The sequence below is a fragment of the Coenobita brevimanus genome, unplaced genomic scaffold (genome assembly GCF_032717465.1).
Source record: "Coenobita brevimanus isolate Jiangsu-jjx unplaced genomic scaffold, ASM3271746v2 jjx.HiC_scaffold_145, whole genome shotgun sequence".
Lineage (NCBI taxonomy): Eukaryota > Metazoa > Arthropoda > Malacostraca > Decapoda > Coenobitidae > Coenobita > Coenobita brevimanus.
The window spans coordinates 131204-275382 of NW_027642287.1; positions in this window are offsets into that span (position 1 = coordinate 131204).

Below are 144179 nucleotides of genomic sequence, written 5' to 3' on the forward strand. Positions count from 1 at the left end.
AGATTGCCAGCTATTGTTGTGTAGCTCAAAATGTAGCTGATGTAGCATTGTCACCCAGCTAGCAGTACCATTGATAGGGAATTAGTCAATACTTCAGAACTCTAACACCAGCGTATATAATATGGATTTACAGTCAAGTACTCACCCCATCCCACTCCTCCGAATTTAAAAATTGCTGTGTTTTTTTCCTGTATATTTTTTTATGTATTAGTAGACTTGGTCTTGTTTATGATGAAATGTAACTTGGATTATGATGTTCTTCATGACTAATTTTCCTCAAATCTTTCAGGTATAGAATGTGACTAAGAAGCCAAAGACCATTATCGTGTCCCAGTTCCATCAGTGAATGTGGTAAAGTGAAAAGCATTACAAGAAGGAATAAGGAGAGATAGCCTAACCTAAGCCTCTATATGACGACCCCTACAAAATTAGCTCCCCCAACTCAAACTAGCCGTAAAAGGTAAGTCTTGGTTAAAATAGTTCAGGGACATAATATAATGAAAATCGGTAACGTTGGTTACTTCTAAAGTTATACCCACTTCTTCATACTGGTTTGGTGCCACAATTCGTATGTGAGTCCCATCAATCACACCAGCTACCCCAGGAAAGCCAGCAATTCGCCTGAATTTTCTTTCAGTTCTTTGTAGTTCACGGAGTGTATGGGGGAACTTCACAAACCTCTTAATAATGTGTGGAGCAGTTAGAGCACAGAGTTTTCCGTTATCACATTGCTCACTGATGGCTGCGATGGTCCAAAGTCATCACAGTTACACTGCTGCATTTTTCCAGTTGCAAGGAACCTTAATAGTATCAACACTTTTGTCTCGGGTGTGAGAGGATGGTTTCGATGTGTGGGCCTTTCCAGTACATCTCTTACTAATCAATCAATCAATCAGTCATTTCCTGTGGCACCCCACGAGATGCATAGGGCCTCAATGAACTCTCTCCACCAATTTTTGTCTCTTGCCATCTCCTTCAGGTCCCACCAACACTCCTCTCCTGTTTCTTTTTTCATTGTCCTCAACCAGGTTTCCCTCGGCCTACCTCTACCTCTTCTTCCTCTAGCAGTCCACTCTGGCACATCCTGTATCAAACTACCTTCTTTTCTGTATATGTGCCCCAGCCACTTCCAGCAAGACAGTCTCACATATTCATTAACTGGTTCCACTCTCGTAATATCCGTTACTCTTGCATTTGTAACTCTGTCTTGCCACTTTACCCCAAGAATCCTTCTCAGTATTTTATTCTCAAATCCTAATACTTTCTGATCTGTTGCAATTGTACTGTACCATGACTCATGCCCGTAAATTAAAATTGGTCTAACCATGGAATGGTAAATTTTCACTTTAGTATGTACCGAAAGCATATTATTATTCCAAACAGATTTCAACATTCCAACAGCTCGCCAAGCCTGTCTAATCCTCTCCTCAATTTCGTAATAAACAGAATGCCCTCACGATCGAAACGGTACCTTCTTACAAGTTCTTGATCATCATATTCCATGAATGCATTCTTCCGAGCTTGAAAATTTCTGCATGGTGGGTGGTGTCGGTCAGCCATGGTCTATGTTGTCTTGTCTCTTGTTGTTTGAGGGACGCAGCTACTGTGTTTACTGACACTAAAAGCCCTCCTATCTCCTTAAAAGTCCTTGTGGAGGACTTTTACTTTATAGTGATTTTATGAGTAAACTTAGGAGTTGAAAGTAACTTTTAGGAGTACTTCTAGAAGCTAGGAGCCAAATATCACTTTGAGAGGAACTTTTTACTCCTAGGAATTTTTATTAATACGGGCACTAATATTCATTCTTAGATCTTTAGTGGAAAAGTTTCTAGAGAAGGGAAAGAAGTTGTATGCGGCTTTCATGGATTTGGAGAAAGCATATGACAGGGTGGATAGACAAGGATTGTGGAAAGTATTAATTTATACGAGCAAGAAGATATGAAATGCATCACAGAAGTGGAGGGGTTATATATTCTCGTATAATTAGAAGTGCTTTGCCAACTTTATGTGTATTCAGTGCTATATGGTGCTGTTCAAAGAGTTATAGCAATGTAAATTTTTCTTTGACCAGAAGTTCTTTCAGCTAGTGTTTGAAAGTAATTATTGAATATGTGTGTGTGTCAGTATCTGGTCTGCATATTAAAGTTGATGGTCTGTACAGTATTGAGATGTACCAATATATTAATATTACATGTGTTTTTACCCTTACTGCCACAGTAGTAGGCACTTCATTCATGTAAGTTTAACTTTTCCCATGATATACAGTATATTTGTGTGTATGCATTTGTCTGCAGGATATAAAGGGCTTGCTGCATGTAGCATAGGGATTTCAGTTAGTAGATGGAGGCATATATATCTGAATATATGATGTACCGGTATACATTTTAGTATCTTTTCAGAACCACATCACATCACTGTTCCTGACAACAGCAAGAGAAGATCCTTGATGGGTGACTTTCCATGCATCTCAGCAGACAGCTCCTTCCTGGATGACACTGGCTCCATCCCCAGCAGAATCCCATCAAGGTCAGTACAGCTTTAGTCTCATTAGTCATGGTCTTATTGAGGGAATGAGGCTGTGGAGCTTTTCTCAGCCTTGAGTTTCCACCAAAATCAAGCCCAAATGAACCCCAAAACAAGTTTAAAGCCAATCTAAATGGCCTAACGGCTGTCAAGGAAGGTAACTTAAGCCTAACACCTGTAAATAACTCACTAAAGCCAACAAAAAAAATCAGAAAATCGTCAAATCAAGCTTAGTAAACTGTACCCCAAAATGACAATGTTCACTCCACCTATGGCTAAAACACTTTAATCTAAGTCTAAAAACAGTTTATAAATCAACCTAAACACACAATTTTAGTCTAAAATGTCATCAAAATCTAAAAAAAAAAAATCAAAACCCATCGTTAAACCAGGATTTGGTCATCGTTAGGTGGGGTATGGTGGTATTTCTACCCCAATCGTTAAGCCGGCGTATCGCATCTAGGGGTGTCGTATATCGAGGTATTACTGTAATGGCCGTAATGAGTAGGTTTCTGTCAGGAAAAAGGGGCCGGTGTGACTAGAGTGTGAGGCTGGAGTGACTAAATCACTAGAGCTGGTAAATTAGGGGGTGGAGTGACTTGAAGCCAATCATGCAGCGTGGAGAGCCGCCATTAGGTGACCAAGGCAAGGCTTTTAACAAGGGTACAACAAGGAAGAAAGGTTGCTGGTTCCTTGAAAGCAGTGATAAGAAACAGGGAAGTGAGCATGGAAGTGAAAAAGTTACTACATGACAGTATTGTGATACCAACTCTAACATATGGAAGTGAAGCTTGGACCTTGTTGGAGGGACAGAAGTCAAGAGTCAGAGCAGTGGAAATGAGTTATTTAAGAGGAGCATGTGGATTTGCATGGAGAGACAGGCTGACAAACGAGGAAGTGAAGGAGCTTTGTGGTGTGGATGTGGATGTGATAGAAAGCATTAGGAGAAACACATTGAGGTGGTTTGGCCATATGGAGAGGATGGAGAGTGAGAGACTGATGAGGAGAGTGTATTTAAGTGGGGTGGAGGGGGAGGCCAAGGATGAGATGGAGGGATTGAGTGGAGAGGTATATGAGAGAGGGGGGTGTGAGTTGGCAGCAGGGCAGTGAAATGGCGGGGGACAGGGCGACGTGGAGGCGATTTGTTTGTGGCCACCCCATATGGGATTAAGGCATCTGGCAATAAATAGATAGAGATAGAGTTCCCATAGTATGTTCACTGTAACCTGGCTTAGAGAAGTTAATCCTAGAATTGATAGAAGAGGAAAGAAGCATGGTGTGGGGGTCAAGAGAAACACAGCTGCGTGTGCTTGGCTCTATGCCGAGCAGCCGGGACGGTTGCGACTGATGCCTGAGGCTGTGATTCAAAAGGATCCGGCAACACCCAGCATATTGTATGGATAGGCCTATGAACAGGCAGTATCCTACACAATATCCTTGAAAGGAACAGTTTATGGGCTCCTGGCCTTTGGTTCCTTCTTCCTAGCATCCATCCATCCATCAATCAGCATCCATCCATCCATCATCTAATCCTATGTTGCCCCATGAGGAACGTAGGAGCCCGGGGCTAGGCAAGTTGGTCCTGACATTTCAGATGAGAGTGCCCAGCCTCACTCAACCCTGAGTGGCATTATGTGAGCAATAAACCCCAACCACCCCTTGGATATAAACCTTCACCGGCTCAATCTGATTGGAGCGCAATAATTACCCACTAAACCACCAGGCGCCAAAATTTGGTCATATGGTTACCACCCAGCATAGTAAATGGTTTCCTGGTGTACAGGAAACCATTTGGCTTGTCACTCAGTGTAGAGTCACCCACAGGCAGAAGGAAGAGGAAAGAATGAAGGAAAGCAAGACAGAAGATGATGGAAGGAAAGAAGGATGGGGGAGAGGAAAGGACAGACACCTGAGAGCAGCACTACATCAGGTGAGTGGATGGTGTAGTGCTGCATTAAAAAAAAAAAAAAGGTCATCAGTTTATTTTACCATGGTGAGGAAAAAAAAAAAAAAAAAATGTGATAATGATGGTGGTGGTGCTGATGATGACGATTGATGATATACATTTTTTTTTTGCAGGCCACACAACTCCCTCTTTGAAGACATGTTCAAGTTAACCCTGGAATTGACAGAGGGTAGGAAAAGTTAGGGAACATGATGATGATGATAATGATGGTGATGATGATGATGATGATGATGATGATACAAAAAGAGCTGTAGTAGTGGTAGTTGTTCCCTAGGCAGTCTGGCCAAACAGCCCCAAGTCCCTAAGGAAGGCCATGGCCGAGACCGGGCTTTCCAACAGAGCTCTCAAGGAGTGTATGTTGTGTTGTTGGCATAGGTGATTATGTGCAATGCAGTATTTCAAAATGTGCTTAATAGTATGGGGTGCTGTGTTGCATCCTGGACAGGCATCAGTGACGGAGTCATCCAGCCTCTTCTGGTAACTTAAGAGAGCTGGATGATGCCCACATTTCAGCCTGGCCAGATGGACCCTGTCCTCACGAGGGAGGTAGGATTCAGAAGTGTGGATAGCAGGAGGCCGTGCATGCAGCTGTGTTGTTTTTAAGTGACTGAATGGAGTGGTGAGTGATTTGAGTATGGATATGCTTCTGGAAGCTGGTCTGAGGCGAGCAGTGGGGGAGAGATGACAGTACAATATTTGTGTATGATATCGTGTTCTGGGTGTTGTTTTGATGTTCACTGGTGTATGTGGATGTGCTGCTATGTACTGTAGTTGATGTTGTAGGTTTGTGGAGGCTGCAGCAAGAAACTGGGTGCCTCTCACGTCTAGATGATCCTTTACTTTGAGGACATTGGTTTTGTGATGTAGGTGGTTTGTGGGTGTAGTAGCCGTGCAGCCTGTGATTATTTTTAGAGCCTTGTTCTGTATGGTCTGTAGAGTGTTGTAGTGTGTTTTGGTGAGGTTAGAAGCGCAGGCAGGGCTTGCATAATTCATCACTGAACGTATATATTGTTTGTATACTGTGGTGGTGGTTTCTTTGTTGTGTCCGAATGTTGTATGGGCAAGTGACCTCAAGGCATTGAGACTTGGTGTTATTTTATTTTTAATGTTTGTGATGTGTTGTTTAAATGACATTGATGTATTGTATGTTACACCAAGGATTTTTTTTGTGTGTGTGTGTGATAGGGGAGTGTTGTTTATGGTGAGGTGTGGGATGTGACTGTGTTCTGCTGTCCAGTTTGTGAAAAGGGTCACTAGATTTGGCTGGGGCTATTTTGATCCTGTTTGTGGTGAACCATTGGTGTAGTGTGTCGAGGTAAGGTTGGAGGATGTGTGCAGCTGTGTTTGCATTTTGGTGTGTACTGTACATGTAAGGGTTATATTATCTGCATAGGAAGCTCTGTGTATCTGTGGTGTGTGGGGTGTGGGTATGTCGTGCATGTAAAGGTTAAAGAGTGTGGGGGACAAAACAAAAAGAGTTTGAGATGATGGTGGTCATCATTATGATGATGATACATGTATATATATTTTTTTTTCATAGACCACACAACCCCTCTTGAATATGGCACATTCCAGTTAATCCTGGAATTGACAGAGTTCAAGATGGTGGTGGTGATGAGTATAATGATACTGAATACATTTTTAAAATTTTAGATGTAGTGCTGCTGTCGGGTGTCTGCCCTTTCCTCTCCTCCATCCTTCTTTCCTTCCATCCTCTTCTGTCTTCCTTTCCTTCATTCTTTCCTCCTCCTTCTGCCTATGGATAACTTTACACTTCCTCTTTTGTCTTTCTTTCCTTCATTCTTTCCTCTTCCTTCTGCCTGTGGGTGACCCTACACTGAGTGACAAGCCAAATGGTTTCCTGTACACCAGGAAACCATTTCTATGCTGGGTGGTAACCATATAACCAAATTTTGGCGGCTGGTAGTTTAGTGGGTAATTATTGCGCTCCAATCGGATTGGGCTGGTGAAGGTTTATATCCAAGGGATGGTTGGGGTTGATTGCTCATGTAATGCCACTCAGGGATGAATCAGGCTGGTCACTCTCATCTTTTTGTCAGGACCAACTTGCCTAGCCCCGGGTTCTACACTCCTCTCTGGGGCGACATAGGATTGGATGATGAATGAGTGAATGAATTATTATTATTATTTCATCCATCCATCCATCATCCAATCCTACATTGCCCCATGAGGAACGTAGGAGCCCGGGGCTAGGCAGTTGGTCTCGATATTTAAGATGAGAGTGACCAGCCTCACTCATCCCTGAGTGGCATTACATGAGCAATCAACCCCAACCACCCCTTAGATATAAACCTTCGCCGGCTCAATCCGACTGGAGCGCAATAATTACCCACTAAACCACCAGGTGCCAAAATTTGGTTATATGGTTACCACCCAGTGTAGTAAATGGTTTCCTGGTGTACAGGAAACCATTTGGCTTGTCACTCAGTGTAGAGTCACCCACAGGCAGAAGGAAAAGGAAAGAAAGACAGAAGAGGGAGTGTAAAGTCACCTGTAGGCAGAAGGACAAGGAAAGAATGAAGGAAAGAAAGACAGAAAAGGATGGAAGGAAAGAAGGATGGAAGAGAGGAATGGGCAGACACCTGAGAGCAGCACTACATCGAGTGAGTGGATGGTGAGCGCCCCCACCTACCACCAATTATTATTATTATTATTATTATTATTATCATTATTATTATTTTTTATTATTATTATTATTATTATTATTATTGTTATTATTATTATAATTATAATGCTGTATGGTAGTGGGACCTGGGCAGTAAAGGAAGAGGATATTTGCAGTCTCAAATGTACAGAAATGAGAGTGGTCATGTGGATGTGCAGTGCGTATCTGCGTGCAAGGGCTGGGGGACTAGGTTTACAGTGGAAGACTTGAGAGGTAGGATGGGACTGGAGTGTATTGGTGTTGTGATGAGGAGAGGTAGATTGAGGTGGTCTGGGCATGTGGAGAGGAGGAGGGATGATAACTGGGTACAGAAAGTGAGAAGTGTTAATGTTGGGGGTAAAGAGGTAGACCTAAAAAGACCTGTGATGAGGTCATTGAGTGTGACCTGAAGGATAAGGGACTGAATAGGGAAGTTGCCAGAGATTGAGCAGCTTGGAGAGCCGCCACTAGGTGATGAAGGCTGATGCATGCAAGCATGTTGGAACCTTCAAAAACGAAACGACAAGTTATTATTTTTTCAAGGCAGACGACACTCCCCTTTGAAGACATTAATATCATTTTTTTCCACCCCTAATGGGATTAAGGCATCTGGCTATAGATACAGTAGAGAGGTATATAGATTATTATTATTATTATTATTATTTTTCAGGGCAGACAACACCCTCTTTGAAGCCAGCACTTTGGTGTAGCGCCGCCAGCCTGTCACCATCAAACTGGTCAGCAAGATGTTCCAGGCCAGTGTTTACTTGGATGGTGGCATTTGCTGGGACATTCTGTTCTAATTTGATGGTAAATTAGACTGACCCGATTCTTCATCCATTGGCAGAATCTTGTATAATTTAGTAATGGATGTGACAGTCATCAAACAGTGCATGCTGAATACTGTCTATAGTTCATTCACTTTAACTTGTCCCAGATTGTCATCGTTTTGCAGCTTGCCATAGATGTGAGGTAGGAATGAGTCCTTTAGTCATGTAGTAAGTTCAGTAAAATACTGTAATGTTCCGTGGGAATTTTGGTAGGACAGCAAGCCGTCTATTCAGATATCTTAAGGATGCCCCAAAATAACATTAAAACCTGTTGGCAGTCAGAGAAACTGTTGGCATAAGCCTAATGACACCTGTATTGAAAGTGTATCATTGGCACATTTCACTTGAATTGTTTCATCAACTCAACCTATAAAACTTAACGTTTGCTGCTGGGATTCATTCTTCATCCAGGTTCTGCCTTATGGAGCCCCAGTAGGATTAAAGTGATTTTATATTCAGGAGGCAGTTTTTTTTTTGATAAAGTGAAAAATGTACCTCTGACTAAACAGACAGTAGTAGCTACTACTGTATTGTAATACACCCTTTTTTTCCTATTGCTTCTAATCCCCCCCTTGTTGTATGTTGCAGAGGAGGGAGGAGGAGGGAGAGGGAGTACAAGAGGAGGAGGACATAAGAGTGAAGGAAGGAGGGGGGATGAAGGGGGAGAGAGGAGGGAGAGGGGGATGGAAGAAGCTGCTTTTCAGTAAGAGGAAAAGGTAGAGGGAAGAAGGATGACTAGAGGTGGAAAGACAAGGAGGGGAAAGGAAGAAATGAGAGAGAGATGGGGTGGAGGAGAGGCAGGAAGGAGGAGGAATGGACATGAAGGTAGGGATAGAGGGGGTGGGAACTGGTGGGGGGATGGAGGGGGCAGGGAACAAGTGTAGGGAAAGAAGGTGGAGATTGGTTGAATCTGCCAGCTTTGGTCAGCCTGGCTGGAGCTGTGACTGGTGAAGGATTTTTACATTTTTTTATAAATTTTTTTCCTTTTTCTTCCCATTAATTGTTTTTATGCTGATAATATTGACTTTAGCGTGTCTTGCAAACATTCCTGAGTATTTCTAAAGCTTACCCATTGATATTTTTCCTGGAGTTTTTAGTGTCATGGCTTATATAAATGTTCTTTTTCAGGGGTGTGAGTTTGGGGGGAAGGACAGCATGATGGCAAAAAACTGCATGACATGGAGGTGAAGTAATTTGTGGGCACCTTTCCGGCATCAAGGCATTTAGCTGTACAGGACTACCACCACCACAGCTACCAGAACTATCATAGCCACTACTAGAGCAACCACAACCATCATAACACTATTGCTGGGGAGGACATTTAGCTGGATACGACTTTGGTCAGTATGCCGTAACCATATCTATTATTTTTTTGTGCCTGCTACTTCCATATGGCTTTATATAGCTTAAGAGGCTTTTCTAGAGGGGTTAGATATACATACAGCAGACTTTCACCAACAAAAGTGATGATATGTAGGGCAGGTGGCAATACTGTCAAAGCAGAGGAAGTGTGGCCAGGTGTAGTTTGCTGCAAGGGTGTGGGAAATAACTTCATCTTGGTCAGTGTTTGTGATAAGTGGCTGCATAGGAGATGTAATGGTGGATCAAGCGGAAATGACTCACTCCGGCCCATAGATCTTCCTGCCCAAGTCACTCCGACCCTTAGCTAATGATAATAATTAGGTTAGCTAAAAATGAGTAATAATAACAGCTGTAACGACTGGATTTCTGTCAGGAAAGGGAGGCCGGTGTGACTAGGGTGGGAGGCCGGTGTGACTAGGGTGGGAGGCCAGAGTGGCCAGGGCCAGCAAAACTAGGGGCCGGCGTGACTTGAAACCCATCAAGCAGCGTGGAGAGCCGCCATTAGGTGACCACGGCTGATGCATGCAAGGATGTTGGTGCCTTTGATACGATGATACAAATTGAATTCTAAATTTGGTATAGAATATCTTATTTAACACTGATCCCTTGTCCCTTTTCAGTTAATTTACAGCCAGGTGTAGTAAGATTGGGTGAGTAATTTTGACTAGTAACCAAGGAGAAACATTCCATACTTAAGGCTCAATTTTCCATGCAACAACTTTGTAAAGATCCCTAGCTCCTTTTCAGTTAGTTGATGGCCAAGTGTATTCAGTTTGAGAGGGTTAGTTTGACTATAGGTGCATTACAATAACTAGGTTCATATTTTCATTTGTGGGTTATTTCACAGAGCTTATTGGTAGAAAGACAGTGGTTTGTCTCTACATTCATCCCATAGCACTTCGTGACCAGCCTTATATTTTGATATTTGTCTAGTATTACAGTTTAGCATTTAAGATGGAGGGATGGCAAATTTAGACCAAGTTACCTGCCCTTGGGTGGGAAAGGAGGTCCGGATGATTGATGATGATAGAGTATGGTAACAATGGACTCATTCCTAACCCCTAGTTAAGGTTTGTCAAAGTCCATGCAACCACATCTTCATGTTAGTCATGGGAATGACCCTTTATTAGAAAACTGGCTATGGGAGCAAGAATATGTGGCTGATGTGTTACTGGGATCATCCACACCTTTCTCACCCCAAGGTAGGGTCCAGAGAGGCAGAAAAAAACTTGATAGAATGAGATACTAACCAGTGTTCATCCAGTTGAATGAGCCACATGGCCATTCTCACCATTCAGGCCCCTGGAATCCTGGCATCAAGGGGTTGCAATGTTTGCTGAGCCATTGACCATGATGAAGCAGTCTACTGTAAATGGCAGTATACAGGTTTTACTCTAACCTGGCCTAAAATTCTCTTTCCAGCCATATTCCTGAGCTGTAACAAGAGTTTAATTCATCATCCATAACAAGAGTCATTCTAGACTATAATGTTAGTCCTGAAGTGTTATGGGTAAGATGTAGATGTCGTATTGTCTTTCTGCCTTTGTGCTACAAAAAAAGCTGCAAAAGGACAAATTTAGGCCTACCTATAATCTCCAGTCTTTCAAACGCAGTGTGTCCAGGTATCTCGAAATGAACGGATCTTGAATTTGGCTCTCTTTTGTATTGTTTTTGTATTTTTTTTTCTTGGAAAGAATGGTGTGCGGGCTCCTTGCCTATGGTTTCTTCTTCCTTGCATTAAAAAAAAAAAAAAAAAAAAAAAAAAGCAGCCATAATCTTTTGTTGAACTTGGCCTCAACTGCCCCTCATCTTGATAATGATCTTGTAAGAATAAACATTAGAATATATTATACTCATTTCACTTTAATTTGGTCTAAAAGTGACAACTCCCAGTCTTGAAAACTGAGCTGTAAGAAAAGCCTATTGAAATAATGCCATGCTCTTCATTTTGGTTTAAAAATTCTCAGCTTCTTGAATTTTTTGAGTTTGAACAATATTTAAACACTAGAATATGATGCTCATCACAAAGAAGTGCTGTGGAAAGGATAACTAGCTGTAGGACTGCATTGCTCTGCCACTGAACTATCTATGAAATGGGTTACTGAAGACAGTGTTGGGCAAGTTGAGGTATATGGTAGTGGTAGTTGGAGTAGTAGTAGTAATAGCAGTAGTGGTAGTGTAATCTGGTGTATTTCTGCTGAATGGCTACTCTAAATGTAAATAATTTGTAATACAGTACAGTATATTCCCTCTTCTGTTGTTCTTTCCCTCATTCTTTCCTCTTGCTTCTGCCTATGGGTGACTCTACACTGAGTGACAAGCCAAGCAGTTTTCTGTACACCAGGAAGCCACTTACTATGCTCAGTTTTAACCATGTGTCCAAATTATGGCGCCTGGTGGTTTAGTGGGAAATCAAGGCGTTCCAATTGGATTGAGCTTGTATAGGTTTATATCCAAGGGATGGTTGGGGTTTATTGCTCATCAAATGCCACTCAGGGATGAGTGAGGCTGGTCACTGTCATCTTAAATGTCAGGACCAACTTGCCGAGCCCCAGACTCCTATGCTTCTCATGGGGCAACATAGGATTATATGTTGGATGGAATAAATTTTTCAAAATATCGTCTTAAAAATCCTGGAAAAAAATCTCTAAGTTGTAAAATGTCATCTGATGGAAACCCAGTCTTGGCATGACACACTAGGGTCATCGTGTTTTAGCCTGTGAGGGTCCATAGTGGCTTCCAGTCTGAAAACCAACACATGTAAAATTCCCTCTAATGGCAGCTGAATCCCGGTATATCCCAGCTTCCTCCACGATTGTGTCATGTCAGCTTAGAGTTGCCTGCACAAAAAATCGTGCTAGAAGAGTGAGAGAAAAGTTCTGGACAAATGTAGAAGTGTGCATGGAAAAGTTTGGAAGGAATGAGAGAGTGTTTTTGATTGGTGATATGAATGGTAAATTTGGGAATGTGAAGGTGGATGGAATAGTTGGTGAGTGGAGTGTGCCTGCTGAGATAGATGAGAATGAGAGTGCGTTAGTGGACATTTGTGCTGGGAGGGGGTTGGTGATAGCCAATACCCTCTTCAGGCATAAAATGATCTACAGGTATACATGGCGAGTGATGAGAAGGGTGGGTGGCGAGCTGAATGAAAGGAAGGCAATGATTGATTATGTATGTGTGGATGAAAGGATGCGAAGATGTGTAATGGATGCAAGAGTTTATAGAGGTTGGGGGAGTGGACTTTCTGACCACAACTTGGTGGTGGCCAGAATTAGAATTCAAGTAAGATGGAGGAATAGAAGAAGGGAAAGATGAGAGGAAGGAGTGGTTGCAAGGAGAGTGGAAAGGTTACAAGAGGATGAGAAAAAGGCAGAGTATAAGAGAGAAGTGGAGGAACGATTGGGCAAATATGAATTGGAGCAGATGGGAGACGTGGAAGGTGTGTGTAAGATATTTACAGAAGAAATATGTGCAGCATGTGATGTGGTGTGTGGAAGGAAGAGAAGACGGAGGGGGATGCAAGGAACAGCGTGATGGACTGAAGAGGTGAAACAGGCTGTGTCACAAAAGAAGAAAGCATACAATGAATGGATGAGAAATAGGGACGTGGAAGAAGTTGAGAGGCGGAAGAGAGAGTTATATGTAGAAAGAAAGAGAGAGGTGAAAAGATTAGTAAGAGAGAGTAAGAAGAGAGTGGATTTGGAAGGAATTTGAGTGTAAAGTGGAGGGACTGTAAGAAAATGTTCTGGAGAGAGGTGAAAAGAGTAAGACAGGGTGGAAGTGAAGTTAGCAGGGGAGTGAAAGATAAAAATGGTAGATTACTAGTGGAGAAGGGAGAAAAAGTGAGCAGATGGAGAGAACACTTTAAGGAATTGTTGAACATAGAGGATGGAAGTAATGCGAGTATAAGTGGCTGGGGAATGGCTGGGAGAAGGAGGGAGGTTAGAAGACAGGAAGAAATCAGTAGGATAGAAGTTGTGGAAGCAATGAAGAAAGTTAAATCGGGAAAGCCCTAGGAATTGATGGAGTGTGTGGTGAAATGCTGAAGCATGGGGGAGAGACAGTAGTAGAATGGATGTGGAAGATGTGCAGAGTGGCCTGGGAGTAAGGTAGAGTCCTGGAGGATTGGAAGTCAGGTATAATTATTCCCTTGTACAAAGGAAAAGGGGAAAAAGAAGTATGTGGTAATCGTAGGGGCATTCGTCTTCTTAGTGTGGAAAGAGGAAAAGTATATGGTAGGATACTTATTGACAGAGTTTGAGAAATAATAGAGGAATTACTTGGAGAACAACAGGGAAGTTTTAGGAAGGGAAGCAGTTGTGTAGATCAGATATTCATCTTAGATCTTTAGTGGAAAAGTTTCCAGAGAAGAGAAAAAAGTTGTATGCAGCCTTCATGGATTTGGAGAAAGCATATGACAGGGTGGATAGACAAGGATTGTGGATAGCATTAAGAATGTATGAAGTAGATGAGAATTTGTTGGATGCCATGAAGTCTGAAATACATTAATTTCCTTCTAAAAGGCAGAGTAGCAGTAATATTGTGTTCTACGGTATGGTCTGAGACAGGTGGATCCCCATCATGGGGGGTGGCCAACCGGGGCTGTAACCAGGATATACATACTGTATATATGGTCCAAAATCAAAGTCTGGGGAAGGGTTTGTGGGGGTGGGGGTGGGGATGGTAAATTCACAGAGAAAATTTTTGATATATGACCAATTTCAGGTGCATTTTGAGGCCATATGCACTGGGTATGAGGACATGTTCTTAGGTTATTTACACAGCCACTGGTAGAGAAGTTAGAAAATAACTTAGTACTTCCTTTAGTGGAGAAAAGTTCCATCACTTGGGGAAGCAAAAGATACTTTGGCCTCACTCTGTTGACTTGTGTTTTGTACTTCAAAATGGATGTACTTTTTCAGTTTTTAATTGCTTTGGGTCAGCAACTTAGCTGTCATGACCAAATGAATGTCATTGTTTTCTAGAAGCATTTGAAGTATTTATTTTATACCAAATTATTGAAATTGGAAATGTTGCAACACAGAAACAAGAGCTATATGTTCAGTTCAGGTGAGTGGCTGGTACAGTATGATTTTCATTGTCATAAAGAGGTTCATAGAGACACCCCAGCATCATTATAATAAGAGCTATGAGTGCCATGACACTGTAGCCTATACCAGACATGAAGATAAAATATATCATTAGTCTTTATACATAACTGTACTACAATGCTTTATTATAGTAGTAGTTTTGACGGTTTTCATATTCATATACGCAGTGACTTTAACAAAGTCAACTGATTTAAATTGTTAATTAAAAACATTTTGATTTACACTGGCCAACCCTGCTTACATGCACTGTCAGCTGTCATTATTTTTGCCTGTATTTTCTGCATGATTTTTCCATGTTAGAGTAAATGGAGGGTTCACATGAAGTGAGAAAATGAATGCACCAAGGATCAGTTTTGAGCCCTCTAACTGTATAGCATCATACTAGAAGCTATATATATCTTGGGCATACACAACTGATCTTCCTTGGGAGATGCTATATATACGCTGATGACCTGTCATATAGCGAGAAGGAAGTATTAGAGCAATTTTCAGTGGGAACTGTGACCATTCAGTATGCCTGTGATAGATAGTGGGCCTGAATGGGTTATATGGTGGGTCTGTTGATACCATAATTTTCATTTCAGGTGAGGTTACCGTAAAGGATACTATTCCTTCAACCAGCACTGACCGGTCAGCCCCTGCCATGCTTTCAACCAGCACCGATCATCTGTTGTCAGCCCCTGCCATGCCTTCAACCAGCACCGATCATCTGACGTCAGCCCCTGCCATGCCTTCAACCAGCACCTATCAGCTGCCATCAGCTGCTGTCATACTCTCAACCAACAAAGATCACCTGCCATCAGCCCCTGCCATGCCTTCAGCCAACACTAGTGGTATGTCAATAATCCCATCTAGACTGCCATTATCAGCAGTTGATGAAAATTATACACAATTACAGTTCTACAGTTCATGAAACAAGGAAGTGATACTGAAAGACTAAAGATGGAGAATTTAAGGTTAATATATATGAATAAAATGTTAAAAGCTGACCAAGAAAATCTACTTTGTGCCATTAACAATGCAAGACTGCCCATGAAAACTACACACACACTCACACACACACACACACACACACACACAAAGAAAGGCTGTTGAGGAGTATCTGAAACCATACTTCGCTGATACTCAAAACAAATGTCTGATAACTTAAAAGATCTGCAAGACACTGGACTGGTGATGATATTGTCTTTGCACTGACTATAAGAAGTGTGAGTGCTAAGTGCTACAGGTGGATGTGATACCATTGGAAACTGCTTCTTCCTGCAATTTCCACTTTGAATAAGTGGGTTAAAGATATTAATTTTGAACTGGGTATGCTAAACTTGGTATTATGTGATAACCCGCTGTGATTACAGGCATTTACGGTATACAGTGTTGTGCCTTAAGTAATAATAATAATAATAATAATCTGGCCTTTTGTTTCTCAAAAGCGCCAGTTCTTCCTTTTGGGAATTCACTAGCGCTCGTTATTTTTACAATTACAAGAATTGTGACATTTCTTGTATATAATACAAGCTACATCATATATACATGAAAGTGGCAAAAATTAAACCCTATAATCATCCGTCATAGTACTTCTCTCCAGGTCATAGCATTTTGAAAAAAGAAAGGCTTTCAGCTGTCTCTTAAAGGATTCAACAGTAGAGAGTTGTCTTATGGACAATGGCAATCTGTTATATAATCTAGGGGCTCTATATGCAAAAGAACAATCAGAGAAAGATGACTGGTGAATGGCTCCTGGCTCATCAAGACGCAAGGAATCATCTTCACTGCGTAACATCACACCCGGGCGTGTCGATGGGAGTTTTAACAATTCAGCAAGATACTTCGGTTCACCAAACTTAAGAACCTTGAATGTAATAAGACACAGTTTAAATTCAATTCTAGCCTTTACTGGTAACCAATGCAACTCAATCAGAAATGGGGTAGTTGAGGTTCTCGGGGGGAGACCAAAGATAAGCCGTGCCACCCTGTTCAACACAGACTGAACTTTTGTTAGTATATTATTTGGAAGGCCAACCCACAGTGAATTACAATAATCAACACGAGACAAGACCACTGCATGGACCAATGTTAGGAGGCACTGTCTATTCAGGAATCTTCTCACAGAATACAGATTTCTGATATGCAAGTTACACCCTCTTACAACCTGATTAATGTGTTCTTTGTAATTTAACGTAGAATTAAAATAAACACCCAAATTTCGAACAGAACTGACTGGATGCAGCTGTGACACGCCAGTGTTCAAAGCCAGGGCATTGTCAGTGTCATCACCCCTTCTGTTTCCTCTGATGATGATGATCTCAGTTTCACCATCATTCAGCTTAAGTTTCCTCTTAGCCATCCAAATCTTAATATCAGACATTAGAGATTCAAACTTTATCTTAGTATCGTTGATATCTGACATCTTAACATAGAGCTGGGTGTCATCAGCATAAAAATGATAGGACACATCATGAGCATCAAGTAAAGACGATAAACTACTTGTGTAGATAGTAAATAGAATTGGACCCAAAACTGATCCTTGAGGGACTCCAAATAGAAGAGGAGCAGAATCAGAGCTAGCGTAATCAACAACCACTCTCTGAGATCTGTCCGACAGATACGACTTAAGGAGCAAAAGGGCACTATCACGAACGCCATAAAAATACAGATCATCCAACAATAGTTTATGATCTACTGTATCAAAAGCTGCAGACAGATCCAAAAGAACTAGGAGAGAGGACATCCCACTACAAGTGTTTGCCACCAAGTCGCTCTGAATCCTTATTAGTGCAGTTTCAGTCGAATGGTATTTTCTGTATGCTGATTGAACAACAGGAACAACTCTGTTGTGTTCCAGTAGTGGTAAGAGTTGGTCAAGTATGGCCCGCTCAATAATCTTGGATAAAAAAGACAGGTTAGAGACAGGACGATAATTTGTCATGCTCTCGACATCAAGGCCAGGTTTCTTAATTAGGGGCCTAAGCAAAGCACGTTTCTCAGACCGCACAAAATTACTTTCTAAGAAGCATCTATTTATTATGTTGCAGATAAAGTCTGCAGCATGCTCATACACATCAGGCAGTTGTGACATGTTACATGGATCGAGTGAGCAAAATGTTTTATTAAGTTCTCTGATGTAACATTTGACTTTGTTTACATCCAGTGGATGAAATGTTGAAAGCAAATGATCCCCGGTGCACCATGGCTGGAAGTCAACTGAGTACACTTCACTAGGAGAACTGCTGTCTAAATCACTTCTTATGCGAGATATCTTACTTGTAAAAAATGAAGCAAAATCAGAAGCCAATTGGGCATCAGATAAAGAAGTTGGTTTAACAATTACATTCCTCCGACCAACCAAATTGTTCACAACTGCAGACAGTTTTTATCACCACCACATGAATCAACTTTATTTTGATAATACCTAGCCTTTTGGGCTTTTTCAGTGTGAACGACTGCTCTTCTTGCAAAAACATAACACAAACGAGTTACTTCGGTCCGCTGCAAGCGCCACTCACGTTCTGCCCTTCTACGTTGTCTCCTCAAGGAATTAATGGATGGACCATACCACGGAGAATTATCACGTACAGTGATTGTTTTTACTACCTCAGGACAATAATGGTCAAAAATTGACCTGAGCTCGTTGTTGTAAATATCAACCAATTCACCAGAAGAAAGACTTGAAGAATCGAAGGAGTTTAAACGTTGATCAATTTCAAAACGCATCAACTGGCGGTCAACATTCCTGTAATTTCTGAACCTGATGACCTTTTTATACGAAGAGGATTTTGGGACATCAAAACTAAGAGTGATCAGAGCATGATCAGAGATGAGGGGGTCAAATGAGTCAACCTCCACATCTGATACGCGCCTGCAACCAACAGGGGACAAGATCAAGTCAAGGACATGTCCTGAGACATGAGTTGGATTACTCACATGATTGAAAAAATTGTTCTGGGTGATCAACTCAAGGAATTCGGAAGAAAATGGTTTTGACTCTGGACTGTCAACCCAATAATTGAAATCACCACAAACAAGAAGTCCTCCAGGTTTAAGAGAAAACCCTTCAAGAAACTGCCCAAACTCCTCCATAAAACCTCGATCTCTGCCCGGATGACCTGGTCGATAGACAATTGCAATTCTAATGGTATTCTGATGGAAATTTATTAATACTTCCATAAATTCAAATGATGATGGGGTCAGATCTGAGTCAATGAGAGAAACGTTTGCAAGTGCTGCAGAGTAGATGAGAGCTACACCTCCTCCCGGATAGTCAGCAGCAGGCCTGGGAATACTAATAATAGAATGTGTCTTTGGCAAGGCATTACGAATAATATCGATATCAGACTCATACAACCAGGTTTCAGTCAAGCACAATATGTCAAGCTCGTGCCGATTTAGGGTTTCATTAATACAGTATAGTCTATCTTATTATGGATAGAACGAATATTTAAAAGACCCATCCTTAACTGGTTCAAGAGGGACGTAGTCAGTTTTTTGAATGGTCAAAATTGGTGTTTTCAATCAATCTATTCCTATGAGAAATCATAATTGGACATTCTCTACTTGAAGCAAAATGGGCAACCACCTGTGACTTTGAATTAGCATCTTGATGTCTTAAAGAGGAGCAGTTGATGCATTTGGGAGAATTTCTGTTACTACAGTCCTTAGATTTATGGGTTCCAGCACAAAAGACACATTTAGGTTCATCACTTTTCCTAGAACATCTCTCAAATGTATGACCAAAGCCTTGACAGTGATGACACTGTGTAACCCAGAATCTATCGAAAGCGCGGCATCTTGTAAGATCCACATAGATGTAATTGCCCTGTTCTACAATGGAGGATCTCACCTCTGGCGACATCTTCAAGACAGCAGTTTTGGTGTCATTCCTTGTCCTTGTGAAGAGAAGGTTGAGGGTACAACCTCGATCAACGAGCATCTTAATTTTATTGTTTTTTCTCAGAATATTTGGGATGATGTCAGAGTCATCCAAGGAAGAGGAAAGGCCTGTCACGGTCATTTTAGGCAGAATTTTCTTTGGCTCTGATATGCAAAAAGTGCCCTCAGAGCCAAAATGATCAGTCAGCACCCCAGTTGCTTCCCCCTTGGCCTCAGCTGACGGAAACTTCATTACCAGCCCACCAGCCTTGGTCTTAAGGCAGCTGTCAACCGGTACCGAGTTAAGTACGCCTCTGATGTCTTCTGGTCCCATCTGATTTGTCAGGGCACTAGCGCCACTCTCTGGTTTCACAATCAGTGCATGCTGACTATGAATGGCTTTTTTCTGGCCATGAGCACTGATCTCAATCACGCCCCCAGGCAGATCCTTCCCTCCCCCCACGAGAGACCCACGAACAGCATCCGCAAATGACTTGGCCTGATCTTGTGTGACCGCCATAGGTGATGAGACCTTGGTCTCTAATGCCTCCAGTCTATTTGATACGTCTCTGATTGCTTGAAAGATTGGCCCAATAACTTTATCTTCATACTCCTTCTTGGTACTACTTCCTCCACCAGCCGAGACCTCGTCTGCTGGTGCAACACACTGGCTACACAGCCAGCGAAAGCCCAGCTGGTGGCTCCTCTTCATGAATGGATAGTCGCCTACATCCAAATTTTCACAAGCTATATGAATCGACTCGCTGCAGTAGGCGCACTTCAGTGCTTGTGCACTTTTTGCTACAGACGTACTGCAGCGAGGTGTTGTTTACTCATGATAAGGGAGAACAAAAAAAAACAAAATGACAACAACAGCAAAACGTATATACAATACTACCCGGGAAAAACCCGGGTAGCGCCGCCCCCGTTTGTGTCACCCTAATTTAGGAGGAAGAAAGAAAACCGAAGGGAAAAAAGCACAAAAAACAGAAATGGAAAAAAAAACAGGGTGTCTGCGAGGTCACCACGAGCAGGTGGGGTACGACTTGACTACCCTTCTAGGAAAGGTAACCCAAACCGAGGTGCCACAGAAGTGCTGAGATGGTATTGAAAACTTTTCCCAATTTCGAGCTTTACAGCAGCAACAAATACGTCACTTAGGCAAGACCTCATTGGTTACGATACTGCCACTGCGCATATAATTTCCTATGTACAAATGTAATGTAGTCTACATGTCTTTTCTGCTTTTCTTATATGTTCACCATTTTCCTCTCCCACCCTCTCTTGTCAAGCATGTCAACAGCGCTGATCGGATCTTGAATTTGGCTCTCTATTGTATTTTGTTTTTCTCTTGGAGGGAACTGTTACTGCGGGCTCATGGCCTTTGGTTCCTTCTTCCTCGCATAAAAAAAAAAAAAAAAAAAAAAAAAGCAAAACTCCCAAAGTATATGAATACAGTATTGGTGACTATAATCATGTGTATTGTATATATATTTTTTCATTCTAGTGCTTGAAATATCTTAAATAGTCAGCTGTCATACTTAGTCCAGTACTATTTAAGGTGTATGTGCAAATTTTTTTCAGTTTTGTACCTGAAGGGTGATGTTAAGTGTGCTAGCAATCTCTACCAAAGTTCAGAATTATGTACAGTATGTACAGCTACCGCAAACTGACTTCAGACCTCCCCCACGAGATATTAAAAAACACAGAAATCATAGTATATCACAATGTTTGTTCATGAAATGCCATTCATGAATATGAAATCATGTTTCTCCTGTTTTTCAGGACCAGTTGGATGCATTTTGGTATGGAATCACTTAGATCTCTAATGTAATCTAAGGAAATTTCTTTGCTCCAAACATTTGTCAGTTTAGTCTTGAGGTTGACCAGATTGGGTGTCTTCTTCTCTGCCATGATTTTCTTCATCTTTGCCCAGCAGTTTTCTATCGGATTTAGATCCGGACTGTTGCCAGGCCAGTCGAGGACCTCAATCCGATAGTCCTGAAGCCATTTTGTCACCTTTCCTGACTTGAGACGTGGAACTGAATCGTGCATGAAAAAGTTGCATCCAAGAGTAGCAAAAAGGTTTAACAAATGATGTTTCAGACCTTGAATGTACTGGCCACATCATCAAGTTCTTAGGAAGAAAGTAGAGGCCTCCCCTTCCCAAATCACTGGAGGCAGGGCGACGAACCTTGGCAGAATGCACCTGGAACACTTGAAATGTGCTTTCATCGGAAAACATAACTTTTCTCCACTCATCTGATGTCCAGTGTGCATACTTCTTGGCAAACTGAATGCGCTGCTTCTTCGTGCGGTCAGTGAGAAGCGGTTTCTTGGCTGCTGTGTGGCTTGGCAAACTCAGCTCCTTCTGCAAGCAGTGTTGGATAGTTCAAATTGAGACGTCTTGTAACAGCTGGGGATGCATTCTCTTCAATTCTACTGCTGTCAGAAGAGGATTCTTGATTACTTCCCTCTTTAGAAGCGTATCTGTACCTCTGAAAGTTGTCCTCTTCTTTCCACCACCATGCTCGTGCTATGGTACGGCTTCAGGTGGCAGGCTGCAAGCTGCAGCAAGAATCTTCATGATGGTTGACTTTGCACATCCAGTACCTTCACAAATCGTGTTGATAGGGACATTATCCTGTCACCATGCAATGATACGGACCCTCTCATCCCTTGAGCAGTACTTTCCAGGCATGAAACTCGACTCTAGGAAAAAAAACAAGGCAAACAGTAATGCATACGAAAAAAGAGTGAGGTGCAAGCTCGGAGCGACGGGAACATGTACACCCAATCTCGCTTCTGGGCAAGCACGGACATCCTGAGTGTTTCACCACCTCCCGCCAACACCAGATGAGCTGCCAGTTACTTCTTGTCCCCAAAACTCACTTGGTAGAGGTGGAAACACAAAGCAAGGACAGACAACTCTCCCACAGCAATTCTGTGTGTAGGTCCTAAATCAATTTGCAGTGGGTGTAATTATGTATTTACATCCATATACCACCGCTGTATGCTGCTTTCTCATAAGCTCTAAGCAGTATTATATGATAATCTGCTGTGAATTCAGGCATTTGTACAATTTTGCACCTTAAGAGTGGTACTTCCCTCCTCAGTTAACTGAAGTGCTATTATAAGTGTGACAGTCTGCCTGTCACAACCCAATTCCCGACATTCACATTTCTCACTTTCCACACCCAACTGTCATCCTCCATCCTCTCCACATGCCCAAACTATCTCAATCTACCCCTCATCACCACAACACCAATACACTCCACTCCCAGCCTTTCTCTCAACTCTTCAATCATAAACCAGCCCCTCAGGCCTCATATTCAAGGACACACTATACATCCTTTTAATCACTGTCATTTCTGTACATATGAGCCTACAGATCTCATCTTCCTTTACTGCCCAGGTCTCATTACCATATAGCATTACACTCCTAATGCATGCTGCATACAAAGGTCCTTTAGCAATGAAAGGAGAACCCTCTCCATGTCAGGAGAGGTAATAGCTCCCTGAACTTCTTCCAACCACTCCTCACTCTGGCCACAGAGCTGTCTCCAGCCCCACCTCCAGCACATAACAGGTGCCCCAAATGACAAAACTCTTCCATATACTCAAGAGACTCACTAGCATGACCAATACTTTCAACCTGACAATCTTAAATGCTCTCCCCAACACACCACACACATGAAATCAACATTACCTTGCAGTCTACCTCTAATACCACTTCATCTCTTATGCACCCACTTATCACAAGCACTGCACAAGATGGAGTTAGAACTGGAGAGGTCATACTGTATATAACATTCAGTTACTCCTTCCCTAAATGAGGTCTCCCTGATGCTGCATAAAATCAATTAGATGTAACAAGAATAAATAAAATTCTTCACTGGAGGGATAAATTAAAATATGAGGAACATGCTTGTCACTGAATACTCAAATGCAGGTCTCAAGTAGGATAAATCTAACACTAAAATCAGAGCATAGTGGAAGAAAGATTGGGAAGGTATGAGCTAGAGCAGATGGAAGGGGTGGAAGACGTATGTAAGATATTCACGGAAGAGATAAGCACAGCGTGTGAGGCGGTTTGTGGAGTGAGGAGGAGATGCAAGGGTGTGCAAGGGACAGCATGGTGGAATGATGAGGTGAAACGAGCTGTGGAACAAAAGAAGAAGGCATATGGTGAATGGTTGGCGAGTAGAGGTAGGGGAGAAGATGAGAGAGAGAAGAGAGAGGTATATGTGAGCAGGAGAAGGGAGGTTAAGAGACTGGTGAAGGAGAGTAAGAAGAAAGTGGATGAAGAGTTTGGGAGGAATCTGAGTGTGAAATGGAGGGAGAGTAAGAAATTGTTTTGGAAGGAGGTAAAGAAAGTAAGGCAGTGTGAAAGGGGAAATAGTAGGGGAGTGAAAGATAGGAATAATAGATTGTTGGTGGAGAAGAGAGAGAAATTGAGGAGATGGAAGGAGCACTTTGAGGATTTGTTGAATGTAGAGAGTGAGAGCAGTGTGAGTATAAGTGGTTGGGGAATGGCTGGGAGAAGAAGAGATGAGAGGAGGGAGGAAGAGATCAGTAGGTCGGAAGTAGTGGAAGCGATGAAGAAGATTAAGCTGGGAAAGGCCCCAGGAATTGATGGAGTGTGTGGTGAAATGCTTAGGTATGGGGGTGAGATTGTTGTGGAGTGGATATGGAAGTTGTGTAGATTGGCTTGGGAAGAGGGAAGGGTTCCAGAGGACTGGAAATCAGGTATAATTGTTCCTCTGTACAAAGGAAAAGGGGAGAGAGAAGTATGTGGTAACCATAGGGGTATTTGCCTTCTTAGTGTGACTGGTAAAATATATGGTAGAATACTCATTGATAGGGTTAGGCATATGACAGAGGAGCTAGTTGGAGAAGAACAAGGGGGATTTAGGAAGGGAAAAGGGTGTGTAGATCAGATATTTGTTCTAAGATGTTTAGTGGAGAAGTATCTAGAGAAGGGAAGGAAAGTGTACGCTGCCTTCATGGACTTGGAGAAAGCTTATGACAGAATAGATAGGAAAGGTATGTGGAAGGTATTAAGAATATATGGAGTGGAGGGGAAATTGTTGAGTGCTGTGAAGAGTATGTACGAGGGAGCTAGGGCTACGGTGCGAGTGGATGGTGAGCTGAGTGAGTTCTTTGATCTCAATGTGGGACTGAAACAGGGGTGTGTAATGTCTCCTTGGCTGTTTAATATATATATGGATGGGGTCGTAAAGGAGGTACAAGGTAGGGCAGTGGATGTGGGGGTGGCCTTAATGAATGAGGGTGAGATTTGGAAGCTTCCGGTGTTGCTGTTTGCTGATGATACAGTATTGTTGAGTGAAGATGAATGGGAGTTGCAAGGTTTGGTGAATGAATTTGGGACAGTGTGTAGGAGGAGGAAGCTGAAAGTTAATGTAAACAAAAGTAAAGTTATGGTGTTTGAGAGGAATGAAGTCACAGAGTGTGCAGTGAGGTTGGATGGTGAGGATATGGAGAATGTGAGTGCATTCGAGTACTTGGGTAGTGTGATGAGTAAGGATGGAACTTTGGGGGACGAAGTACGTGAAAGGGTACAGCAGGGAAGGAAGGTTGTTGGCACACTGAAAGCAGTGATGAGAAATAGGGAGGTGAGTATGGAAGTTAAGAAGTCACTGCATGATGGTATTGTGATCCCTACCCTGACGTATGGAAGCGAGGCGTGGACCTTGCAAGAGGGGAACAAGTCAAGAGTGAGAGCAGTGGAAATGAGTTACTTGAGAGGAGCATGTGGAGTGACATGGAGGGACAGGTTGACGAATGAAGAAGTGAAGGAACGTTGTGGGGTAGATGTGGATGTGGTTGAAAAGATTAGGAGAAATACACTGAGGTGGTTTGGACATGTGGAGAGGATGGAGAATGAAAGACTGACTAAGAGGGTGTATGTAGGTGAGGTGGAGGGAGGGAGAGGGAGGGGTAGACCGAGGATGAGGTGGAGGGAGGGAGTTGAGAGGTATATGAGGGAGGGGGGGGTGAGTTGGGGGGAGGGGAGTCAAATGGTGGGTGACAGAGTGACTTGGAGGCGTTTTGTCTGCGGCCACCCTTTGCGGGATTAGGGCGTCGGGCTATAGATAGATAGATAGATAGATATTCTTTTTTTGACTCCAGTTATTTGTAGGTTAAAAAAAAATCAACAGCAATTCCTAGCACCAAATCTGGAATGTTACAGAAAGAAATAATATAAAGGCTAAGCTGCTAAAAGAGTGGCTAATACTGACATGCAACAGAAATGAAGGAGTGATGTGATGTGGATGTGATAATGTTAGGAGATATACTCTTAGGTGGTCTGGCCATGTGATGGAGTGAGAGACGAACTAGGAAAGTGTAAGTGAGTGAGGTGGAGGGGATGAGAGGGCAGAGGAGACTAAGGATGATGTGTAGGGATAGAGTAGAGAGGTATAGTAATAATTCTTCCATATACCTTCCCTACCACACTCAATATATTTTGCCATGATAATTCTTGCACTCACTTGGCTCATCTTTATTTTTGTACAGAGGGTACAAGCACAGCCTTTTTCCCCTCTGCTGGCAGTTTCACTCATTGATGCCCTCCCACATATCTCCAACAAGCACTTCATTCCATTCTCTCCACTACACTTAATCATCTCGGCATACACATTATCAACCCCAGCTGCTTTCCCATTTTTCTTCCGCTTCACAGCACTCTTCACCTGTGTGAGTGTCACGTTTCCTGGCACTGCATTCCTTCTCTGCACACCCCCAAAACCAGTCATGTTTACAGCCACTCTGCTCTCTCTATTCCCATTCATCAGGTTCTCAAAATATTCTTTCCATCTGGTCTGTATTTCATCCCCATGGGTTAATAATGTACCACTTACATCCTTCACACTTTCACGTTTCTTTCCACTGTCACTTCTACATTTCCACACCTTTTGCCAGAAAAACTTCCTATTTTCAGAGTAGTTGGCATTCAATTTTCTTCATAGATCATCATTTACCTCCTTCTTTTTCCTCTTCACTAGTCTCTTTACGTGCTTCTTGCTCTCAGTATATTCAGTTCTTATTTCAACTTAACCCTTGACCTGTAACCACTTTAGCCACTATTCCTCTTTTCCTCCACTGCTCTCTTAACCTCATCATCCCTCCATGCTGTACCTTTCTTCTTTGTTGTTACTCTTGCCATGATGATATTAATAATAATAATAATAACAACAGTAATGATGATGATGATGATTTTATAGTATTATGATTTTTCTTTCAGTGTGGTGGAAGGGTCACTGTTTGGTGACTTTGAGGCTCAGCAAGTGTGTGGGTTCCATGCATCTTCATCTGGGAACACAACAAGTTGGACCTGGGGCAGCACAGTTCCTCGGCAGGACCACACACTTGGCACACTGTATGGTGAGTACACTATAGCCAGCTTGTTTTTTCATGTAATGAAAGTCGGTCACACACACAACATTCACTGTATAGTGATTATGGTGCCTGTCTGGCATCTATACCATTCTGCTTTACCTTGACATAAAATTGTCATCTCCCCATACTGACTGATGTGGTGTAACAAGATTAACAGTGGAATATCATGCTATATTGTGTTCAGTATAACTTGGCCTAAAATTGCCATCTCTCTGCCTCGAGTGTTGAGTGATAGCAGTAGTTTAACAAAGGAATATGGTGGTAGTCCTGAAAATTTGCTGTGGAAGGGATGTAGAGCTTTATAATTGTTGTCACTGAACTAAAGGAAATAAGCTGAAAAATTATGAAAGTCTCTTCCAAGTTAAGATGAACAAATTGTAGTCCGTTTATCTGTAAAGCATCTCTTAGTGTTTAATATAATATCTGGTATATCAGGCATTTTGTTGAGATATACAGGGTGTCCTGCAAGAGTTTTCAAACACTTAAAATGCTATGTCACCTGGCCCAGTTCTGAGCCATTACAGAGCTACAGTTACTGATGACCTGATGGTTGAAAGTGGTCTTCCTCATAATTAGCCCATAAGGCCGTTGGTAACTGTGGCTCTGTAATGGCTGAGATTGGGACCCATCTTGATACAGCATTTTTTACTCAGACCTCCTGAGTTCTGAAATGTGCCACAGAATATCCTGTATATGAAAATTTACTTAACCTCTCCTGTGTGGTGATTTCTTTTTTATTCTCTTCCTGCTGTCTTAAGGTTGTTTTATTCAGGCTAGGGAAGACTTTTTGACTTGGAGGAATGAAATCTAATATCCATCATAAGGCAAGGGATCCAAGAAAGAAACAAGCTTCAAAGAAAGTGTGCCAAGAAACCCATTACGTACGGTGCAGAGCATCGCAGACTGCGCAATGAAATCACAGCTAAAATCAGAGAGGCAAAGTCAGATTACTATAAGAATAAAATAAGTGAAAATATAGGTAATAGTAAAAAAAGCTGGTGTATAATAAACTCCATCCTTAATAAGCCTTCTTCACGACAAAGAAATAATTGCTTTTATTTAGTAAACAATAATGAGGTATATGAACCTAAGGAAGTGGCTGACCATTTTAATAATTACTTTGTCAGTGTTGTTATGAAACTTGCTGAGTCTGTTGGAGAGTCTGAGGTTAATTTCTATTCATATTTACACAATAGGCAAGACAGTTTATTCGTTTTGTCACCTACTACTGAACATGAAGTTAGACTATAAAAAATCTACGGAATGTTGGTCCCCGATATGACGATATCCCCATGTCCATCGTTAAGGAAATAATGGCCAATCTAGTTCCTGTACTTGTCTTCCTCTTTAATTTATCTTGTGAAACTGGAAAGTTTCCTGACATGTTGAAATTGGCCAAAGCCATTCAAGTTTTTAAATCTGGTGATCGTAAGCTGTTAACCCTTTAACCGCGGGTGTCATTCCAGAATGACGTTGCAAAAACTGGACCAAACCGCGGGTGTCATTCTCGAATGTTTGTGAATATTTTGAATACCCCGCGTTTTTTCCGTGCGCAAATTGTTTCAAGGGAGAGTAGCTATTAAGTTCTTTCACTCCAGCCGACCCCCACCTCCCTCTTCCCCCCCCTGGGGCCCCACCTCCCACCCCCTGGGCCCCCCACCCCACCCCTGACCAAGCGCGCATCAGTATCTGTCCAGCTGTGTGAGTGACAACACATGTTGATGTGGCAGTGAAGTGCAGGCAATTACAGTGCCTTTTACCTGTCTCAGTGAACACAGAGTGGGTGTTTATCGTATGTGCAGTGTTCATATATGTTTATAGTATTATTATCAGAATGTGATTGGCATTTGGTAATGGTGTGTGAGCGAAAAATAGTGATTACAACACCGCTGATGTGGCAGTGAAGTGCAGGCAATTACAGTGCCTTTTACCTGTCTCAGTGAACACAGAGTGGGTGTTTATCATATGTGCAGTGTTCATATATGTTTATAGTATTATTATCAGAATGAGGTTGGCATTTGGTAATGGTGTGTGAGCGAAAAATAGTGATTACAACACCGCTGATGTGGCAGTGAAGTGCAGGTAATTACAGTGCCTTTTACCTGCCTCAGTGAACACAGAGTGGGTGTTTATCGTATGTGCAGTGTTCATATATGTTTATAGTATTATTATCAGAATGAGGTTGGCATTTGGTAATGGTGTATGAGCGAAGGTAATGATGTGTGAGCGAAAAATAGTGATTTTACACCCCTCACTTCTAACGGCACTGCCCGTCCTGTGAAAGTCAACAAAGTCATGAAACCTACATCAATGGAAAGCTGAAGGTTAGTACTTTCTAATGGTACCTTATTTTTTTCTCTAGCTTTATTCTGTGCAGAGTTATTAAGGTTTAAAGGTTTGTTTACATTTGGCTGAAACCCCCGCGGGAGAGGACAGTCAGACCAAAACAATACCCGCGGTTAAAGGGTTAAGCAATAATCGCCCTATCTCAGTCCTGCCAGCAATCAGTAAGATAAGAGAGAAATTGGTTTATGGTAGGTTAATTCAGTTTTGCACCAACAACAATATTATCACTGATTCACAATTTGGATTTAGGGAAAAATTGTCTACCGAGAGTGCTTTGCTGTCATTCACCAAGGACGTGCTGACTTCATTTGATGAAAATAAATTTACTATGGGTGTATTTCTAGATCTGGCTAAGGCATTTGATACTGTAAATCACTCTGTATTACTAAAGAAGCTTGACCACTATGGTATACGAGGCACTTCAAATCAATGGTTTGCGTCCTACTTAGCCAATCGCAAACAGTTTGTGCAATACAAACAGTGCCAGTCTATCTGTATACCAGTAGAATCTGGAGTTCCCCAGGGGTCGGTCTTAAGACCACTCTTGTTTATTTTGTACATAAATGACATCGTGTACGCTACCTCACATATGAAGCCAGTACTATTTGCTGATGATAGTACCTTTTATGCCAGCCACCAAAATCTCAGTAAACTAACAAATGTTGTAAATAGCAGTCTAACAGATATTAAAAAATAGATAACAAGCAACAAACTCACACTAAATGTAGGCAAATCTCATTACATTATATTTAGAAGGACACAAAGCATTGCAAATCAACCCAACATCTACATAGGTGCCCAGTCAATTGAAAGAGTGGACAGTATAAAATTCCTTGGTGTTATAATTGATGAACATTTGTCATGGCATTTACATATCCAGTATCTCCATACAAAGATTAGCAAACAGTGTGGTATCATGTATCAAATTCGTGATCGACTAACAACGCAGTCTTTTAAGCTCATTTATTACTGGCTGATTTTTCCTTTATTGTTTTATTGTAACAATGTATGGAGTGGTGCTCATAAGACACAATTCTATCTATCTATCTATCTATAGCCCGACGCCCTAATCCCACAAAGGGTGGCCGCAGACAAAACGCCTCCAAGTCACTCTGTCACCCACCATTTGATTACTCTCCCCCCAACTCACCCCCCCCTCCCTCATATGCCTCTCAACTCCATCCCTCCACCTCATCCTTGGTCTACCCCTCCCTCTCCCTCCCTCCACCTCACCTACATACACCCTCTTAGTCAGTCTTTCATTCTCCATTCTCTCCATATGTCCAAACCACCTCAGTGTATTTCTCCTAATCTTCTCAACCACATCCACATCTACCCCACAACGTTCATTCACTTCTTCATTCGTCAACCTGTCCCTCCACTTCACTCCACATGCTCCTCTCAAGTAACTCAATTAAACCGCTTATTTATAGCCCAAAAGAAATCGGTCTGTATAATGGAAAACTTACGCAATTATGACCACACTAATCCATCTTTCAAGAAATTGGGTATCCTAAAATTGCTTGATATAAAGTCCTACTGCACTGCTCTGTTTGTTTACAAGTCTTTGCACAACCTAACATTTAACAGTTACTTCGATTTGAATATGAATGATCGGTATAATCTCCGAAATAACTATCTATCTATCTATCTATTGCCAGACACCATAATCCCTTAAGGGGTGGCCATTTGACTTTGAGTTATTTGTTTTAAGGGGAGGGGCACTAACCCTCCACCAACCCACTTGTTCACACATAGGGAGCATGTATGGTTTGGTTATATGGTTACCACCCAGCGTTGTAAATGGTTTCTTGGCTTACAGGAAATCATTTGGCTTGTCACTCAATGTAAAGCCACCTGTAAAGGAAAGAAAAGCAATAAGAAGTGACAGGAAAGATGGGAGAAATAGGAAGAGAGGAGGACAGGCACAGAAAAGAATGATAAAGGCTATGGAGGAAGTAGGCAGCAATACATCAAGTGAGTGGATGATAGTCGCCACCACCTACCACGATACAGAAATAAACTGGTAAGAAAGGTGCCTGGGTGCTTCCCCAGCCAGTGGGATTATGACTTTCTTTTATTTAGTCACACTTGTGTAGGAGCTGACTAGCGTGGGCCAGCTGGTCTATTGTAATATAGTACTGGTATTTCTTTGATGGGTGACGGGAGGTTGGGAAACTACAAAATATAAAGGTGGAACCGGCAAAGGCCTGAGGTAAGTGAATATGGAGGTAACTGGAGTGAGGTAAGTTGCCTAAAGAATTTAATAATGCTGATCCAAGAGTAGCCCCATACAGCAAGAGAATTGGGCACTACTTGAAAAGTATAACTAAAGAAGGTTTAAGGTGTTACAAACACCATAATATGGTGTTCAATTGCTCTGTTTGGGAAACTGAATTTCCTTACGTCTTTATCACCTCTCTTCTTATGCAATTTTTTGCAGTGTCCTCTTGCTGATGCTTCTCCATATGTTAAGTAATCATTTATGTCTATTTTCTCCTTTCCTGATATGCATTTATATAGCATTATCATGTCACCTCTTTTCCTTCTCTCCTGTAGTGTTGGTAGATTCAGTTTATTTAGTCTTTCTTCGTAGCTTAGGTCCCTTAAGCTTGGTATCCATCTTGTAGCGGCCCTTTGAACTTTTTCAATCTTGTCTATGTGCTTTTTTAGATGACTCCAGACTACTGATGCATATCCCATGGTTGGTCTAATGAATGATGTTATTATCCTTCTCAGCATGTCTTCATTTATGTATGTGTGTGTGTGTGTGTGTGTGTGTGTGTGTGTAATTCACCGGGTCGTGTGTGTGTGTGTGTGTGTGTGTAATTCACCGGGTCGTGTGTGTGTGTGTGTGTGTGTGTGCTTACCTAATTGTATCTTTACAGGAATGAGTCGTACTGTCCCGTGTCTTAAACCATTTTTATCGTACATATCCCTAAATTTATGAATTGTTTTGGCACACACTTTCATCCGGTGGTGAATTCCACTGACCAATTGCCCTATTTGGGAAACTAAATTTCCTTACGTCTTTATTGCCTCTCTTTTTATGCAGTTTTTTGCAGTGTCCTCTTGCTGATGCATCCCCATAGGTTATATACTTATTTATGTCTATTTTCTCCTTCCCTGATATGCATTTATATAGTATATATAATATACAGTGTAATCATGTCTCCTCTTTTCCTTCTTTTATAATATAAGAGAAGGAAAAGAGGAGACATGATTATACTGTATATTATATACAGTATACTATATAAATGCATATCAGGGTAGGAGAAAATAGACATAAATAAGTATATAACCTATGGGGATGCATCAGCAAGAGGACACTGCAAAAAACTGCATAAAAAGAGAGGCAATAAAGACATAAGGAAATTTAGTTTCCCAAATAGGGCAATTGGTCAGTGGAATTCACTACCGGATGAAAGTGTGTGCCAAAACAATTCATAAATTTAAGGATATGTACGATAAAAATGGTTTAAGACACGGGACAGTACGACTCATTCCTGTAAAGATACAATCAGGTAAGAACACACACACACACACACACACACACACACACACACACACACACACACACACACGACCCGGTGAATTACACACACACACACACACACACACACACACACACACACACACACACACACACGACCCGGTGAATTACACACACACACACACACACACACACACACACATACATAATGAAGACATGCTGAGAAGGATAATATCATTCATTAGACCAGCCCTGGAATATGCATCAGTAGTCTGGAGTCCTCATCTAAAAAAGCACATAGACAAGATTGAAAAAGTTCAAAGGGCCGCTACAAGATGGATACCAAGCTTAAGGGACCTAAGCTACGAAGAAAGACTAAATAAACTGAATCTACCAACACTACAGGAAAGAAGGAAAAGAGGTGACATGATAATGCTATATAAGTGCATATCAGGGAAGGAGAAAATAGACATAAATGATTACTTAACATATGGAGAAGCGTCAGCAAGAGGACACTGCAAAAAATTGCATAAGAAGAGAGGTGATAAAGACGTAAGGAAATTCAGTTTCCCAAACAGAGCAATTGATCAATGGAATGCACTACCGAACGAAATAGTGTGCCAAAACAATTCACAAATTTAAGGATATGTACGATAAATACGGTTTTAGACACGGGACAGTACGAGCTTGACTCATTCCTGTAAAGATACAATTAGGTAAGAACGAAGTTATACGTGTACACAGAACAGGCGAAACTTGGAATGTGACATCCGTAGACTTTTTTTCAGGCAGCAAAATTTATTAGCGAATTAATAGCCGATCGAAAGTTAGGTTAGGTCACTTTGGGCAGGGTTTGGTCTGATTAGGTAATTTTTGGTTGGGTTGGCTTCAGTTCGACTAGATATAGACGGATTAGGTTAGATTGCTTTAGAATACGTCGGTTTTGATAGATTTTGGGTTGGGTTTTATTTGGTTGGGTTAGGCTGGGTTAGGTTCGGTTGGATTAGGTCATTTTAGGCTTGACTGGGTTGGGTTAGGTCGGGTATGGTATGGTTAAGTGAGACTGGGTAGGATTAGCTAGGGTTAGATGCGGTTAGGCTGCTTCAAAATAGGTTATGTTAAGTATGGGGAGGTTACGTGAGATTGTGAGGTTAAATACAATTAGACTGGGTTAGGTGAGGTTAAGCTAGATTAGGTTGGGTTGATTTAAGTTGGATTAGGTCATTTGAGGTTAGGCAGGGTATCTCCACACTCAGTCTGCTATATATTGTGTCAGGTATGTCTCTATCTGATCATTTTATCTATTTTTCTATCATCTGTGTCTATCTATCTGTTACAAGGCACCTTATTCCTGTAAGAGATGGCTGCTAACAAATTGCCTCCATGTTACCCTGTCCTCTGCCCTCCCTCCAGCTCACACCCTTCCTCTCTCTTATCTCTCTCCATTCCATCCCTCCATCTTATCATTGGCCTTCTCCTCCACCTCATTCACGTGTACTCTTCCTGTCAATCTCTCATTCTCTATCCTCTCCACTCCATCTCATCCTTGGTCTCCCTTCCCATCTCACCCACATGCACTCTTCTAGTCAGTCTCTTATTGTCCATCGTCTCCACTTCATATCATCCTTGGTCTCCCCCCCCCCACCTCACATGCATTCTTCTAGTCAGTCTCTTATTCTCCATCCTTTCCACTCCATCCCTCTCCTCATTCTTGGTCTCCCCCTCCCCCACTTCCCCTCCACCTCATTTACATACTCTTCTAGTCAGTCTCTCATTCTCCATCCTCTCCACATAGCCAAACCATCTCAGAGTATTTCTCAACACTTTCAACCACATCAACACCACAATGCTCCTTTACTTCCTCATTTGTCAGTCTGCCTGTTTGTCTAGGTATCACAGCATAAAATAACCATCTCTCCATCTTGACTACTGAGATGTACAGGATATTAATGCTAGAATATGAAGCATTTAAGTGTGGATGTTTATGAGGTGGAGACAGGATTCCAGGGGCTTGAATGGTGAGGGAGTGAGTGTGTGGCACATTCAACTGGATAGGCTTTATTTTCACATTCTATATAGTTATTTCTGGCTCTGCACTTTACCTCACACCATCCTAGGGTTGGAAAGTAGAACTGGATGATGATGATGATGATGATGATGATGATGGTGATGATGATGATGCAGATGAAGATGATAATGATGATTTATGCACTTCCCTCCTCCAATGACTTTGTTATTTTGCAGAGGACTACAGCCAGCTAGCATCAGAAGTCCTCTGGATCACCAACAACACTCCTGAGTCGTTCTGGTAATGCATTGCACTCATCAACCTCCTGCCACACCAGAGGGTCCTTGTGGAGTACAGGTGGGTGTGGGTGAGTGTGCATTTTTATTTTTTATCTGTCTGTCTATAGTCAGATGCCATAATCCTGTACAGGTTGGCTGTTTGTCTTTGGGTTAGTGGTTTTACAGGGAGGGGCACTAACCCTCCACCAACCCACTTGTTGGCATGTAGGGAACATGTATGAATTGGTTATATAGTTACCACCCAGCATTATAAAAGCCAGGAAACCATTAGGCTTGTTTTTCAATATAAATCCGCCTGAAAAGGAAAGAATAAAAATAAAAAGTGACAAAATGGGAAAAATAGAAAGAGAAGAGGACAGACACAGAAAAAAATTAATGAAGGTGAAGGAAGAAGTAGGCAGCACTGCATCAAGTGAGTGGATGATGGTCACCACCACCTACGTTGTAACTTCTTGCTCTCTTGTTTTTCTTCTTTGCCTCAGCCCTTGTTTTATGGGGGAAATGAAGTTGGAATGATACTAGTAGGTGAGATAGTGAGGAATATGTACATAGTCAGGGAGTGGTGGTGGTGGAGTCTGCTGTACTCAGATATACATTAGCCTTTAACCATAACTGTACACTTCACAAGAAAATTTAGAATGAAGTTATTCTGGGTTAATTGACTTTGTTGCTTTTGTAGTGAATATTTTTGTTTTACTACAGTATACAGTGGAAGAAAAAAAAATCTTCATTAGTGTCTGAAGTATGACTCAGGCCTTATTTTATTGTTACCACCAGACAATTGTGTTTAGCTTGAGGGAAACCTGATGGAGTGGAAGAGTTAATAACAAATGGTTGCGCTTAACACACATCATCTGCATCAGTGTTGATTGTGTAGTCATTTACCATAGTCGTAAATTTGTTCAGGTCATAAGTTTGATATTACCATTGGACTTGCAGAGCCACAGAGACATGGGAGTGAAGCTGCAGTACGTCCACTGTCGCCTGGTGAGCCTGGAGAGGGAGTGTGGCCTGGTGCATAACCCTCATCTCACCCCCACCCCCACTCTCCTCACAGACACCCCAGTGGCATTGCCTGTACAAGACTTGGCAGGTTAGCATTAGAAATAGAGAACCTAGACTTACCTAACATATCCTATCCAGTCCAAACATTAGCTAACCTAATCTCACCTTTATAACCCTATCCCACTCTATGCTAACCTGTTGAATCTAATCTGGTCCATCCTACCCTAATATAACCCAGAGCTTCCTAAATCTGTTGTAACCCAGATCATGTATGTTTTAATATTATGTACTCTCATAACCTCATCTGACATATATGAATCTAACCTAAGCATTATCCTAACATTAATTCTTACAGAAAATGGGGTGGGAAGGATCCAGATGCAAGAAAATAGAGTAATGAAAGTAGAACTGTCAACAAAAACAAAGTAAATATGTTCTCTTACCCTAAAAGCTTTCCTGAGTTGCCTAACAGTACTTTAAATATTGCATGAACAGTTCCTCTGCTAGGGATAAAACCAAATTGTCTCTTATTAATGTTAAGTCTCCTTGCTCATGCAGGCCAGAATTTTCTCCTACAGCTACCTCGAATAAGAGCATCACCCTTCCCCTCGTAAACATTCACAGTATCACTGCTACATCACCAGATGCTTTCAGCATTTCATCTGCTACACCATACACACCCACAGTTTTCCCTGTTACCATTTTACCAGTTGCATTAGTGCAGTGTTAAGATGTGTCATTGGTGAAATAGCATCAGATTCACTTAGTCATCATACCATGCTTCCTCATAAATGCATGCCCATACCGAGGCTGGTCATGGTAGTGCTGATAATATGTTCTGTGGATTGGAAGCTATAGCAGGTATCCTATCTATCAACCTGTCTGTCTACTGTCTGATGCCTAAATCCCATTAGGGATGGCTATAAACAAGGTACCCAAACCAGCTCATTACTTTTTGCAATTGCTGGAAACTGTAGGGAAGGACTAGCTGATGATGAATTTAACAGGTCATTTTTAAGTGCCCACTGCCATATCCCATTCTTGCAGGTTTGACAAGGTGTTGGTGGAGATGTACCAAGAACTGGAGCTGTGTGTCCTTGTCAGCTACCTAGCTTCATTCTGTGGTATGTCAGTTATGTGTTCATTTTGTGCATGCTGTTCATCTACAACAGTGTTTTCCCCATACTCTGCTTTCTCCTTCCTTGCTTTCTGAACAGTCCCTCACCTCATCTTGCCTTAGGTCAGAAAAAGAGGTCAGGATTATAAATGATGATGAGGATGAGGATGATAATGATAAGGAGCTGATGAGGAGTATATGATGATGATGATGATGAACCTTCAATTCAAGTGCAGTCTCTAAGCACATACATTGAGTTTTTCCCTCTCAAAACATCAGCAGCTGCAAGACCCCAAAGCAATTATTTTTCTCATAACTAGCAACACAAAAGGTCTCCTCAAGCTGAACATTTTCTGATAATAGAGGGAATACCATAGAAAGGACCATCATTTAGACCATCATATCAAAAGAATTTAAATTGTTGAAGTTACAGGTCTCTTAAACTCTGTAAAATGCAAGAGTTAATCATTACACCTGATCCTTCATGTATGCAAAAGGTCAACTCTGGAACTGTCTTCCTCCATCTGTATTTCCTACAGCCTATGGCCTCCAATCTCTCAAACACATTGTGCCAAGTTGTCTTGCAATGAATGGATCTCGAATTTTGGCTCTCTATCATATTTTTTCGTGGAGGAAACAATCTTCCAGGCTTTTGGTTCCTTCTTCCTTACATTAAAAAAAAAAAAAAGTGGCATCAGTAAGAATGTAATATAGGGAATTTTCATGTATCAGAAGGTTTTAATAGTGTTCCCAAAGCAGAATAAAATTATATGGCAGAGCTAGTATGTAGTGTGGAAGGATCATCATATAGAGTTGTAGAGTTGTTATGGGCTGGTAAAGTTATAAGGGCAGGCCAGAGATAAGACACTTAGGGTGACACAGAAGACAGATGAGGTAGACAGTGGTATGGTGTAGGTTTGGTTATTCGATGGTTGCAGACAAATCCACTTGACCAATTCAGTGGCAGTTGGCAGGCCTTGAGTCCACCACTCCAAATGTATTTCCTACTGTCATCCTTTGTCTGTATTTCCTACTGTCTTCCTCTGTCTGTATTTCCTACTGTCCTCCACTGTCTTCATTTCCTACTGTCTTCCTCTATATATCCTACTATATTCCTCTTTCTGTATTTCCTACTGTCTTCCTGTGTCTGTATTTCCTGTTGTCTTCCTCTGTATATATTTCCTACTGTCTTCCTCTGTCTGTACTTCCTACTGTCTACCTCTGTCTATATTTTCTGCTGTCTTCTCCTGTCTTTATTTCTAACTATCATCCTCTGTCTTTATTTCCTATTGTCTTCCCCTGTATTTATTTCTAACTGTCTTCCTCAGTCTGTATCTCCTACTGTCTTCCTGTCTGTATTTTCTACTGTCTGTCCTTCAAATGTAGGGCCAGCAATAACCAAGCCACTAAGTTTACAAGGGCTGGCTGTTGATGATATTGTGTTTCCCATCCACAGTGGCACCAGCAACAGGGCCTTGAAGCAGCTGCCAGTCCAGTCCATGCCCCAGAATGTTGGCTAGGCCAGGCTGGTGCTGTTTGTGGCAGTGGGACATACAAACTGGCTGCTGGTGTGACTGTCTTGGAAGTCATGCCACTCAGGGAGATATGATGAACACTGCCACTTCTCCCCTATGCTCATTTTTTAAGGTTAGTCTTCAGTTAACCCTTGCCAGCAGTGTCCAACATCATTCTATCTACCTGTCTATCTATAACCTGTAATCCAGCAAAGGGTGGCTGCAGACAAAATGCCTCCAAGTCGCTCTGTAACCCACCATTTGATTGCCCTCCCCCCAACTCACTCCCCACACCCAGCATCAGTAAGGATGTAATAAGCTGGTTTTGGCACTCAGTTTAACTCCAGACTTCACTAAATATTTCCTGCACCATGGCCAGTTTTAGTATGGTGGTTAAGAGGCGGCATGGTTTAATTGGATTGATTTAAATGTTGGGACTGAGCAGCCTAGCCTCGGGTACCTACACTCCTGTTGGGGGCAAAGGAGGATTGAAGAGTACCAAGAAATAATTTCTTCATTACTGATTAATTAACTGATTACTGAGAATACTGTAGTGGTAATAGTAGTAGTAATAATTGTGGTGGTTGTAGTACTAATAATAGTAGTAGTAGCTGTTGTGATGGTTGTAGCCGTAGTTGTATAGAGAGACATTGATGTTTAATTTATACAGGCATGGTAAACAGCCATGAGCAGAAATTCTGATATTCCACCACTTTAAGTTTCCTGCTTAAATTCTCCTAATATTCCATTGCATCTACTCCCACTGTAATTTCTCCTGTTTTTCCACTGCATCTACTAAATTTTTCTCTTATTTCAGTGCGTTCACTCCCATTGCAAGTTCTGTTGTTTCACTGCATTTACCAAGTTCAATAATTAACTGTATCATCTACTCCCATGAAAAGTTCTTATCACTGCATCATTTACTCCTAAAATAAGTTATAATATTTTGCTGCATCTGCTAAATTCTAGTATTTCACTGCCTCTTCATCCATTATAAGTTCTTTAGTGCTATATTCTGTTAATGTTTCACCATGTAAACTTCCAGTTAGTGATTTCTACAGCTATGATATATTCATTTCTTAGGTCTTTAATACATCATAACAGAGACAGTCATCAATGGGCAGAGAAAGATGTCAAGCCTCTCTCAGCTTAGTAATATTCCCCAGGAGTAAGATTGAGCAGGAGAGGAGAATGAATAGTAGTAGTAGTTGTGGAATATTTGGAGGAAATTTAGTCATTGTCATATGTCATTTTTTATTTTTACATTCGTTTTTGCTGTTAAGTCCACTGTAAATTGAAGAAAAATCCATTGTCTCCTTGTGAGGAGAAAATGTAATGGTTGTTCATTTGTAAGCCATCCCTTATGCAGGGGTTCCCAGGAGTGGGCAAAACCTCAGAGATGATGATGATGATGATGTTTGGTGGATTGATGATGCATGTTCATGTCATTACCTTCAGACAGTTTTATTCAGCTGAGGAGATTTTGTGAGCTGGAGTAGTTGAGTAGAACTTTCCTTAACTCATTCCATATGAGAGATTTCCTTAAGGTGAAGGTGGCAAGAATGGACTAAAAAGGTGTCACCAGAATGATGATGATGGTGGTGGTAAATTGTCGAATTTAAATTGATTATGATGGTAAACATCAATGAAGATGAATCATGTTGGACTTAAATTGACAATGATGATGATGAGGAGTTACAGTGGACTTAGTAGTAAAAAAAAAAAAAAAAAAAAAAAAAAAAAAAGAGAGAGAGAGAGAGCGGGAGAGAGAGAGACAGAGAGAGAGAGAGAGAGAGAGAGAGAGAGATATGCTATATTGTCATTGGCGAGTAAACCAGTGTTGTTTGACCCACAACTTCTCCATCTTTTGGAGGTGATCCAGTCACCATGTTGTACTCATTACGGGACACTACACTTTCAACTTTTAAAAACGTATAAAAATGCTATCACTTCCAAGAACGTCTGTTAAACCCTTAGGCTGTGGCGTGCTTCTCAGATGGGATGTCCGATCTGTGAGAGATACAGGAAAAGTTGATTGTACACATTATTCAGTTAAGAAGTTGTATAGAAATACTTAACGTTACACAAATATATAGCTATTGAGTGACAGGTCCCTACGTGTCAACACGTGGGTTGGTGGAGGGTTAGTGCCCCTCCCCGTAAAACAGGTAACTCAGTCAAGTGGCCACCTCTTACAGGATTATGGCGTCTGGCAATAGATAGATAGATAGATGTTGGAGTCTTTATAAATCATACAAACAGATAGGTGTTGATATTGTATGAGGTGTGACAAAAAAGAAATGGGACTTTGGCTGCTAATCACACAATTCATCCGCCACACAGTAATGAAGTACATCACAGTGTTGCCCAACATCTCAGCACTGTATGAGAAAAGCAGCACTTCAATTAACCTATTATCATTCTTTTCACAGGTGGTTTTGTAGCTCCTGTCAAGTGTCCTCTGTCACAGAATGAGCCTTGAGCAAAGGATTAACATCAGGTTCTTGGCTAACATGGGAAAAACTCCAGCAGAAACCCTTGCCATGCTGAAGGATTTGTATGGACAGAAAACAGTGTCCCATACATGTGTCTGTGAATGGCACAAGAGGCTCAGGATGGAGCGGGTTGACGTGGAGGATGACCCAAATCCAGGATGTCCCTCCACAACAAGAAATGATGCCAACATCCAGAAAGTCAAGGAACTGGTGCGGAGTGATAGCAGACTGATGATCAGAATGATGGCTGAGCAACTGGGATAGGGAGTCAGTGAGGTCCATCTTATTGGAAGATATGGGCATGCAGAAGATTTGCACAAAGTTGGTTCCCAAACTGCTCTCCGAGGACCAAAAGACCCGCCATGTGGATGTGTCACGGGACATTTTGGAGCATCACCCCGCCCCATCCTGAACCTCTTGTGCCACTCGTAGAAATGTGTACGGGACATTGTTTCCTCTCCCTACACATCCTTCAGCATGGCAAGGGTTTCTGCTGGAGTTTTTCCCAAGTTAGCCAAGAACCTGATGTTAATCCTTTGCTCAAGGCTCATTCTGTGACAGAGGACACTTGACAGGAACTACAAAACCACCTGTGAAAAGAAAGATAATAGGTTAATTGAAGTGCTACTTTTCTCATACAGTGCTGAGATGTTGGGCAACACTATGATGTACTTCATTACTGCGTGGCGGATGAATTGTGTGATTGGCAGCCAGTGTCCCGTTTCTTTTTTGTCACACCTCGTATGTTTGTATCATTTCTAAAGGCTCCAACATGCCTTTATATATGATACAGAGGGGTGTTGATATCATACGTTTGTATCATTTCTAAAGGCTCCAACATGCCTTTATAAACGATACAAACAGAGAGGTGTTGATATCATATGTTCGTTTTGATTATAAAGGCTTCAACATGCCTTTATAAACGATACAAACAGAGAGGTGTTGATGACACATCCTCATGCAATTAGTGCAGATTTAAAGAGTTTTATTGTACTGTACTCAGAAAGATACAGAAACAGAGAAGTCTCTGAAGTAAACCATCCCTAATTCGAGTTTTCTCCAGATTTGTTTTGGTTGGAATCATAGCAGTTCTTCTCGATATCGGGGAAAATCTTAGAGATGACATTTGACGTGGCGTTGAGGAAAGGGTAATATTAAAATTCATGTAACTGATCCAAAGACATTTACCAAACAATTTAATAAAAAAAATTTTTAACAGTGAGTTATCTACGTAATGCTGAGTAACTGATGTGAGGCTGCAGCATCAGTGGTGTACTCAAGGCCATTACACAGCTCTTTAAAGCTGTTGTGTGTTTTGGAAGCTGTTGCATTGTGAGTGGAAGATAGTGTAGTATACGTACGAGGTGTTGGTACTGGTAAGTATTTTTGGATAGGAATCCCACAGTGGTACAACCACAGTTTATCTTTTGCCAGCAATGGCAGGCCTAAACCAAAACAAATTTACAGTAATTTTTAACTTCTTAGCATCACTTTATACTATTACAGAAGACTGTAAAAAAATATAAGGAAACAGGGATGATAAAGGTACAGTATTATTTGTGTTAGTGCATTTATAATTGGTATACTTGAAATAAGAGCAATGCAGAAAAAGTTTTTCAGCTGAGCACTGTATGGTACATTTATTTTCCCATTCTACTGTAGATTTATCAGCATTTTCCTGGATCCACAGGCTTCATTAATTATAGCTGTAAATATCAGTGGTGTCCCTGAGTATTATTTTTACCATTATTCTTACCAGTACAGCCTTATTGATTAGAAGGATGGTGGGTGTAGGATTACTGGGGCAGTAAGCATATGTCAGTTCATTTGTTGTCCCTCCATGTCTGAACAATGGATGTATAGTATATGTGCCCTAAAGCTGTTCTCTAATTTTACTGAAACTTTCTCTAGTGGCAGCTTGTATATGAACAGGAAACCTCTATTGGCATATAGTTATCTATCTATCTATCTGTTGCCAGACGCCTCAATCCCTTTTGGGGTGGCCACAAACAAATCGCCTCCAAGTCGCCCTGTCCCCCGCCATTTCACTGCCCTGCTCCCAACTCGCACCCCCCTCTCTCATATACCTCTCCACCCCATCTCTCCATCTCATCCTCGGCCTCCCCCTCCCTCTTCCCCCCTCCACCTCACTCACATACACTCTCTTCATCAGTCTTTCACCCTCCATCCTCTCCACATGGCCAAACCACCTCAGTGTGTTCCTCCTAACGCTTCCTATCACATCTACATCAACACCACAACGCTCCTTTATATCCTCATTCGTCAGCCTGTCTCTCCATGTGACTCCACAGGCTCCTCTTAAATAACTCTTTTCCACTGCTCTGACTCTTGACTTGTGTCCTTCCAACAACGTCCAAGCTTCACTTCCGCACGTTAGAGTTGGTATCACAATACTGTCATGTAGTAACTTTTTCACTTCCATGCTCACTTCCCTGTTTCTTATCACTTCTTTCAAAGAACCAGCAACCTTTCTTCCCTGCTGCACCCTTTCAAGCACTTCACCCTCCAAACCTCCATCCTTACTCATCACACTACCCAAGTACTTAAACGTACTCACATTTTCCAATTCCTCACCATCCAACCTTGCTGTACATTCACTGACTTCAGCTCTCTCAGAGACCATCACTTTACTCTTCCCTACATTCACCTTTAGTTATAGTTATGCCCCTATGTATTCCTGCATAACAGCCGTAGAAAAAAATCTGGGAGAGCTTCATCTTGTAATAATAGAAATAATATTTTTCCCTATTATTGAACATAACCGTAATATAATTATGAAGGTAGGGTAGGCATAATGGATATGAAAAGTTGTGGGAGTATGTTATTTTCACTTTATAAATCAAACGTTGTGGAAGTGTGTTATTTGCACTTTATAAAGCATCATCCATCTCTGTCTGTCAGTTGCCAGATGCCTTAATCCCGTTAAGGGTGGCCACAAACAAATTGCCTCCATGTTGCCCTATATCCTGCCATTTCACTGCCCTTCCCCCAGCTCACACTCCCTTCTCACACCCACAAAAAAGTGGGTTTACTAGGTGCTCTCCTGATGCAGTACAGCCTATGAATTTCTATGCAACTTTAATTTTAACTTATCCTAAAACTACCATATCTTCATCTTGATTGCTGAGTTGTGCCAAAAGATTAGCACTAGAATATGGTGCTAGTTATGAAGAAGTATCATGGAAAGGATGCAGAGTTGCTGTACTGTATTGTCTTTTTCTTTCTTATGATATATGAAATAGGCATCAAAAGGATGGAAACCTGGGCCAAGTTAAAGTAAAGATGGTATACTGTAGCTAGTCATGTTATTTCAAGATTTTGTTGGTACTGCATTCTTTAACATGCAGTAGAAGTGGTGCATTTAAGAAACAAAAAATCTGCAGTTGCCGGTACTATTAATATTATTATTACCATTATTATTAGTACCAGTATTACTGTTGTTATTATGATCATTATTATTATTATTATACTATACATGGATGCCTACCACTGCAAGGGACAATAGTTAGGTGGAAGGGAACCGTGACCCACTTAAATATTGCCAGAGTCCACAGCCTCCCCAAGACTGCACTGACTTATCTTCCAGATATAGTCGAGAAGCCTCTGAGGTGCTACCTGGGTCAGAAGCTCCCAGCATGTCCAGTCACTAAAACCCCAAGTACCGAGGTAGAGCGATGCCAGCTTCTCCACTCAGTCTTGGGCTCAGACACTTGTACTCTTGATAACTGGAATGAGTACACGTTTGAGGTTCTTATCTCTATGACTCCATCATATTGGAGGTTCGGGATTGGGATGATGCAGGGTTTTGATGTGACGCTCCTAACCGATGACACCTTCCATGATTTCCTTTTCAGACTTAGTGTTGGGGATCACGTGGAGTTCCTAGCATCACTATCGGAAGGCGTAGGGACAAAAACACCTGGACTTGAGCTCTCGGCTGTGAGATGCGTTAACTGCAAGGCCAAGTTAGGGTTGGTCCAAAAGCAGGATCCACCAGCCAGCACAAACCTACATACCGCTCCAATCTTCGTCTTCAACTTTCTCATGGGACCAACACTAACAATATGACACGCTTGAGTGAGTTATGCCAAGAAAAAAACTTAAGGACTACTGTATTCTGAAATTCTAAGTGTATGAGTCTTGTGTGTAATTTTAAGTACTAATATAATTTCTGGAAAATAATGCTTTACTACAATTCTTTCTACATGATAGTTAATGTAGTGACACAGTTTATTAAAGTAGAGGGTAATTATTTTGAGATGGATAGCATGGAAGTTATATGTGCAGCAAGAGCAACGTGCCTGTTTTTAACGCTGGTGCTCTAACCTCTTAGCCATAAGGTTTGTCTGCTGGCTGATTAAGTATACTTTAGTTATGACTGTACTGTTGTGGATATTAGTAATGATTCACTTCTGACAATAAATAACAAGATGGTGAGCAGTGACATATAACTGATAAGCCTAGCAGTATTACTGTCCACAGTAATGCACCCAACATAAACATTTTAAAGGTATACCTCTACTTGAGCTGTGGCAGTCCTTTAGTTGCAAATTGTAAAAGATAGTTACTATTAATTGTTCCTGTCTGTAATCATTCAAACCTATGGTATTTGGCCTTTTATAATACACATCATGAAAGTTTTATGCAGCTTTTATGAATAGTTGAGATTGTTCTCTCTTAACAAATCAGAACTAGTACTGTATATGCATCGTATATCTTTTACATGTTTTTGTGTGTTCATATAAAAAGTTCAGCAGAGGTGTATGCATTCTCTGACTGATCTTAAGTATATATGCAACTTTGGAGTCAAACTCTTTGCAGCCAAGTTCCATGTTGTAAACTGTTTTAGATGTGGATTTTCTATGAATAACATTGTTACTAATAGGAATGCATTGAGGCAGTATGGATGTATGGCATGCATATAGAATGAAAAGTTGACAGAAAGTGTGTCCGAGGGGCAAGACTTATGAGAGTGAGGAATGACTGAGACTGATACTGAAATAGTAAGTGTTAAGTTCATTTAAATTGTCAGATAATAGATTAAGTGCAGTTTCTATGATTTTATCTTGCCTACCACCTTCAAATAATGGAGAATGAGTTAACGTGATCATAATACAATATCCCCATAAGGTGAATCATGTCATGTAAGGACAAGGTGTCATCGTGGGAAAGGATTCACTAAAAGAGATATTGTCATCATACGAAAGGGTTAACTAAAAAGAGTCATTCCCCTAAAGTTTAAAATTATGGCTGTAGCAAAAACTGAATTAAAGACACTCTTCCTGAAGGATTTGTGACTACAGCATATGTACCTCTATTGTAAATTGAGTGGCAGACTTTGGAATCTCACTTTACTGATTTATATTTTGCTTATGTGTTTACAACTGCCTTGTTTACAATTGATAAGTTGCAACTGAGATATATTTTTGCACCGCTTTAATGTCTGTGTAAAGGAACCATGTTTTCCTTTAGTTTGGAAATTTTCCTTCATTGATATTAACACTGGCTGCGAGTGGAGCTTAATGGGAAATCTTAGTACAGATAACCTACTTAGAATGTTATTTTTATCCAGTTGGGTAAGTTATGTTCAATGTAGAACTTCTGGTCTTAACCATCCCATTCATTACTGGGAAATAGGGTTAGAACAGTGATTGTTTTGATTACTATTATTGTATTTATTTTGGAGTGCTAGCTGCATGAATGAATTCTGTATGTATATAATGAACATGGTACAACTTTTGTACGTACAGTCATGTGTCAGTTGGGTAGTTCTTATTAGTTGACTTTAAGTTTAGAGGATTTTTTGGCAAAGTTAGACATTTGGTGGTGTAATGACTTAAAATGGCACTGTGGTCATGTGTCATAAATCCGTAATAGGTGGCTGAAGGTTTTACAATTATGTGCAGTCACTGGTATATGAGAGAGAGGGGGTGTGAGTTGGGAGCAGGGCAGTGAAATGGCGGGGGACAGGACGATGTGGAGGCGATTTGTTTGTGGCCACCCCGTAAGGGATTAAGACGTCTGGCAATAGATAGATAGACCAGGGGCATGTACGGCTCACCATTCAAATCTGTAAAAATTAGACACTGTTTTTATGACTGTGTTGTCATCAGGGGCATGTGCAGGTCATCTCTGAAATCCGTAAGAGGTGACTGAAGGTTTTATGATTGTATGCTGCCACTAGGGATCATCCACTCACTTGATGTAGTGCTGCCTACTTCTTCCTTAGCCTTTATCATTCTTTTTCTGTGCCTGTCGTCCTCTCTTCCTATTTCTCCCATCTCTCTTGTCACATATTGCTTTTCTTTCCTTTACAGGTGGCTTTACATTGAGTGACAAGCCAAATGGTTTCCTGTAAGCTAAGAAACCATTTACAACGCTGGGTGGTAACCATATAACCAACTCATACATGCTCCCTACGTGTCAGCAAGTGGGTTGGTGGAGGGTTAGTGCCCCTCCCCGTAAAACAAATAACTCAAAGTCAAATGGCCACCCCTTACGGGATTATGGCGTCTGGCAATAGATAGATTATTGTTACAGTATGATTATAATTATCACTATATTATAACATTACACAAACCAGGGCAAACAGCACCAAACCTGGCTGTGAAAGCAAAAGGTGGAATGATGCAGGAGACAGCAGCCTCAGCCTGCACTCCACCTGGTTTGCACCCAGATGACCCATGGGCCACAGCAGCAATATTATTCTTATTGTTGTATAGTCCCATGGCTCATTTGAACACGAGCTTGGTGAACTGAAGGCTCAAGTTGCCCTTCACCTGCTACTCACCATGCTCCTTTGAGGGGAGAGGGAGTTGAAGAACATTTGTATAATCAGTTATATTGGCTGCACCACTGGAAAATGTCTGTCTGTGTATCTGTCTATAGCCAGACACCATAATCCTGTATTGGGCGACCACAAACAAATCATGTCCATGTCTCCCTGTCCTCTGCCATTTGGCTGCCCTCCCTCCAACACATCCCCCTCTCTCATATAAAGTACCGGTATCTCTCCACTCCATGCCTTTATCTCAGTTATGTTCTCTCCCTCTCTGCCTCTACCATCTACCAATATTTTATTATTCAACAGGTACAGTAATGTTGTCTCCGGACGTCCCTGAATTCATACCAAGGAGCCAGCAGGTGACACAGGTGACAATGAGAGAGGGCAACACTTCTGAACCTTTTGGACAAAGAGATGCACAGCAGAAGAACATTACCACTTCTGAAGCCACAGGATGGCGAGTCAAACATAAGGAGAACACTACCACTGGGGCAGTACTTCATGGACATGCTTCTCCATCGCAGTATCCCCTAAGTGATCAGTCTGGTTTAAGAAAAGATGAACCTGAGTATAATAAGAGTGACAGACCTAAGTTTTCCATAAATAATCAATCAGGTGTATGCGGCTTTCATGGATTTGGAGAAAGCATATGACAGGGTGGATAGACAAGGATTGTGGAAAGTGTTAAGAATATATGGAGTAGATGGGAAGTTGTTGAATGCTGTGAAGAGTATGTACGATGGTGCGAAGGCTGCAGTGCGTGTGGATGGTGAACTAAGTGAATTTTTCTCTGTGAAAGTTGGTTTGAAACAGGGATGTGTCATGTCTCCATGGGTGTTCAATCTGTACATGGATGGGGTAATAAAAGAGGTACAAGGTAGGGTAGTGGATGTTGGAGTGGCCCTGGTGAGAGAGGATAGTGTTTGGAAACTCCCTGTACTGTTGTTTGCAGATGATACTGTGTTGTTGAGTGAAGACGAAGGGGAGCTGCAAGGCTTGGTGGATGAGTTTGAGAGAGTGTGTAAGAAACGGAACCTAAAGGTGAATGTAGGGAAGAGTAAAGTGATGGTCTTTGAGAGAGGTGAAGTCAGTGAATGTACAGCGAGGTTGGATGGTGAGGAATTGGAAAATGTGAGTACGTTTAAGTATTTGGGTAGTGTGATGAGTAAGGATGGAGGTTTGGAGGGTGAAGTGCTTGAAAGGGTACAGCAGGGAAGAAAGGTTGCTGGTTCCTTAAAAGCAGTGATAAGAAACAGGGAAGTGAGCATGGAAGTAAAAAAGTTACTACATGACAGTATTGTGATACCAACTCTAACGTACGGAAGTGAAGCTTGGACATTGTTGGAAGGACACAAGTCAAGAGTGAGAGCAGTGGAAATGAGTTATTTAAGAGGAGCCTGTGGAGTCACGTGGAGAGACAGGCTGACGAATGAGGATATAAAGGAGCGTTGTGGTGTGGATGTGGATGTGATAGGAAGCGTTGTGAGGAACACGCTGAGGTGGTTTGGCCATGTGGAGAGGATGGAGGGTGAAAGATTGACGAGGAGAGTGTATGTGAGTGAGGTGGAGGGTGGAAGAGGGAGGGGGAGACCGAGGATGAGATGGAGGGATGGGGTGGAGAGGTATATGAGAGAGGGGGGTGTGAGTTGGGAGCAGGGCAGTGAAATGGTGGGGGACAGGGCGACTTGGAGGCGATTTGTTTGTGGCCACCCCAAACGGGATTGAGGCGTCTGGCAATAGATAGATAGATAGATAGTGTTAGGAGAGATGATTGCAAATATGATAAGAGTGACAGATTCAAGTTTACAAGTGATCAGTCAAGTTTTAAGAAAGATGATCATAAATGTGTTAAGAGTGACAGCCCCAGGTTTACTCAGTGGTTCTGTTCCAGAGGCGACTGTATGCACGGGACCCTGCCAAGGGTGCCATCAAGTCAGTTGATAATTTTTGTTGTTGCTGTTGTAGCACAGGTAGTAGTAGTAACTGTGACCCCAAGCCTATGTAAACAAGAAGCCAGTGGACTATAGGCTGAAGCTGACGTTTTTCTGCAGTCCACCATTTTTCAATTGGGGGATGGGAAGGAAATTGATGGTTGTTTGTAAAACCAGGCAGTGGAACCACCGAGTTATATAGGCACCGGACTACTGGCACATGAAGGCGTTCTTTGCCAGCACCTGCTTCAAGTGAAACCGCCCTAAGTGAGATATTTCTGGTTTGTGACTGAGTGGTTAAAGCTTAAAAACATTCATTTCTAACTTGCGAGCAACTTTATAATGAATCATAAGTAACTTTAAGTGAATATCGTCATCATCATCATCATCATTATCTAATCCTGTGTTGCCCCATGAGGAGTGTAGGAACCCAGGGCTAGGCAAGTTGGTCCAGACATTTAAGATGAGAGTGACCAGCCTCACTCATCCCTGAGTGGCATTACATGAGCAATAAACCCCAACCATCCCTTGGATATAAACCTACATTGGCTTAATCTGGCAGGAGTGCCTTCGTTACCCACTAAACCACCAGGTGCCATAGTTTGGTTATGTGGTTATCACCCAGCGTAGTAAATGGTTTCCTGATGTACAGGAGACCATTTGCCATGTCAGTCAGTGGAGAGTCACCTGTAGACAGAAGGAAGAAGAAAGAAAGAAAGAAAGAAGAGGAAGGAAGGAAAGAAGAAAGGAAGAGAGGAGAGGACAGTCACCTGAGAGCAGCACTACGTCGAGTGAGTGGATGGTGAGCGCCCCCACCTACCACTAATAGATGTTAATTCATCAGCAGCAGAATAATGAAACAGCTTTTAAAGTGAAACAGCTCTAACCTATTAAAGTAGAGTGATATTTTCTATTTTATTCTCTCATGATACAGTTTTATTCAGCATAAGAGAGACTTTGAAGTAGAGAGGTTAGAAATACCCTCCATCAACCCCATCACCATAGAAAGTCTTCCAAAGGAAAATGAAATAATCTGGTAGTTATGAAAATACAGTTGATTAATACATCGTTGGATTCATGCTATTAATTTAGGCCAAATTGTAACTCCCTTTTTTTGACAGGCAGAGGTTTGTGTGTGGGCTGAAGCAGACAACCAAGTTAATGGGCAAGATGTCATGCATCATTATGGCACCAAATATACAGAAGTGCTATGAACCAGGTAACAACATATTTGCATGTTTGTTTTAACCCGGCTCAGATCCTAACCTCTTTCAGCTCAGTTGATGGCCAAATGTAGTTGGATGAGAGTCAGTTTGACAAGCAACCAAGGAGATTCCTACCTCATAATGAAGGCTTACAGAATTTCATATGCCCTTGACTTGGTATTTAAGGTGTGGAAGTGGCCCAGCTTTGTCAGCTGAAAATTAACCAACAATAGTGTGTCAGCTGTTATTATATTACTGTATCCCTTTTCTATGTGCTTAATTGAGTGAAGTAAGCGGTGATTGATTATTTGTTATTTCATGTCATTGTTTGGTCCAATAAATTTTGGGTTAAGAGTGAATGCGTGAGAATGTTGTACAGTATGGTACAGTACAGTACAGGTACTGTAAGTAGTGTTATAAACAGTAATGTAGTAGTAACCACAACCCTAGGCTTATCTGAATGTGAACCCAGTGGATTACAGGCCAGAGATGCCATCTTCTTGTAGCTCACCATTCTCCTTTTAGAGGAGAGGGAGGGAGTTGAGGGAAGTATGTATAACTGGGCAGGGCAGCAGCTCGGTTATATCAGTGCATCCACATGTAGGTGTCCTTTTCTAGCTCCATCGTTTTGTTTAATTTTTGAAGGCTCTATGCATCGGTCTTGGTCACCTAATGGCGGCTCTCCATGCTGCTCCATCTGTGGCAGCTTCCCTATTCAGTCCCTCATCCCTGAGGTCACACTGAATGACATCGTCCCAGGTGTTTTTCGGTCTACCTCTCGCAACCCTACCCCTAACATTAACACTTCTCACTTTCAGCACCCATTTATCATCATTCATCCCCTCCACATGCCCAAACTATCTCAGTCTGCCTCTCCTCATCACAGCACTAATACAGTCCTGTCCCAACCTACTCCTGAACTCCTCCATCATAAACCTAGCTCCCCCAGGCCTCACACTCGGGGATGCACTGCACATCCACCTAATCATTGTCATTTCTGTACATTTGAGCTTGCGAATATCCTCTTCCTTTACTGCCAGGTCTCACTACCATACAGCATTACACTCCTAGCAAAAGCTGTATACAGAGATCCTTTACCACAGAGGGAGAACCCTTTCAATGTCAGGAGAGGCAACAGCTCCCTGAACTTCTTCCAACCACTCCTTGCTCTAGCCACAGAGCTAGCTCCAGCCCTGCCACAAGCACACAACATGTCTCCCAAATAACAAAACTCTTCCACACACTCAGGAGATCCACCAGCAAGTTCAATCCTTTCATGCCTGTCAATCTCCACCTGCTCTCTCTGACACACCACACACATGAAATCAGCGTTATCTCGCAGTCTACCTCTAATACCACTACATCTCTTATGCACCCAGTTATTACAGACACTGCACAAGATGGAATTACTTCTTATGCCCTTGTGGCAAATCACACATAGCCATTCTCCTTCTTCTTTGACAGTACTGCCCCTAGCCCTGGATACCATCACTTTTGTTTTTTCTTCATTTACTCCTAAGCCCTTGTGCCCCATGCCATCTCTCCACTTCCTAAATAATGTAAAATGTACCCAATACAGTACTGGTATTTGTCCCTCAGCATCGTTTTAAGTGTGTTTAATGATGGAAAGGGTCGATTGTAGCCAACCAGTTTTTAAAAAATAATTTCTGAAATTTGATGAAAGTAAAACCTGTATGGTCTCTGTGTATTTTTACTGACTGCACTCTGTTGTGTGTAGCCTTTGGTAATCTGTACATTTCAGTTCAGTTCCCTGTACAGCATCCCTTCACATACACTGTACCATTCACCTCATATGCCTTATACCTCTTAGGGGTCCCACCCAAAAATCCGAAAAATCTGATAATCCGAATGATTCTCGGTCCACTGCCATTGGGATTGATGGACTTTTATTGTACAGCTTATTAATTTTAGACATCTCAAACTTTAATAATTATTTTGGGTATCAGTGTCCCCATCCTGCACAGTAATTTATCATGTATGCCATCTCTGTACTGACCCTTTTCCTAGTCTGAAGTGCTGCTTTATACCTGGTACTCATTTTGTCTTAACTTGGCCCAGAGTTTTGTCATTTCCAGCTCAGTGGCTGAAAAAGACAATGCCCTGTACTCTGGTTGTATATTCTCTTCATAGCACCTCTTCTTGACTACTATTTTCTTTTTTACTATAACCTGACATAAAATTGCCATCTCTCTATTGTAAATGCTGAGTTGTAACAACAGATTAGCACTAGAATATAATGCTAGTAAAAAAAGAAAAAAAAATCCTGTGGAGGGAATATAGAGCCATAGCATTGCCTTTTTGTGTCACTGGACTATGTGAAGTAAGTGGCAACAGGAAAAAAAGTCTGGACCTTGTTAATGTAATAGAAGCATAGGATAACCTTCTAGTGTTTATCTTTTGCAACACCTCAGCATTCAAGATGAAGAGCTGACAGTTTTAGGCCAAGCAGAAGCAAGAGTAATATAAGGCACTCTTCCCCTGCAGGAGGTCTAGATGATGCTGTGGAAAAGACACTACAACAAGCAAAACTGCAAGAGGTGCCGGTTGTATTTGCACTGTCGCTGAAGAAACTGGGAGGCCTTACCCACATCAAGCAAAACATTTCCTGTGTTGGCATCATTAATTATCAGGGAGCTCAGGTGCAGTCACTTATGTTTGAATTCATGTGATGTTTGTGCTGGTTTTGTTGGTTATTTTGTGGAAGTAGTGTGTGGTGAGTAAGGATGGAAGCAGTATGATGAGTGAGGATGGAGGCTGTGTGTTGAGTAGTATGGAAGCAATGTGATGAGTAACGATGGAAGCAGTTTGACGAGTAAGGATGGAAGTTTAATAGAGTGCAGGAAAAAAAACAAAACAAAAACCCTAGGCTCAGTAGGTTAAGGCAAGGATATATATATATATTTTTTTAAATGGTAACGACCTAAAATTGCCATCTTGTCATTGTGACTGCTAGGCTGTAACAGTAGATGAACACTAGAATATGGTACTTGTTGCAAAGAAGTGTGTGTAAAGTACAGTACTGTGTGTTGAGCTGTAGCATTGTCTTTTTCTGCCATTCAGCCACCTGTAGTAATCTGCAAAAGGACAAACATCTGGGCCAGGCTGAGGTAAAAAAGGTATTGCTCCATGTCTGCAGGTAGCATTATGTAAGCAGGTGGTGAATCAGTAGAGAGGTGATCCACTATCCCAATGGACACAGATTTGAATCCCGGCTGGGGCATGGAATGGTTTAAGGGATTTGAATTTGACATGCCATAAAAACACCCCCACTAATACCATTACACCAGTCCTGTATGAGACACCCCTAGTATGTATTCAGTATGGGTAGCAGGTGTTAGTGCTGAAGTGTTGACATGTGGAGGTCTATGGTTTGTAGAACTGCAGGGCCTCAGGGAAAGGACTGTTAAGCATATGTCCAGAGTCAGATACATTAAAGGAAAAAAGTATGAAGTAAAATGACGGTTTTGCATTTAAGCCATAATTGTCAGAGTAACATTTCACTCTAGTCCTTTTGCCTTAACTTGGCCCAGGTTTTGATCCTTTTGCTGCCTATTTCACGTATCTCAGTGGCAGAATGAGACAGTACTTTGGCTCAACATGATTTCCATAGTACTTCATTTCTAGCATTATATTCTAGTGCTATTCTCATGTTACAACTCAGCAGTGAAGGTGGAGAGATGTCAGTTTTATACCAAGTTACAGGAGAAAGGGTAAAGTAGGGTGGTGATGATGATGATGATGATGATGGTGGTGATACAATACTTGGATCCTACCTCAACCTTGCTGTATGTGGGAATAGGGTCTGGATGGTGATGATGATGTTGATGATAATGATGATTATGATGATTATTATTATTGTTATGACAGTGATGATAGTGATGACAGCAATATGAGATTGATAATGCTGTAGTGGCTGATGATGATGATTTGGATTGGCTTATTTTCAGGACTCCTTCCACAAGTTGATGGCTCTGATACCAGCTGCAAAGGAGAAGTACCAGGCTTTGGTCAGGAGTCGCCAGCAGGCCATCCATCCCCTATCCACACCTCCCCCCCCCTGCTCCTCCCCCTTCGTCACTTCCTGACCTCACCCCTTCCCCCTCCTCGTCACCTTCCCCATCCTCCACACCCCCTCACATCACCCCTCCTGCTTCCTCACTCCCTGAACCCACCCTTTCCCCCTCCACCACACTGCCTCACCCCTATCCTCCTCCCTTCTCCATCCCTCCCACCACCGCTGACTCAACACACATCATTCCTAAATCCTCTACAAAGGAATCCACTAATTGATATTCGAGTTCAGTTTATATTTGTGCACTGTTTTCTCTATTGTAAGGTTTGCTTGTGATTGTTTGTAAAGCATGGGAGTGTTGAAATGCAGTCCATCCAAATATAAATTGCTGTATATAATCTTTGTACTCTAACTTGGTCCAGATTTTCATTCTTTTGCAGCTTATTTTACATAGCTCAGTGGCAGAAAAAGACAATTCTTCAGCTCTTCATCCTTTCCATGTAGCATTTCTTCATGACTAGCATCATATTCTAATGCTAATGTATTGTAAATCAGCATTCATGATGGAGAGATGGCCATTTTATGCCAGGTTAGTGTAAAAAGAGTATAATGACGAGTGATGGAGTTAGAGTGATGTAATAATTAGAAGCAGTTGTAACCTCAGGATTATCTGACTGTGAACCCAGTGGACTGCAGGGTGAAGTTGCCACTCTCCTGCAGCCCATCATCCTCCTTTTGAGGGGTAGGGAGGGCATTGAGGATGTTTGTATAACCAGGTAGCTTCACCACCTAGCTACATCAGTGCCACCACATGAAGGCTTCCCTTTTCAGGATGAAAATGTTGTAATGCCGTCAATCCAAATATGAATGATAATTACGGATGTTAGGGTTCGAATGAAGGACTGTGGGGCAGGTGTGGAAGGGTTTAAGTCATGGCTGAGTGTAATTTGTACTGGATTATTGGTTGTTATTCAGACCTCCCACCAAATGGTGCTTTCCAAGGAGGAAAATTACTATACTCTTTTGACTTTAACTTGGCCCAGATTATCGTCCTTTTGCTGTTTATTTCACATAGCACGTTGATAGAAAAAGACAACAGTATGGCTCCACCTCCTTTACCAAGCACTTTTCATACTGGCGCCCTATTTGAGTGTTAGTCTTATGTTACAACTAAGCATTCAAGAAGGAGAGATGGCAATTTTAGGCCAAGTTAGAGTAAAAAGAAAATAAGCTAAAAGGGGAAGTCTTTTAAACCCCTGAATTATAAGTCATGTGTTATTTTATTTATTTATTTACTTACAGCATGAATAAATATAATGGAAATTGGCTGTTTGGGTTTGGTAATGTGTACTGTATTGTAAATGAGCTTTTTTTCCTGTAGAACAATAATGCCACTCAGGGATGTGTGAGGCTGGTCACTCTCATCTTAAATGTCAGGACCAACTTGCCTAGCCCCAGGGTCCTACGCTTCTCTTGGGGCAAAGTAGGACTGGATGATGAATGAATGAATGAGAACAGTAATGATTGGATGAGAATGAATGAATGAATGAAAGAACAGTAATGAGAAGCTGCACAGTCTGTTGCATAACACAAGCACAGTGGCTGCCCTGGATGCTGGTACTTTCAGCTGGATGTGGGTCTTCCAGTCTGCCTGCACGTTTTTCGTTAAAGTGTGTGTATGTGTGTGTGTTCTTACCTGATTGTATATTTACAGGAATGAGTCAGGCTTGTACTGTCTTGTGTTTTAAACCATTTTTATCATACATATCCCTAAATTTGTGAATAGTTTTGGCACACGCTATTTCATTCATTGATCAGTTGCCCTATTTGGGAAACTAAATTTCCTTGTGTCTTTATCGCTTCTCTTTTTACATACGTGTAGTTTTTTGCAGTGTCCTCTTTGCTGATGCTTCCCCATAGGTTATATATTCATTTATGTCTATTTTCTCTTTCCGTGAGATGCATTTATATAGCATGATCATGTCTCGTCTTTACAGTCTCTCCTGTAGTGTTGGTAGATTCAGTTTTTCTAGTCTTTCTTCATAGCTTAGATCCCTTAAGCTTGGTACCCATCTTGTAGCTGCCCTTTTTACTTTTTCAGTCTTATCTATGTGTTTTTTGAGATGAGGATTCCAGACTACTAATGCATACTCCAGGGTTGGTCTGGTGAATGATGTTATTATCTTTCTCAGCATGTCTTCATTTATGTATGTGAATACTATTCTCATATTAGCAAGCAATGTATACATGTTATGTACCTTCTCACTGATGTAGTAATCTGGAGATAGTCTGTTATTGATAATCATTCCTAGGTCCTTCTCTCTTTCTGATATGTGTAGGGCTGATCTTCCTAACTTATACTGTCAATCAGATCTTTTCTCACTTTTACCAAACTTAATTATATGACACTTGTCCACATTAAATTCCAGTTGCCATTTATTGCTCCACTGTGTGTGTGTGTGTGTGGGGGGGGGGAAGAAGAAACCAGAGGCCAGTGACTCTCTATGTTGTAGGAATGGCTCTGTTCCATTGGCTGAAATCTATGTAGTATTAACTCAGCATTTTCCACCTACAGAAGTTCAGGCCCCTTGATCTGCAGCCCAAGAAGACCCATGCCATCTGATGCAGCCTGACGGTGGCAGATGAAGCTCCTCACACCTAAGATATCAAGAGGCAAATTTCCCACCCTGCAGAGATGCCGTCAAGGCATAAATAAACGCCTGAATGTTTATTTTTTATCCCCCAATGAACTGTATTTTATTCCCCCTGAAGAGTTAGATGATTGCAATTGTGTATGTATGTTAGATAACTGCAACTGTGTGAGAATGTTAGATGTCTGAGCAATTGTGTGAGAATGTCAGTTGACTGCAGTTGTGTAAGAATGGTGGGGAATGTTTAATTATGTGTGTCTCTTGTAATTTTTTATCCCACAGTGAAAAATAAATTGTCCATAACATGCAACATGTTTTAGTACCCACAGTCATACCGCAAGCGGCTTTTGCAGACTTAACACATCTCTGTGATTCATTCTCATTGCATCTCAGCATCCTTTTGTATACACCTAATAATGAATACAGTGATGTAGGAGAATACTGAGTAGCAAAAAGGAAGCTAAATCACTAACAAAAAGGAGCTTCAGTGTCTACCATACAACTTATAATGTGGCCTAATGTAGGTTGTGCCATCCACTCGTGCAACAGTTTTTGCTATTTACATCATACGCTTATTGATTAGTCTCTTACAGGAGCAGCCTAGCATGGACTAACCTACCTCAAGTTTTCCCTTCATATGCTTGTTGTTTTTCCAATATCTTGCAGTTATTCTTTCATGTTTTTTGTTTATGTTTTGTTCAGCCAGTCTTCTGCAATTAAACTTGCATGTTCGTGGTTACGTTCTTTGTTCTTGCAGGTTTTTGTAGCTACACTTTCATGTTCTTTATGTGCTGTGTTCTGTCAGTGTCATATTGTGTGTTTATGTGCATTTTTCTGCCTATCTTATACTGTTGTGTTCTTTATGTGTTTGTGTTTTTGTCTGCCAGCCTTCTTCAGTTATCCTCAGCTATGTTCTTCTCTGGACTCAGTGCTTAGCCAGAGTTTTAAATCATGGCATACACTCTAGGCAGTTAAGGCAGCTCCCTAACACCTCTTCCCAAGCATTTCCATTTTTCTCTTCCTCCTCTTTCTCTTCCAAGTCCTCCTCTTCCTGTTCGTCTTCTTTTTCTTCCAGTTCCTCTTCTCTTTCCTCTTCCTCATTTTCTTCTTCTTTTCCTTCATATCTCCTTTTTCCTCTTCCTCTTTCTGTACCTCCCTTTCCTCTTCTCTCTTGTCATCATGTTCTTCCTCTTGTCCTTTCTTTTCTTCTTCCTCTTCTTGTTCCTCTTTCCCTTTCCCCTCTTCTTTCTCCTCCTCTTCCTCTTTTTTCAGTTCATCCTTTTCTTTTTCCTTTTCCACTTTTCCTCCTCCTCTTCTCTTGTTCTTCCTGTTCCTTCTCATCCTCTTTTCCCTCTTCTTCCTCTTCCTCTTCCCTTTCTTCCTCTTCCCATTTTTCTTCTTCCCATTCTTCCTCTTCCTCGTCCTCTATTCCCTCTTCGTCATCTGCCTTTTCTCTTTCCCTCCTTCGTCTTCCTCTTCCCCTTCTTCCTATATCTCTTCTTCCTTATTCTTTCTCCTCTTCCTCTTTCTCTTGTCCTTACCCATCCTTCCTCCTCTGCCTCCTTCTCCTCCTCCTCTTCTTCTTTCTCCTCTTCCTCCTTCCTCTTCTTTCTTTCTTTTTTCATTTTCTATTTTCGTCTTTCTACTTTCTTCTGTTTTATTCTTTCTCCTTTCTTTCTTCCATTTCCTCTTTCTCTTTTCTTCTATTTTCTCATTATTCTTCTTTCCCCCTTCGTCTTTCTTTTCTCTTCTTTGTCTCATTTCTTCGTTCTTTCTCCTTTCTTCCAATTCTTTCTTCCATTTCTTTTTCTCCTTCCATGACTTTTTCTCCTACTTTCTTTCTCATTAGTTTCTTCCTTTCTTCCAATTCTTTCTTTCTCCTTTCATCTTTAATCCATTTCTTCTTTCTTTTATTTTCTTGTTACTTCTTTCTTTGTCATTTCTTCTTCCTCCTTTCTTCTTTCTTTCCCTTTTCTTCTTTCTCTTTCATTTCTTCTTTCTTGAATGAAGTACAAACTTTTGTATGAATGAATTTAAAGGTCTCCAACGTAAACATCGCCGTAACGAGTATAATTATGAATGGAACGTAACGTAAACAAAGGGTGAGAAAACATGAATGAACGACAAGAAAATCTCTTCATTTGTAGCCTAATCATTTCAGTCTCACGTTTAACTCATCTCAGAAGCGTTTATATATGTCCTACCACGTTATTACACACTGCAGAAGCATTAAGGTACAGTAATCAAGAGGAAATATGTTAAAATAAGAACTTTGAGAATGTGTTGTTTTGAATGGACCGCTTGTCAACTCGTGTTTCCATATGGTTTTATTTACATGCTTGTTGATTCTGGAAGAGCTAGTATATTTGAACTTCTGGACAATAAAAAAGGGCATACTAGCGTGGTTGAGCATTATGTTATAGAAAAACTAGTATAATCTCCTCTCTCAGTACATCTGATTAGCACTGAAATCATTCCAAATAATTATATTACTAGAAATGTCTGGTAACTTTTCGGGCTAGCTAACATCGGCGGTTCAATCCGAGTTGATTTTTTTTTAGGCATTTTTTTTTAGATACAGTGGCGTGACATTGCACAAAACTCCTGACCTATTGCGGACAGTAAATGTTGGCTATATATTACAGGCTATAAGGGATACATAACTGCCTTTCTCGCTGAAGAAATAATAGCACAGCTGGAGCGGATGTCCAGGCCTTACGAGCCCTACGTCAATCAGCTATAGATGCCGCTGCAGGGTGGGCCACGAATCATGGCTTTAAATAATTCTCCCCCACGAAATCCTGTGCTATAACTTTTACTAGCCGTCATTCAATCCCTCAACCCCCTCTTACACTGTATGGTACTCCCCTGCCATATCGATTATCAGCCCCTTTCCTTTGCCATATCCTTGATTCTCGACTGACTTGGTCCCCGCATCTCACTTCCCTTAGACCTCTGCTTCCCTCAGACTTCGGTTATTACAAACTCTCAGCCATATGTCCTGGGGTGCTGACCGTACAACTGTGCTCCGGCTCCATACAGTCTTAGTTTTGTCGAAGACTGATTATGGCTGTCAGGTTTATGCATCTGCCTCATCTTCCTCCCTTCGGCGCCTAGATTCTGTTCATCATGGTTTACGTCTGGCGTTGGGTGCTTTTCGCTCCACCCCGGTTACGAGCCTATATGTCGAGTCGGGTATGTCCACTCGATCCTCCAGACGTGACAAGCTGACTCTCCGTTACCACATTCACCTTCTGCAGGTTTCCCTTCCTCTGTTACGCACCTCTCCCCTCCTTTTCCTCCCTCTTTAGCTTCATCTTTTCCTTGTAGGGTCTCCCATTTATTTGCACCCCTTATTTCCCCTGCTATTTCAGTTCTCCCTCTGCGAGATTCTATGTTCCCGCCTTGGCTTCTTCCTCGCCCTACTGTCTGTGATGTCCTGCTCTCTTGTCCAAGGTCCTGTTCCACCCCACAGGAACTCTATCATCTTTTTATGGATCATATGCATTGTCACTCCTCAGCGACCCCAGTGTACACAGACGGCTCTAAGTCTTCTGTGGGCTCGGGTTTTGCTGCTCGTTTCCCAGACCATACCTTTCAGATCCGCCTTCCACCAGTTGCAAGTATTTTCACTGCTGAATTGCTGGCCATTTTACTGTCCCTTCGTGTTATATACCGATCAAGGTTACACACTTTTGTTATTTTCACAAATTCACTTAGTGCACTACATGGTATTCAGTCTATCCCTGCCAGCAACCCGCTAGTGCTGAAGATACAGGAATGGCTGTTCCGCATTAACACCAGATTGAAGTCTGTCTCCTGTTGGGTCCCAAGCCATGTTGGAATACCGAGTAGTGAAAGGGTTGACTGCCTAACACGTGCAGCTGTCACCTCTTGCTCTGCCACACCTCATCCTATCCCGGCAACTGATTATTTCCCGATTGTTACCCGTCTCCTTGGCCAGCGGTGACAAGCAAAATGGACGTCTACAACTGATAACAAACTCCGCGCCATCAAACGTACTGTCACTCCCTGGCAGTCGTCCTCCCATTGCAACAGGCGTTGGGAAACAGCCCTAGCCCGTCTGCGCCTTGGCCACACGCGGATCACACATGGCTTTCTGATGTCAGGAGGCACTCCTCCGATCTGTCAATGTTGCCAGGTTCCACTCACGGTCCACCATCTTTTGCTTGACTGCCCTCGGTTCCACGCCGTGAGCAGACGGACTCTCCCGTTCCTTTACTCCCTTGGACGTCCCCCTACCTTAGCCGATCTTCTTGGTGAATCCCCTGTGTTTTCCATCACACACCTCATGCGCTTCCTATCTCAAACCCGTATCTTGCCTCACATTTAGTGTCTTCCCCGTCTTCCCCTCTACCTTTATTCCACCATAGCATACCCGTCATTTTCTATGCAGCGGTTTTAGTGCCATATAGTCCTCTTGGGCTTGGTGCCAGTCCTTATTACTTACTTCTTCTCTCTCTCTCTCTCTCTCTCTCTCTCTCTCTCTCTGCCGATGCTGGAGTTTGAATATAAATTGTTACTGTACTGATAGTTCCCACTGAAGATTTAAGTGTCTTGTTGACATTAAAAAAAAATAAAAAAAGACAAGGCAGGTTGGTAGGTAGATAGTCAGGCTGGCAGGTAGGCATAGGCAGGCAGGCAGGCTGGCAGGTAGGCACAGGCAGGCAGGTAGGCAGGCAGGCATGCAGCTAGGTAGGCTGGCAATTGGGAGGCTGGTAGGTAAACAGGCAGATAGGCAGGCAGGCAAGCAGACTGGGCAACAGACAACACACTAGACAGCAGGCTGGATAGCAGGCTGACATTACCTGTGTATACTACTACTGTTACAACTACTACTACTGCTGCTGCTGCCGCCACCACCACCACCACCACCACCACAACCACCACGATGGTCGGGGTTGGGATGCATGCCAGTAAAAAGGATAAATAAAAATGTATTTCAGGTGAACATCATCAACCCAGACGACTAAATTAGCGTTGGGAGTATGGAGGGTGAGAGACTAACTAGGAGTGTATGTGAGCGAAGTGGAAGGGTGGGAGAGGGAGGGGGAGACCGAGGAGGAGATGGAGGCATGGAGAAGAGAGGTGTATGAGAGAGGGGGGATGTAAGATGGGAGTATGGAGGGTAAGAGACTACCTAGGAGAGTGTATGTGGGTGAGGTGCAGAGGGGAGAGGGAAGGGGAGACCGAGGAAGAGATGGGGGGATGGAGGAGAGAGGTATGAGACACGGGGTGAAAGCTGGGAGTATGGAGGGTAAGAGACTAACTAGGAGAGTGTATGTGAGTGAGGTGGAGGGTGGAGAGGGAGGGGGAGACCGAGGAGGAGATGGTGGAATGGAGGAGAGCGGTAGGATAGGGCCTATAAGAGAGAGCGGGGGATGTAACTTGGGAGTATGGAGGGTGAGAGACTAACTAGGAGTGTATGTGAGTGAGATGGAGGGGGAGAGGGAGGGGAGACCAAAGAAGAGATGGAGGGATGGAGTAGAGAGGTACATAAACGGGGGGGTGTAAGATGGGGGGAGGGTAGCGACATGGCAGGGGACAGGGTGACATAGAGACGATTTGTTTGTGGCCACTCCTTACACAAATGAAGGCGTCTGACTATAGATGGATATATAGATAGGAATAATACTAAAGGTAAACATTAATCAGCATAATAAAAACAAGTATTTTATCTCGACCTAGAGAAGCTTCGAATCCCGTCAGTCACCCTCTAACCGTGAGAGGGGAAGGACGCTCGAGCTGTGTGTCTATTCTCAGTGTTGATAGTGTTTCAACAGCTTGCCCATCTTGCCGAGATGAACAAAGGTGAGGCAGGATATTGTTCATCAGTTCTTTGATACTGCCAGTTCTTTCAGTTGAACCATCTATCAATCTACAGTATTGCCACGTGCCTTAATTACGTAAGGGATGGCCACAAACTAATCGCCTCCTTGTCGATCTGTCCCCCACCAGTTCACTGCCCTGCTCCCAGCTCACACCGCCCTCTCTCATATACCTCTCCACTCTATCCTTCCATCTCATCCTTGGCCTCGTCCTCCATCTCCGCCCCTCCACCTCACATACACTCTTCTCGTCAGTCTCACTCTCTCCATCCTCTCCACATGGCCAAACCACCTTAATGTGTTTCTCCTAACCAATCTTCATTCGTGTGAAAAGTGGTGAGGAAATAAGTTATCTGAGAGGAATGTGGAGCTACGTGGAGAGACAGACAGGCTGACAGGGTTGCCGCTTCGTGAAAATCGTCTGCTAATGTGGAAAAACAAATAAGCGACGGACATGCAGTTCCGGTCTAGCAGCCGTAGGAGGATCACTGCCGGCTTAGTGAGACCTTCCCAGCTATGCCCGACCAGCGATCTACTGCCACCGCCTACGACCCGTTGAGGGGGGCATCCAGCAGTAGTTCTAGGCCGCCGGGAGTCACGAAGATCACAGGTGCGGTGGTGTGGTTCAACGTGAAGTCTGGGTACGGCTTCATCAAGCGCCGGGACACCGGTGCTGATGTTTTCGTGCACAGACTCCGGATCGTTGCACCTAACCCCCGACACTTTCGGCGCTCTCTTGGCGAGGGTGAGGCTGTGGAGTTTCGACTCCGTCAGTCACCCAAGGGTCCCGAGGCTACGGATGTCACTGGGCCGGGAGGTGCTGCTGTGCAGGGCTCTGCCCATGCACGGCGGCGCCCCACGGCCCAGAGACGCCAGTCTCGTGATCCTGGGTGTTCTGGGGAGACTAATCTCCTAGTCTCGATGTGCGTCGCTACGGCACAGGCTTTTTGTGGGGGTGACAAGGCTCTGTTGCACGTTCTCCTCCCCCAGATCTTTGAGGAGAACGGGCTGCCGAGACTTGTCATCCCCCAGAGCTTTGTCGGAGACGCATATTCAGCCCCTCGTCCAGATCGTCGTCCCCGGCGGCCTCCTGCGCAGCCCAAGTCCCGGCCACCTCCACCTCGGCCCCGCTGCACACCGCGCAAACGGCTGTGCCTGGACGGACCCCTCAACAGGGCGACTGGCTCGTGTGTCTCTCCCCCTACCGACCCGGCACCGATCACGGCCATGGAGCTTGACACCATCACCACCGTTGCTGAGATCCACTCCTTGCCGTCTGCAGCTGAGGGAGAAAGGGCTGCCGTCCCCGTTTCGCCCGACCACCGCGACGTCGAGGGCCCTTCCCCCACCGTTTCTCCACCTGCTGCTGAGGGAGTGGATCTCACAACTTCCGCCACCGATCCGCCGCCTGCAAGCCCCTCACCTGCCCTTGTTCTGCCATCCTCTGCTGAGTCCGACGATGCTGCGTGTACTCGTGAGCTCCTCGCCGCCAGGCTCGAACGCGGCATAACTCTAGCTCTTAGCCGGGTCCTTCAAGACTCCCCATTAGGCGTTCCACCTCGCCTTAGGGACTCGGGGGAGCTAGAGTTGTACGAGGATATAGATCGCGACTCCCAGTACACCGACATCTCGGACTCTGATGGGCAGACTTGAGGTGCTTTTTTTTGCCCAGCCGTTTTTCACCACTGACCATCGCACCTTCCCCTGCCCCTGCCGCCTTCCCCTCGTCCTTCAGCCTGCTGTTTCCGCTTCCCCTCGTCCTTCAGCCTGCTGTTCCCGCTTTGCTCTGAATCGAGAGCTTGATTCCGCCATTTCCCTGACGGGCTCTCTGTTTGCCCGTGCCCCTACATGTGCGGGGCGAATATCAACACACACACACACGACGGACATGCACGTGGGAAAAATTACACGCTACTCATTTACAGAGCCGAGGAGAGGAGGGGGGGGGAGTCAGCTGGGGATAATGCCATAGCCCGCGCCCTCCAAGATAGTATTAAGAGGGAGTACAAAGGAATACAGAGAACAGCAAACAGCAACAGACCTTATGATTCTTTCGAGGTTTTTTGTTACAGAGTAGACTATGACTGCGAGATCTAATTCTACATGCTGATGGATAAGGACAGTAAAGCAAGGAGGAGGAAATTACAACATAGCGTAGTTCACTGTATAATGACAATGGATTCTAAAGTAAATATATACAAACAAGTAGGAATAGTTCTATGTAAACAGTAAAACAAAGCTGTGCATAACACTTAGCGTACAGAGTTGTGTATTACTGTATCTTTAAGCCTTATTGGACATGTGGAGAGAATGGAGAATGAAAGACTGATTAAGAGGGTGTATGTAGGTGAAGTGGAGGGAGGGAGAGGGAGGGGGAAGACCGAGGATGAGGTGGAGGGATGGAGTTGAGAGGTAAATGAAGGAGGGGGGAGTGAGATGAGAGGAGGGCAGTCAAATGGTGGGTGACAGAGCGACTTGGAGGCGTTTGGTCTGCGGCCACTCTTTGCTGGATTAAGGCGTCTGGCAATAGATAGATAGATAGATAGGGATGTGAAGAACCGCTCACCCTTCATCTTCTTATGTAACAACTTCCTATAGACTTATCAATCCATCAGAAATGCATCTACATAAACAAACACATACTAAATAGTTTTCCTCGCTGTCTTTACATATACTATAATTTCCTTGTATTTATTATCGTTGTTTTATAGAGGGAGGGGAAGGTGGCATATCTCACTAGGATCCTTTGGGCAGTCCTTCATTTATGCAACAGGTCAGCTCTGGAACTGTCTACCTCTGCCTGTATTTCCTACATCCTATGATCTCCAGTTTTTCACACGCAGTGTGTCCAGGCATCTCGAAATGAACGGATCTTGAATTTGACTCTCCTTTGTATTGTTTTTTTTTTTTCTTTGAAGGAACGGTTTCCCGGCTCCTGGCCTTTGCTTTCTTCTTCCTTGCATAAAAAAAAAAAAAAAATGAGAGGAGCATGTGGAGTTACATGGAGAGAGAGACTGACAAATGAGGAAGTGAAGGAGCGTTGTGGTGTGGCTGTGGATGTGATAGGAAGCGTTAGGAGAAACACACTGAGGTGGTTTGGCCATGTGGAGAGGATGGAGAGTGAGAGACTGACGAGGAGAGTGTATGTGAGTGAGGTGGAGAGGGTGAGAGGGAGGGGGAGGCCAAGGATGAGATGAGGGGATGGAGTGGAGAGGTATATGGGAGAGATGTGTGAGGTGGGAGCAGGGCAGTGAAATGACGGGGACAGGACGACATGGAGGCGATTTGTTTGTGGCCACTCCTTGCAGGATTGAGAAGTCTGGCAATAGAGAGATAGACAGATAGTTATTCGTTCTATCTATTTATCGCCAGACGCCATAATCCCGTACCTATTCATCTATCTATCTATCTCCAGACACCATAATCTCATATCTATCCATCTTTCTATCTATCTATCGCCAGACGCCATAATTCATTACCTATCAGTCTATCGCCAGACGCCATAATCCCGTATCTATCCATCTATCTATCTATCTATTTATCACCAGACGCCAAAATCCCCTATCTATTCATCTGTCTATCTATCGCCAGACGCCATAATCCCACATCTATCTATACATCTATCTATCGCCAGACGGTATAATCCCTCATCTATCTATATATTTATCTATCTATATATCACCAGACGCCATAATTCCGTATCTATCTATCTATCTATCGCCAGACGCCTTAATCCCGTACCTATCTATCTATCTATCGCCAGACGCCATAATCTGGCAAGGGGTGGCCGTTTGTCTCTTGAGTTAGTTGTTTTACGGGGAGGGGCACTAACCCTCCGCCAACCCACTTGTTGACACTTAAGGAACACGTATGGGTTGGTTGTATGGTTACCACCCAGCGTTGTAAATGGTTTCCTGGCTTACAGGAAACCATTAGGCTTGTCACTCAATGTAAAGCCACCTGAAAAGGAAAGAGGAGTAACAAAAAGTGACAGGAAAGATGGGAGAAATAGGAAGAGAGGAGGACAGACACAGAAAAAGAATGATAAAGGTGAAGGAAGAAGTAGGCAGCACTACATCAAGTGAGTGGATGCTGGTGAGAAATAGAAAGAGAGGAGAGCAGACACAGAAAAAGAATGACAGAGGTAAAGGAAGAAGTAGGCAGTACTACATCAAGTGAGTGGATGATGGTCGCCACCTTGGAATCATATCCATTAATCCTTGAAGTAGTCGGCCACCTCCGATATTTTGCTCAGTTGCCGCTGTGTTGGTCTCTTCATTACCGTATGTGTTGTGTCTTTGGCCTTCTCATGTTTACATTGAGTGCGGTAGGTTCCTCGTGCTCCATCACCTGTATGGTTTTGCTGAGTGACATGTCTTGGTGGTGTGGGGTAGCCAGATAATGTCACTCATCATATCATCAATCAGACCTTGCCCCGGTGTTCTTTTGGCCCCTTGCACTGGTACCCTAAGTGCACCAGTGAAGGGTGTTGCCAGGACTGACGTGTGCACGGGTGCTTAGCGTCACCCGCGTTGGATGGCTGCCACAGACGCTGCCCCTCACTGACACTATGTTTATTATCATATCCTCTCAGTGGCAACACTTCCACAATGGCTGGAGTGTCGTAACATGAGCACTGACCCCCTGCTGTGGTGGTAGGTGAACCTCTAGGTTACCCCAGTCCTCTGTGATCAACCCAGTCACCTCCAGCCCCGCGTGTGCATTGCCTTACATGGCCGTGCACAGTAAACACCCTGGAATGTACTGGTATTGTGATGAGGAGGGGTGGACTGAGATGGTTTGGGTATTTGAGGAGGATGGGGAATGACGGTTGGGTGCAGAAAGTGAGAAGTGTGTTGGAATGATCTCCTGACTGAATGGCTACATCAGACTGGTGGTGTTTGGTGAGAACAAAATCACTTTTACTGTCGTGTGGCATCTACAGTATAAGTGCCATGTCCAGGCCAGTTGTACGGTACTATCATCGCTTCGTTTTTCGTCTCGTTTCGTTTATAAACGCTCCAACCTGTTTGCATGCATTGCCTTAGTCACCTACTGGCGGCTCTCCATGATGTTCGATCTCTGGCAGCCTCCCTATTCAGTCCCTTATCCATGAGGTCGCACCCAATGACTTCGCCCCGTTTTTTTTTTTTTTTTTCGGTCTGCTTCTCTCATCCCTAAATCTAATGTTCACATTTCTCACTTTCTGCACCCAACTGTCATCCCCCATCCTCTCCACATGCCCAAACCATCTCAATCTACCCTTCTTCATCACATCAATACACTCCAGTCCCATCCATTCTCCCAAACCATCTCAATCTATCCCTCCTCATCACCACACCAATACACTCCACTCCCATCCTTCCTACCAAACCATCTCAATCTACCCCTCCTCATCACACCACCAGTACACTCCAGTCCAATCCTACCTCTCAACTCTTCCGTCACAAAATTAGCCCCCCCCCTCCCCCAGGCCTCACTCTCAGGGACGCACTGCACATCCACCTAATCATTGTCATTTCTGTACGTTTGAATCTGTGAATATCCTCTCTCTTTACTGCCTAGGTCTCGCTACCATACAGCATTACACTCCTAACACATGCCACATACAAAGACCCCTTAGCACGTAGGGAGAGCCCTCTCAGTGTCAGGAGAGGCAACAGCCTCCTGAACTTCTTCCAACCATTGCTCACTCTAGCCACAGAGCTGCTCCAGCCCCACCTCCATCACATAACATGTGTCCCAGATAACAAAACTCTTCCACACACTCAAAAGACTTACCAGAAAGTTCAGTCCGTTCACGCCTCACAATTTCCACATAATAATAATGATAATAATAATCATAATCATCATTATCATCATCATCATCATCATCATCATCATCATCCAGACCTACTTTACCACCGTACGGCAGGGTGAGAAGTAGCAACGTCCAGACAACCTAAATTTGCCCAGTTCAATGGACCACGCTTCTATTCACTCATTAGTCAAGCCCCCGGAATCCTGGCTCCATCAGATAAACCAAAAAAACTCACCACGTTCTGATACAGTCAATTAGAACACTGTCACGTTAAAATGGGGTGCCAAATTCCTGGTTATGCACTTCTCACAACATTCATCCAACCAGGCTCACCGACTTCCATACCTCTCATCCCAGCACACTCATCCACCATATCTCTCCACCTTCTCCTTGGCCTACCTCTCCTCCTCCCTCCTTCAAATTCGCTCAGATATACCTTTTTCACCACTCTATTGTTATCCATTCTCTCCACATGACCATACCATCTCAGTACACTCTCTTCGATTCAGGTGTCCACCGACTTCTTCACTCCACATCTTCCGCGAATCGTTATTTCGTATCCTATCCACTCTCTGTACTCCACATACATTCCTCAGCAGTCCCATCTCCACTGCTCTCACTCTTGACTTTTCATTTTCATGCCACACCATGCATCATCAGCATACAACAAATTAGAGATATTCCATCCATCACCATTCATTACCAACGCCATCCTTGTCCCCATTACTCGTGTTTTCACTTCGCGCGCACACACACACACACACACACACACACACACACACACACACACACACAGTACAGGGAACATCTACAAATGGTAAGATGCAGACAAGAAACATTCAGATTTTATGGATCTACAGTAAGAAGTGTGAACGTCGGGGGTAGGGTTGCGAGAGGCAGACCGAAAAAGACCTGAGACGAGGTCATAGAGTGTGACCTCAGGGATAAGGGACTGAATAGGGAGGCTGCCAGAGATCAAGCAGCGTGGAGAGCCATCATGTGACTAAGGCCGACGCATGCAAGCTTATTGGAGCTTTTATAAAAGATACGATACGATCACAGTACAAAGCAACTGATTAAGCAGCCAATAACTTAGTGTAGAATCCGAATGCAGTATAGATATCGCTGGGAAATAAGCCAGGAAAGATGTGATAAACTGTAGATTAGCTGGAAAGAATGGAAAACACAATCCACTGAGTGTCCACATATAGAGCCACATGGAAATTTATATTAGACCACCGCCATTAAGAAATAAAAGGACCTTTTAACATGAGGCAACGTAAGAACAAGAGAGAGAGAGAGAGAGAGAGAGAGAGAGAGAGAGAGAAACCAAAAGATAATGGACGGTATAAAGATTCGTCAAAGTTACATAAGGGTCCCCTACATTATGTGGGAATTTTCTTTATTGCAAGCCCCGCCCCCAATGTGGCGTCTACCTGTCTGCCTCAACCCATTTAAAACCCCCATGGGCCCATGCCCAGTCAGCGACCATCAGTGTCGCTCTTGGTGAGGTGGGATGTACATCTGCTTCGGTTAGCTCATGGCGCCAGGCCGTCTACCTGTACATCCAGGCATCTCGCTGCCACATCAGCGAATCAGACAGCGATCACGGCCTTAGTTGCCCCAATGGTAGGTGGGGGTGTTGGCGTGCGCCGCCCAGCTCCGCGGTGCCATGCTGTCTGGTTACCCACGGTACCAGTGGACTCTCTCGCGTCATGGCAAGTGAGGAACATTTCTTTGTGTTTCGCTGAGGGTGGGGGATGGAGGAAGGATTACTGAGTGGAGCATGTGGAGTTAAAAGGAAAGACAGACTGACAAATGAGGAAGTGAAGGAGCGTTGTGGTGTGGATATGGATGTGACAGAAAGCGTTAGGAGAAATAGTTGGGGTGTGAGCTAGAGGGGGGAGGGCACCACTGCTTACGAGATGGAAGCGTCGGTGTAGTGTTAAAAGGTGATGTAAGGTAGTGATGGTGGTGGTGGTGATGATGACAGATGATGATGCCAGCGATGTGTTAAGGGATGATGATGTGTGGTGATGATGACGATGACGATGATGATGGTGATGACGATGATGATGTCTGAGCTTCGACCCAACGAAGTACTTTGCACTGTATTGTTGCTACCGTCAGATCAGTTCATTCAGCTTAGGACAGTTCTCATATGCTAGATACTGAAGGCTCTATTTAATCCCACCAGCTCGAAAACTCTCTCTCTCTCTCTCTCTCTCTCTCTCTCTCTCTCTCTCTCATACTTAGAGACGATTTTATTCATTTTATTAGAGTGAGAGAGAGAGAGAGAGAAGTCCCAAGCTACACAAGCATTAAGAACAACGATAGGGTGGGAGCCAACGCATTAACCAGCGAGAGAAAGAGAGCAAAGAAAAAAAAAGAGCAAGAAAGGTAGGCGGTAGTGTGGGGTGTGAGCTTACTCTCTTAAGGAGAAAAGTTAACAGCCAGAAACGATGTGCGCGGAACAAGGGTGAAAAGTAGGACAAGAGAGAGAGAAAAAGGCAGCCAAGAAGAGAGAGAGAGGAGGTAATTAAGTTGTCTTTAATTATATTCTTGTTACAACCAAACGATTTTATTGAGGTTTAAGGGAGACGTCTGGTAATAAATTGCTTCATGAAACGATTGCAAGAATATTGGAATGAAATAGCGAGGGAATAGAAAGCAAAAGGATTATTTATGAAGTCGGTAAAGCAATCAATGTTTCAGTAAAAGACATATAGGTAATCATGCATAAAAACAAAAGACAGGGAAGTACGAGAAATGAAAGCTTCGTGTAAAAATAGCCATGAATATTCTCTTCATAACTACAGAGACGAAATGTAAGAAGTCCAGCAATAGTGTGCAAAGAAGGCCCATCAGTCTTAAGGTGTGATGAAGAAAAATTAAAGGAAGGATGACAAGGAGGAGTAGGAAGAAAATGGAACGCAGGGAGGTGTTAATGCTGAAAAAATGAGGAGTCTGGAAGTCAGAAGAAGGGTGGATTTAACAAGGGTGAACTGAGATAGGAACTGATTTGTACATGGATTTCGAAATTAGCTCTCTCTCTCTCTCTCTCTCTCTCTCTCTCTCTCTCTCTCTCTCTCTCTCTCTCTCTCTCTCTCTCTCTCTCTCTCTCTTTCCATAACTGTCACGGCCGAGGCTACAGTAACAGAAACTTACCTCATCACTCAGGTTTATGACAACAACAGGAACATCAGTAACAACAACAGTAGCCTAAATTTCAGTCAGTATCGTACAAACACCACAACTACCAACAACAACAACAACATCAAGAACAAGAACAACGACAACTACAACATCAAGAACAAGGACAAGGACAAACATAACAGCATCGACAACAACCGGAAAGAGTAATCATATAAACCATTTTGCAAACTCGTCAATTATTATAACTTTTTTTCAACATTGCAGACATTTCAATAATCATATCAAATCCACCATGCACAATCAATCACATCTTTCACAACCATAACTATTGCGACTATCACAATCACAGCTACAGGACAACAATCTCATCTACTCTCATCTACCATACTGTTTCTGACACTATTACCATGGAAATTCCGTCTACCACAATAGCAACCATTCACTACCACAACCTCAGTTACTAAGCTTATCACAGTCACATCTACTAAACCCTTCCAGTTCCAGCTACCACAACAGTCTCACGTACCACAGTAGCAACCCCCCACCACCACAGCCACATCATCAGCTTTCCGAACGGACGACAAATCAAACAAGCAACAGCAAAAGTCACAAGAACCACTTCAACAGCCACACCTACCACACCAACCACACCCATCACCACCACAACCACCACGAAAATAACCACAACAACCACACCTACCACCACCACGATAACCACTACCACCACATGCACCGTACCTACCAATACCACCACAACAAAGACAACTACCATCATCTCCACAAACAAAACTACCACCACAGCTACCACAAGCATCACAAACACCACGGTAACTGCAACAACCAAGACCACCACAACCACCAGAACTATCTCCAACACAACCACCGCAACCACTATCACCACCTCTACAACTACCACCACGAAAACCACTACCACCACCAGCACCACAACCGCCATAACTATCACCACAACACTGGCCGCACCACAACCTGTCGCAGTCCCATGCCACATAAAGGAACACGTTTACATAAATTCTTAAGTCCAGAGAAATTCCCAAGCGGTGCATCCTCTCCCTCCCCCCTCCATCTTTCCAATTTCCCTCCCTCCCCCTCCCTCTCAGTCTCTCTACCTACCATCCCTCCTTCCCTCCGTCCCACCCTCCAGTTTCTCCTCCTCCTTCCTTTCGTCCCCTAGTTATGTGCGCATTCCTCCCTCCACCTCACTCTCCTTCCTCCATCTCTCCAGTTTCCCACCCGTCCTCTATTCCTTTCACTGTCCCTCTCTTTCTACCTTCCTGTCTGTCTGTAATCCCTTCCTCCTTCCCTCCCTTTCTCCCTCCCTTCCTCCCATTCTTCCTCCCATCCTCTCTTCCTTTTCCCCTTAGCCTCTCCAAATACCTTCTCCCATCAGTACCTCCTGTATGTCGGCCTACCATCCCACCCTCCATCCTTGCTCTCCTGTCTATCCTCATATCTTCAATTTCCCCTCCCCCTGCTTACGTTTCTCACTCCATCCCTGCATATCTCCCTCTCTCCCACTCACCATCCCTCTCTCTTTACCTCCTCGCCTACCTTCAACCCCCTATCCCTTGTCCCTCTCTTCCTCCCTCTCACTCAGCCCACTCTATCTGTTTCTTTCCCTCCTCTCCTCCCCTCCTAGCAAGCTATCTTTCCTGCTTCTCTCCCTATCCCCCTCCCTGTCGGTTGTCTTCCTTCCCTCCCTCCTTTTCTTCCTCACTTATCTCTCTCTCCCTCTGTTTACCTTCTCTTGTTGCTAGACAATCTTTTTCCTCCCTCTCTCCCTTCATAAAGTCATTCCTTTCTTACCTACTTCCTTTCTTCCTTTCACCTATCTCCAGCGCTGCCTGCCCCCATTTCTTTATCCTTCCTTTTTTCCGTCCGACTTCCGTCCTTTCATCCTTCCAGCCTTCCTTCCTTCTTTCCTTCCTTCCTTCCTTCCTTACTTCATTCATTCATTCCTAGTTTTCTTCCTTCCTTCAGTCCCTCCTTCCTTTCTTTCTTTTGTCTCTTCTTCCTGGGAATTTGTATGTCTCTTCCCTCCTCCTTAACTCGATTTTGCTGTCAAAATTTCCTCCTACCGTGCAGTTTCTCTCTCTCGCTCTCTTTCTATTTCCCCTCCTCCTTCAATACTTTCTCTCTCTCTCTCTCTCTCTCTCTCTCTCTCTCTCTCCTCATCCGTCTGTTCGTTCATTCGTCTGTCAAACTTTTCATCTCTTCCACATCTGTCTTCCTCACTGTCCCAGTCTTCCTTTCCTCCTGCTTTCTCTTCATTCCTTCTTCTTTCCCTTTCCTCTACTCTGCCTTCTTTCTTATCCTTTCCTTACCACTTACAGTATATTCAGTTAGCCAATTATTTTTTCATTATCCTTTCCATTCCACATCTCCCCTCCCCTCTACCTTCCTCCTTCCTTCCTTCCTTCCTCATTTCTCACTTTCAATTTTTGCATACTTTCCTTTTCTTCCTCCTTCCTTCCTTCCTTTCTTCCCCCTACTTCACCGTCCATTTTTGCATACCTTCATTATTTCTTCCCTCGTACGCTAATTGCATTTCTTTCTTTCCCATCTCTCATTCACCCACTAGCATGCGTTTAAATCTCTTAATTCTCCCATTATCCATTCCAATTCTTCCCTTCTATCCTACTTATCTCCGCCTCCTTCTCCTTGCATCTCTTTATACCTCAGTTCTTCTATCCCTCGCTCTTCTTCCTTCTTTCCTGTCCTTCCCCTGCCCATAAATGCATTTCACCTTGTTAATTCTCTCCCTTTAAGAACCTCATTCCTTCTTCCCATTCACCCTTACTCTCCTCCTCTTCCTCCTCATTTCCTTCTCTGTCTTCCTTCCCTCATTCAATAGAATTTCCCTCTCAGTCTCTTAGTTCTCCTCTTCTCTATCCCCTCCCTCCCTCCCTCCCTCCCTCCTCTCTCCCCCCTCCTTCCCTCCTACCTCCTCACACCCCTCTATTATAACTTGTGTCGAGGCCTTAGAAGGAATATACAGAGGCAACCCAACTTAACTTGAGAGGGTGCTGAGGACAAAAGAAAAAGCTCGAAGTTTTATGTCATATTCTGTTGGGGGATTGTATTGGCTGGGTGAGAGAGAGAGAGAGAGAGAGAGAGAGAGAGAGAGAGAGAGAGGGTCAGCATGTAAATGAACGAATGAGGTGTCACAGAGATATATAACTCAAATGAAAGAAGGGTGAGGGTGAAACACAGGAAGGAGAAAAAGGAAGTACGGATAGGATGAAATACAGAAAACGGAATACGGAAGGAGAGAGAGAGAGAGAGAGAGAGAGAGGATGCAAGAGGTAGACAGACACAAGTGCTTGTAAAGTTTCATTTTATTAACCTCTTCGCTACGAGAGATTTTACCTACGCTGAATAAAATCGTCTGCCATTAAAATTAAGCCCTTCACTCCGATGACGTACTCTTTCCATTAACCAGAGGCGTCGGTGAAGGCAATATCTAACCCATCCATTTCCAAAAGCCATCCCAGGTACGAATGAAATCGTCTGGTGGTAGCAGAGTAAAATAAAAAAAATCGTACCGAATGAGTGTGTGTGTGTGTGTGTGTGTGTGTGTGTGTGTGTGTGTGTGTGTTTTAACAAAGAGAGACACAAACAGTTCGAATGCACTACAAAAGCCGCTTGGGCAGTAGGTCATATCTGCCAAAGCATTAGTCTGTGGATACACGCGCGCGCGCGCGCGCGCACACACACACACACACACACACACACACACACACACACACACACACACACACACACACACACACACACACACACACAGCTCAGGTGCCACTATCGCGCAGCACCTGAACTATTGCTTAAACTTGCCAATACGAAGGGCGCCATAAAGCTCAGGAAGCACACAAAGGCGAATAAAGCAGATAAAAGCATGTAAAGCCAGCCTACGCCATCCCTGTGACACACCTCCACTCTTGGCCTCACAAACAAAGCCTCCCACTGACCTAACGCAACTAAAGCTGACGAAAAACGATGTGTCTCTTATGTCAGATGCAATGTGTGTGTGCTCAGCCATGAATTCAGCTGTTCTAACTTGGAAAAATAATAAAGGAATAAGCTATGACCGGCACAGGTGGCAACAGAAGCGCTTCCTTATGCATCAAACCCTTACACTACAATGGGTTTCTATTAATCTGAAGCAAAAAATCGTGTGGCCGTATTAAAAACAAAATATCATGCCCAGGAGACTTGGAAAATACTATCCTCCCATGAACATTTATGTATACTGGGTTGGACGGAAATACAAGTAAGAAAAAAGATAAGTTCTTTGGTTTATTTCCTTCTCACACGTGTTACTCACTTCCTTCAAATGTTACCGCCTTCACTGCCAGTCTATAGGGCATTACATTTAAAATAACATGACTTGCTGAAGGGCGAACATTATTAGTTTTTCGTACGGTACATTACTATATATATATATATATATATATATATATATATATATATATATATATATATATATATATATATATATATCCAGCAGAGGTCTTCCCTAAGCTACAGAAGAGCACCAGGCGGTAACAATAAAACATTTAATTGGCGTCTTTGTACCGAAAGGAGTAACACATATTTATGGACATACTCGTTAGTTCATAAATTCACAAAAATCTATGCATTTTCAGGGGATGCTTCAACGCAATAATATGAAGATATGTTCTCTGAGAAATACAGTTACTATTCCCGTCATCTCACATCTTCCTTCCAATTTTACCTCAGCCTAATACCTCAGAGCTCCTACGTCTCTCCCCCCTCCCCTTCACCTCTCATCCAGACTTCATTTTGTCAGTGGTACCAAGGGAGTACGATGGTTACTTACTCTTCAGCCATAGATACCAGGATGTTTTTTTCTAGTATCTTTCTTCTTGCTTTCCTAAGACTATTATATTCCATTTAGCAGAAACCTTGAAAGTGAGAATTGACTTATGGCCTTCACACACCCCTTCCATATCATAGGCCTTTCAAATTATTAATGCAGTCGTTAGGAAGTAGCAAGAATAAACCACAAAATAGGTCATCGTAGTGAATGCGTCAAACGTTCCAGATTATATCAACGTATCCTTGGGCCTTTACACTTCACAGGGTATATGAGAAAGATTGTTATCGTTGTTTCTGCACTCATAGTTATTTGGTATTATTTCCCTTTATCCCAGTTTATTCTACCGTCATTTCATTGTTCCATTTCTTCATTCACTTCTTATCCCCAGTTGCTCTTGCTTCAGTGTTCCATATCCATTTATACTTCAATTATTTCACCCTGCACTCTGTTTCCTACGTATGTCAGCCTATCTAACAACGAAAACAACGAATTAATTTTACTACAATTTTTCCATCTATTCATTCTTACTGTAGATTCTTTCACTAGTCCCTCTTGCACCATCTGTTCCTCCCTACCTCATCATCCCCCATTCCTATGTACCTTATGATCCACTATTTTCCCTTCCCTTATATTTCTCACTGCTATTCCTCCCTACCTCATTATCTCCCTTTCCTTTCTTTCCTCACAGTCCCCTATATCTCATTTCTCGCTGCCTTACTCTCCTTTCTTTCTCCCTTCGCTCACTGTTCTCTGTTTCTGCCAACGTTCTTCCTCTCTACCTTTATGCTCCCCATGCCAGCCTACCTGAGTGGTCACTACGACTTCCCTTTACGGTAACCTTTATTGCCTTACCCATCTCTCTTCCCCTTTCCATCCTCTTGTGTCTGTCCCTCCCCTCTCCTTCACCCTCCCCCCCTGCTTCTTCTCTTTCTTTCCATCCATCTCTCACACGTTTCAACTCCTTATCTTCCCCCTCCCTCCCCACCATCCACTGCCCTTCCCTCTGTCCATCTTTCCTCCTTCAACCATACCCCCTCCCCACTCACTCGCCTTTCTCCCAGCCCCGTCACTCCCCCGCTTCCTTAGCCTTCTCCATCCCTCACTCATTTTCACTCTCCATCATCCCTGTCTACTCCTCCACCCTCCCTTACTCCTCTCCCTGTCTAGCCTTCTCTTAGTTTCCCTTTCTAAATCGGTCTCCTCCCTCCCATTCCCTCCTCTCCCTACCCTCCACTCTCCCTCACAATTCTCTCTCTCTCTCTATCGACTCTCACACCCATTCACTCTTCCCATCCTACTTCCCACATGACTCCCCCTCTAAATCGACCCCCTACCTTCCTCAAAGACTCTTCTTTCCTCCAAAACCCCTCCTCCCCATCTATCCCTTCCTGCTCCTTCCCTTACATACTTTTATTTTTTAGTCAGGTAAGGTTACAAAGTTTACCTGCCTTCAAATAAAAGTAGATAAATACAGAGAAAAAAGAAGCTGGAAAGAAAAATAACGACTAAAATATAACGCCATTAAATACAAGGTCACTGAAATCCGCTTTGCTGATACTAAGACCCAAAGCCTTCAAAAGGTTTTCTGGGTAGGAAATCCTGGAAATACGATCGAGTATCCTGGAAAAAGCGAAGAGTTGCGTATTTTCCTGAAGAGTACAGCGAAGGGAAAGTAGTGTGGCAGGGAAGGACTGAATGGCCAATGGGTTTAGAATCCTCAATATTTTTTGGTTTATTTGAGGCAGAGAAGGGTCTGTTTTCGGTGATAAGCATTGTTTTTCCAAGTAGTTGTTTCAGAAGAGTACAAAAAACATGATTAATTTGGACAAACAGGACCGAGTAGATAATTTATTTTGAACATACTGTACGCATATTTCATTTTATTACATCCTCGTCACTGTTTATGTATTTGAACTTTTTTAAAATCTAGTTTAGACGATTTTATACAGCTTAGGAGAGACTTTTATAACAGGCGTGGTGAGATATGGCAACGGTTAATCCCTCCAAAACAAGAAGCCCGTCCTAACTTTAATTGAAAATCGTCCGGTGGCAGCCTGAGCAAAATGAATGTACGCCATCGTAGTGAAGGGGTTAACTGCAGTTGATGGTTAGGTTATCGGTGATGCAAAACTGAAATGTTGCGTATTTTCACGATATCTCAAGCCAAACAAGTGGGCAGGGAATGGAGGACTGTGCACTAGCAGCGAATGGGAATGGCATTGGTTACATCTTCAGCGCCGTCGGAATAACGTGAATACTCAGCAAAAACGAACTCAGAGCGAAATTAAAGGAGCTAGCAACACTCTCAGGCTCCTGTGAATCTATCTTTAAAAAAATCGTGAGGTGTTTGTTAGCAAGGAATACTAGAGTTGTCCCTATCATGAGGGGGTTGAGAATCATTAAGTAAAGCTGGTTATGTTGGTCGAAGATTATACGGTGGTTTTATCGAAAGACCTGTGAATTTCTGGTGTATATCAATTAATTTATTTATTTGATTAATTATTGTGTAATTCAGCTGTATAGGATTACTGGGCAACTGTGGAAGCTGTTGAGTGCCATCATCCAGGACTGTCCCATTCGACTAATGTATAGGAGAATCACGAAGCTTCTTCCGTATCGTTAATTTGTAGACATAGAACGTTATTATATTAGTATTTGTTCATTGCATTCTGTCTCGTTATGAAAAGACATAAATACCATCAAAGAGGACAGTAGAGAGCAATAGGAAAAATAAATCTCTTAGGAAGAAATGCTGGGAAGCCTACTATGCACACGAGAATACAACTCCATTGGGGCCCGGGAGCTCGTGCAGACGTAGGAGGAATCATTACCGTGGATCACTGAATATTTAAACAGTTTACAGTGCGGTCGGAATCTCGCTACGAATACTGCATAAGGTACGCAGAGCATAATTATATAGCCTACAAGTATTTGTAAGGATACAATAATTTGTGAGACATATTAAAGGAATAAAGCAAATTAAATGAGCAGTATTGTGAATTATTTTAACTTCATAATGAAAGTAGAACTGGAAGATTTAAACTTACATCTGGAAATTATGTTTACTGAGAAGATAGTTTCCAAGTGTAGCTTGAAATGCAGGCAGGAAAGTAGGTATGGTTGTGGTACATATTATCACTGATGCAAAGTCGGGCTGGCGTGTCTTTCTTCTGTCTGTCACACCGAGCTGACGCAGGTGATGTCCTCTGTTGTCCAATCTTCCTAATGTGTATTTTATCCCTTCGGTATCACGGCATCTTTTTTTATTCATCTTATTCTCGCTGTCGTCAGGTAATTTATTCAGATGAAGAGCGACTTTTCGAACTACATGGATTGGAGTGGCATTCATTAATTTCTTGCTTAATATAGTGCTCTGCTAAACTGAATTAAATCGTATGGTGGGAATTAAGGTGAAACTGAATGGAACAGGCATTGGTGTGTAGAACCGGCTCCTATGTTCGCTGAGGTAAAGTTGGCCTAATATGGATCCTTTTGACTGTCACAAAGAGTCGGAGGAAGGCAAGGATTGAGGTGTGTCCCCCTCCAGCCAATCTACCTAATGTGTATGTGTGATTACTCTTAGCGATATTACTCTCACCCTTCCTCCCCTGTGTCCCTCTACCCTTGACATCTGACCTTTTCCTTATTTATGATGCTGGTGAAAATCTACCCTTTGCTTACATCTGAGAGAATCTGGTTAATTTGTATCGGTTGGTTATTATCATCTGTCTCGCAAATTACAGTACAAGCCATCTTTCTCATCAGCCTAAAGATACTCTCCCTCACCCACCTCGCACACAATTGTAGCCTAACTTAATCTAACCTAAACTTAAACTACTACTCTCCAGCCTTTCTCTCTCTTGCTTCAAGTAACCTAACTCAACTCCCAGTCTAACCTAAACCAACTCTGTCCTCTCCCGATGACCGTGCACATAACATATCTTCTACTACTCGAACCAAACATAAGCCAATCTAACCCAACCCTACCCATCTCACCTAAACCCAGTCCAAACTAACCTAACTTAACCTGACATCGTAAATAGCCTTACCTAATTCACTTAACCCATCCTAACCGAAATCAACCTACCTTAGCGGAACTTAACTTATCTTGGCACAGCGTAATACATGTCAGTTTAATTAAACTCAGCCCACCTCAGTCCATCCCAACAACACAATCTTACTTAACATAGCCTAACCCAACCTAGACTAACACATCACATTCCAACTCAACTCAGCTAAATCTCAGTCTAACTCAGTTCAGTCTAAACCAGCCCATAGCGAGCGAGCGAAGCAAGCGAGCGATGTGTATTCTCAGTTAAGTTTGGAAATGAGCAGCCCTGCCCGACCCTGCCCAGCCCGACCCGACCGTCACGCTAAGCATAAACTAATAAATTTACACCTATGTGAAGTAGAATTGAAAGTCTTTCTGCATGTGCTACATTCATTCAATAAATTTTGTTATCAACTAAAAACTCATCAGTGAATGTGTAGGAACTCCTTGGAATCTCAAGTTTCCAAGGGAGTGTTCTGCTCTAATCGGTGAACGCATCAATTATGAAATCAAAGTAATAGAGATTTTTCGTCGTAACATTGTTTCTTGGCATCAGCTCTCAGCTCTAGCAATTTAGTGTCGGAGATTCCGCCAATAACATTACATTAACGTTATTGCTATGTTTCGTTTTTGAAATCACCAAGGGAAAACACCCCATTTCTAGTATATTAGAGGGAAATTGTAATAACATGGGGCTCGTTCGCTCGTCATGCGCTCACAAAGCGCACTTTACTGGTTTAACCTATCTTACGACAATCCAATCCAACCCATCCCATCCCATCAAAACCTGACAACCAAACCTACCGGAACCAACCCAGATCAACCAAACCCAATCCACCCTAAGGAACTAACCTAACCTAACCTAGCCCTAGCCCAACTCAACTTAACTCAGCCCACCCTATCTCTACTTAAACAAGACTCACCTAATCTAACTAAACCGTATCTAACCTAACCTAGCCTAACTTAACCCACCCTAACTAAAACTAACACACTCTAATAATCTAACCCCTCCACCCACAGTGCCCCGGGCGTGGGTCCTAAACTCTCCCGAGATGCACGTGCACCGAGGCTCGCCCATCAACCTCACGTGCGTAGTCACCCACGGTACGGAGCGGCCCGTCTACATCTACTGGTACCATCACAACAAGGTACGTCACTTGGAGAAAAGGGTGTAGAGAAGGTACTGTTGGCGGGGTTGAGTAGAGGGTAGATAATAATGTACAGGAGAATGACTGGATCAGAGAAGGTACAGTTTGGTAGGGATAGGTAGAGGATAGGTAACAAGGTACAGGAGAATTACAGGGTAGACACAGTGGCAGAATAGATTTAGCAGATAACAGTGCACAAATTATTATAGGGAGACAAAATGATGGGAAAGAGATGGAATTTGTAGGTCATGGTACAAGGCACACAAGTTATATGCATCCTCCCCTCATGTAGCCCAGCAAAGGATATTTTACAAGGAGAGATATAAAACCTAACAAGAACAGAGTGAGAAAGAATACATCATCTCACAAAGGCAGTTGGAGAATATTACAAAATAAAAAATAATGGGGAGATGAGAATTAGAGAGAGAGAGAGAGAGAGAGAGAGAGAGCTCAGACGTATACTATTAACCTTTTCACAACGATGACGCATTTTTGTATACTAGTACTGTTATTTTCAGGCCATTTTACTTGGCTTTGGAGCAACATTCCGAACTGGAGGGGTTAGATTTAGCCTTCATTAACCCCTTCACTTCGAGGGGGATGTCCTGAGCTGAACTTAATAATCTGACTTTCGCTGAAGAAAATAGAAAGGAAATAAGCTAAAGGAGTCCTCAGGCTAAAGGGGTTAACGCACAACATGTTATGCAATGAGAATAAGAACAGTAAACAAACTGACAGCTACCATTAAGCCCCCAGCCTGTAAATACTTGCCCCGCCATAAAAGCTTCTGAAAAGGTTACGTAATCTGTCATATCAGCAAACCTCTTTCTTTAACTAAACTGCCGGTATACTCATTAGTGACTATAAAAGGGAAACTTCCTTCTTCAAGCGCATCAGGTTATGAAAGAAGGTAAATAATATGCAGGTTAAGGAAAAGTAAGTCTCCATCAGCCTTTTCACTACGATGGCTTTTCATTCTTCCTACTCAGACAATTTTTTTCAGAGTAATTCTACATCATCTAATGCTATGGACTTGTGAGATGGGTAACACTCTTGTACCATGGAATACAAGGATTATAAGTTTTTTCCTTTAGCAATGTGACACAGCTTAACCCCCTAGATGTTTTTTTCTATTAAGTCATTGCTGTCTCCAGGTGGTTATATCTTACTTAGAGAGAGCTCGAGGTGTCAGATATTGTCTTTATTCACTCCTTCATTATTAGAGGTCTTCCCAAAGCTTAATTTGGTGGTCTGGAAGTAGCACGAATATTTCAGCCATATACGTCACCGGGCTAAAGAAGTTAAGGAAGTGAGAGCCAGTTACAGAACACTGAAGTGGAGAGAGAGAGAGAGAGACAGACAGACAGACAGACAGACAGAGAATGAAGAAACTAGAGCTGACCAAACTATACGATGTCCACTATAACTTGACCTAAAGTTAGCATCTCTCAGTCTTGAATGCTGAGGTGTACCAGGGTATTAAAGCTCTAATATGGTGCTAATCACGAAGAGGTGTCACGGAAAGGACGTAGGGCCGTCTTATTATCGTATTCGTCCACTGTACTACCGGTAATAAGCCCACAAAAACGAAAACCTCCAGCAAGTTAAAATGGACTAATATCATAACCCAGAGATTGAACGACTGAGGAAACTGAGGAAACACAACTAAAACCCATATACGTAGACATACTGGTTTGTAGATTCGGTTACACAGAAAGACTTGGTAGGACTTTTGACTTTACAGTTTACCTTGCACATTTGACATTACTATTACTGTCTGATATTCTTTATACTGTTTAGCTTTTCAATACTGATATAATATTCATCAGCATCATACAAGGGACCATTTTTCTTTTCTCTTATTATGGACACATCAAGCTATTTTAGTTAGGCTTTCACTTGACGATTTTGCCCAGCTGAGGGAAAATCCATTCATCAGAGGGAGGAAAATTGGGTAAATATTTAGCAGAAACTTTATCTCGAATTCATGTACTCTGAACTTTTTTCTTTAATGTCCTCTCCATTTGCTAACTTTTTTCCTTCTATAACACTTCATAGCAAATTACCACCTTCCCCTGGGGTCATTAATACACCCAGGGATCTTTTGCGAGGGAAGTGTCATAGAGGAAAAGTGTCAGCAAATGGCGAGGTATGCTCAAGCGAAAAAATCCATGTGCTGTTTCTACTAAATATTATCAAAAATTTGTCTCTTTTTAGTTTTTGAAATGCTAGAATTTTCCTTACATACAATGACCAAGACTTAACATGAATAAAATACCTTGAGAACATTCATTTCAACGAAGCGGTTAAGTAGCAATAGGAGAATAATTCGCTGGGGAATAGGTGTTACGAATCGCCTACGTCAGCGAGAATACGCCCCAATTAGCTGGCTCTGGGAATGCCTTTAACGACGGATTTAGTGGGGAAGGAATGTGAGTGCAAGCGAGTACCGCGTAACTGCCTTTTGATGAAGAGTAATTAGCAGTCTGGCGAGATTAGCGGCAGTTTAGTAGACTTCAGTACCAATTAAAGCGGCTATCATCTTATAAAATTAAACTATCCCTAACCTACAGTAATTACCTGTTATTACTCCAGAAGAATCACTGTTTTTATCACTAGCCACTTAGGAAATTACTACTCCATGTTCTGTATTCTGTTCACTTTTACTTGGCTTAAAATTTCCATGTCTTCGTCTTGAGTATTGAGCTGTAACAAGAGATAAACACTAGAATATATTGCTAGTCACGAAGAAGTTCCATGGGGAGAATGTAGAGTCGTAGCATTGTCCTCTGCCACCGAACTACGTGCAATAAGCTGCAAAGGGACTAAAATCTGGGTCAAGTTAAAGTGAATGGATTATAGGAACCATTACAAGCATCTCTCCAACAACAGTATACCACTTTATTTACCACTCAAGAACCAATCTCTGTTACTTAAATGCCAGCTGATCACAACAATAAAGCATTATTTACCACTTAATTCTCTGACAGCAGCCACTTTAGTCATCTGACAAACATTACTACACCAATTTCATTACCATATTAGGGGATCTACCATTTAGTTGCCTCTTACAATCATCTACATAAACAGTATTATCAGCACTAGTCACTTTACCACTTAACGAGCACATACTATCCCAAATAAAGAATTGTTGCCCACCACACTTATGGACTCTGATTCCAATCCCTTCACTATGAGTTGTCACCAAAGAATAAAATTGTTTAGATGTAGCAAGTGAAAAAATGTACAGGTCATCGAACAGTTACGTAAATTATCACATGAATTACCGTCTCTTTCCATTTTCAGGCTGATTTGACTAGTAACTAAAGAGATTCATATCCGTTTCACAAGTAGGACTCATAGTTTCATGCAGCCACAACTTGGTATTTAGGTTGTGGGAGTTGCGCCGTTCTGTCATGTGATAACAAACCGACCATAATAACAATAACTGTACTACCAAACAAGGTCAGACAACCACCATTCCACCCACCACTGATATAATCGAATCTGCTTTGAGATAACATTAACCAGAACACACTTCCTCTATTGATTCCAGCTTCCCATTTTCATCACACCAGTCATATCACAACATTCCCAACATACCACTCACCATACCAACTTCACCACACCATTCTCATCACCCCACACTACATCACGCTCACTACACCACTCTCATTACCCCACACCACACTACTCTCACCACGCCACTCTCACCTCACCACACCACACTACCCTCACCACATACCACATTACCACACCACTCACCACACCTCTCTCACAGCACCACATCATCACAGCACCACGCCACAAGAGAACCCTAAAATTATCCCTCAGAAATCCTAATCAAGCCTTAATAATTAACACCTACACTTGACGTCCTTTAAACCACCATTACCTGTACAACTTCAGAACCAGGAACTACAAGTCACCAAACAAATTAGGGACCGTGTTCTAAGTGACTTTGGAGATTTCGTAACACCTCCCTCTTAGCGATCTATTTTGCATATTACGAGTACACTTCAGTATCCTCTAGTATGTCACTGAGGCAAGCTAGGCCAAGTTTAAAACGCTATTAATTACAGACAAGGAAAATTGAGACAGTAAGAAAATTATAAAGCGAATGAGGTGTTACAAAATTCTCCTTCTCCACTTAGAGTATGGTCCTGAGAGTCTGCAGAACGCCACTTGAATATCCTCATGCTGGTGCGTCCTTTACCATTTGCGATTTCGACACAGTAACTCACAATACCAGAAGAGTCCAGAATACACCACTGAGAGAACCGAACTAGTCTCTCTCTTAGCACCACTTAAAATTACAGATTATACCGCCATGTAAATGATAATCAGACACTCCCCAAACTACTTAATAATCGAAAGAACAGCTAACGATTGTCACTTAAGGGCTCCACTACACTTACAATTGCAACCACTACATTACATAAGGAATCACATCACACCACTTAAGGGCATCCACTGTACAATTTAAAGACCATCAGTATGCCACTTCACCACTTAAGGGTCCCTACTACGACACTCAACCCCCACGTGGTCAGGTTAACTCTAGCATTCTATCTCAGCTCACGGTACACGATTTCATTCAGCTGAGAGTGAGTCACAGGAGCCAGCGAGTGGTAAGGGGCCCCGCAACACCACTTAAGGGGCCCCACAACTGCAGTTACCACTTAAGGGGCGGGCTGGTATCTAAGTGTGGTGGGGCCAAGTCAATTTTCCGGTGGTGGAGGCTGCACAATGCGGTACCCACTACCTCGCCCCCCAATCCTGCCTCTCCTTTCTCTCCATGTTCTCTCTCTCCCTCCCTCCCCCCTTTGTCTCCCTAGATTCCCTCCATCTCTCTCTCTCTCTCTCTCTCTCTCTCTCTCTATTTTCTACCGTACTAGTTCTGCATATTTCTCTCATCATTCCATTGCTCTTATTCTTAACCTCTTATACAATGTCTCTTCTCATTTTTGTCTCCTATCTTACATTTCTTTCCTTGTTCCTCATTTGTAGTTTCCTTCACATCTTCACACAGTATGTTTTTCTTCTTGTTTCTTTTTAATTCTTCTTCTTTTTTCTTCTTGCTTCTTCTTATACTTTATATCCTATGTCACTTGTTCATTATTATCCCCGTTTTCTTTTCTCCCATCTTTTTCATTTGTTAGTCACATCCTTTTGTTTTGTTCCTTACCCCACCAGTTCTGTCTGTCTGTCTGTCTGTCTGTCTCTCACTCTCTCTCTCTCTCTCTCTCTCTCTCTCTCTCTCTCTCTCTCTCTCTCCCTCCTCCCCCACATTCCCAGTACCATCACAACATATGAAATATTCAGAACATTCTTATTTGGTCCGCCGGTATTCTGCTGTCCCTCTCACCTCTCTCTCCCTCTCTCTCTCTCTTTAGTTTTCTGTTTTTCTTTCAGGTTCCTTAAATATTATAAAATTATTCTCTGTTTGCCCTCATCTCTCGTGTTCCCTTCCCACTCACCCCCATTCCTACTCCAATCCCACCTCACCCACTCCATTTCCACTAAATCCAGTGCCACTCATCCCTTTTCCGCCCCACTCCATCCACTCCATTTCCATCTACTCTTTGCCCACTCATGTCACTTTCACCTCACACACTCCATTTCCACTTATTTCAATCTCACACGTTCGTTTCCCGTCCCATCCCTCCCACTCACTTCCCAACCCATCCCATTTCTACCCCTCCCAATCCATTCCCACGCCTCCTCCCCACCTACTCCCCCCCTCTATCCCACTCCATTCATACCCCATCCACTATTCTCCTACTCCTTCCTACCCTCTCCAATCCCAGCTCACTCAGTCTATTCCCATCCCTGTCACTCCATTCCCATCCTATCCCACTTCTACCCTTCCCAGTTCATTTCCACGCCTCCCCATCCACTTCCGCCCCATTTATCCCCCTCCATTCCTACCCAACCCACATTCATTCCTCCCCACTCTCTCCTCCTGAACTCCCACGCCTCCCCAGCCCCACTCCATCCCCGCGCCGGAGTGAGAGAGGAAACGGTGGAGCCTGAAGAAGAGAAGAGGGTGTAAAAAAGGAATCAAGAAGACACCTGCACATTGGATTCCACCCCAAGGACTACACCCACGAAAAAAAAAATATGTATATCAATTCAGAGCGGGGTTGGTCTGACTGCCCATCTTATACTGGGGATTACTGTTATTTCATTGCCTGTGTGTGTGTGTGTGTGTGTGTGTGTGTGTGTGTGTGTGTGTGTGTGTGTGTGTGTGTGTGTGTGTTAGTGTGTGTGTGTGTGTGTGTGTGTGTGTGTGTGTGTGTGTGTGTGTTTTATGGGATCGATTTTTGTCAACTGTGATAAGCACTTGATGATCTCCAAAGAGGTTACATTAACTGACGAGAACACGCAATCATGGTTTTCTGAGACGGTGTTGCATTTCGTTTTTTAATGCCACACCTCTCTAGCTTATGTTTTTTTATTGTCATCAGATGCTGTCACATCAGGACTTAAATTAGTCAGGTTTGCCTCATTTATCTCTTAGGTTTTCCCACTTCATAAGAAAATCGACTGTTGAAAGGGAACGCTAAAATCCTAGAGTATGTTTTGGTTGGAAAAGTACTGAGAACTGTAAATTTCTTCCAGTCTTTCTTTTTCTTCTTGATATATTAAACATTTTATTATTTCTTAAGATTATAATGACAGTTGGGTGCGGAAGGTGACATGTGTGAAAGTCGGGAAGAGTTGAAAGAGGCAAACCAAAAAAGACCTGGGACGAGGTCATAGAGTATGACTTCAGGGATAAGGAACTGAATATGGAGGCTGCCAGATATCGAGCAGCATGGAAAGCCGCCATTAGGTGACCAAGGTGACGCATGCAAGCATGTCAGAGCCCCTATAAACGAAACGATACAGTACGATGATAGGGTGCCTTATAAACATTGTTTTGCTCTTTTTATTCCCTATTCCTCCATTCCACCCTGTTCTGATCTTTTTATTCCTGTCTCTGAACTGTTCTCATTTCACCCCCGTCCATTCTGTTGTTTCATCCTGTTGTGCTCCACGTTCCCCAGGTGCTGGACTACGAGGGTCGTGGTGGTGTGCGGGTGGAGACGGTGACGGGGCGGGACACAGTGAGCCACCTGCTGGTCGAGAGGGCCGGACCCAGGGATGCGGGACGGTACACATGCTCCCCTTACAACGGGGTAGACGCATCCATCAACCTACACGTACTCAACGGTTGGTAGTATTAATTATGCGCCTTGGTATTAGCCATGTTTATGTTTGCAAGAACCTGCATGCCATCGACATCATCTAACCGATTACAAATAAATGCTAATATATGGAAGAACCAGTATATATATATATATATATATATATATATATATATATATATATATATATATATATATATATATATATATACTCACCCTACATACACTCTCTACCAGACAGCCTAAGCCACATGGTAGAGATACATTGACTTTATCGTTCCCTCTTCGGTCGGGATAGACCGGTCCTGCAGTGGACACTCAAACGGCTGATGAGATGAGATGACTGTATATATATATTGTGTTTGTGTGTGTGTGTGTGTGTGTGTGTGTGTGTGTGTGTGTGTGTGTGTGAGAGAGAGAGAGAGAGAGAGAGAGAGAGAGTCATAATATGAAAATGGACAAACAGGATGTACAGGGGGGAGGGGGGTTAAAAAAGCAATGTGTCCGGGAAGAGTGTAGAAGGGGAACCGGGAAGTGAACTCCTTGGAGAACTAACCTGCATAATGCTGCAGCAAAACTTCTTTAAACTTCCTCAACGAAACTTTCTGAAACGGATATTGATTCATCGGGAGGGAGGACGCAGCAGGTGTCCTCAGTGGGAATCATTGAATATTATCCTTTACTAGCTGCGGGTAAGGGACACAGGCGGTAAAGTTTAAATCCTTTATCATCTTCCTGGCTTCACTTCGTTTCTCGGAATAAACATCCTTTGTCATGTCTCTCTCACATTCTTTCTCCCTACCTCCTCTGTCTCATTCCAACTGGCTTTCCCTTCCTCCCTCCTTACCTCCTCTCTTTGATATAATGTCCCTCCTCTGTTTCACTCTAGTTCTCTCTCCCTCTTTCCTGTCTCACTCCAAATTTATCTTCCTTCTTCCTCTGCCTGCTCTATTTCCCTCTCCCTCCCTTCTCTGTCTTATTCCATTCCTCGCCTCCCTCTTCCTTTGTCTCTCTCCCTTTCTTTCTCCCTCCTTCCTCTGTCCCCCTCCGTTTCTCCCTCCCTCCCATCCTCCTCTACCACAGCCCATTTATCTCTCCTTCCCTCCTTTGTCACAAACTAAATTCTCTCTCCCACCCTCGTCTGTCTCATTCCATTTCCCTCCCCTTCCACCTTTGTCTCATTCCGTTACTGTTTCACTCCCTGATCTGTCTATTTTTCTCTCACTTCCTCCTCTCTCTTACTCCATTTTTCTCTCACTTCCTCCCCTGTCTTGTTCCATCTCTCTCACTTCCTCATCTGTCTCACTTCATTTATTATTCCTGCCTTCCACTCTCAATCCACTCTCTCTCTCGCCTTCTTGTGTATCTCCCCGTTTCTCTCTCAGTGCCTTCCTAGCCTGTCTTCCCTCATCTACCCACTTTCGTCTCTCTCTCTCTCTCTCTCTCTCTCTCTCTCTCTCTCTCTCTCTCTCTCTCTCTCTCTCTCTCTCTCTCTCAATCTATCTATTTATCCATCTATCTGTCTGTCCGCCTGTCTGTCTTTTCCTTGGTGATCTCTTTTCCTTTCCGTTCCTCACTGTCTCCTGTCATCCTCTCTGTCTCCAGTTTATCTCTCTTCCTGTAACCGCTTTTTGTCTCACCACAGTTCTCTCTTCGTTTTTCCTACCTTGTCTCTCTCTCTCTCTCTCTCTCTCTCTCTCTCTCTCTCTCTCTCTCTCTCTCTCCTCTCCTCTTCTCTGCTCTTCGTTCACTCCCTCCTTTCCTCACTTCCACCCACCTCCGATCTGTCTCTCTTCCTATATCCGCCCTCTGTCTCACTCCATTTCTCTCTCCCCGCCTGCCTGTCTCTCTCTCTTTCCTCCTCATCCCTCACTCTCTCCTTATCTCGCTCCATTAATTTTCTCCCTCTCTCTCCCAGCTCCGCTCCTTCACACCATTCTCACCGATTTCTCTCTCTCACTCACTCTCTTTCTTTCCTGTCCCTTCTCTCTAACTCCCGCAATTCCATCACCTCGCCCCCCATCTCTGTCTGTCTGTCTCTCTGTCTGTCTGTCTCTCTCTCTCTCTCTCTCTCTCTCTCTCTCTCACTTCCCTTTCAAATTAATCTCTCTGCCTTTACTTCTGTGCCTCATTGCCTCTTCGACATGACCTATTATTCTCACACACACACACACACACACACACACACACACACACACACACACACACACACACACACACACACACACACACACACACACACACACACACACACACACACACACACACACACACACACACACACACACACACACACACACACACACACACACACAGGGAGAGGCTGATACCAGCAACTGGTTATCGGTGTCTATCAGAAAAATACTCTTTCTCTCTCTCTCTCTCTTTCCACTTTGTCTCCTCAAGAGAATACCAAACTTGTCTTTCACTTATCGAGGAAGGGTTGAAGGATGAGGGAAGAGGTGAAGAGGGAAGGAAGGAGTGAATTAAAATGAAGGAAGAAGAGAAGTAATGAATGAAGGAAGAAGAGAAGGAACCGAAGGAGGAAGATGGGAGAAGATGAAATAAAGAAGCAGATGAAGAGGGAAACCAAAAATAGTAGGATGAAGGAAAGAGATGAAAGAAGACAAAATGAAAAGATGTAAGGAAATGACTGAATGAAAAATGGTGAATGATATAAAAATAGAAAGACAGATAATGAGACAGATAGAAGAGAGAGAGAGAGAGAGAGAGAGAGAGAGAGAAGGCTCCATTTCTCACATCGTAAAGTGGAAGGTAATCTCTATCTCTCCTTATACCCTAGATAGATTGAAAGATAGATAGATGAGCAAAGATTAGTTTGCCCCTTCTACCCTAGAGCAATATAGTCTCCGTCATAACCATTCCGAGAACATCACTTCAATTTTCCTTCTTGTTACCGCCAGACGATTTTATTCAGCTTAGGAAGGATGACCTCGAATAAAAGCTTTTCGCGGTCACCTACATTCCAGTTCACGGTACTCTGAATGACAGTGGTAGCGTACGAGCCAAAATCCACCATCATTAGTCTACAGTATAGCCCTTGTTACGGTATATTTCCCTGGTGTGCTTGTAAGTGTGCTGTCGCCTTTTGTTCCATATTACAGGTTGCAGTGTAGACTTCGGAGCTCCCTTTTCTCAGCGATTTATTGCGTGTATTGCACCTCGGCCTCTTACTGGATGTTATTAGGAAAGTTGTTGTTTGTTTCTCGCTTTTTTCAGCTGGAATAATCCCTTCAGTAGGAGAGGCTTTATGTTAGAAAATAAAGCAGCGTAAAAAACGTAAATTCTGGTTAAAGAGGATCATGACCATTGTATTGTAATTGGGAACGCGAAGGGGAAGTCAAGTACTGTCCTATGATTTGACGGTAATTAAAGGGACACCTGTAATTAAAGGTGATTAGCCCACATCCCTCACTGCAGGTACGGAAAGGTGAGACGTGTCCTATCCTCATCAGGTATTTCAAAAATTGTCGTAACCAATAGGGAGCTTGTCTTTACATTTGCGCTTTCAATTTTAATACTGAATCCTGGCTGCAGCATCCAGGTGACGTCCTGTTTATTCTTGTTGTTACCAGACGATTTTATTCAGCATAGGAAAGGTCTGTCGTACTGGAGGGGTCATCTCTTCCTGTTCTATAAGTCTGTCCTGTGTTGAATAAAACTGGAAGAAAATATTAAGGAATGAAGAAGGCATCCCCAGGGTCAGAGAGTTGATCAAGCAGACCTAAGTGTGTGTGTGTGTGTGTGTGTGTGTGTGTGTGTGTGTGTGTGTATCTTTTTCTCGCTGCCATGGACTCACCTAGGTATTCCACTGAGGCAAACATCATACCCTTATACTTAGCGGAGGGAACATATCGCGGTCAGGGCGTTCATCTGTCCATCCTCGAGTTTGGCATCAGTTGGGATTCGGAATAATCTTTTTAGTCGCGTATTCTCGTCAGGTAAGTAAGCTCCCTAACACCTTTTCCTTACCGGTTTATTTTTGCTTGCATCTCATTAATAATTCCTTGCATGTTATTTTTGCCTTCCATGATGGTGTTTAAAAGATATACGCAATATACAGGAGAGTAGTAAGGCACACTATGGAAAATAATTCGCTATGGATAAGGTGTCAGGGAGCCACCTTAACCGACGAGAATACAGGCCTTAATCCCATCAGTCTGAGCATTATTTCCTTCACTACTGCAGACAGAGTGGCACAAAAAAGAAGATATGGAACGTTGTGGTGGCGCTGTGGATGTGCTGGTGTTTTTAGAGAGAATGGAGAATGCGAGACTGACTAGGAGAGTATGTGAGTGGGGTGAAGGTGGAGGGGTGTGGGAGAAACCGAGGATGAGATGGAGGGGTCGGGTGGAGAGGTAGATGAGTGAGGAGGGTGTAAACTGGAGAGAAGGAAGCGGGATGGCAAAGGATAGAATGACCTGGAGACGATAGATTTGTAGCCACCCTTTCCTAGATTCAGGTATCTTACTATAATACTCGAAGACAAATTAGAAGAGGCCTGGTCTAAGCTGAATGAAAACGTGTGGGTGATAAGAAGATACCGATGCCGAGAAACGTTTGTATATAGAAAGGATTAATGGGGGCCTTCTAACAAATTTACAGATACCGAATAACGTTTGCATATAGATGGGATTAATAGAGACTTTCTGGTCGATATACCGACACTGAAAAACGCTTGCATATAGAAGGGGTTAATGGAGACTTTCTAACCACGTATTCAGCGTAGGTCAGACGGGTTCACCTGACAGCACCCCTCCACCTCGCTCTCTTCTGCCCAGCGAGAATAAAACGGAAAAGACGTGATCCTATCGTATCTGGGAGTCCGGGGAGGTGCCAGATTCAGTCACGTTGTTACTACACGTGCGAATTTCCCGCTACTGAGTGAAATCTTCCCGGGTTAATGCCTTGAATCCCGGTGATGTCCATTCTTTTTTTTAAGTTTATTCTTGTTATTATAGTCTGTTTGTTTTCATCTGACGGAACCAGACCACTCCCACAAAGAGAATGCTAAGTCGTGGTTGCGTGAAATTCAGTGGGCCTCAGTTAAGAGATAGAAATGAGTCTCCTTGGTTACTAGTCAAATCTGCTCTCCAGCACGAATGCATAAAAAAATACCCCGCCGAATTGAAAGGGTTAAATTTGTTATCACGGAAAAGGAAAAAAAAGTTTATAAGAGATAGTTTTCCACCGTTTAGCCGCAGTTCCTTCTTCCATGCTTAAAAAAATAAAAAAAAAAATTGTCCCTCGGCTGAATAAAATCGTCTGGCGTTGGTCATAGAAACTGGTTAACTCCTTCAGTCCGATGACACAGTTTTATTTTAATTCTGTCTGTCTATTTCTGTCTCTCTGTCTGTCTCTGTCTGTCTGTCTCTCTCTCTCAAGACGATTTTAAACTTGGAAAAGACCCTTAGTGGCGAAGGGGTTAATGAAGGCTAGATATAACCCCTCCAGTTCGACAAATCCCCTTTAAGCTGGATAAAATCGTCTGGAGATTGCACGAATAAGATTACAGTACTCGTAGTGAAAGGGTTGTGTACCACATTAGCCACACCGCACACCCTCAATCCTCGAATTCTAGGACAGTGAATGAAACGAGCACTCCTCTTGCATAGCTTGGCCTGGCCAGTCGTCACTATGCCCGAGACTTCCAGCGACTCTGCTCGTGCCTGCGACCCGTTGAGGGGGGCACCAAACAGCAGATCCGTGCCGCCAGGAGCCACTTCCATCCAGGGAACCGTGAATTGGTTCAACGTGAGATCGTGTTACGGTTTCATCAAACGCCGGGACACTGGCGCTGATGTTTTCGTGCACGCTTCTGGGATCGTTGCACCAAATCCACGGCATTTCCAGCGCTCACTTGCCGAGGGAGAGACGGTGGAGTTTCGTGTTGTACAGGCTTCCAAGGGTCCCGAGGCTAAGGACGTCACTGGGCCGGGTGGTGTTGCTGTGCAGGGCTCTGCCCGTGCACGGCGGCGTCACCCTGCCCAGAGACGCCAGCCAAAGGGTCCTGGAAGTGCTGGCAACACAAACACACTCGTTGCGATGTGTATCGCGACGGCTGAGGCTTTTAGTGGGGGTAGCAAGGCGGTTCTGGCTGTTCTCCTTCCTCAGATCTTTGAGGAGAACGGCCTTCCACGCCTTGCTATTCCCCGAAGCTTCACCCGCGATCCTCGTCTCCCCCTCGTCAGGAGCGTCAGGCCCGGCGACAGCAGCCACCACCACCTCGCACGACACCGCGAAAACGGCTGTGTTTGGATGCCCTCTCAACCGGACGACTGGCGCCACCACCATTGAACCTTCGATCACCGACCCGGAACCGTCACAGGCCATGGATATTGAGCATGGGGAGACTGTCGTGGAGGTCCACCTCCCTTCGTCAGGAGCTGAGGAGGAGCGTGTCTCGTCCCCCGTCCCTCTAGTACATCTGGACGCAGCGGAGCCCTCCTCCGTGCCCTCTCCATCTGCTCCTGACGAAGTGGAGGAGCCTCTTCCACCTTCACCACTGCCTGCCGCCATCGCTCTCTCTTCTTCTTCCCCTCCACCTAAGGAGAAGAGGAAGAAACAAAAGAAGAAAGGGGGAAAGACCAAGAGCGACCCCTCCTCCGTTGCTCGCCGGATCGAGGCCCTCCTTCCACCACTCTCAGGGACTCGTGATCTCGATGCCCGCACGGATGCGGACCTGGAAGAGCTACTCTTCTGCCTCACGGATCCGATCAACGACGAAGATACACTGCCTCTCGTCTACCAGACTTTGTATCAGAAGATCCGTGAGGCATACATCTCCAACTCCCTCTCTCCATCTGAGGAAGCCGCCATCCGTGAGGGCATCGGGTTTGATCCACCACGTGCTGCCCTCGTCAACTATATCGCCACCAGACTGCTCTCGTAACTGCTGAGCCACGCCTGATCTTGTCCTGCCTTGCTGCTTCGTCTTGCAGTTTTTGTCACCGCTATGCTCTCGTTTGAGAGCTACTTTATGCCACTTCTCTGACGGGCTCTATGTTTGCCCGTGTCCTCACCATGTTGTGAGGCAAATATCACAACAACAACAACAATGAAACGAGGTACACTTAAGAGACATAAAAGTTCTGCCTGGTATTCTGCTGCTCCCACTTAACACTTAGAGAGAGAGAGAGAGAGAGAGAGAGAGAGAGAGAGAGAGAGAGGGTGTGTGTGGGGGAAATCCGTCACTTTCCTGTATTGTATCAGAGGGAATGATTAGGGGGAGAAGCATACGAAGCCTCTCCCAGCTTAGGAATATTAGGCAACAGAGGGAAGTAAAAAGTAGAAGAGATGAGGTGAAATATTGGGTGAAGTTTTTGTGTCTGGCTGTATAGTACTGTTACACAACTACACTTTCACACACACACACACACACACACACACACACACACACACACACACACACACCTCAACCCCAGTGCCCTTTTATGCTCAGTGACCCGTACTTAGGCTATGGTGTCATGTGTTTACTTCTTTCCAGAGCTGAAAATATTGTCTGAGTATTAACCCTCTTATTCCCTGACATTTTATTATTCTAGCTATTTCCAGACGATTTTATTTAGTTAAGAGGGTCTGCTTGAAGTGGCAGGTCTTGATATAACCCTTAAGAAAGCCACGACATGCCATGACCGGCACAACAGCTGAGCAGAGAAAAAATAATGATGCTCTGTTCTTGTCTAGCGGAAAAGCTTTGGGTGTTTCTCGGCTATACTTGGCTCTATGGGAAAAGAGAGAGAGAGAGAGAGAGAGAGAGAGAGTTCAATAGCTGGAAAGGAGACAATGCTTTGGTGTTCCTCAAAGCAGGGCAATTTTACAAGCCATACTGGGCAAGAGTTTTACTTATTGATACCAAATTTTATATGAAGTATTGTGTTCTCACTCGATTCGCCCACTTAAGAAAAGTATCCTATCCTTGTGTGTGTGTGTGTGTGTGTGTGTGTGTGTGTGTGTGTGTGTGTGTGTGTGTGAATGTGAGAGAGAGAGAGAGAGAGAGAGAGAGAGAGAGAGAGAGAGTACGAGGATGCAGACAGAAATAGGAACAAAACACATCCAGTCACTTAAACCTCAGACAGAGTACCAAGTGGAAGGGACTCAAGTTTTAGGCCACATTACAAAACACAGACCAAAGCAATGTACAGGAAAAAGCACCACTGGGCCAGAAAAACAATATACGAAAAACAGTAGGGCCTTAAAAACAAAAGACAACAAGGAGGGCAGGAGATCAGGCTGTGTTGATTGCCTTGATTGTCTCCTCTATCTGACAAAGCGCTGGACACTACGGGAGTCATTTCTGGTCATTGTCTTTTGTTTTGACTGTAACAGTGGGCCAAAACAATAGAAAAAACAACAGAGGATTATAAACAGGAGGCAGGAAGGAGTGCGGGAGGGAGGGCTGTTATGTACTGCCTCTTCCATTAACACTAGCAGTTGGACCTAATTCTCTCTCTCTCTCTCTCTCTCTCTCTCTCTCTCTCTCTCTCTCTCTCGTTTTTTGTCTGTACTACATTAGAAGGACGCATCGTGCCGATTGTGTTCCCAATTTTTTAACACGCGAGAGAGAGAGAGAGAGAGAGAGAGAGAGAGAGAGAGAGAAAAGTGTAAATTTTTCCCTGTAGTACACATCTCAGACACTCCTAAATAAACACACACACAAACACACAAACTTATATACACAGAACAGGCGAAACTTGGAATGTGACATCCGTAAACTTTCAGGCAGCAAAATTTCTTAACGAATATATAGCCGATCGAAAGTTAGGTTAGGTCACTTTGGGCAGGGTTTGGTCTGATTAGGTAATTTTTGGTTGGGTTGGCTTCAGTTCGACTAGATATAGACGGATTAGGTTAGATTGCTTTAGAATACGTCGGTTTTGATAGGTTTTGGGTTGGGTTTTATTTGGTTGGGTTAGGCTGGGTTAGGTTCGGTTGGATTAGGTCATTTTAGGCTTGACTGGGTTGGGTTAGGTCGGGTATGGTATGGTTAAGTGAGACTGGGTAGGATTAGGTAGGGTTAGATGCGGTTAGGCTGCGTCAGAATTGGTTAGGTTAGGTATGAGGAGGTTACGTGAGATTGTGAGGTTAAATACAATTAGACTGGGTTAGGTGAGGTTAAGTTAGATTAGGTTGGGTTAATTTGGGTTGGATTAGGTCATTCGAGGTTAGGCAGGGTTCAGTTCGAGCAAATATGGATAGGTTAGTTGAGACTGGGCTAAAATAAATTGATTTATGCATTGCAGTCTTTTGTTGGTCGGTCCTTCCAAAGTCAAACATCACAGGAGGTGGGCGTGGTTTTGTGTGTGTGTGTGTGTGTGTGTGTGTGTGTGTGTGTGTGTGTGTGTGTGCTCGCTTCGTGTTTCGTCTATTTTATATATTTTGTGTGTGCCTTGTGTGACTGAAACTTTGTGTTTGTATGTTTCACTTCTCGTGTGACTGAGGGTGGACTGCTTAAGAATAGCGCCCTTTATAGTTACGATTGCCTCTTCCTCAGTATAGCATATGTTTTTAGTTTATTTAGCTCTCTCTGGACGATTGTATAAGAGCTTTGTGGAAAATACTAGAACTAGAACGATGGCAGTAGATACAGCCTTGTGTACCAGATATCCTGCCCAAGTTTCATTAGCAGATATCTTGCCCAAGTTGAATAAAGTCGTCTGAAGTAAGAATAAGCTTGAAGAGACGTTGCTGTACTGAAAGTCGTTGGATATGCCTTGTTTTATGTCTTTTCGTATGTGGCTGCGAGATAACAGACTCAGGTTCAGTCTTTTATGGCAAGCGTTAATAGATATCTCAGTGCTTTGCTTAATATGAAGATTAATATGTCACTGGAATAATTCTGAAGCTTTCCGCCTCCTCTCAAGTAAGGATGTTTACTGTCTTTTACACTGAGAGGTAGGGCGTGGGGCATGAGGAGCGAATGTTAGGTCAGTCTGTGTCTCAACGGTGCACATCACGGGACGGGACACAACCGCCGATGCATAGGAGATATTAGGCTTGGGAGTTGCATGCAACTCCTTCACCTTCTTCCTTGCATCGTAAAAGGAAATGCCCTCAGTCGCTTTCTCAGTGCAGACCTCTTTCTCCTCCTTCCATTTGGGACAAACCCTCGAGGAAGTGGAGTGAGCATCCTTACAGTGAAAGCAGCACTCAGTCTCGGATGTACAGTTGTCAGCAGAGTGACTTACAGCCGCACACTTGCCACACACGATGTTGGAAGCCCGACAAGCCTTTTCATGATGTTCATAGAGCTGACATTTTGAACAACGAAGGAGATTCGGGATGTACGGTCTTACATTTACAATTTCATATCCTACTTTGACATTTGTAGGTAGAAAAACTTTGCCAAAAGTGAGGACAACAGTGGCTGTCTTCATCCTTACGCCTTCCTGATAACGAGTGATGAATCTGGCATCAATTACATCCTGCTGAGCAAGTTCCTGTATGATCTCTTCCTCACTCATCACCATGAGATCCCTGCAAGTGATAACACCCTTGCAAGAATTCATGGATGTTGGGATCTTGGCTTCGATATCATGGCAGTGAAACTTGCGCAGCTTTAGCAAGTCTTTAACCTGAGCTGAGTTGAATGTCTTTACTAGGAGGTCCCCATTTCCAAGTTTTTTTTTACTTGTTCCACCTCTCCCGCACAGTGGTCAATCACCTTCTTGACAATGAAGGGATTGAGTCTGGACAGGGGAGTGGAACCTTGTGCATGAAGCGTTACGAAGGTCGCGTTATTTACAGGTATGTCAAGCGGGGAACGAGTCTGGCGTCCGTCAGTCTAGGGCCGGTCAGTCACGGTAGGGATGTCGTCAGGACTACCTCCCTCCCTGAAGGGGGGGAAGGCAGTAGGGGCGTCCGTCATAGCTACCACTTCCCCCGTGAAGGGGAAGTGGGAAGAGAGAGAAAAACGACCAAGGGGCAAAGTACTTGGGGAAGACCCACCTAGGCTGAGATTACCCTCTCAAACCACTGTCGGGAGGACGCGCCTGTGTGTGACACACCCCAGAGCGATCAGTGGGGGGTACACTCCAGAGGTGAGTAAGCAAAGGCAATCTCAGTAATTAGATATAGACACCTACTATATCTACTAAGGCCAGGGAGGAAAATGAGGTCTAGCTAACCTAACTTTATTGAAAAACGCCCTAGTGGCGAAAAAAAGAAAAAGCTAACGCCGGTGAGGCAACCCTGCAGCTAGAGGAGAGCTCAGAAACACGTCTTCCTTCTCAACGACCATTCATCAAAGTCCAGGAAGCAGCAAAGACAGCAACAATATTAATACTCGAAGGAAGGCCAAAAGCAGAGTACAGGAACCAGTTTATGTCAACGTTTCGCCCACAAAGCTTCTTCAGGAACATCATTACTGGACAACACTCCACTCCTTAAACAGACCCAAGCCTGACTGGTAGTGCAGGATTGTGTACTTGTGTTCTGGTCACCATTCAGGCTTAGGTCAATTTAAATAGTGAAGCACTGTCTACTGGTGTTGTTCCTGAAGAAGTCTTGGGGCAGAATGTTGCAAGTGGGATTCTGTACTCTGCTTTTGGTCTTTCTCTATATACAGCAGCGAATACACCATAATTTTACTGTTTATCTTCCTTATGAAACCTTACCCAGAATCCAGCTAAATGAAACGAGTATTTCCCCATCCAATTTTTATCCCATACTTCACACTCGGGACGATTTGCATCAGTATATGACCGATTCCCGCCTCAGTGTTACGAGTCCTTTGAGGGAAGGTAATCGAATATTGTTTTTGCTGGGTTTTATGGGCCGGCTAAATGCCTCACACATAGTAAAGCCTCTAGCCATACAAGCCTCCGCACGCAACATACTGGTGAAGCACAAATGGTGATGGGTTTCTGTAGTGAGAATGACGCCAGATCCAATATTAACCCTCTGCAGTTCGGGACAGCTCTAGTATTACGCAAGTCTAATTGAATGTTGTTTTTGCAGTTACAGTATATGGACCAGGTTAATGTCCCTCACATTGGGAAGCCTTAAGTCTTACAAGGTTAGGCACGCAACACAGAAGCACAAATGGTGATGGGTGTCTGTAGTGAGAGTGATACGTAAATGTGTTATAATGATTCATCCCGTCAGTCTGCAATATGAACCGACAGGGTGATCACATATGCAAGTATGTCCGTGAGCAAAAAGCCTCCAACACCTATCTGCCAGTTGAGGGAATGGAAGGGTGCCACATGAACTAGTTTCTTGTGATAGCAATATGAAACACACAAGAGAAAGGTATCAGAAGGAACGATACTCTCATTTGACAAGAGTGAGAAATACGGAAAGTAGGACGCAAGGCTGGCAGAGAATTTTGACTCCACATGACAATACTTAATATCAGGATTCTCTTTAAATGGCCGCCTTGGTTTGAGTTACCCTAAAAACAGATCACGAGACAAAAACGCTTTCACTGAGCGACCGTGGATCTCCAGCTGAAAGTATATTGATGGTTAAATAGTAGTGATATGTACATTGTTCTGCTGTAACATCACTTATTAATTCTGTAGTGTGTTTTTATGAGCAAAGTGCAAACACCAGTAGATTACATGACCTCCTCCCCTTTCCTTGCGCGCGCACCCCCACCCTACACACATCTACACGCAAGCTAATCAGTTTCCACATCTTAAAGTTGTACAAACCTACCTACGTGCAAGATATACAAGGAAAGTTATTACGAAAATGGTTATGGTTATCATCTTGCTCGTTCATTGGCGAGTTTCCTTAATTGGCCTCTGTGTGTGGTTTATGGCTTCTCTCTAGACTTGAAGGACTTGTATCTCAGTACTTGAAGCTTATTGATTCCTTGTTTTTTATACTGTGATAATTATAGGTCTTTCACAATAACCTGGCCCATTATTTTCGTCCTTCATACATATATCTCCTGGTCCATTTTCTCGTCCTTCATACATACATCTGCCACCCATTTCTGTATTACCTTCACCTTCACTTGGTAGATTTTTGTCCTGTATACCTACTTCGACCATCCATTTCTACTGTACACTCACTTTAAGCTGGTCCAAATTTACGTCTTCCATACAAACTTCACTTATCAATCAATCAGTCAGTCAGTCAATCAATCTAACTGTCTACCTGTCTACCACCAGATGCTTTAATCCGGTCAGGGGTGGCCACAAATGAATCACCTCCATGTCACCCTTTCCTCCTCCATATGGCGACCTTCTCTGCAACTCACGCCCCTTTTCTCACCTCAACCCTTCCTCTCTAACTTCACTCCCCTCCACAGTTTCTCGTATTGAAATAGATAATTTTCTGACCTGAAGTTTCCTTGTCTTGCTTCACTCCTATCCAAAGGCCTCTCGTATTGAAATAGTAATCCTCTCATCTCAAGCCCTCTCCTACTTCTCTCGTCTCCAAAGTCTCTCATATTAAAGGCGATACACTTTCTTAGTATTCTGGTCCACCTTGGTCTCTTAAATTGGTCTCGGGTCCTCAAGGCACAATCAAAAGCTGTAGGTGTTTCGTCTGGGCAATAAAACGATTTCTTTGAGACTTCCCTTCCAGTTTATTGGCTGTAAAATCTACCGTTCTTGAGTTTTCGGTGATACAATACATTTTGTGTTCTGGCATGACATATAAGTTAATTGTGCATCTTTTTTTTCTTTTGAGAGAGAGAGAGTGGGTGAGTGAGTGTGTGCGTGCGTGCGTCCTTTACCGCAGCATTTTGTAAGTAGAAAATGGAAAACTTTGACCAGTTCCCTTTCGCTACCTCAGTCCATGTAATAAGGTGCTGGAATTTCCTATCAGCAAAAGGCATGGTATCACTTTTCTCTCATGTCGTCTCAGTTTATATTTTTATTTTTATATTTTCCTTTTCCCTACTTTCATTTATTCTTTCCCCCATTTATATCCTCCACACTCCTACCTTCATTAATTCTTTTCCTCATTGTAATTTCCCTTATCAGGCAAATCACTTAGGATCCTCGCAAGCCTGTACTTAGAGCCGGTAGCATCAGTGGTTATAATCATTCCAAGCAGGAAAATTGTACACTTGAAATACACAGCCTCTTCGACTTACGGTCCTCCTCATTATAAAGGGTGAGGCATAAGTCTGTAGGCATATGGAAAGGACACATCTGAGGTTATACTGTGTGTGTGTGTGTGTGTGTGTGTGTGTGTGTGTGTGTGTTCGTTATCGTGTTCGTGTTCTTGAGGCAGTTCTGCTTCATCACCAAACTAGCTCCCGTAACATCATTAACCAACACCGATGACTGGCACCTCAAATCACTAGCTCCCTCGACCAGTGCCCAGTTATCAAGCCTCTTCCCCTGTATGTTGCTGAGAGGAGAATTGGGTGATATTTTTATAGCCTCGTGACTGACTTGAGATGGCACAGTACTCGTTACCAACAGTGTATCAGGCGCCTTGGTCATAATTCTTAGTCCTTTCGAAGAGATTATATTTAAACGATTCAGTTTAGGTTCAGGATGGACTAACTTGCCTACCTGCTTACCTGCCTGTGTGCCTGCCTGTCTGCCTACCTAATTACCTACCCACTTACCTGTGTGTCCCTGAGTCCTGCCTGTCTTCCTACCTACCTACCTACCTACCTACCTGTCTACACACACACACACACACACACACACACACAAAGGCTAGGGAGACATGTTTTAGGCTATTTAGTGATGAGATGAACCCCGTGATAAAACTAGCAAGGTTTTGTTTGGTGTGTCCTGCCCTATGTTTCTCCAACCCACAAACCTGTTTATTTATTTCCATATTAAGACAAACCCCCATTTACCATATAATTATCGAAGTTCCTATTTATTCTCTTAGTTATTATTTATCTTCTATCTTAATTATCCATAAACTACCCCAAAGCTGTCTCATTATTACCATACTAATCAGACCCACCTCTTTCTCAGACACTCTTTCTCAGTGTAATTATTTATCCCAAAACCAATTTATTCTCAAGCTCAGCTAAACCCACCTTTATGTGTTAGTTTTATGTTTTTCCTTTTTAATATTAACTTGCCTTATTGTGAAACGTTTGGTGGTTATATAAGTGAAGACAAAGGATTAAGTAAGCAGTCCTAAACTCTGGTTGAGACAGAGAACGTTGATAAGGCAAAAGAATGATTATATATGTATGTCGACCCAGCATCCTAGCCGTCAATTCTCCAAGTCTAGAGAGAGGGCCGAGGGAGCGCAGTGGTGAATGGAGTCAGTGTGGACCGCGAGTGAGCTAAGAGAGGACGGACGCCCCTGTCACTCCCTCCAGGGACAGAGTGTCGCGGCTATGTTAGTGGTTCGGTTCCTTACTCTCCTGCAGAAGTCTCACCTCGAAGCCTCCTTCCCCTCGTTCACAAGTCTCAAAAGCCTCCTTGAGCACCTACAGCAGTATTTTTCCCCTCCTGCAAAAGTCTCAAAAGCTTCCTTGAGCACCTACAAGTCTCATTCAGTGGCCTACTCCTCCTCCAGAAGTCTCAAAAACCTCCTTCACCCCCCTGAAGAAGTCTCACCCAGTCCCCTTCCCTCCTGCAGAGGTCCAAGCTCAAAGCCTTATGGTTTACATGCAGTGTATTTTTCGGGAATAGAACAGTGAATTTACCTAACATTTTCTGAGTGTCGATGATCCTGTTAGCTCCGTGAAAATGAGGGACGGCATCAGTGCTTAGGACGATTGTGTGATACCATTCCGGCAGAAGTAACTAAAACTCCATTAGTATATTTCTTTACAACGAAGCATCTTTAGGCTGGTTGAGAAGGTTGCAGAGAACCTTCAAGACACTGGAGGTTCACCTGAAAGGATAAATACGATTCCGGCAGATATAAGGACAAGACAATTTTTTTCGCTACGACAAGAGTACAAGCCTTCAAGCTGGTTGAGAAGGTAGCAGAGAACCTTCCAAATAGAGGAGGTTCAAGTCCAAGGATGATGGTGGAAGAGATGAGACTTGGCGACGGAGGTAAGACTTAGGGAGATGGTGGCGGTGGCGGGGGTCTACAGGCAGGCCAGTGGAGCGCCGACCCCGAGACTGAGCTGGTGACACGGAGGCGGCTCTGGCCAGGCTAATCAACGCTGACCCCATTGACAAGTGGTCTCAACTCGACCCACAGCCAATTGCAAGGTAGTGTGCTTTGAAATTGTTGATGATAGTATGATGATGATGATGATGATATAATGATGATGTGGACCTATAGCAATGTGGTATTAAGTCGACCCATAGCTAGTTGCAAGGTATTTGGCCATAGCACTTTAATCTGGTCGTGTGTATGATGATGATAATGACTGATGATTTGATTCTGCACAGCCATGACCAAGAGTTCATCGGAATTTCTCAGCCAGCATTGCGTCGTATCTTGCGTATTTCTCTTTCCTCCCCAGAGACAGGGAATATCCTTCCTTCCCATACTCTTTTCTTGTGTACTTCATATTGATATCACATAGAAATAGTTCATGTAACAGCCCACATTGCCACAACCGGTAGGGAATGTGGGCAAACTTTGGCTGTCCCGTACCACACCACTCTGAGATTTTAACCTTCCTGTATTGCAACGTAGTATATTGATGATGTGAGCTTAAAGCAAGGTACTGTGTTAGTACTGTCCTTGGGTGATGATGGGAAAGGTGAGACTTGCACGGAACCACTTTGATTTTGCTAGTACTGGCCAGAAATACTGATGATAAGGGTTCGTTATTGCTTGTGTTAGTTCTTGGTGATGACGGCAACCTGTTGCAAGGCAAAAAAGTCAACTTTTCTCCTCGGTCTGTAACTTTAAAAGGTAGTAAAGGAGAGATGACTGAGATAGCGTGATCGAGTTATAGTGTCCAGTCACTAGGCGTACAACGTATCCGAGAGGGCAAGGGTAAATTTGTGGCCCTTATTTTCTGCAGCATTTGTCGTTGTTTTGGCAGATATCTGGTACCACTGGAAAACAGCTTTCACCACAGTTTAAATATGTAAAGCAGAGATTTAAGGTAACTATAAATTAAACTTCTAAAAATAACTCGTAAAAAGTACCCTAGTGGTGCAGGTGGCCGGCCTTCTCCCGGCTGTTTGTCTTTACTTGGCACGGACGAGTACATCATATTATCTGGCTGGTGGAGAGAGAGAGAGAGAGAGAGAGAGAGAGAAGGCTCCATTTCTCACATCGTAAAGTGGAAGGTAATCTCTATCTCTCCTTATACCCTAGATAGATTGAAAGATAGATAGATGAGCAAAGGTTAGTTTGCCCCTTCTACCCTAGAGCAATATAGTCTCCGTCATAACCATTCCGAGAACATCACTTCAATTTTCCTTCTTGTTACCGCCAGACGATTTTATTCAGCTTAGGAAGGATGACCTCGAATAAAAGCTTTTCGCGGTCACCTACATTCCAGTTCACGGTACTCTGAATGACAGTGGTAGCGTACGAGTCAAAATCCACCATCATTAGTCTACAGTATAGCCCTTGTTACGGTATATTTCCCTGGTGTGCTTGTAAGTGTGCTGTCGCCTTTTGTTCCATATTACAGGTTGCAGTGTAGACTTCGGAGCTCCCTTTTCTCAGCGATTTATTGCGTGTATTGCACCTCGGCCTCTTACTGGATGTTATTAGGAAAGTTGTTGTTTGTTTCTCGCTTTTTTCAGCTGGAATAATCCCTTCAGTAGGAGAGGCTTTATGTTAGAAAATAAAGCAGCGTAAAAAACGTAAATTCTGGTTAAAGAGGATCATGACCATTGTATTGTAATTGGGAACGCGAAGGGGAAGTCAAGTACTGTCCTATGATTTGACGGTAATTAAAGGGACACCTGTAATTAAAGGTGATTAGCCCACATCCCTCACTGCAGGTACGGAAAGGTGAGACGTGTCCTATCCTCATCAGGTATTTCAGAAATTGTCGTAACCAATAGGGAGCTTGTCTTTACATTTGCGCTTTCAGTTTTAATACTGAATCCTGGCTGCAGCATCCAGGTGACGTCCTGTTTATTCTTGTTGTTACCAGACGATTTTATTCAGCATAGGAAAGGTCTGTCGTACTGGAGGGGTCATCTCTTCCTGTTCTATAAGTCAGTCCTGTGTTGAATAAAACTGGAAGAAAATATTAAGGAATGAAGAAGGCATCCCCAGGGTCAGGGAGTTGATCAAGCAGACCTAAGTGTGTGTGTGTGTGTGTGTGTGTGTGTGTGTCTTTTTCTCGCTGCCATGGACTCACCTAGGTATTCCACTGAGGCAAACATCAAACCCTTATACTTAGCGGAGGGAACATATCGCGGTCAGGGGGTTCATCTGTCCATCCTCGAGTTTGGCATCAGTTGGGATTCGGAATAATCTTTTTAGTCGCGTATTCTCGTCAGATAAGTAAGCTCCCTAACACCTTTTCCTTACCGGTTTATTTTTGCTTGCATCTCATTAATAATTCCTTGCATGTTATTTTTGCCTTCCATGATGGTGTTTAAAAGATATACGCAATATACAGGAGAGTAGTAAGGCACACTATGGAAAATAATTCGCTATGGATAAGGTGTCAGGGAGCCACCTTAACCGACGAGAATACAGGCCATAATCCCATCAGTCTGAGCATTATTTCCTTCACTACTGCAGACAGAGTGGCACAAAAAGAAGATATGGAACGTTGTGGTGGCGCTGTGGATGTGCTGGTGTTTTTAGAGAGAATGGAGAATGCGAGACTGACTAGGAGAGTATGTGAGTGGGGTGAGGGTGGAGGGGGTGTGGGAGAAACCGAGGATGAGATGGAGGGGTCGGGTGGAGAGGTAGATGAGTGAGGAGGGTGTAAACTGGAGAGAAGGAAGCGGGATGGCAAAGGATAGAATGACCTGGAGACAATAGATTTGTAGCCACCCTTTCCTAGATTCAGGTATCTTACTATAATACTCGAAGACAAATTAGAAGAGGCCTGGTCTAAGCTGAATGAAAACGTGTGGGTGATAAGAAGATACCGATGCCGAGAAACGTTTGTATATAGAAAGGATTAATGGGGGCCTTCTAACAAATTTACAGATACCGAATAACGTTTGCATATACATAGGATTAATAGAGACTTTCTGGTCGATATACCGACACTGAAAAACGCTTGCATATAGAAGGGGTTAATGGAGACATTCTAACCACGTATTCAGCGTAGGTCAGACGGGTTCACCTGACAGCACCACTCCACCTCGCTCTCTTCTGCCCAGCGAGAATAAAACGGAAAAGACGTGATCCTATCGTACCTGGGAGTCCGGGGAGGTGCCAGATTCAGTCACGTTGTTACTACACGTGCGAATTTCCCGCTACTGAGTGAAATCTTCCCGGGTTAATGCCTTGAATCCCGGTGATGTCCATTCTTTTTTTTAAGTTTATTCTTGTTATTATAGTCTGTTTGTTTTCATCTGACGGAACCAGACCACTCCCACAAAGAGAATGCTAAGTCGTGGTTGCGTGAAATTCAGTGGGCCTCAGTTAAGAGATAGAAATGAGTCTCCTTGGTTACTAGTCAAATCTGCTCTCCAGCACGAATGCATAAAAAAATACCCCGCCGAATTGAAAGGGTTAAATTTGTTATCACGGAAAAGGAAAAAAAAAGTTTATAAGAGACAGTTTTCCACCGTTTAGCCGCAGTTCCTTCTTCCATGCTTAAAAAAATAAAAAAAAAATTGTCCCTCGGCTGAATAAAATCGTCTGGCGTTGTGTCCGATGACACAGTTTTATTTTAATTCTGTTTGTCTATTTCTGTCTCTCTGTCTGCCTCTGTCTCTGTCTGTCTGTCTGTCTCTCTCTCAAGACGATTTTAAACTTGGAAAAGACCCTTAGTGGCGAAGGGGTTAATGAAGGCTAGATATAACCCCTACAGTTCGACAAATCCCCTTTAAGCTGGATAAAATCGTCTGGAGACTGCACGAATAAGATTACAGTACTCGTAGTGAAAGGGTTGTGTACCACATTAGCCACACAGCACACCCTCAATCCTCGAATTCTAGGACAGTGAATGAAACGAGCACTCCTCTTGCATAGCTTGGCCTGGCCAGTCATCACTATGCCCGAGACTTCCAGCGACTCTGCTCGTGCCTGCGACCCGTTGAGGGGGGCACCAAACAGCAGATCCGTGCCGCCAGGAGCCACTTCCATCCAGGGAACCGTGAATTGGTTCAACGTGAGATCGTGTTACGGTTTCATCAAACGCCGGGACACTGGCGCTGATGTTTTCGTGCACGCTTCTGGGATCGTTGCACCAAATCCACGGCATTTCCAGCGCTCACTTGCCGAGGGAGAGACGGTGGAGTTTTGTGTTGTACAGGCTTCCAAGGGTCCCGAGGCTAAGGACGTCACTGGGCCGGGTGGTGTTGCTGTGCAGGGCTCTGCCCGTGCACGGCGGCGTCACCCTGCCCAGAGACGCCAGCCAAAGGGTCCTGGAAGTGCTGGCAACACAAACACACTCGTTGCGATGTGTATCGCGACGGCGAGGCTTTTAGTGGGGTTAGCAAGGCGGTTCTGGCTGTTCTCCTTCCTCAGATCTTTGAGGAAAAATGCCTTCCACGCCTTGCTATTCCCCGAAGCTTCACCCGCGATCCTCGTCTCCCCCCTCGTCAGGAGCGTCAGGCCCGGCGACAGCAGCCACCACCACCTCGCACGACACCGCAAAAACGGCTGTGGTGGCGCCACCACCATTGAACCTTCGATCACCGACCCGGAACCGTCACAGGCCATGGATATTGAGCATGGGGAGACTGTCGTGGAGGGCAGACCGAAAAAGACCTGAGACGAGGTCATAGAGTGTGACCTCAGGGATAAGGGACTGAATAGGGAGGCTGCCAGAGATCAAGCAGCGTGGAGAGCCATCATGTGACTAAGGCCGACGCATGCAAGCTTATTGGAGCTTTTATAAAAGATACGATACGATCACAGTACAAAGCAACTGATTAAGCAGCCAATAACTTAGTGTAGAATCCGAATGCAGTATAGATATCGCTGGGAAATAAGCCAGGAAAGATGTGATAAACTGTAGATTTGCTGGAAAGAATGGAAAACACAATCCACTGAGTGTCCACATATAGAGCCACATGGAAATTTATATTAGACCACCGCCATTAAGAAATAAAAGTACCTTTGAACATGAGGCAACGTAAGAACAAGAGAGAGAGAGAGAGAGAGAGAGAGAGAGAGAGAGAGAGAGAGAAACGAAAAGATAATGGACGGTGTAAAGATTAGTCAAAGTTACATAAGGGTCCCCTACATTTTGTGGGAATTTTCTTTATTGCAAGCCCCGCCCCCAATGCGGCGTCTACCTGTCTGCCTCAACCCATTTAAACCCCCATGCCCAGTCAGCGACACTCAGTGTCGCTCTTGGTGTGGTGTGGTGTATATCTGCTTCGCTTATCTAATGGCGCCAGGCCGTCTACCTCTACATTCACATCTCGCCGCCATACCAACGGTTACCGCCTTAGTTACCCCAATGTTAGGTGGTTGAGTTGACGTGCGCCGCCCAGCTCCGCGGTGCCTGGTTGTCTGGTTATCCACACCAGTCTCGCGTCATGGCAAGTGAGGAACATTTCTTTGTGTTTCGCTGAGGATGGGGGATGGAGGAAGGATTACTGAGGGGAGCATGTGGAGTTAAAAGGAAAGACAGACTGACAAATGAGGAAGTGAAGGAGCGTTGTGGTGTGGATATGGATGTGACAGAAAGCGTTAGGAGAAATACACAGTTGGGGTGTGAGCTAGAGGGGAGGGCATTAAGGTGGGAGGGGGGAGGGCACCACTGCTTACGAGATGGAAGCGTCGGTGTAGTGTTAATAATTGTTCTTTATTCTTCATTTATTTTGTATTAATCTCGTCGTCTTTGTACTTATTGTTTTTATATTGCTGAAAAGTAACAGGAACTACTGTATCATGTATTAACCTTTGTATCTCTGCCTTGGGGCTAAGATGCGAATGAATGTGTTTGAATGGATGAGTTAATGGGGTGTGTGTCGTCCTGTCTCGGCTACCTCCCTTTCCTTGGGGGAAGCAGCCTAGGTATATAGACAGATCTCTGCCTTATTACATTCTTTTTTTTTTTCTTTTTTTTTTAAGGAGAGGAAGAAATTAGACTAAGAGAAAGAGTGTCGGGGCTTAACCCAACGTGCGTGTGTTTGCTGTTGGGAAGGGGGGGGGGGTCTCGCACGTGCACTGTGTTGTTACTTAAGGACGGGAGGAGTGAATAGCTACGGCTTTCTCCAGCAAGCATTAGCTTATTGGCTGCCTCTCAGGCTCATCTGATTTTTCCGGCTCCAGAAGCCTGGGTAGGATGGTAGGATACGGGTGTTAGGGTAAGGTGTTGTAGCCCTGGGGGGCTTGGGTAGGGGGATAAGGAAAGGGGAGGGGTGGAGGAAGGGCAGTATGGGGGGGTCAGGGTCTGAGGCGGGGATGCTGGATATGAGGATGGCGGGTTATTACGTGGCTGCCGTGATCTTGATAATGGGTGTAGGGGTGGTTTAGAGTCTTGAGTGAGTTGCTGGGTGTGAACTAAGTAGTTAATTAATGAAAGGGTCAGTAATAAATAAACTATTGGTGCTTAAGTGAACAATGGGGTTGGTGCAGGTCTTGCGTCAGGGTGGAAGAGGTTGGCTAGAGGTCGTGTGGGGGGTGTGATCCGGGTGAAAAAGTCGATGAAGTCAGTGTGAACGTCGGTGAGTTTGGTGATTTGTTTTTGTTGTAGGTGGTGAAGGTAAGTGTTGATGGGTGGAATGTTGGCGCGTTCATGAGAGTGTATGTTGGTGACAAAATCATCCCACCGTATGCTCAGTGCCCAACGTATGGCTTTGTTTTGAACTCTCTGTAAATTTAGAATGTTGCTTTTGGCCGAAAGAGATAGACTTAACGGTGAATACGTGAGCAGTGGTCTGATCAGTGCTTTATACAGATGAAATTTAGTTGACGATGTTGCACTACGAAACCGGTATATTTGTGTTAGTGCAGTGCCAGCCACGCCTGCCTTGCCTCGTATATGATGATGAAATTTGAAGTTTTTGTCGTATGTAAGACCAAGTACGGTGCAAGTATTCCTAATAGGAATGGGAACGCGATCGGGATCACGCGAATTTAGAAAAAGTGGGCGGGGGTTGGCTGATTTAATACGAAAATATGTTACTGTGCATTTCAAGGGATTCGCTTGAATCCGCCACTTCTGCTCCCATCGTGCAATTCGGTCCAGCTCTATGCTCGCTTTGTTGGTAATTCCGTCAATTGTCGTTGATCGTACAAGTTGAGTAATGTCGTCTGCGTATTGGATGGTGAGTGAATCGTCATGTAGTGGGATGGGGATGTCATTTCTGTAGAGTGTGTAGAGGGTGGGTGCGAGGACGGAGCCCTGAGGTACACATGCATGAAGCTGGAAAAAGTCTGAGTAATTATTTTTAAATTTAATGCGCATTGTGTGGTTGTGATGTGGTGATGAAAGATGTTAAATGATCTATTGGTGAAGATGAGGTCTGGCTTGCCTGATCCCCTAGGTGTAAATGTAGTGAGGAAATCAGGTCCTAGGAAATTTAATCTTTTGTGTTGGTATATGGTGAACATTTGTCGTCCATGATTGTTGGTTGTGCTGTGTTGGAATGTCCCGTGTTGTGCATTTAGGTCTGAAATGAATAGTGTTGGTGCAGTGTTGTTGAAGAGTCTTTTTATGTCTGTGAAGGGGATGCCAGTGTTGGGTCTGGTGTATGTGGTGGAGACTATGAGGGGGCCAAGAGTAGTGTGTGTTTTAACTGCTAGGAAGTGCCTGTGTGTCCATGTTGTGATGAAGTCGTGTTTAATGGTGCCTTTAATCATGATAGCAACTCCGTCGTGTGGACCCTCGTCGGTTTGAAGTGTGGTGTAGCCATAGTGTTTGATTTTTCTGGTGTTGTTGGTGCAAGTGCTGTTGAGTAATATTATGTCTGGGTCGTGTTCGTGAATGAGTTGAGTAAGTAGGTGCCTGTTTACGTAATAGTGTCTAATGTTAAACTGGATGATTTTAAGCATGGTGGTGATCGTGTTGATCTGAGTCTGGATGTGCTATGTATGTGGTATTTCTGGGGGAGGCAGGGGAGAAGGATGGGGTTCTCTTTTTGGGAGGGGGGGCACTGCGTTTCCTGGAGCGTGATTGATGTGTGTTGTGAACTGAAGGGGAGAGGGAAGAGGGGGATTCGGGAGAGTCAGACGCCTTGCGTTTGCAAGAAATGCTGCGATCTCGATCGCAGGTGAGGGGGGTGGTTGGGGTTGGTGGCGGGGCCCTGGAGTTAGGTTGGTTGGGGGTTGTGCTGGTGGAGGGAGATGGGGTTGGGGGCTGGGTGGTTTGGTTAGGATGACGTGAATCAGCAGGAGGGGAGGGATGGTGAGGGGGGGGGAAGATGGGAGTGCTTTTGAGGATGCAGGAGTGGGATGAGGTTTAAGGTGAGTGGGTGTGGTGGGTGGGTTGGGAGTGCAGGGGAAGGACGAATGAGAGGTGGAGGGGATGGGAGGGGGTGAGGTGGGAGGGACTGAGGTGTGGGAGGTGTTGCCAGTTTGCTGTGAAGGGGGGGTGAAGATGTGGGGCGATTTCTTGGCTGTGTGCCATGAAGGGGGGATGACTATGGTGGACAAATTATTGGCAGCTAGAGCATCATTGATGAGGGATGCAAAGGGCACATCAGAGTACAGAGCTTGGGCTAGGGCGGACATGACAACTGCGGTAACGTTGGGGGGAAAGGGTGAAATGGAAGATGGATTGGGAGGGGTGGTGTTGGGGGGTGTTGGATGAGTGGTGGGTGCTTGAGTTTGGGGCTGTGAGTTCTGAGTGGCTTGGGCATATGACATGGTGGATGAAGTTTGTTGGGATGCTGTGTCTGATTGAGGCGTGTTGACATGCTGTGCGGGCTGGCAGTTAGCCCTTACGTCCTTCAGAAGATTTTTCCTAATAGGGCAGTTTCCGGCGATTGCAATATGTCCTTCGCCACAATTAATACATTTAGTAGTAGTGCTAGTGCAGTTTGTATGAAAATGACCTTGGGCAGAGCACTTGGAGCAGATTTGAGTTTTTTTGCATGATCGAGTTTGATGCCCATATTGGTAATATCTAAAGCATTGAGCAAGATCAAACGACTGTTCGAGTCTAAGGTTGCTGGGTGGGATGATTGTATTGAACGCTCTGACACCGTGTGAATGAAGTTTCTGTACCTCTTGAGGTGAAGCACAGAGAATCTTGATGTTGTTTGAATTGTCAAAGCGAACAATGTGGGTGGCGTGAATGTCGTTTTTCAGGGACAGTTCAGTCATAAGGTCATCATCGGTGTGTCTGAGAACATATCTGGTAACATTACGGGCAATTATTGTGCAGGCAGCTTTTAGCTCAGGAGTTGAGATCAGTTCATATCCAGCCTGGGAGTATTTGGGCAGGTTACTGGGGGAGAGGTATGAATCTAGATGAGCCTGAGAGGGCAAGGTGATCTTAATGATTTTGTCTTTTGCACTTGAAAAAAGGTTAACAAAGGGAGTTTCAGTGATGCAAAAAAAGGTCTGACCAGGGTCTGAAGGCAGGGAGGGGAGGGTACATTTAAACGTAACTGAGAAAGCCATCATTAGTCAAGGGGGAGGGAGGGGGAGAGTGTAGCGCATGACGTTAATAAAAAAGAGGGGGAAGAAAACCAATCACCACACTTTTGCACAGATCCCGGGGTGCAATGGGTGTGCAGGATGAGGTGTTGGCGCCGTTACCCTGATCACGAAACTTGTTGTGAGAGCAGGGTGGTTCCAGATTGTTAGGACCGAAGTCCTAGCCAATCTATCACCAGCAAGATGGGAAGGAAGTAGGAGAGCAAAAAGGCCGAGTCTCTCAGGCGCACGGCTATATCTCCTGGACCCCCGGCTACTGTTATGGCCGTGGCCCGAACAAGGTAATGGGGGGGTCCAGGAAGTATCTCCGAATTCACAAAAGAGCAAGGGTTAGTAATAACAGAGAAATTAGAAGAAGACACGAAAAGAGGTAGGAGGAATGATGTGGGTGAAGTTTATTAATGAGGTGATGAATGGGTGAAGTTTATTTAATGAGGTGATGAGTGGGTGGGTAGCACATGCCGAAAAAGTCGTTAGGCAGCTTTGATGAAGGCAGGGAGTCACAGAGTGAGAGCTGAGGAGCGAGCGGGCGAGACACGCATGCATCTAGCTAGGCGTCGTTTATAATCTATTACACTCCTCCTGTTGGTGATCTGTCAATAGCACGTTTGTAGCTTCCGACCTCCCTCGTGCAAGGCTGCTGATTACACACACCATATTGGGAGTTGTACACGTCCTGTCTGATTATACAATGACAACTCTCTCAAATCATTCATGGTCTTCTCATAGCCTTCATCAGCCTCTGAACCACGTAGTCTCGTCTTCTTATACTGTAGCACTCCTCATAGTCCTCATCAGCCTCCGAACTACGTATCTAAGCCTATATTACTGTTACCCTGTGTTCTTTTTTTCGTTCTTCGTTTTTTATTCACTTTTTCTGGCCCCATTCTGCCTTAATGCGCTTTGTTTCAGTCCCTGCTCTTTATCTCATTCTCTGTTCTTTTTGCTTTTATTCGCTGCTCTTTTTCTCTTATCGAGAAATATTATACTGACGAGGAAGAAAGAGGGGAGGAAAGTTAACTAAATTTAATGCTTCAGTTCCTTTACTTTCCCCTGAAACATGAGTTTTCTTATATTTATAATTATCGTCCGATAAGGAATCCAAAAAATACAAGTTGAAAGATGTGTTTATCATTATTATTATTATTATTATTATTATTATTATTATTAAAGTGAATGCAATAAGTGGAGCATGAAGTGTGCGAGCATTATAAGCTGGAGACAGCCCTTACCCATCTGAGGCAGCTAAAGGGAAGACACGAGGAGAGGGTGTGGCAAGAGAAAGATAAAACGAGAGAGAGAAAGCACAAATTTATATCTCTGCTTTTATCTGAACCTTCAACTTGTGCTATACGTAACAGATATCTAATGCATGTAAATTTTTAGTAATGATACAGTACTTTATTGCTGATTCTGATTGCTATCGTCCTTACACCTGCTCTCTTTTACACACAAGACTCCTACAACCCACTCTCAGCTGAATAAAACCTTCTGACCTCAGCAATATAAGGATGGGAGAATATTCCAATAATAACATTGTAAATTATGCCAGTACGATCACTCTCTCTTTCCTATGCTTTCCTCTCAGGTGGATCAAAGCGTCTAGGATTAGCTGGGATGGAATACTAGAGAAATCCCTGTCATGAGAGGGTCACCATACCATCTTTTGGCTATAAGAGTAGCTAAGCAAAGATTCTAAGCTTGATAGGACTCGCTGCTTGCCTCTGTGAGTCAGTGGCCGCCGGACGACGAGAGGGAGAGGGAACGTCGGCGCCATTCAGGGGGGTAAACTAGGACACAAAGATATATTAGTGGCAGCCAGGGAGTGTTATAAGCTAAAGACATGTAAAAAATATGGGTAACAAGTGTATTTGTCGGTGAGACGAAGAAGGTATCAGTGAGTAAAGGAGATGGGAAGGTAAGGGGGCGTTGACTCAGTCTCCTGAGGTAAGCGTTGGATTTTGCTGTTTTTAGTCATTAAGGTAGTTACATTAGGACACAAGGATGTCTTACTGACAGCCAGGATGTATCATAGGCCAAAGACAAGTAAAAAATAAAGGTAATACACGTCAGTTTGATGAGACAAGGGGGCAGTGTGTGAGGGAAGGGGGCCGTGCAGCATCTCAGTCCTGGCGACTCAGCATCAGTGAAATAAGTGAGTATCATCCTGTGGATTCTCGTGCCGATCAAATTGGTGGACATGGTTTGTTTCCCCCTTGTCTCTGTCCACGCAGCAGTACAGATCAGAACCTGAATATAAAGTGACTACTGAGGCTTGTATTTTAGGGTGAGAACGTGCTGGCAAAAATAAGCTTAGTTCTGTAGTCATAAATCTGCTGTAAGTGCATTCACGTACACAGGCATGTGCTCAAAAAAACACACAAACACAACACACACATATACGCAGACGCACACCCAGGTGCACACATGTACACACCTGCACACACACATATATACATGCATACATACATACATACATACAGGGAATGCACGAGGGCGCACTTAATTTACCTATATTTACAAAGTTTATGCTCCTGGAAACAAGCAAGCACATGGTAGTACATATATATTGATGCATCCACATATGTTTCAATACACACATACTGATTCATGCAGCCATTGTTGCACGTACACAGTGATGCACGCACAAACGCTGGCACAAACACACCGATGCGCACGCATTGATGCATTCAGACACTGATACACGCACACGGCAATGTATGCACACACTGATGCACACAGACGCTGATGCATACACACACTGATGCACACACTGATGAGTACACACACTGATGCACACACATTTATGAATACTCATATGGACACACACACACACACACACACACACACACACACACACACACACACACACACACACACACACACACAGACACACGCATATATATGCACATTTACTGATATGCATACCCAAACCTTCATTCAGACAGGTTCACTATGAGCTCTACAATGCATCCACACGCAGTGTCCCTGCCGGACACACACACAGGGTCACCTGGTACACACACACACACACACACACACACACACACACACACACACACACACACAAAATACTCTCTAACGGATCATGCTGGTGAGGAAATGTCTTTATGTAGATGTGGTGGTGTGGGAGGTTGCCATGGTAACACAGTCACCTACCACCAGTCAAGTAAGGATTTTCTTATCGATATATTTTGGATAAGGCTGGTTAATATCCCTTTGAACACACACACACACACACACACACACACACACACACAGCTGCACTTCCACATATCCACACCTCACAATGTCTCCAAAGTCACATGCAGTAGAATATGGCATAGAAGACCCTGGTTGTGATATGATTACCCCAGTGAATCCTGGATCATACGTCTTTTATTTTATTCTTACTATCTCAAGACGACTTTATTTAATACGATAAATCAGTGGCAGTGACGGTTAACTAAGATATTATTCCTTTCGCATGGGTGACGAACGGCCAGTAACAGGAGCAGCCAAAAGAGAGCTATGTGGCATTTCTTTACTGCAGTGTGTCACCATATCCCGCCCCACACCACCACACATCCCCGCCAGTCCCTCTCTACTCACCAGTCTTCGAAACGACCTAACTTTGTCTTTCCAGAGTCAAGAAGTGTAGATGTTGATACAAATAAACGTGAAATACAATTATGTCTGAGTTTCTCTCCTCATCAGAGCATGTCATCAAATAAATAACTGGTATCTTGTGTAATTACCCTTTTTAATATTAACTAACAGTAAACTCCCAGCCCAAAAGCAGTCAAGATAGAGAGTTCCCAGCTATTACATCACTTCAAAATCTCTTTACCTAAAATCTCGTGGCCAGTGACATGCAAGATTTTCGCATAATACTCTGTACGTAGAGCGAATAACATGCTAGTTTATGGAATACAGGAGTCTGCCACAACTCTCCATTTGGGGAAAAGAATGGTTAAAGGAAAAAACGTAGACAGAGGCGAATGGGAGAAGGCTGTGGTATTAGACTAATGGGGGTACTGTTGATATTTTCACTGCCTTTTTTTCTCATATACAGAGTGAAACTAAAGCTTTATTAATCCTCAGATACGCACATCATTGTTAACTGACGTGATCTGGTACGAGTATGGCTGAAAACAAAATATGTAATCAGAAAAGCGGCCAGAAAAAAAAAAAATCGTTGCTTCTGCTACTAGTGGATGTTATTACAGTCAACCGAGAGAGCCCGATGAAGCTATGTGTTTGGCCAGGTTTATATATCTGTCTATCAGTCTGTCTGCCTGCCTGACCGCCTGCCTGTCTGCCTTTTCTGCCTCCCTGCCTGCCTGCCTGTCTGTTAGCAAGATTATAAGGAAAAGACAGCAGATTATCTTATTTCTTTATTTAGATTTTGAATTTACCGTTCTATACAAACTCATACGAACTCGGGAACGTTGTCGCTGGAATCCAAGCAGGAAGAGTCAGCGGACAGTGACTAATTTTTCGCAGTTGCCCATCCATTTTACTGCTTTCTCTGACCAGAAAGCCCACCCCAACTTAATCTGTTGCGTCACAAAAGGTGCGCGGGGAAGTCAAGCGAGCAGATCATCTCTGTCATTAGACTTTGAGTTAGGTTAGGATGAAGTAATTTTTTTTTTTTATAGCATTCAGTAAAAGGTCAGGGGTACAAGACAAGGATAAAGGTTCAGTCAGCCGTCATGTCCGAGTGAGAGGCTCATCAATTTCGAAGCATTGTGATGAACAAGCAATAAACAGAACGTCAGAAGCAGACTCCGTGGAGAGAGTGCATCAGACATAACGTCTACGCGATTGTTTTATTTTCTGTTATCATACTTCAGAACCACAGGTGTTTAGTGATAAAGTGGACGGGTGTTTCAACCGATTGTGTGGCGCGAGTGTTGTTGGCGTCACTTCATAAGCTGGTGGTTAGATTTTGCTGGATTTTCCCGCCATTGTCCTCCTGCCTGCGTCGCCTTGTTCCCACTGCACCCACCAAAGGTATGCTGTTTGACTTTATTAATTCTGTACCCATTTTACTCAAACTTGGCCTAAAATTATCATCTCTCCAACTTGAATACTGAGTTGTAGCAATAGATTAATACTAGAATATGTAAGTCACTAAAAAGTGCCATTGAAGAGGAGCCGTAGCGCTGCCCTTTTCTGTCAATGACCCATGTGAAGTAAGCGGCAAAAGGACGAAAATCTGGGTCAAGTTACCCTGAAAAAAAGTAGTATAATGCAGGATACTATGATATTCTAGGAAGTTGTGGACAGTTGAGAGTTGTTTGTGGTTTGCAATAGCGAGACAGGCAGAAAGACACACAGACAGAAGACAGACAGACGCATGGCAAGGAGACAGGAAAGGGGAGCAGAAGCGTGGCGTTGTTTTGAGTGAAGTTGACATCATAGCACATTAAAATATATTTGTGCCGCAACTTTAATAGCATGTCTTCTTATGTATTACCAAGGTTCTTTGACGAGTAGTGAGCTTACACACACACACACACACACACACACACACACACACACACACACACTGTAAAAACATCAAACTATACAACCCCCACCCCGCCTCCACTCACAACACATTCACCTACACACACACACACACACACACACACACACACACACACACACACACACACACACACACACACACACACACATAAATACACGCACACACAGGCACACGTTCACAAACACAGACACAGACACAAAGGCAACCAAACACAGAACCACATCAGCATCCCATCACATCCCCAGATACACAGCCATAGCTCTGCACAGCCTCGCCTCCAAGGACACAAGCCATCCCTCCACACAAACACCCACTCCTCTATGTATCCAAACCTCCACACGTAGCCCTACCTTCACCTACGTAACCCCAACCTCACCTTCACACACGTAGTTCCACCTGAACACACGTAGTCCCACCTCCACTCATTCGTACACTATGACATCTTGACAAATGTCGATTCATCTACATATACATATCCATAACCCGACACACAAAGTTTTTTTTTCAATATACATAGCCATACCTTCTTATATATAGAGCTATCCCTGGACACATAAGGCCACACCGTCCCACACAGTACTGCTCTTACACACATGCATATCCACCTTAGACAAAGGTGTCGTGCTTCCCTTACTTGCTTTACTCTTTGTCTATTCTTCTCCTCTGGAAGACTAAGTTCCGTTATGTTAAGTCCAAATCAGGTTAGTCAGATTTAATCAAGTTTCATTAGGTAGCGCTGGATAGGTACAAGTGGGGAGCCAGACATAACAACACATCAAGTAATCACAAGTCCATTTAAGGCCGGCGCTATGTGGGAGCGTCTCGTTCCTTATTAAGAGGAAGGGATTCTAGGGTTACTCAAAATTAATTTTCTTTTCTCCGTTTATATACAAACTATGTACAATTTTTACACTGTCAAAAGCAACAACTTATTTACTTTTGCTCTCGATGTCTGTTGATTCTCCATGGCCTCTTGACTTTCCTCTATGTACCTTAAACATCTTTTAAAGGTACGATTAGCTTTAATGGCCATCTCATTTTTATAGTTATCCAGATCATAGCAGATCGGTTCCTGTTTTACGACATCATACGGGACACCAGGGTCCCTTAGGAACATGAGGTAGAATGGGGATTCCTTTAACACTCTGTGATACACTGTGTTATATGCCCATGTGGCAAAGCACAACATTGACTCCCATATTTGTGGATTATCCTCTACTAAACTCCTTAGGTATTTCATTATCGTGGCATTGGCTTTCTCAATCACCCCATTGACAGACGGGTGATACGCTGTTGTTGTTGTCTTCTTGGTCTTTAGCAACTCAGCTATTCCTTTAAGAGTTGCATTAACAAACTCTGTTCCTTGGTCTGTGACCATCCAGCGTGGTGCTCCATGAACACACACGACATTTTTAACGAATGCTCTGCCAACCTCATCAGCAGTCTTCGTGCGAAGCGGGACGGCTATCAAATATCGTGTCATCACATCTATTACTGTCATAATATATTTATATCCCTCTTCACTTGGAATTATAGGGCCGATCAAGTCCATATGAATTCTCTCAAAAGGTACTCCTACTCTAGGGTATCGCTGCAACGGCGCCGGGGCTTCCCCCGACGGCTTGAAGCGGTTGTAAGTAAGGCACACCTTGCAATAATTCTCAACATCTTTATTCATCCGTGGCCACCAACTAAATCGCTTTAGTCTTTCTAAAGTTACTTTGATTCCCCCATGACCTACAGTCGGTAATTTATGAGCTATCTCTAAAGCACTCTGTTTGCATTCATCAGGAGTTACAACTTGCATTAGGCTCTCATCATAGTCATTTGTAGCGAAGTGATAGAGTAATCCATCCTCAACCATGAACTCACTAGTACTAACTCCTAGTGCTCTATGTGCATCTTTAATTTCTTCTCTAGTCACTTCTACTTCTCCATCTCGTACACATTGAAGATACTGTTCCTTCATTCTTTTATACAGTGGATGCGCATCCTGTCTGGGTCTCACTACCAACTCTCTCCATCTTATTATATCTCTTTCTTTATCGATTCTGGATATGTGATAATCCTCTTTCTCGCACTCACTATCATCATCATCATCCTTTGTTCTCTCTCTTATCTTTGGTTTTGTACCCGTAACTGCGAGAACTCTGTCCTCCGACAACACTTGGCCTCGACGTCTAGATAAGGCATCCGGTACAACATTATCCTTGCCGGGTATATAGGTTATCTTAATGTTATACTCGGCAACCAAAAGTTGCCACCTAGCAATTCTTGCACTAGGGCTGGTTGCGTTCAGCAGCCAGACCAGGGGTCTATGATCCTGCAGCTACTTTGTCTATAACATCTTCATGTCCTGGCTCTACCTCGTTCGCTTGAGTACTCAAAGTCTCAAAACGCACAAAGAATTGGTGAAATTGGTGATTCATGCAGGCATTGTTGCACGTACACAGTGATGCACGCACGCATTGATGCATTCAGACACTGATACATGCACACGACAATGTATGCACACACTGATGCACACAGACGCTGATGCATACACACACTGATGCACACACTGATGAGTACACACACTGATGCACACAGACGCTGATGCATACACACACTGATGAGTACACACACTGATGCACACACATTTATGAATACTCGTATGGATACATTTATGAAGACATCCATTAACACACACACACACACACACACACACACACACACACACACACACACACGCAGTCCAGGGAACCTCTACAAATGGTATGAAGCAGACAAGAAACATTCAGATATTATGGATCTACAGTAAGAAGTGCGAACGTCGGGGGTAGGGTTGCGAAAGGCAGACCGAAAAGGACCTGAGACGAGGTCATAAAGTGTGACCTCAGGGATAAGGGACTGAATAGGGAGGCTGCCAGAGATCAAGCAGCGTGGAGAGCCATCATGTGACTAAGACCGACGCATGCAAGCTTATTGGAGCTTTTATAAAAGATACGATACGATCACAGTACAAAACAACTGATTAAGCAGGAAATAACTTAGTGTAGAATCCGAATGCAGTATAGATATCGCTGGGAAATAAGCCAGGAAAGATGTGATAAACTGTAGATTAGCTGGAAAGAATGGAAAACACAATCCACTGAGTGTCCACATATAGAGCCACATGGAAATTTATATTAGACCACCGCCATTAAGAAATAAAAGTACCTTTGAACATGAGGCAACGTAAGAACAAGAGAGAGAGAGAGAGAGAAAATAACGAAACGTAATGGACGGTATAAAGATTCGTCAAAGTTACATAAGGGTCCCCTACATTTTGTGGGAATTTTCTTTATTGCAAGCCCCGCCCCCAATGCGGCGTCTACCTGTCTGCCTCAACCCATTTAAAACCCCCATGCCCAGTCAGCGACCCTCAGTGTCGCTCTTGGTATGGTGGGGTGTACATCTGCTTCGGTTAGGCCATGGCGCCGGGCCGTCTACCAAGATCTTCATCCGCATCTCGCTGCCACACCAACGAATCAACGATCACTGCCTCAGTTACCAAATGTTAGAGGTTGGGTGTAGACGCACGCCGCCCAGCTCCGCGGCGCCTCGCTGTCTGGTTACCTCACAGGGTACCAATGCACACCAGTCTCGCGTCATGGCAAGGGCGGAACATGTTCGTGTTTCGCTGAGGGTTCACTTAAGCACCAATAGTTTATTTATTACTGACCCTTTTATTAATCAACTACTTAGTTCACACCCTGCAATTCACTTAAGACTCTAAACCACCCCTACACCCATTATCAAGATCACGGCAGCCACGTAATAACCCGCCATCCTCATATCCAGCACCCCCGCCTCAGACCCTAACCCCCCCATACTCCCCTTCCTCCACCCCTCCCCTTTCCTTATCCCCCTACCCAAGCCCTGGGGGGCTTGGGTAGGGGGATAAGAGTAGCTAAGCAAAGATTCCATAAGAGTAGCTAAGCAAAGATTCTAAGCTTGGTAGGACTCGCTGCTTGCCTCTGTCAGTCAGTGGCTGCCGGACGACGAGAGGGAGAGGGAACGTCGGCGCGTTCTTGTGGGTACGTGTTGGAATTTGCTGTTATTAGCCATTCAGAGGATTATACTGGGACACAAAGATATATTAGTGGCAGCCAGGGAGTGTTATAAGCTAAAGACATGTAAAAAATATGGGTAACAAGTGTATTTGTCGGTGAGACGAAGAAGGTATCAGTGAGTAAAGGAGATGGGAAGGTAAGGGGGCGTTGACTCAGTCTCCTGAGGTAAGCGTTAGATTTTGCTGTTTTTAGTCATTAAGGTAATTACATTAGGACACAAGAATGTCTTACTGACAGCCAGGATGTATCATAGGCCAAAGACAAGTAAAAAATAAAGGTAATACACGTCAGTTTGATGAGACAAGGGGGCAGTGTGTGAGGGAAGGGAGCCGTGCAGCATCTCAGTCCTGGCGTCTCAGCACCAGTGAAATAAGTGAGTATCGTCCTGTGGATTCTCGTGCCTATCAGACTGGTGGACATGGTTTGTTTCCCCCTTGTCTCTGTCCACGCAGCAGTACAGATCAGAACCTGAATATAAAGTGACTACTGAGGCTTGTATTTTAGGGTGAGAACGTGCTGGCAATAATAAGCTAAGTTCTGTACTCATAAATCTGCTGTAAGTGCATTCACGTACACATGCATGTGCTCAAAAAAACACACAAACACAACACACATATACTCAGACGCACACCCAAGTGCACACATGTACACACCTGCACACACACATATATACATGCATACATACATACATACAGGGAATGCACGAAGGCGCACTTAATTTACCTATATTTACAAAGTTTATGCTCCTGGAAGGAAGCAAGCACATGGTAGTACATATATATTGATGCACCCACATATGTTTCAATACACACATACTGATTCATGCAGGCATTGTTGCACGTACACAGTGATGCATGCACACATGGATGCACGCACGCATTGATGCATTAAGACACTGATACACGCACACGGCAATGTACGCACACACTGATACACACAGACGCTGATGCATACACACACTGATGCACACACTGATGAGTACACACACTGATGCACACACATTTATGAATACTCATATGGACACACACACACACACACACACACACACACGCATATATATGCACATTTACTGATATGCATACCCAAACCTTCATTCAAACAGGTTCACTATGATCTCTACAATGCATCCACACGCAGTGTCCCTGCCGGACACACACACACGGTCACCTGGTACACATAGACAACACACACACACACACACACACACACACACACACACACACACACACGCATATATATGCACATTTACTGATATGCATACCCAAACCTTCATTCAAACAGGTTCACTATGAGCTCTACAATGCATCCACACGCAGTGTCCCTGCCGGACACACACACAGGGTCACCTGGTACACATAGACAACACCACACACACACACACACACACACACACAGCAACCACATCAAACCATTCACCCCCACCCCCCACCCTCCACACACAACACATTCACCCACCCACTCACACACACACACACACACACACACACACACACACACACACACAGCAACCACATCAAACCATTCACCCCCACCCCCCACCCTCCACACACAACACATTCACCCACCCACACACACACACACACACACACACACACACACACACACACACACACACACACACACACACACACACACACACACACACACACAGTACTCTCTAGTGGAACTTGCTGGTGAGGAAATGTGTGTATGTAACTGTGATGGTATCGGGAGGTTGCCATGGTAACACACAGGCACCTCGCACCACACACACACAACACACACACACACACACACACACACACACACACACACACACACACACACACACACACACACACACACGTTATTTTTGGGTAGGGCTGGTAAAGAGAGCTGTATGATCATGAGAGTTAATAGAGACAGCATTAACACTCTTATAGCAGTATGACGCACTCTCAGCTGAATGCCATCGCCCAACAGTACCTGGATTAAAATACTAGAGTTGCCCCTACCATGAGAGGGCCCGGGTACCATCTAGTGGTTGTAAAAGTAGCTGGACAAGTTTCTCGTTTTGGTAGGCGTCGCTACTTGGCTACTTTTGCTATTGGCCGTATGACAGTGGAAGGACGAGGGTGTGTGTGTGTGTTGCTGCTGCATCATTCCCCTGTGGTAAGTGTTGGATATTTGCTGTTTTTAGCCATTAAGGTGACTACATTAGGACACAAGGATATCGCACTGACAGCCAGAAAGTATCATGGCCCAAAGAAATATTACCTATGAGGCTACTAGACGTAATTCTGATGAGACAAGGGGGCTGTTGGTGTGAGGGAGATGAGGAGGCCTTGTACCGCCTCAATCTTGGTGTCTCAGACCAGTGAAATAGCAGTGTGAGTGTCATCCTGTAGATTCTCGTGCCGATCAGACTGGTGGACTAGGCTTGCCTGCCTCCTTGTCCATGTCCACCCAACAGTACAGTTTGGGACCTGAATGTATACTGATAAGTGCGATTCAGATATGAGAGGGACAATGTGATGGAAAAAATTATTGTATGTAAATTATTTTGTCCTGAAGCGCATGCACACACACACACACACACACACACACACACACACACACACACACACACACACACACACACACACACACACACACACACACACACACACACACACACACACACACACACACACACACAGTATATTATGGTGTTGTTCCTTCATTTACCCAGGCCGAGATCGTCGTTTTTTTGCAGCTGATTTCCCGTAGTGCAGTGGTAAATTTGGACAAATATACAGCTCTGCATCATTTCCACGTCCCTTCTTCGTGACTAGCATCAATCTAGTGTTAACCCCTTGTCACAACACAAAATTTAAGAAAGAGATTGCAATTTTACGCCAAGTTAGATTGAACAGAGGTCCTTATCCTGCAGCGGTGTGTCACAGGCTGATGATGATGATAATAGGGTTGTCGGAGATGATATTGATAATGATGATAGTGATGCTGCTGATGATAGTGATGTTGAAACTCCTGAACCAACTAACTGGACCGAGATTATGGTGATTGTAATGATGATGAAGCAGTTGGGATAATAATGATGATGATGATGACGGTGATGGAACTTATGTAGTAACTCTTTAACAGGGTTGTGATGATTGCTGTGCTTGACGCTGTTGCTCCTGGCGATGATGATGATGATGATGACGATGATGATGATGATGATGATGATGACGACTACGACAACGATGATGATGGTGATGACGATGATGATGGTGACGGCGACGATCTTCATGTCTATGGCTGAGTCACCTCTTGTTTTTCGTTTCTCTTCAAATGTAGTTGGTGACTGTGTGTAGGAGAGAGAGAGAGAGAGAGAGAGAAAAAAAAAAAAAATGTGTGTGTGTGTGTGTGTGTGTGTGTGTGTGTGTGTGTGTCCGCGCATGCTTGTGTGTATTTGCGTGCGTGCGTGCGTGTGTACAGCATTTCCCTCACACTCGAACTATTTATATCATAAGAGTGCAAATGAGGTCAGGGATATTGCTCTTCTTGGCCATACAAATACTAAACATTTACACTATATTCTGAAAAAACATACTGGATTCCTAAGGTCACTCAATGGGTTTCAATAATCATTGTTCACTGTCTCTTTATTTATCGCAAGGAAAGGGATGGCGAATAAGAAAATGACTAGAAGAGTGCACATGAGTTAGCTGGAAGGATAGAGGGGGATGGGGAGACCGACGATGAGATGGAGGGAAAGAGAAGAAACATATGACTGGGATACTTGAGCTAAATGGTAGAGGCCAGTACATCATGAAGGCGATTTGCTTGTGGTCACCCCTTACGGGATTAAGGCGTCTGGCTATAGATAAATAGATAGGTAGGTGATGATGATAATATGATATTGATGATGATGATGATGATGAGAATGGTAATAATAATGAGAATGACGGTGTATATAATGATGATGATGATAATGACGACGACAGCTATGATGATGATGATGATGAGGATATTGATGATTTTTGTCGGCAGGTGGAAGGACGAAACAGCAGGAACTCTACCATCGGTCCAAGCATCCACGATTCCACATCCATCCATCCATCCATCCATCCATCTTGCTTGATGTTAAAAGTTAAGTCTATTTAACCTAAGTAGTACCAATTGCTTCTTCATAAGCTTTCCAGCTGTCTGAACAGATCTGCAGTAGCTTTTAACTTCTAGAATAACTCGGTTCTGGTGCTCAGTTTGGTACTTTTATTTTCCTTTCATCAGAACTGCCGCGGCAGATTTTGAGAAAAGTCCCTCAAGTAACTCCTATTATTTTTTTTACTAGGTTTCTAATGATGTCCATAGATCCGTTGTTGCTTTAATAGTTCCCTAGACAACAGTCTTGGCGCATTTCTCTGCCACCCTCTTATACCATGTCATATAAAGGAGCGTTGTGGTGTTGATGTGGATGTGATAGGAAGCGTTATGAGGAACACACTGAGGTGGTTTGGCCATGTGGAGAGGATGGAGGGTGAAAGACTGACGAAGAGAGTGTATGTGAGTGAGGTGGAGGGGGAAAGAGGGAGGGGGAGGCCGAGGATGAGATGGAGAGATGGGGTGGAGAGGTATATGAGAGAGGGGGGTGTGAGTTGGGAGCAGGGGAGTGAAATGGCGGGGGACAGGGCGACTTGGAGGCGATTTGTTTGTGGCCACCCCAAACGGGATTGAGGCGTCTGGCAATAGATAGATAGATAGATAGATATAGTGTTCTCGCTCGCTTGCTCTGTACGCTCGCTCGCTTGAACAATAAATCACTGAAGAAAAGGTGGTATAAAGCCCCCTAAGCCGCCACAGTATTATAACCCTCGGTATGCAGTTCGTTCCCTGCGGCCTTGTAACTCTATGTACCCGAAGCGCTTACAAAATAACTCGAAATAATTTTCCTTTCGTAACTATACTCGTTTCACTCTTACTTGGCCTGAGTTGTTGTTGTTGTTCTTGTTACATCTTAGGCTCCTCTGGATGTGAACCCAGTGTTATGTTGAAGGATTGTCTGTGTTGTGGTAGTGTGGTGCAGGAAGTGAGTGGGTGTGCTGTGGTGTGGGGGTGCCACTTTGCAGTATGAATACAGGGGATTGTATGTGTGTTATATTTTGTGTTAGTATTGTAGCAGGGAAGGTTGGTGTACTCGTGTCTCTGGGTTCGGTAGTGTCTGAAGGGTGTATGGCTGGTGGTGGCACATGAAGGATGCTGTTTGGTAGAAAGTTTTGGCTGGCTGGGGTGTCTGTGTTTATGTATGTGTTTGGTATAGAAAGTTTTGGCTGGCCGGGGTGTCTGTGTGTTTATGTATGCGTTTGGTATAGAAAGTTTTGGCTGGCTGGGGTGTGTGTGTGTTTATGTATGTGTTTGGTATAGAAAGTTTTGGCTGGCTGGGGTGTGTGTGTGTTTATGTATGTGTTTGGCAGAAAGTTTTGGCTGGCTGGGGTGTTTGTGAGTTTGTGAATGTGTCTGGGAAGTGTAGAGTCGGGTGGAGGAGGGGATATGTTGCAAAGATACTCTGTGTAGTGTTGGGCGGTTGTTCGATTTTGTTTGTGGAGAGGATGATGCAACATAAGGTTACAAAGGTGGGACGGATCTTGAGCTGAAGTGATGAACTGTGTGCCTCTCATATTCACTTGGTCTCTGACTGAAATTAGTTATGTTTCTTGGTGTAGGCTGTGGTCTTAGTGTCTTCTGCTATCAAGGTATTGTTTTCTGTTCTTTAAAGCTTCTTCGTGTTTGTGTTGGATATGATTACGGCTCAGCTTGTGCGACAGTAATTCACGGTTGTTTTAATGTATTTCTTATAAGTGGAGGATGGAGTTGGGATGTATATGAGAGAGGGTGTGTGTGAATTAGGGGGAGTGATGCATAATGACGGGGGACAGGGTGGCATAGAGGCGACTTGTTTGTGGCCACCTCTTACGGGATTAAGTCGTCTGGCTATAGATAGATGGATAGACAGATAGCTTATAGTTTCCATACGGTTTGCCGAGTAGTAGCGATAGTTATCACTAGAATATGATGCTAGTCACGAATGAGTGCCGTGGAAAGGATGTTGGGCTGTAGTATTGGCTGTTTCTGCTACTGATCTGCGTGACATTCTCATATGCTTTAAATGAAACTCTTTGTCAAGTTAAAGTGAAAGGCGTGTATGTTTGTGTAGGAGGAACGAGAGACAAGGAGGTATTCTGTGGCCTGTTTTCTTTGTGCTTCCTACAAGACACAGTAATAGTTATGATGGGGCATTGATGGCAAGTTTGTGGGTCAGCACACACTTACGGCCTCTCATTATACAAGGTGGTCCATATATTACGCCACCCAGTTCTTGTGTGTTGCGGGCACGGCTCAGTGAACATAACCAGTGTCTACCCTGCATCATTATCTACTTCCCACAACCCTCTTCAGGCTTAACTTTATAATATAGGCTTTAATTTAGGTCCATTGATTGCATGGTGGAGAATTCGCAAAACCTTTTTTATGCTTAGCTGTATATCATTGTATTGTATAATCTTTTATGTCCACTGATCACACGGCTGAGCAGTAATTTGGTGAAGCGATCAGAATGTCTTAGCTCATCACAAAAGCCGTCCCCATAACACACAGGACTGCAGAGCGCAATATACTTATCACCTATATTAAGTCAAAGCCACAGTTAACAAGGTAATGAAACAAGACAGAAAATTTAAGTTTTCATTATTAACACTTCAGTATAGAATACATTAACAGAGACAGCAATATAAAATATGCATTCAAAAGTAGCATTTGTCCACAGAACATCCTGGAGGGGAGCGACCCGACTTGCAAGGCAGATCACACCATCACCACCAGGCTTCTCTCGGCAGGTCAGGGCAGATCACCAGCAGCAGCAGCAAGTCATCTCACGCCTGGGGAAGACACGACACCCTGCCGCCGCCGCCGCCGCCACCACCACCACCACCACCACCACCACCACCACCACCACCACCACCAGGCATCTCAGAGTAGGGGAAGACACCACACCACCGTCAGGCTTCTCACGGCAGGGCAGACCAAACTTCAGCAGGGTATGACCAGTGTGGCAAGGAAGCAGCGTCAAGGCAGCAGACTCCAGCACGACCTGTGGACCAGATGTGTATTAGTTCAAATCAGTGTTAGCTTTAGTTATTTAATCTTCTATCTATCTCTATCTATTGCCAGACGCCTCAATCCCGTTTGGGGTGGCCACAAACAAATCGCCTCCAAGTCGCCCTGTCCCCCGCCATTTCACTGCCCTGCTCCCAACTCACACCCCCGTCTTTCATATACCTCTCCACCCCATCCCTCCATCTCATCCTCGGCCTCCCCCTTCCTCTTCCCCCCTCCACCTCACTCACATACATTCTCTTCGTCAGTCTTTCACCCTCCATCCTCTCCACATGGCCAAACCACCTCAGTGTGTTTTCCTAACGCTTCCTATGATCCACATCACAACGCTCCTTTATATCCTCATTCGTCAGCCTGTCTCTCCATGGGACTCCATAGGCTCCTCTTAAATAACTCATTTCCACTGCTCTCACTCTTGACTTGTGTCCTTCCAACAACGTCCAAGCTTCACTTGCATACGTTAGAGTTGGTATCACAATACTGTCATGTAGTAACTTTTTCACTTCCATGCTCACTTCCCTGTTTCTTATCACTGCTTTCAAAGAACCAGCAACCTTTCTTCCCTGCTGTATCCTTTCAAACACTTCACCCTCCAAACCTCCATCCTTACTCATCACACTACCCAAGTACTTAAACGTACTCACATTTTTCAATTCCTCACCATCCAACCTCGCTGTACATTCACTGACTTCACCTCTCTCAAAGACCATCACTTTACTCTTCCCTACATTCACCTTTAGATTCCGTTTCTTACACACTCTCCCAAACTCATCCACCAAGCCTTGCAGCTCTCCTTCGTCTTCACTGAACAACACAGTATCATCTGCAAACAATAGTACAGGGAGTTTCCAAACACTATCCTCTCTCACCAGGGCCACTCCAACATCCACTACCCTACATTGTACCTCTTTTATTACCCCATCCATGTACAGATTGAACAACCATGGAGACATGACACATCCCTGTTTCAAACCAACTTTCAAAGAGAACAATTCACTTAGTTCACCATCCACACGCACTGCAGCCTTTGCACCATCGTACATACTCTTCACAGCATTCAACAACTTCCCATCTACTCCATATATTCTTAACACTTTCCACAATCCTTGTCTATCCACCCTGTCATATGCTTTCTCCAAATCCATGAAAGCCGCATACAACTTCTTTCCCTTCTCTAGAAACTTTTCCACTAAAGATCTAAGAATGAATATCTGATCTGCACAACCTCTTCCCTTCCTAAAGCCTCCCTGTTCTTCTCCAACTAATTTCTCTGTTCTTTCTCTAACTCTGTCAATAAGTATCCTACCATACACTTTTCCTATTATACTAAGAAGACAAATGCCCCTATGATTACCACACACTTCTTTTTCCCCTTTTCCTTTGTACAAGGGAATAATTATACCTGACTTCCAATCCTCCGGGACTCTACCTTCCTCCCAGGCCAATCTGCACATCTTCCACATCCATTCTACTACTATCTCTCCCCCATGCTTCAGCATTTCACCACACACTCCATCAATTCCTTGGGCTTTCCCCGATTTAACTTTCTTCATTGCTTCCACAACTTCTATCCTACTGATTTCTTCCTGTCTTCTCACCTCCCTCCTTCTCCCAGCCGTTCCCCAGCCACTTATACTCGCATTACTTCCATCCTCTACGTTCAACAATTCCTTAAAGTGTTCTCTCCATCTGCTCACTTTTTCTCCCTTCTCCACTAGTAATCTACCATTTTTATCTTTCACTCCCCTGCTAACTTCACTTCCACCCTGTCTTACTCTTTTCACCTCTCTCCAGAACATTTTCTTACAGTCCCTCCACTTTACACTCAAATTCCTTCCAAATTCCTCATCCACTCTCTTCTTACTCTCTCTTACTAATCTTTTCACCTCTCTCTTTCTTTCTACATATAACTCTGTCTTCCGCCTCTCAACTTCTTCCACGCCCCTATTTCTCATCCATTCATTGTATGCTTTCTTCTTTTGTGCTACAGCCTGTTTCACCTCTTCAGTCCACCACGCTGTTCCTTGCACCCCCCTCCGTCTTCTCTTCCTTCCACACACCACATCACATGCTGCACATATTACTTCTGTAAATATGCTACACACACCTTCCACGTCTCCCATCTGCTCCAATTCATATTTGCCCAATCGTTCCTCCACTTCTCTCTTATACTCTGCCTTTTTCTCATCCTCTTGTAACCTTTCCACTCTCCTTGCAACTACTCCTTCCTCTCGTCTTTCCCTTCTTCTATTCCTCCATCTTACTTGCATTCTAATTCTGGCCACCACCAAGTAGTGGTCAGAAAGTCCACTCCCCCAACCTCTATACACTCTTGCATCCTTTACACATCTTCGCATCCTTTCATCCACACACACATAATCAATCATTGCCTTCCTTTCATTCAGTTCACCACCCACCCTTCTCATCACTCGCCATGTATACCTGTGGATCATTTTATGCCTGAAGAGGGTATTGGCTATCACCAACCCCCTCCCAGCACAAATGTCCACTAACGCACTCCCATTCTCATCTATCTCAGCAGGCACACCCCACTCACCAACTATTCCATCCACCTTCGCATTCCAACTTTACCATTCATATCACCAATCAAAAACACTCTCTCATTCCTTCCAAACTTTTCCATGCACACTTCTACATTTGTCCAGAACTCTTCTCTCACTCTTCTAGCAGGATCTTGCGTTGGCGCATACACACACACAATCGCCCACATTTGTATTCCAACTTTCAACTTTACCCACACAATCCTTGACCCAACTGATCCATACTATCTTATGCTCTTCTTCCATCTTTTACTCACAACTATACGTACTCCTTCCTTCACCCTCTCATTCTCACCTACTCCTGCACATATACCCCATCCATACGCCCATTCTCTCACACTTTCTCCTCTCCATTTTGTTTCAGTTATACCACATACATCCACTTTCGCACCCTCAAGCACCTGGACAATCTCTCTCTCTTTCACCTCATCATTCGCTCCTCTTATATTCCAAGTACCCATTATCAAATCCTTTGTCCGGTCCTGGGTCGTCATCGTTTGGTCAGTCCTTGTCCGAGACTTATTATTTGTTTTTTTAGTTTGTTGTTTTCCGGGGAGGGGCACTAACCCTCCGCCAACCCTTTTAGTCGCCTTTTATGACAAGCGGGGATACTGGGGGAGTATTCTTGAAAAAAAACCCTACCCCCAGGGGGGGTACATTCACTGACTTCACCTCTCTCAAAGACCATCACTTTACTCTTCCCTACATTCACCTTTAGATTCCGTTTCTTACACACTCTCCCAAACTCATCCACCAAGCCTTGCAGCTCCCCTTCGTCTTCACTCAACAACACAGTATCATCTGCAAACAACAGTACAGGGAGTTTCCAAACACTACCCTCTCTCACCAGGGCCACTCCAACATCCACTACCCTACCTTGTATCTCTTTTATTACCCCATCCATGTACAGATTGAACAACCATGGAGACATGACACATCCCTGTTTCAACCCAACCTTCAAAGCGTGGACTCATTAGACTGCTCAGATTCTGTTGGGAATGGCACACAGTTAGGGAATTATATCACCAATATTTTATCCAAATTTCCCATACAGGGTGTTGCATGAAATGTTTGACAAACTTCAGAAAGTTGTTCTTGGGGCAATTTTGAGTTAAGAATTGCTGCATCAACCTGGGCTAATTTCTCGTCTATTATGCTCAGGTTCTGTAGGGAATGGCAGCAGATTAGAGACTGATATCTGCAAAATTTTATCCCCTGCCACCACCACCAGGCCGTTTATTTTTAAATCCCCTTGTAAAACTGTAGAGATATATCGGCAGGACAGTAAATAGTGATCCTACTCTGGTACTCTGTATGGAATTTGAGAGAGAGAGATGATGATGCCACTGATTCATGGGGTTATCTTTAATTTAACAAGAAACACTTTACTTACCTCTCTATTCAGTTTGCACGAAAATTAATGTTTAAAAGACTGATAATATATTCACGAAATTTTCTTCTTAAAATTTAATAAGTAAATCTTTAATTTGCAGTGTGACGTCACTGGTGCATTATGGGAGCAACGTTGAGAGAGGCTGGAGATGAGTGAAGATTTTATTCTTTACGGTGTTAGTCTACTTCTTATTATGGTAATTCTTATGCCCATGTGTTTATCAGTGTTTGCTGTCATTATCGAGAGGTGTAGTCGGCTGATGTAAGTTGTAATTATTAGCTATAAGGATGATATACGGCGGTGTGTATCTCCAGGTGACCAAGATGTCCCTTTAAACTCGAGTAAGCAGTGCTACTTAAATCCCCTGATATTCACACCATCTGTTTAGGTTTTAAGGTCGAATGTGATCCTGTACATGGGCAGGCATAGTAGGTTAATTGGCTGGAAAAAATGAGGGGATGTGTGTAAAAACTGTAATGGGTAGTTTGTTTACATCGGGGATATAAACTCCGCGAGTCCCTTTAACTCTTGCAATCCCGTGATGCCCTTTTCAGTTTATTCATAGTGCCAGAAGGCAATTTTATTCAACTTATGCAAAGTCTCTGCTATTGCAGGAGTTCAGTGAGGCTGTGCCTAACCCCTACACTTCCAGAAGTCTATACAAAGCTAAATATAATCATGAGATGGCATAAAAAAAAAAAAAAAAAAAAATCCCTGCTCTGTGAGTTAAACTAGTGAAGACTGAAGGTATTAACATGTGTAGGAGAGACACTGGATAAAGCCTGATTGGAGATACAGTATATTGAACTGGAAGGACTGCATACCTTACATCCTTCATTAGCCATTGCTGCTACCTTTAAATAAGAATTATCATACTGAAGGTAATTACTAGCATCCTTCATTAACATATTACTGTACTGTAATTAGGAGAGAGGTTTCATAAGTTGATTGGAAGTCAGGAGACAGCAGGAATATACCATTACTGTTGAGGGGGATGAATTTGTGTGTAGGCTATGATATAGGAAGCATATCTCAGAATATGGATGTACAAGGTTAATCATATCTTGTATAGTACTTACACTTTCAGATTTGATAGCTTTTCCTTTCGTAATCTTTACTGAATGATGCAATCAGTTCATGATTACACATTATATAATCTCAGACTTCATCTGTGTCATTGTAGTTGGCTCACCTTGACAAATTTTAGTCCTTCTGCTGCTTAGTTCCTGTATCTAAGTGGCAGAATAAGACAGTATTATGGTTTTGCATCCTCCCCATAGATCTTCATTGTGATTTGCATGATAATCTAGTCTTTATCTCTAGAAACAGCTCAGCATTCAAGGTGGAGAGATGCCAGGTTTTTGTCAGTTTAGGGTGGACATCTAGTCTATATGGTTTGTCTTTATTGTTTTATGTATTCATTATTATTATTATTATTATTATTATTATTATTATTATTTTTTACTGTGGATCAACTTTAGCGATTCATCTCTTCCGTTTATAAATCGGTATAACAGATAGGCTTTCATTCTCAGTTCTCACAGAAGGTATAACCAATGAGTACTGTACTGTCTTCCAGTGCAGTGTATATTTTGTCATTTGTACTCTCATTATAAGTTTCATTAAAGAATTTTTATCATATGTTTAGTTTCTGTGTCACTCAGTGTGTTAAGTTTATGTAATATATGGTTAATCGTTTAAGTCCTGCCGTTGGTTAGCAGTTAAGTTCCAGTTTTTACTTTCTCCCTTTATATAAGTAGCAACTGCTCTATATTCTTTCCATAGCACTTGTTCATGATTAGCATTAAACTGCAGGCTTAGGTATTCCAAGTAGCTAGGGAATTTCGAGATATCTCCTCCTAAAGCGACATTAATAGGTACATGACAATTGAGTTTAGTCTGTGCATGTTGTTCAATTTCTCATTTTTTGTAACATGTAAAGAAATAAAATACAGTAGAAGTTTTAGCCAATATACTAGTGGGGCCGCGGTGGCATGGTCAGCATGGTGCTGGCCTGCTGATCAGGAGGACCCGGGTTCAAGTCCCGGTGTGATAGAGGTTTCTTTAAAATGTGGCTGAGGGAAGTTTGCGTAGCAGGCTTTCCTTAAAACCACAAGGCCCCATACTTACACTTCAGCTCACACACACCAAGACACTTACACACACTACTACATACACACACCAAGACACACACACACACACTGCTACATACACACATCAAGACACACACAAGACACGTACATAGCCACAGCCACCTTCACACAGTAGACACACACTACTACATACATACACACATCAAGGCACACACGACACGTACACAGCCACCTTCATACAGCAGACACACCACACACACACACACACACACACACAGGGAGAGGGAGGGACAGACACACCACACACACACACACACACAGGGAGAGGGAGGGACAGACACACCACAGGCAGACAGAGAGGGACATATACAAAACACAGGGAGTGAGAGGAGAGGGGGTTTTATTAAAAAGTCCAATTTTGGTATACCTCCTGTGGCAAAATTGATATAGCCCCCCCTTTAATATTTTTTGGATATTTTCATTTAGTGCCCCCCAGGCCCCAGACCCACTCGGCTGAACCAAATTGTCTGGCGTCAGCTGGAACATGATGCTAGAGTTATGCCGGTCATGCGGGGGTTAATGGTGACAGAGTAGTAACTGTCAGGCTCCTATGACTCACTCAGCCGAACAAAATCGTCTGTCAGCTGGAATGGAATACTAGAGTTGTCCCAAGCACCAGAGGGTTAAGAATCTTAAACCTCTTGTTCTTGGGCCAACTCTAGTACCCCATTTCAGCTGACTCAGACAATTTTATTCGACTGAGTGAGTCATAGGAGCCTGACAGTGTTCTGTCACCATTAACCCCATCACGACCGACATAACTCTAGCATCATGTTCCAGCTGACGCCAGACAATTTGGTTCAGCCGAGAGAGGATCCTAGGATCCTGAGAGACACTATAACATCACAAACAAAATACAAAATGCCTTCCCTCCATCTTGAACGTACTATAATTCATTTACATTAAGTAAGCTCGTATTTTCGTAGCTTATTTCATGTATCTTAGTTAAAAGAAAAAAATACTACGAGCCGGTGAATAAAACCAACACTTGTAGACGAAGAATATAATTACCAAACAGTTTCGGTGGACACTGCCACCATCTTCAGTGGTCAAGATAGTGAGAGGGAGTGACATACTGACACTACAAGGGTTCCTTTTTATTCCTACTACGACACAGGTAAGGTCAGATAGGAATTACACCTGACCTGTCCGGTAATGTCCCCCCCCAAATTCCCCCTTGGGTCAATCCCCGCTTACAATCTACCCCACCCCACCTCACCTTTACCCCACCCAAGGTGAGGTGGGGTGGGGATGTAGCGGATTACAAAAGGATTTTGGGGGGACATTACCGGACAGGAATAGGTCAGATAGGAATTACACCTGACCTGTCCGGTAATGTCCCCCCCAAAATCCCCCATGGGTTAAACCCCGCATACCAACTACCCCACCCCCCATCACCTTTAACCCACCCTTGCACACACACACAGGCATAACACGGAACCCTTGTATAATCAGTATGTCACTCCCTCTCACTATCTTGACCACTGAAGATGGTGGCAGTGTCCACCGAAACTGTTTGGTAATTATATTCTTCGTCTACAAGTGTGGGTTTTATTCACCGTCTTTGATTATCACGCAAGAGTGATTCATCCAGCCAATACTACGAGCTCTGTATCTTTTCATAGCCCTTCTTCGTGATTAGCATCGTATTCTAGTTATCTATAGTTACAACTGAGCATTCAAGTTGGAGGGATCACAACTTTAAGCAATTACAGTAAACAAACAAACAAAAAGCAAGTGTCGTCCTCTTGACCTCTCATCTTCGCAGGAATGCAGCGGTGGCGCCATCTTGTGCGTGGAATGCGTGAAGTGCAGGCTCTTGAGTGGAAGGAGCACGGAGCCACGGGAGACTTAAAATTCGCTAGTCAGCCAGTCTAGAGGCCTGGGACATTTGCCTGAAATAATAATAATAATAATAGAAATAACAACGAAACCAGTCATATACATAATTCAATATCTTAGCCACTCGATCTGTCCATTCCGCCCCTTCAGTACGAGGACGCATTTCTGTAAGCTATTTTTTCTAACATGGGAGGTTCGATACGTTTGATTGAGCCTATCCATAAGACTCCTAAAACTGAGTAAATGCCTCTGAAAGTTGCAAAATATAAAATATAAAACGTCTATATGATATAAAAACCTTTGTTCACCTCCGGGACTCGATTTGTGGCGCCTAGAACAAGTGCTGACGTCATGTTTACACTTTGCTACCTTTAGACGATTTCCTGGAGCTTAAAGAAACTCTCTCGGGATGATGGGACAGACACAATAACCCCTTCAGACAGAGAATGACTTAGTTACTTTGTTCTAGGTAACCGGACGATTTTATTCAGCTTAGAAGATCCCCTCGTAGTGAAGGGGTTGATGGTGACTGTATCTAACCCCTCCAGTACGAAATTTCTCTCCAAAGTTGAAGAAAATCGTCTGGAGGAAGAAATATGAAAATGGAAAAAAGTGTTAATGTGGACAATGAGTTAGATAAGACTGGTTTGGTTAAGGTAGGGTAGGGATGGGACGGTTGTGGCAGGGTGGGGTAGCGTTGGGTCGGTTATGGCCAAGTGGGGTAAGGTTGGGTTAGTTTTGGCAGGACGGCGTAGGATTGGGCCGGTTTTGGCAGGGTGGGGTAGGACTGGGTCGGTTTTGGCAGGGTGGGGTAGGATTGGGTCAGTTTTGGCAGGATGGGGAAGGGTTGGTCGTGTTTGGCAGGGTGGAGTAGGACAGGGTTGGTTTTGGCAGGGTGGGGTAGGATCGGCTCGGTTTTGACAGAGTGAGGTTAGATTGGGCTGATTATGCCGAGGTAGGGTAGGGATGGGTCGGTTATGGCAGGGTTGAATAGAGGTGGGTCGATTAGGGCAGGCGAGGGTAAGCATGGGTAGGTTATGGCTGCGTTGGGGAGGGTAGGATAGGTTATGGCAGGGTAGGATAGGGCTGGGTGGTGGTGGGCTGGGTAGGGTAGTGTAGGGCTGGGTAGGGTAGGGTAGGCTGAATCAGGGTAGTGTAGGGTACAGAAGAGAGGTGGGTATAACTGCCGTTTAGTTCCGTCATATCCAACGCCTATTTCACTCAGTTATACTACACTGTCTCATCATATTTGGGGCGATCTCCTCTGCGATTTTTGTTCTTCCCCTCTTAGTTCAGTCCTTTAGTTCATTCATGACCCTTGGCTTTCCTTTTTTTTTTTTTTTTTTATGTGGTGGAGCGCAGGTGCACGAGGCTAGACCACCATAAGTCCAGAATATTTAAGGGTAGGCCACCAAACTACGCCCTGGTAACGTCTACACGTCAAAACATCTGTCCACCTCTGGGACTTGAACTGCGGAGCGCTGGACGCAGAGCTCTCGGTTTGCGGATGTCACTTTTACACTTTGCTAGCTTCTGACTATATCCTACAGCTTCAGAAAACCCTCTTAGGATGATGGGACAGAATCATTTAATCTTTCAAGCCGAAAACAACTTATTTACATCGTCCTAGCTGACCGCATGATTTTATTCAACTTAGGAGATCCCCTGACAGAGAAGGAGTTGATGCTGGCTGTATCTAACCCCTCAAATTCAAAATTCCTCGCCAGAGCTGAAGAAAATCGTCTGGAGAAAGAATGAAGAAAACTGAAGAAAGTGTTAGAGTGAAAAATGAGTTAGATAAGATTGGTTTGGTTAGGGCAGGGTAGGGTTGGGTCGGTTATGCCAGGGTGGGGTAGGGTTGGGTCGGTTTTGGCAGGGTGAGGTAGGACTGGGATAGTTTTGGCAGGGTGGGGTAGGACTTGGATGGTTTTTGCAGGGTGGGGTAGGATTGGGTCGGTTATGACAGGGTGGGGTAGGGATGGGTCGGTCTTGGCAGGGTGGGGAAGGGACGGGTCGGTCTTGGCAGGGTGGGGTAGGGATGGGTCGGTCTTGGTAGGGTGGGGTAGGAATAGGTCGGTCTTGGTAGGGTGGGGTAAGATCGGGTCGGTTTTGGCAGGATGGGGTAGTATTGGGTCGGATATGGCACGGTGGGGGGGGGAGATCGGATCGGTTTTGGCAGGGTGGGGTAGGATTGGGTCGGATATGGCAGGGTGGGGGGGGGGTAAGATCGTGTCGGTTTTGGCAGGGTGGGGTAGGAATGGGTAGGATATGGCAGGGTGGGGGGGTAAGATCGGGTCGGTTTTGGCAGGATGGGGTAGGATTGGGTCGGATATGGCAGGGTGGGGGGGGGGTAAGATCGGGTCGGTTTTGGCAGGGTGGGGTAGGATTGGGTCGGTTTTGGCAGGGTGGGGTAGGTATGGGTCGGTCTTGGCAGGGTGGGGTAGAGATGGGTCGGTTTTGGCAGGGTGGGGTAGGATTGGGTCAGAGTTGGCAGGGTGGGATAGGAATGGCTCAGTTTTGGCTGGGTGGGATAGGTATGAGTCGGTTTTTTCAGGTTTGGGAAGGTTTGGGTCGGTTTTGGCAGAGTATTGGTTAGGTTTCGGTTGGTTTTGGCAGGGTGGGGCAGGATTGGGTCGGTTTTGGCAGGGTGGGGTATGATTAGGTCAGTTTTGGCAGAGTGGCGTAGATTTTTGTTTGTTTTGGTAGGGTGGGGTAGGGTTTGCTCGGTTTTGGTAGTGTGGGGTAGGATTGGATCGGTTTTGGCAGGGTGGGGTAGGATTGGGTCGGTTTGGAAGGGTGAGGTAGGATTGGGTCGGTTTGGACAGGGTAGGGTAGGTGTGGGTCGGTTTTGGCAGGGTGGGCAAGGATTGGGTCGCATTTGGCAAGGTGGGGTAGAATTGGGTTGGTTTTGGCAGAGTAGGGTAGGGATGGGTCGGTTATGGCAGGGTAGGGTAGGATTGGGTCGGTTTTGGCCGGGTGAAGTAGGATGGGGTCGGTTTTGGCAGGGTGGGGTAAGACTGGGTCGGTTTTTGGCAGGGTGGGAAAGGATTGGTCGGGTTTGGCAGGGTGGAGTAGGACTGGGTTGGTTTTGGCAGGGTGGGGTAGGATTGTGTCGGTCTTGACAGGGTGGGGTAAGGTTAGGTTGATTTTGGCAGTATGGGGTAGGGATGGGTCGAGTTGCGTTTGGGAGGGTAGGATAGGTTATGGCAGGGTAAGATAGGGCTGGGTGGTGGTGGACTGGGTAAGGTAGGGCTGGGTAGGGTAGCGTAGGGCTGAGTAGGGTAGGGTAGGCTGAATCAGGGTAGTGTAGGGTACAGAAGAGAGGTGGGTATAACTGCCGTTTAGTTCCGTCATATCCAACGCCTATTTCACTCAGTTATACTACACTGTCTCATCAAATATGGGGCGATCTTCTCTACGATTTTTGTTCTTCGCTTAGTTCAGTCCTTTAGTTCATTCATGACCCTTGGCTTTCCTTTTTTTTTTTTTTTAATGAGGTGGAGCGCAGGGGCACGAGGCTAGACCACCATTAGTCCAGAATATTAAAGGGTAGGCCACCAAGCTACGCCCTGGTAACGTCCACACGTCAAAACATCTGTCCACCTTTGGGACTTGAACCGCGGAGCGCTGGACGCAGAGCTCTCGGTTTGCGGATGTCACTTTTACTCTTTGCTAGCTTCTGACGATATCCTACAGCTTCAGAAAACCCTCTTAGGATGACGGGACAGAATCATTTAATCTTTCAAGCCGAGAACAACTTATTTACATTGTCCTAGCTGACCGCATGATTTTATTCAGCTTAGGAGATCCCCTGATAGAGACGGGGTTGATGATGGCAGTATTTAACCCTTCCAGTTCGAAATTTCTCTCTACTGTAGAGGTGAAGAAAATCATCCGAAGGTAGAGAGAAGAAAACAGGAAAAGTAATGTAGTGGTGAAAGGGCTGTACAGGGGAGGGTAGGTTAAAGTAGGGTAGAGTTGGGTCGGCAATGGCAGGGTAGGGTAGGGTAGGCTGAGGTAGGCTAGTGTAGGGTTGAGAAGAGTAGGGTAGGGTAAATTGAACTTAATAAGTATATACAATAAAATCTGGCGATACAACAACCAGAGTCATATGCCGCCGGACGACAACGAGAATAAAAGCACTCGAAAAGCTGAAATACACACACACACACAAAAAATACAATTCATAATTAAAACAAGAAAAACACTAAGAACACTAAAA